The sequence below is a fragment of the Ornithorhynchus anatinus genome, chromosome 12 (genome assembly GCF_004115215.2).
Source record: "Ornithorhynchus anatinus isolate Pmale09 chromosome 12, mOrnAna1.pri.v4, whole genome shotgun sequence".
NCBI classification, from domain to species: Eukaryota; Metazoa; Chordata; class Mammalia; order Monotremata; family Ornithorhynchidae; genus Ornithorhynchus; species Ornithorhynchus anatinus.
The window spans coordinates 42,563,119-42,694,230 of NC_041739.1; the positions used below are offsets into that span (position 1 = coordinate 42,563,119).

Genomic DNA, 131,112 nt, shown 5'->3' on the forward strand with positions numbered 1-131,112 from the left:
GGAGGACAAAACCGGTGTGGCTGTGAATTTGGCAAAAACAGAAAACAGTTGTGGAGAGAGGTCTTCTAACCTGACTTGCTTAATTTGAGACCTCTAATCTGAGCCCCATCCTCTTAAACATCTGTTTCCTCCTCTAACTGTAAACTGATTATGGGCAGGGAATGTGTCTGCTAATTCTGTTTCACTGTGCTCTCCCAAGTGCTTAATACAGGGATCTGCACAGAGTAAGCGCTCAATAAATATTATTGATTGACTGAATGACTGGAGAATTGTAGTTTGTAACAGCAGGGTTACACATATCCACAACACACATATGCATATATCCCACAATATCCTATCTTTCTCTCCTCTTCCTCTACAGTCAAGCAACCAATCAATGGTATGTGTCAAAGCCTTATTAAGGAGGAAGGACTGCAAACTCTTTAGATTGCGGTAGAAACAAGACACACATTCCCTGCCTTCAAGGAGGTTGCCATCTGAAGAAGGAGACATGCAGACAATTGCTTTATGAACTATGGGAGCAGGAGAAAGACCAAGGATAGAGCAGGTAATTTAACAGTAGTTACCCTTGCCCTCCTCAGGCTGGGGAAGAAATGTAAGGCCCGAGCTGCTTCTACTGTGGAGTTGCCCATATAGAGCCACTGCTACAACAAGGTGTCCCTTCCCCTCCCCAGCTTCAAACTACATTCTGGGTTGAGCTCTGCAGTGTAGGAAGGGAGATTTAAGCCATGTTGTTTTCCCCATGACCTGAGGTGAGCCTCACAGTGCCGAGAGGGGACGCTGAGCTGTTACCGCTGTGGAGCTGGTATCGCTCCTCCTCTCCCCACTCCCTCTCTCCTGGAGTGCACACCAAAGGTCAAGTGCACTGCCATTATGCAACACCTTTGCATGTGCCTCAGTGCCCACTTGCAGCAGGCCCGGCTTACTGTTGAACTAGCTACAGGAGTCCAGGACTGCTGCCCCCTTCCCACACACACCCTGATTCCACAGAACATGATGCTTCCCCCAGTCCCTATTCTGGAGTGCAACTCGCAGCACCTTCTGGAGCTGTTGAACACCTCCAACCCCCTCCTTATCACATCTTGATATTGACCATATTGTCCCGTGATTCCCCAACACCTTGATATTTTGGGAATGCCACCCCGCCAAGGCCACGAGGCTCCAACATGGTGGGTAGGGCCACAGGTAAAGATCAACAGACCATTGAAAGAGGGACTATGAGTGATGAACGGGTACCACTGGAGACAGAGGGATGGTAACTTCCTGTTCAACTGTCATGAGAAGTAACGGAATGCAAGAGACAACACAGGAACTAATGAGTGTTTGGATTTTGAGGGAGTCCAAGGGGAGCTGACCACATCAGCAGGGGGTAGATTTATGCAAATGAATAGGTAAGTACCCCACGCTCAATACCTGGACCAGCAGCCACTTGCATAGGGCTCCCAGGAGGGAGTAAGTCAATCCTTTGGGAAACTCAAATCCCTTAGTGGTCAAAGCGGTGTTGCTGAGCCAATAGAAATTCCCAAATGTTTCCATGAGTAGTCTTCAGGAGGGACTCACGGCTTGGAAGGCAGGTCACTGGAAATGATTTTCGTTACCCTGTGCATCTTTGGACAGTAAATTCATTATGGGCAGGGAAGGCATCTGCTATATTTTTCTGTCGGAATCTCCCAAGCAGTTAGTATAGTGCTCTGCACAAAGAAGGCATTCTATAAATATGATGGATTAAAGATTCCAAACTCGGAATAAATTTCTTACTGTGTTCTCTACACTCCACCTTTCTGGGAGTGTAATCTAAGTAATCTAAGGCAGAATAGTAGGTTGAACAGTAAATTTTCCAGGGACAGTCATTTGGCTCCCCTCCCAGTATGCACGCACACACACACACACACACACACACACACACACACACTCATGCACACACTCCAAGATATAGCCTTTCCAACCATATTGCCACAGCTTCTTTTGCAATCTTTTGCCTAGAAAGGTTGTTGTTGGCTTCCAAATCTTGCTGGGAATGAGGTTCTGGATTCCCAGGTCTGGGGACCGAACATCCCAGGGAAGTGAGTTTCTATTAGTTTCCAACTTCAAATCCAAGTACAACTTGTGCTGATCCGGGTCCAGATTCTTCTTATTCTGGGGGATCAAAGAGGCTGATGCAGGTGGATTACGATGAGTGATTCTGGTGCTAACCTTCTCACTGTGCCTCTTTCTCACCTGTTCCGCCTTCAACCCCTGGCCAATGTCCTATCTCTGGCCTGGAACACATTCCCTCCTCAAATCTGCCAAACAATAAAGCTTTCCCCCTTCAAAGCCCTACAGAAGGCTCAACTCCTCCATGAGGTCTTCCCGGACTAAGGCCCCCTTTTCCTAAGCTCCCCCTCCCCTCCATGCCATACGAACTCGCTATCTCTGATCTCCCTCCACCCCCTTCCCACAGCACTTGTGTATATATATATATATATTCTATTTATTAATGTGGATGCCTGTTTACTTCTTTTGATGTCTGTCTTCCCCCTTCTAGACTCTAGGCCCGCCAAGGGCAGGGAGTGTCTCTATTGCGTGGCTCAGTGGAAAGAGCACGGGCTTTGGAGTCAGAGGTCATGAGTTCGAATCCCAGCTCAGCCACTTGTCAGCTGTGTGACTGTGGGCAAGTCACTTAACTTCTCTGGGCCTCAGTTACCTCATCTGTAAAATGGGGATTAAGACTGTGAGCCCCATGTGGGACAACCTGATTCCCCTATGTCTACCCCAGCGTTTAGAACAGTGCTCGGCACATAGTAAGCGCTTAACAAATACCAACATTATTATTATTATCATTACTGCTGAATTGTACTTCCCAAGAGCTTAGTCCTCTGCACACAGTAAGCACTCAAAAAATATCACTGAATGAATGAATGGATAACATGTTAGCTGTCTGGAGGAAGAGGAAAAGGTATATTTTAGCTATGTTTTGAAGGAGAGACCGACAGGATTTGGTGATGGATTGAATATGTGAGTTGAATGACAGAGAGGAGTCAAGAATAATGCCAAGGTTATAGGCTTGTGAGACAGGAAGGATGGTGGTGTCAATCTACAGTGATGGGACAGTCAGGGAATCAGGGGGAGAACAGGGTTTGAGTGGGAAGATAGAAGATAAGATAAGACAAGGTCAAGAAGTATAATTCTTAATTTAAAAGGCTGGAGGAAACACCTGTAGCTACTGCTCACTGTTATCTGAAGAGATGAAAGAGACAGCCTGGGCTGGAAGAGACCTTGTAGTCAGAGATACCTGAGCTGTTCTTGGCCATACTCAGACTGAATGCTAATGGAGAATAATCATCCTGGGTTGGAAGGCTTAAATGGTGTCAGGAATCTCATCCCTCCTGGGTTGGAGGGCTTAATGTTAGCAGGATCTTTTATGATTAATGTTTTGTGCATGATAATTAATTTATTTAATGGTAACACTGAATATCGTGATTTGTTCTATCACTAAAGCTGAGTCACGAGGCCTTGCCCCATCCCTAATTTGGTTTATTGGGACATAGCAGCAGACTGAAATGCCGACTGGAGTTGGGAGAGACAGGAGGCAGGAAGGTCAGCAAGGAAAATGATAGAGTAATCAAGGAGGGATGAAATAAATCCTTGGATTAACATGGTAGCAGTTTGGATGTGAGGTAACCCCAGATTTAGGTGGTGGGAGGCAGAAGAGGAGTCCACAAAAGAATGGAGAATGAGTGGTCAGAGAAATAGGAGGAGAACAAGAAAGGAATAGTATCATTGAAGCCAAAGTTGGATAATGTTTCCAGGCGAGGATGGGTGGTCGAGAATGTCAAAGGCAACAGAGAGGTGGAGGAGGATTTGGATGGAGAAGATGGTTGGATTTAGCGAGGAGGAGATAAGTTTTGACATTCGACAGGGCAGTTTCTGTAGGGTGAAGGGGACAGAAGTCGGATCAGAGGGGGTCAAGGGAAGAATTGGAAGGGAGGAGCCTGAGGCAGCAGGTGTAGGAAACTTGCTCAAGGAGTTTGGAGAGGAATGATAGGAGGGAGATGGGGCAATAACAGGAGGTAGCATGGGGTGAAGGGAGGGTTTTTTTTTAGGATGGGGATATATGAGCATGTTTGAAAGAAATGTGGCCTGCTGTCCAATCTCCCACTGAAGGTCCCTCACTCAGGTCTGGATATCCAAATCCAGCGGATAATGGACTGCTTCTCTATATGGACTTGCTGAAATGGGCTCAGAGCCTCATGGGGCCCAGATGCCTTCTAGGAACAGAACTATTAGTAGTGGTGGATTAAGATTTCACTGTCCTTCTGTCAACTAGATTCAATCCCTCAAGCCCATTCCCCCTCTCTGTTCTCTGGAGACATCTCCACCTTCTCCTCTGTATCTGGGACCCTGGGCACTAAAGCTACTTCCTGAGTTGTGTGGAACTTAGGGTGCAGCATTGGTGATGGAGCACCAAAGGATAGGATTTGAAGGGGTAGGGGAGGGACCATTGGGAAGGGAAAGGAAAAAGCGGGAGCCAGAGAAAAGGAAGACTGAAATACAGACTGGAGATGTTTTCATGAGTAGTCTTTAGGTGGGACACACTGCTTGGAAGGGAGATCACTGGCAACGATTTACATTACCCTGCCCACCTTTAGATGGTAATCTCATTATGGGCAGGGAAGGCATCGTATATTTTTCTGTTGGAATCTTCCAAGCAGTTAGTATAGTGCTCTGCACACAGAAAGAGCTCTATAAATAGAATTGATTGACTGAGTAGTATTAAAGATTCCCTACTTGGAATAAATTTATGGCTGTTTACATTCCACCTCTCTGGGAGTGGTACCATCAGTAATCTAAGGCAGAATAGTAGGTTGAACAGTAAAATTTGGGAGGGACAGTCATTTGGCTCCCCTTCCAGTATGCGCACACACACACACACAGGCACACACACACACACACTCATGCACACGCTTCAAGACATAGCCTTTCCAACCATATTGTCACAGCTTCTCTTGTACTCTTTTGCCTGAAAAGTTGTTGGCTTCCAGATCTTGCTGGGAATGAGGTTCTGGATTCCCAGGTCTGGAGACCAAACATCCCAGGAAAGTGAGTTTCTATAAGTCTCCAACTTCATTTCCGAGTACAACTTATGCTGATCAGGGTCTAGATTCTTCTTATTCTGGGGGATCATGGTCACAGTTATGGCCCTGGACCTTGGTTTTCTGAAGCAATGCTGTCATAGCCCAGTTTCTGGGTTTCCTCTTTTGGAGCAGGAATTCATAGCAGCCTACATGGAGGCAGAGGGACTAATCAGGATAAAAAAATCCAACCTCTGCTTGGTGAGGAGTCAACATGGGGATAATTATGAATGGACTCCTGTGCTACTCTCAGGGAAGCTTCACCCCTCACAAACACTTACCGTAGAAATGCATAGCCTATGTCCTACTGCTCGATTCCCCCAGGTCTTGCTGTAAATACTTTATGACAGCTAGGCCCTCAATCAATCAATCAATCACTTATTGGGCATTTACCGTGTGCAGGACACGGTACTAAGCTCTTGAAAGAATACCACACAACAATAAAACAGACACATTCCCTCCCTACAACAAGTTAACAGTCTAGATGAGGAGATGGACATTAATCTAAATAAATTCATTATGGATATGAACATAAGTGCTGTGGGGCTGTGGGGTGCTGATGAGTGATGAATAAAGGAAGCAAGGTGAGGGCTATGGAGAAGGGAGTGGGAAAAGGGACATGGAGGCTTAGGGAAGACTTCTTGGAAGAGATGTGCCTTCAATAAGGCTTTGAATTGGGGATGGTAATTGTCTGTTGGATTTTATGGTGTTCCAGGCCAGAGACAGGATGTGGAAGAGAGGTCAGAGGTGAGATAGAAGAGATCAAGGTAAAGGGAATAGACTGGCATTAGAGGACTGAAGTGTGTGGGCTGGGTTGTAGTAGGAGAGTATCAAGGTAAGGTAGGAGGGGGCAAAGCAATTGACTGCCTTAAAGTCTTTGGTAAGGAGTTTTTATTTGATGCAGAGGTGGATGGCAAACCACTGGAGTTTCCTGAGGAGTGAAACATGAAATGAATTTATTTTTATTTTATTTTTTTAGAAAAATGATCTGGGCAGCTAAAGGGTGCAGTTTGCACTTTGAGTAAACACCCTATTAAGCTTAATGCCTTTTGGCATATCACTTCCTGTGATTGCAACCAGCTAGACAGATAAGCTTCAAGAAAAGAACAAATGTTGACACACTCATAAGGTCCTTAGGGGTGACGCCTTCTAAGAACAGAATATGAAGGAACTGTAATAGATAGATTAGGATAATTAGGCAGAAGAAGCTTAATGTAATGGTCATTCATTCATTCATAATACCTTTTGAGCACTTACTGTGTGTAGAGCCGTGCAATATAACAGTAAACAGTCACATTCCCTGCCTGTAATGAGCTTACAGTCTAGAGTGGAGGAGACAAACATCAATAAAACTAAATAAAATTAAAGATATGTACATAAGTGCTGTGGGGTTGGGAACAAGGAAGATGAAAGAGAACATGTCAAGGTGATTCAGAAGGGAGTGGGAGATAAAGAAAGGTGGGGCTTAGTCTGGAAAGGCCTCTTGCAGGACATGTACTTTTAATAAAGCTTTGAAAGGGGAGAGGGTAAATCAGTTTTGAAGAGGGAGGGTGTTCCAGGCCAGAGGTAGAACCTGGGCTAGGAGTCAGTGGCAAGATAGGTGAAATCGAGGCACAGTGAGAAGGCAGCACAAGAGGAGTTGTGTGTGCGGGCTGGGTTGTAGAAGGAGACGTGAGGTGAGGTAGGAGGGGCAAGGTGGTGGAGTGTTTTAAAGCCAATGGTGAAGAGTTTTTGTTTTATGCTGAAGTGGATGGGCTACCACTGGAGTTTTTGAGGAGTGGGATGAGTTATCCTGAATGTTTTTGTGTAAAGTGATCCGGGCAGCAGAGTGAAATATAAGCAGCGTGGCTCAGTGGAAAGAGCCTGGGCTTGGGAGTCAGAGGTCATGGGTTCAAATCCCAGCTTTGTCACTTGTCAGCTGTGTGACTGTGGGCAAGTCACTTAACTTCTCTGTGCCTCAGTTACCTTCTCTGTAAAATGGGGATTAAGACTGTGAGCCTCACGTGGGAAAACTTGATTATCCTGTGTCTACCCCAGCACTTAGTACAGTGCTCTGCACATAGTAAGTGCCTAACAAATACCAATACTATTATAGAGAAGCAGCGTGGCTCAGTGGAAAGAACGTGGGCTTTGGAGTCAGAGGTCATGGGTTTGAATCCCGACTCTGCCACTTGTCAGCTGTGTGACTGTGGGCAAGTCACTTAACTTCTCGGTGCCTCAGTTACCTCATCTGTAAAATGGGGATTTACTGTGAGCCTTACGTGGAACAACCTGTTTACCTTGTATCTACCCCAGTGCTTAGAACAGTGCTCGGCACATATATAAGCACTTGACAAATACCAACATTATTATTATATGGACTGGAGTGGGGAGACAACAGGAGTCTGTGAGGACAGCAAGGAGGCTGTTGCAGTAGTCCAGGTGGGATAGGATGAGTGATTCTGGTGCTAACCTTCTCACTGTGCCTCTTTCTCACCTGTCCCGCCTTCAACCCCTGGCCCATGTCCTATCTCTGGCCTGGAACACCCTCCCTCCTCAAATCTGCCAAACAATAAAGCTTTCCCCCTTCAAAGCCCTACAGAAGGCTCAACTCCTCAATGAGATCTTCCCCAACTAAGGCCCCCTTTTCCTCAGTTCCACCTCCCCTCCATGCCACACCAACTCGCTATCTCTGATCTCCCTCCGCCCCCTTCCCACAGCACTTGTGAATATATATATATATATATAATTCTATTTATTTATGTGGTTGCCTATTTACTTCTTTTGATGTGTCTTCCCCCTTCTAGACTCTAGGCCCGCTATGGGCAGGGATTGTCTCCACTGCTGAATTGTATTTCCCAAGAGCTTAGTACTCTTAGTGCTCTGCATACAGTGAGCACCCAATAATTATGAATGAACGAATAAATGAATAACATATTCCAGTTTGGATGGAGAGGAAAAGGCATATTTTAGCTTTTAGGTGGGACCGACAGGATTTGGTGAGGGATTGAGTATGCGGGTTTAATGACAGAGAGCAGGAAGTATAAAGCTAAGGTTATAGGCTTGTGAGACAGGAAGGATGGTGGTGTCATTTACAGTGATGGGACAGTGAGGGGGTCAGGAGAGAGAACAGGGTTTGACTAGGAAGATAAGGAGATAAGAAGATAAGATAAGGTCAAGAAGTATAAGTATTAATTTAAAAAGTTGGGGGAAACACCTGCAGCTACTGCTGAATGAGTATGAAAGCTGAAAGTGATGAAAGAGACAGCCTGGGCTGGAGGAGACCTTATAGTCGGAGATACCTGCGCTGGTCTCGGCCATACTCAGACTGGATGCCAATGGAGAATAATCATCCTGGGTTGGAAGGCTTTAATGGTGTCAGGGATCTCATCCTTCCTGGGCTGGAGGGCTTAATGGTAGCAGGATCTTTCATGATTAATGTTTTGTGCATGATAACTTATTTTATGGTGACACTGAATATTGTGGCTTGTTCTATCACTAAAGCTGAGTAACAAGGCCTTGCCCCATCCCTAATTCGGTCTATTGGGACATAGCAGCAGGCTGAAATACAGACTGGAGTTGGGAGAGACAGGAGGCAGAAAGGTCAGCAAGGAAACTGATAGAGTAATCAAGGTGGGATAAGATAAATCCTTGGATTAACAAGGTAGCAGTTTGGATGTGAGGTACCCCCAGAGTTAGGTGGTAGGAGGCAGAAGAGGAGCCCACGAAAGAACGGCGAATGAGTGGTCAGAGAAAGAGGAGGAGAACAAGAAGGGAGCAGTGTCAGTGAAGCCAAGTTTGGATAATGTTTCCAGGCGAGGATGGGCGGTTGAGAATGTCAAAGGCAACAGAGAGGTGGAGGAGGATTTGGATGGGGAAGATGGTTGGATTTAGCAAGGAGATAAGTTTTGACATTCGACAGGGCAGTTTCTGTAGGGTGAAGGGGACAGAAGTCAGATTAGAGGGGGTCAAGGAACGAATTGGAAGGGAGGAGCTTGAGGCAGCAAGTGTTGGCAACTTGCTCAAGAAGTTTGGAGAGGAATGGTAGGAGGGAGATGGGGCAATAACAGGAGGCAGCACAGGGTGAAGGGAGGGTTTTTTTTTAGGATGGGAAGATAGCATGTTTGAAAGAAATGTGGCCTCCTGTCCAATCTCCCATTGACGGCCCCTCACTCAGGTCTGGATATGTAACTCCAGCAGTCTCTATATGGACTTGCTGAAATGGGCTCAGAGCCTCATGGGGTCCAGATGCCTTCTGGAAACAGAATTTTAGCAGAGTTGGATTAAGATTTCACTGTCCTTCTGTCAACTAGATTCAAACCCTCGAGCCCATTCCCCCTCTCTGTTCTCTACTGTGTAGCTGGGACCCTGGGCACTAAAGCTACTAACTGAGGTGGGTAGAACCTAGGGTGCAGCATTGGAGATGGAGCACCAAAGGATAGGATTTGAAGGGGTAGTGGAGGGAACGTTGGGAAGGGAAGAGAAAAAGCAGGAGCCAGAGAAAGTGAAGGGCCGTGTGTCTATCCTCTTCCAAGACCTTAGTACAGTGCTCTGCATGCAGTATTTGCTCAATAAATGCCATTGATTTACTGATTAATTGGAGGGATTTATAGGGAACAGAGGTAGAGGGGTCTGAGGAAGCTGATAGGTGGGAGGAAGCTGATGAAAGGGAAGGGAGCTAGTTAGCGTAGGAGAAATGGGAGATAACTGGGAGCTAATTTGAAGGGGAAAGCTAGAGAGATTGAGAGAAAGGAATTTGTTGCCGACAAGTCACCAACCTACTAGGATCTCTGGAAGAGAACCTACAAAAATCCACAACCCCTTTCCAGTCTCAGCATCCCAACATAGTTAATTAAAGAGTGAAACAAAATCCCAGAGATCTGATGCAGTGCTGTATACTTGAAGCAGGTGAATTGGAGCTTGGACATTCCACAAGAGCACCCACTGCCAGTGTCCCCATCAATCTAATGGAGCCAGGGGATGTCCCAGTTTTATGGTATTTGTTAAGTGCTTACTATGGGTGAGTCACTGGTCTAAGAGCTAGGGTAGATAGAGGCTAATTGGGTTGGACACACTCCATGTTCCACATAGACTCACAGTCTTAATCCCTATTTTACAGATGAGTTAACTGAGGCACACAGAAGTGCCTCAAGGTCACACAGCAGATGAATGTGACCTCAAAAAGCTTCAGTGGTTGCCTATCCACCCGCCACATCAAAGAAAAACTCCTCATCATTGGCTTTAAAGCACTCAATTACGTGTCCCCCTCCTACCTCATCTCGCTACTCTCCTACTACAGGCCAGCCACACACTTCTCTCTTTTAATGCTAACCTTCTCATGTGCCTCATTCTCATCTTTCTTGCCTTTGAACCCTCACCCACATCCTGTCTGTGGCCTGGAATGCCCTCCCTCCTCAAATCCGGCAGACAATTACTCTTGCCCTCTTAAAGTCACTTAATTTTCTGTGCCTCAGTTACCTCATCTGTAAAATGGGGATGAATACTGTGAACCCTACATGGGAGAACCTGATTACCTTGAATCGACCCCAGCCCTTAGAACAGTGTTTGGCACATAATAAACGCTTAACACATGCCAACATTATTATTAAAAGCCTTACTGAAGGCAAATCTCCTCCAACAGGCCCTCCCTGACAAAGCCTCCTTTTCCTCTTCTCCCACTGCCTTCTGCATCAGCTGACTTGCTCTCGTTGTTCAGCCCCCCTCCCAGCCCCACAACACTTCTGTACATATCTATAATTTATTTATTTATATTAATGTCTGTCTCCCCAGCTCTAGACTGTAAGCTCGTTGTGGACAGGGAATACATCTGTTTATTGTTGCATTGTACTGTCCCAAGCACTTAGTAGGGTGCTCTGCACACAGTAAGCAGTCAATAAATATGATTGAATGAAGGAATGAAAGTGGCGGAGACAGATTAGAACCTAGGTCCTTCTGACTCCCAGGCTGAGGCTTTATTCACTAGGCAACACTACCTCTCCCTATTTCCCCTTTACCTCTTCAGTGTTCCATTCCCCTTCTTGGTTCTGCTCTGGTGACAGGTTTCCTGTCCTCCAAAGTTACTTTGGGGCAATTGGGGTCATTTCTAATGTATGTCTGCATATTTTGGAGGGCTCCATGATAGAGTCGGCATAATCCTTTCAACTGGCATGGTCAGATCAGCTGGCGTGACCTCTGTACCTTGAAAATCCCCTATCAATCAATGGTATTTATCGAGTTCTTACTGTGTACAGAGCGTTGCACTAAACGTTTGTGAGAGTACAGTGCAACAAAGTTAGTAGGCATGTTTCATGCCTACAGTGAGTTTTCAGTCTAGAGGGATCTGAACCGTAACTGGCATTACCATCCTTCTTCTCTCACAAGTCTGTAACCTTGGTGTTATCCTTGACTGCTTTCTGTCATTCAACACGTATATTCAATCTGTCACAAAATCCTGTAGGTGCCATCTTCACAGCAGAGCTAAATTCTGCCCTTTCCTCTTCATCTAAACTGCTACCACATTAATACAATCACTCATCCTATCCTGCCTGGACTACTGCCTCAGCCTCCTTGTTGATATCCCAGCCTCCTGTCTCTCTCCACTCCAGTCCATACTTCACTCTGCTGCCCTGATCATTTTTCCACCTAAAAGTTCAGGATATGTCTTCCCTCTCCTCAAAAACCTCCAGTGGTTGTCCATACACCTCAGCATCAAACAAAAACTCCTCATCATTGCCTTTAAAGCACTACACCATCTTGTCCCATCTTACCTCACCTTGCTTCTCTCCTTCTACAACCCAGCTGCACACTCTGCTCCTTTAGTTCTAGCTTTCTGTCTGTGCCTCATTCTTGACTCTTGCACCACCGACCCCTAGCCCATGTCCTGTCTCTAGCCTGGAAAACCTTCCCCCTTCAAATCTGACTGACATTTACTTGCTCTCTCTTCAATGCCTTATTGAAGGCACATCTCTTGCAAGAAGCTTTCCCACACTAAGCCCCACCTTTTCTCATCTCTCACTCCCTCCTGGATCGCCTGGACTGGCTCCCTTTATTCTTTCTCACCTCCCAGCCCCATGATACTTATATACATATCAGTAATTTATTCATTTTTAATTGATGTCTGTCTCCCCAGCTCTAGACAGTAAACTTGTTGTGGGCTGGGAATGTGTCAGTTTGTTGTTTCACCCAAGCACTTAGTACAGTGTTCTGCACACATTAAGCACTCAATAAATATGATTGAATGAATGAATGATCACCTGGAGACAGGTAATAATGTTGGCATTTGTTAAGTGCTTACTATGTGCAAAGCACTGTTCTAAGTGCTGGGGAGATACAAGGTGATCACGTTGTCCATCATGGGGCTCACAGTCTTCATCCCCATTTGATAAATGAGGTAACCGAGGCCCAGAGAAGTTAAATGACTTGCCCAAAGTCACACACTGAGTAGTGGTGGAGCTGGGATTAGAACCCAAGACCTTTGACTCCCAAGCCTGGGCTCTTTCCACTGAGCCATGCTACTTCTCTGCAGCGTGGGGTTTTCAACAGGTGGAGTTTTCTTGTCCCTCTGTGATTACTACTTTCAACCATCCCCCTACCTTCCCTTTTTTCCTTTTGTAACTGTGGTTTTGAGGCTCTTTCTGGAGAAGATGGGATCATCTCATACTTGCTGCAGTTCAACTGCCATTAATGGCAGTTGTCAGTAGCTGTTCTGATCCCATCACCCTGCCTTGTGCTTCATTCACTACTGTGCCATGAATGCGTCTGATGAGCCCTGTCTGTTCCTTCTCATAAACCACTCACCTATGCAATTTGAATAATTTGATCATTTCCTTCCCCTCCAGCCTCAAATGTCATCCATCTTAACAGAACTATCTAGGGAGTAGGAAAGGGACCTAGGAGAGGATGAAAAGAGTTATTTCGATCAGTAGAAGAGAGCTAGTTTGAGGCATAAGGGAGTTAGCTTAAGATGAGAAGGAACCTAATAGTTCCACAATGCTTTTCAGGACTGTGTTCTGTGACATGCCAGTGAAACATAATTTTTCGAGATGATCCCACTGAACCATGATTCATGGAATCATCCTACCAGGTCTCTGCAAACTTTATATTAGGAGGTGGCTGGACTTTGTGAGCAGGAGGGCTACACTGGGGAAGAGGGAGACGGAATTTTGTGTTGAAAGTCATGTAATGTAATCCAGATCCCAGGTCTACAATTGATAATTTGTAGAATTATCTTAAAATACAAATCCTATTAATTCCCAATTGCTTGAAAATTTCAGTAAAGATGACTAACTGACTCATCTTTCACTGGAGCAAGGGAAACTGTAAATTCTCCGGGGGTTAAGGACTGGATGGGGAGCAGGCAGTTGGAATTGCATCAGATGACTCAGGGAAAAGCAGAGGTGGGGACGGAGGCAGGGCCATGTAGGATAGTATTTCAACCCATTTGCCTCGAGATTGATAGGCTTGATAGAGTGCAAAGACAAAGTAGGAGGTCAACAACATGGATGTCACAACTCTGTGGCAGCACTGACCCAGCCGAAAGGGGAAAGGAGTTAGCTAGAATGGGAAAGGAACCTCACTGGGTGAGGAGAGGAAAAGATATGTGGAGAGAAAACTATGAAAGCCTGACATTAAGCTTTCAAGAAGGCACATATCCTCCAAGAGGCCTTCCCTGAATAAGCCCTTCTTTCATCTTCTCCAGTCCCTTCTGTGTTACTTTTACTTTTACTGTGTTACTTCTGTGTTACAAGGTCAAGGACCTTGACTTGCTTCTTTGTTTCATCACCCCCAGACCCACAGCAAGTATGGATATATCTATAATTTTACTTATTTGTATTAATGTCTGTCTCTCCCTCTAGACTATATGCTCACTGAAGCCAGGGAATGTGTCTATTCTATTGTTGTATTGTACTCTTCCAAGCACTTGTTACAGTGCTTTGCACACAGTAAGCACTCCATAAATACAAGTGACTGACTGACTGACTTCATCATTAATGGTACTTACAGTATGTACTGTGTGCACAGCACTGTACATAAGCACTTGGGAAAGTATCATTCAAAAGAGTTGGTTGACATGTCCCCTGTCCTAACTGAACTTACACTCTAAAGGTGGGGACAGGTAGTAGTGCAAATAAATCATTTATAATATAGTAATGTTGGTATATAACTTAGAGATTGGTTATATATTAACTTAACAAGTACGATTATTATTATTACTTATGATTATTTTGTCAGAGGCAATATGGCTTAGGGTCAACCATGACTAGATCTTTCGGGTCTGGTCATTATTCTTCAAGCTGGTAGTGTGACCTTGAATAAGTCACTTGATCTTTCTATCACATAGTTTCACTAAGGGGGGGTTAAAATACCTGCTCTTACTAGCATGATCATGATCATGATGATGACTGATCATGAACCCTCACATGACTTAGCCATCGTGTTTGTTCTGATTTTCAGGTATATTTCATATCTTACACTGAGCTAGGCATAAAGTAAACAATAAATTATTCATTCATTGTCTTTCCACAGGGCTCAATTTTCCTTCCTTTTGAAAATGCACAAGTTGATCCTTGTGTTAGAGGTATTGAAGTGGCAATTTGGGCCAGAGCCAAGTTTGTGGCATTAAACTCATTTCTTCTGTGGGCTTCCTGAGGGCAAAGACTGTTATTAATAATAATAATAATGATAATGAGGGCATTTGTTAAGCACTTACTCTATGCCAGGCACTGTACTAAGTACTGGATCGGTCTTCCTATGCTTGATTCTCCTTTGTGGGCTAGAGATGATTCAGGGATGTGATCTTCCAGTATTCATTATTCTTTCTTTACAGAGGAGTCTCATATGACATATGGTGAACAGTGATAATAATAATAGCATTTGTTAAGCACTTCTTAAGTGCCAGGCACTGTACTGAGTGCTGAGGTGGATACAAGAAAATCCAGTGGACCACGGCCCTTGTCACACATGGGGCTCAATCTTCATTTTATAGATGAGCAAATTGAGTCCCAGAGAGGTGAAGTGACCAAGGTCTCACAGCAGACAAGTGGCAGAGCTGGGCTTAGAACACATGACCATCTGACTCACAGGTCCATACTCTATCCCCTAAGCCATCAATGATGACGATAATGATGATTATGAAGAGAAGGAGAAGGAGTAAGATGACAATGATTTTGATCATGGCGATTGGGGAGAATGGACTGACCCTCCCTACAGGAGGCTCAAGTCTTGTGTCCCTACTCCCCAGGTCTGTCCCTCAATATACATCTAGCCACATGGCCCCAGAACAGCCCCATACTGGTGCTCCCCAGAGCATTCCTGTGGCAATCAATCAGTCAGTGGTATTTGAGTGCTTTCCACCTGTTAGACACTATACTAAGCAAATGGGAGAGTACAACAGCAAAAGACATGCTGGCTACCCTCAAGGAACTTAGCATTTAATGGGGAGATGTTATTTACAAGCCGTATAACCTAGAAGAAAAAGGGTAAGTCAGGAAGTAGTACAAACATAGCATGAAACAGTTGAACAAATAATTGAATGTACACATTAATATATGTATAGAATGCATATATAAATAAAAATATATGTACATGAGTGCTGAAGGTAACAGTGAAATACACAGGTTTGTTAAGAGTGGGTGTTGGGCTGACAAAATTGGGATGTTGGGAAATAAATGGAAAAAGCTTCCTGTAGGCAGTGAGAGTTTAGGAGGACTTTGAAGATGGGGAAGGTAAATTGGGATTGGGATTGGGGATTCCTCCAGATGATAGAGTCTTCTATTATAAATAACAGATGAATCTCAGTCTGGTTTCAAAGTCTTTGGGACTGAGAACTTTTGTGAAAGAATTTATTAGGCTGACAATGGTTCGCTCAGCATCACTTGTACACTCTCACATGTGTCAGTCCTATTCCTGCTGCATCAGTGAGTGCAGTGAGGGTGTAAGCTCACAGGGGTGTAATATACTGCAAACTGCACAGGATGATATTTGACCATAACATAGTGGTCAAAATGTACTGTAGCTACTTAACCCAGGAGGCAGCTACCTTGGTAGCCTCTGAGGTCTTCATCACCCCTCTAGCCAGTTATTTTTCATGATTCCTGATGAGCTTGTCCACCATGTGCAACATCCTGGGTGGTCTGCAGTCCCCCTGATGGCATAGATCCAACAGGCAATCCTTTCCTTCTGGCTGTTTCACCACTTCTACCCACCTCCCCTTGCCACCTCCTACCAAAATGAAAAGACAGGCAAGAATTTGGGAGAAGGAAGGGGAACACTTCTTCACACAGATCATAGTAGTTTAAGATGTGTTGCCAGAAACAGGGGAGTCTCTTGGGTGAGAGGGTCAGGGTGGGCATCCCCTTTTGGTCCTTGTTTTCATTCAATCACTCAATCACCTTGCCCCCATCATACCTCACCTCACTACTTTTCTACTAGAATCCAGCGTGACCACTTTGCTTCTGTATTGCCAATCTACTCATCATATCTCGATCATGTCTATCTCACCACTTACTTCTTGCCCATGTCCTGTCACTTGTCTGGAATACTCTCCCTCTTCATATTCACCCATCCTGCTGCCAGCACACACTCTCCAGCTGCTGGAGGGAATCTGAGGGAAGACGGATGGCTGGGCCCCACAGGCTGGATCCTGTTCCCCAAGGAAGATCCAATCTTCTTCCTTCCATTTATCGCCACCTCTTGAGAGAGTTCTTTACACCTGCTGTCTCCTCTTCCTCTTTTCTAATTCTCTCCTCAATCCCCTCCAATCCTGGTTCTGCCCCCTTCACTGCACAGAAAGAGCCCTCTCCAAGATAACTAATGGCCTTCTTCTCACAAAATCTGACAGAATTTAATCCATCCTAATCCTTCTAGACCGCTCAGCTGTCTTTAACACTGTAGACCATCTCCTTCTTCTGGAAACTTTATCCAACCTTGGATTCACTGACACTGTCCTCTCTTGATTCTCTTCCTATCCCTCTGACCACTCCTTCTCAGTCTCTTTTGCTGGCTCCTCCTCTGCTTCCCACACTTTGACAGTAAGGGTTCCTCGAGGCTTAGTTATAGGTCCCCTTCTATTCCATATCTAAACTCTCTCCCTTGGAGAACTCATTTGCTCCCATGGCTTCAATGACCATCTCTATGCAGTTGATTCCCCAATCTACAGCTCCAGCCTTTTCTTCTCCTTCTATCCAATCTCTCATTTTCTCCTGCTTTCAAAGGTGTATCCATTTAGATATCCCACTGATACCTCAAATTAAACATGTCTGAAACTAAACTCCTTATTTTCCCTCCAAATCTCTGCCCCCATCTCTTTCCTATATAACTGTAGACCACACCACTGCACTCCTTATTTTAGAAGCCTTGGTGTTGTCCTTGACTCATCTCTCTCATTCCACTCTAATATTCAATTTGTCACCAAATCCTGTCAGTTTAACCTTCACATCATTGCTAAAATCCACCCTTTCCTCTCCATCCAAACAGCTACCAAACTGATAAAAGCACTTATCCTATCTCACCTTGACTACTCCATTTGTCTCCTCACTGACCTCCCGGCCTCCTGTCTCTCCAAACTTCAATCCATGTATTCTTCATGGATCACCCTGCTTCCTAGATCATTTATCAACAAAACTGTTCAGTTCATGACTCTCCATTTTTCAAGAATCTTGAATGGCTGCCCATTCACCTCTGCATCAAACAGAATCTCCTTACAATTGACTTTTAAGCACTCAATCACCTTGCTTCAGCCTACCTCAACTCACTCATCTCCTACTACAGCCCAGCCCACACACTCCTCTCCTCTAGTGCCAGCTTATTCACTGTGCCCCTATCTCATATATCTCTCCATCTTTGTCCTCCGCCTAGCCTGGAACTCCCTCCCCCTCCATATATGTCAGACCACCACTCTATCCCCCTTCAAAGCATTACAAAGGTCACATATTCCAATCCAATTAAGTCCTCTATTTCCCTGGTCGCTCTCCCTTCTGTGTCATCTATGTACTTGAATCTGTGACCTTTGGATTTTTAATAATCACCCACTACCAACCCCGCAACACTTATGAATATATCTTTGAATTTTATAATATGTTACTTATTCATATTAGTGTCTGTGTCTCCCTCTAGATTGTAAGTTTGTTTTAGGCAGAGAATGTATCTGTTAACTTCCCACTCTCGATGATCAGGTCTCCGCTCTCAACTCCACCCTCTCTACTCATCTCAACTCTTTCACCGCCCTTTCCCTCCGCTGCTCTCGCTCCACTAACCCACAGCCCTGGATCACCTCCACTGTTGGCCTCCTACGCTCCTGTGCTCGAGCTGCTGAGCGCTGCTGGCAAAAGCCCAAGCACCAAACCGACCTCATACATTAAAAATTTATCCTTTCCTGCCTTAACTCTGCCCTCTCCTCCGCCAGGCAAAACTTCTTCTCCTCCCTCATCGACACCCATGCCCGTCACCCCCGACAAATGTTCTGGACCTTTAACTCTCTCCTTAGGCCCCCTGTTCCTTCCCCTCCCCCATCCCTCACCCCCAATGATCTGGCCACCTACTTCATCACAAAAATCAACACAATCAGGTCTGAGCTCCCAAAATCACCCTTCCCTCTCTCCTCCTACCCCCACCAACCCTCTCCCCTACTTTCCCATCTTTCCCAGCAGTATCCTCAGAGGAGATCTCCTCCCTTCTCGCAAGTGCCACCCCCTCCACCTGCGCCTGGGACCCCATTCCTGCTCACCTTATAAAAACCATCACCCCTGCCCACCTACCTTCCTTAACTTCTATTTTTAACCACTCAATCTCCAATGGCTCCTTCCCCTCTGCCTTCAAACATGCCCACCTCTCCCCCATCCTAAAAAACCCACTCTCGACCTCACTTCCCCTTCCAGTTATCGCCCAATCTCCCTACTACCCTTCCTTTCCAAAATCCTAGAACAATCTACAATTGCTGCTTAGAATTCCTTAACTCCCATACTCTCCTGGACCCCCTCCAATCTGGCTTTCGTCCCCTCCACTCTACCGAGACTGCAATCTCTAAGGTCACCCATTACCTCCTTCTTGCCAAATCCAATGGCTCCTACTCCATTCTAAACCTCCTTGACCTCTCTGCTGCCTTTGACATTGTCGACCATCCCCTCCTCCTCCACACCTTACCACACCTTGGCTTCACGGATTCTGTCCTCTCCTGGTTCTCCTCTTATCTCTCTGGCCGGTCATTCTCGGTCTCCTTCGCAGGCGTCTCCTCCCCCTTCCATCCTTTAACTGTTGGATTTTCTCAAGGGTCAGTTCTTGGCCCTCTTCTGTTCTCCATTTACACTCACTCCCTTGGCGAACTCATTCGCTCTCACGGCTTTGACTACCATCTCTACGCAGATGACATGCAGATCTACATCTCTGCCCCTGTCCTCTCCCCCTCCCTTCAGGCTCGCATCTCTTCCTGCCTCCAGGATGTCTCCACCTGGATGTCGGCCCGCCACCTACAACTCAACATGAGCAAGACTAAGCTCCTCATCTTCCCTCCTAAGCCCGGTCCTCTCCCAGACTTCCCTTTCGCCATGGATGGTACGACCATCCTTCCCGTCTCTCAGGCCTGCAATCTCGGTGTCATCTTTGACTCGTCTCTCTCATTCACCCCACACATCCTATCCGTTACCAAGACCTGCCGGTCTCACCTTTACAATATCGCCAAGATCCGCCCTTTCCTCTCCACCCAAATGGCTACCTTACTGCTACAGGCTCTTGTTATATCCCGGCTAGACTACTGTGTCAGCCTTCTCTCTGATCTCCCTTCCTCCTCTCTTGCCCCGCTCCAGTCTATTCTTCATCCGCTGCCCGGCTCATCTTCCTGCAGAAACGATCTGGGCATGTCACTCCCCTTTTTAAACACCTCCAGTGGTTGCCTATCAACCTCTGCTCAAAACAAAAACTCCTCATTCTAGGCTTCAAGGCTCTCCATCACCTTGCCCCTTCCTTCCTCTCCTCCCTTCTCTCTTTCTACTGCCCACCCCGCACCCTCCACTCCTCTGCCGCCCACCTCCTCACCGTCCCTCGGTCTCGCCTATCCTGCCGTCGACCCCCGGCCAAGTCCTCCCGCGGTCCTGGAACGCCCTCCCTCCTCACCTCAGACAATCTAATTCTTTTCCCCTCTTCAAATCCCTATTTAAAACTCACCTGCTCCAAGAGGCCTTCCCAGACTGAGCTCCCCCCTTTGTCCCTCTGCTCCCTATACACCCCCTTCACCTCTCCACAGCTATACCCTCTTCTCCCCCCTTTTCCCTCTCCTCCTCCCCCTCTCCCTTCCCACCCCTTCAGCACTGTACTCGTCCACTCGACTGTATATATCTTTATCACCCTATTTATTTTGTTTATTTTGTTTAATGAGATGTATATCACCCTGATTCTATTTATTTGCCAATGTTTATATGAGATGTTCTTCCCCTTGACTCTATTTATTGCCATTGTTCTTGTCTGCCTATCTTCCCCGATTAGACTGTAAGCCCATCAAACGGCAGGGACTGTCTCTATCTGTTGCCGATATTATTGAGTGCTTACCATGTGCAGAGCACTGCACATTCCAAGCGCTTAGTACAGTGCTCTGCACATAGTAAGCGCTCAATAAATACTATTGAATAAATATAATTATTATATTGTCCTCTTCCCAAATGCTTAGTACAGTGCTCTGCACACAGTAAGAACTCAATAAATACAATTGATTCATTCATTCATTGAGCATTTACTGTATGCAGAGCACTGTACAAAGCACTTGGGAAAGAACAACATAAAGGAGCTTATAGACACCTTTCTTGCCCATAATGAGCAGGAGAGACACACATTTATACAAATAAATGAATTATGGATATGTACATAAGGGCTGTGGTGATAAGGAAGGGGTGAATAAATGATGTAAATCGAAGTGTTATGGGAGTTCACCTATAAACAAGAGGTGACAAGTAGCTCAGTTAAAGTTTTAAGAGAAACAAGAAAGTATAGAGTGCTTTTCAGTAGTTTGCACCAGCTTCTTTAATCCACCCCTTCCATTGATCAGTCAAGGTATGGTATTTAGTGAGAGCTTGTACTAAGCACTTGGAAAAACACATCAGAAGGAAGACACAATTTCCCTGTCTGCAAGGGGCTTACAGCATAATTGGGGAGACGGACAGAAAGTATTTACAAATACTGAGATTAGGAGGGAATGTAAGGATACAACTGGGAGTAGAATGAATGCACGAGTTGAATCAATACCTAATGTACATTTGAAAATGTGTCTATTCTTAGATGGTGAAAATGGATATAAAAACAAAAATGCTGAAGTTGGCTGTTGAGCCAGTAGGGGTTGGATTGTTAATAATGAATTAAGGAAGGTGTCTTGGAAGAGATGGGATTTGAGAATGGCTCTGAAGGCTGGGAGAATTGTGGTCTGGTGGATTTGAGTTGTGAGAGAGGTCCAGACCAGGGAAACAGCATGAGGAAGGAGATGGAGTCAGGAGAATCTAGAATAGTGAGAAATTGATGTGGAAGAGGTAAAGAGGGAGAGCTGAGGATAAGCGAGGGAAGACCTCTGTTCTGTTGCTGGTAGGAGTCTTTTTCATGGGGCACCCCAATCTGGTTCTGTCCTCCCTAAGGAAAAGCCCCCCAGCACCAGCTTCTTCATTGCTCCCTTCACCTCTTGGTTTCTCAGGGTACAGACGATGGGGTTGAGGGTTGGCGTGACCATGGTGTAGAAGAGGGAGACAAATTTGCCTTGGTCCTGGGAGTAGTTGCCACCAGGATGGAGGTGCATAAAGATTATGGTCCCATCGAAGATGCTCATGACCAAGAGGTGATAGGAGCAGGTGCTGAAGGCCTTTCTCCAACCCTCAGAGGAGCCAACCCTCAGCACGGACTGGGCAATGAAACCGTAGGAAACCAGGATGAAGGCTGGAGGGACAATGTCTTCAAGCATACTAAGGGTGAAGATGACAAGTTCATTGATGGTAACTTCCATTCAGGAGGGCTGGGGCCTCATAGATGAAGTGGTCCAGGTGGCGGTGGCCAAACTGAGGCAGACACATTATGAGCTTGGTGTGAACCAGTGAGTTGGCCACCCCACAAAGCTAGGATACAGCTGCCAGCTGCCGGAAGAGACTGTGGTGCATGAGCATTGCATAGCACAGGTGCTGGCAGACGGCTGCATAGGGGTCCAGAGCCATCAAAGCCAGGAGAATGCACTCTGTGGAGCCTAGGGCCAGGGAGACATAAAGCTGGACCACACAGCCCCCAAAGGTGATGGTCTCTTTGGGCCCCCACAGGTTCACTAGAGTCTGAGGGGCCAGGCTGGTGGAGAGCAGAGGTCCAGGAAGGAAAGGTGGCAGAGAAAGAAGTGCCAGGGCATGTAGAGACAAGGATCTAGATGGGAGACCACCATGATGGCCATATTGCCCAACAGACTCAGGAGGTAGAAAAAGAGTACACACATAAAGAGCACAGCTTCCAGGTGGGATTGGTCTGAAAAACCCAAGAGGATGACTCTCTCAAAGGAATTTTCCCTGGTTTCCACCATCACCCTGGGATCCTACTCCTTTACAGAGAGAGCAGGAATCTAGAGTGTGCACTTTGTGGGAGGCGTTTGGGGGATGTTTTGGGACATCTCAAGTGTCACTGTCAAGAATGACATCACTAATATCTGCCTCTTCCTCTTCAACCAAACTGCTACCACATTAATGCATTTATCCTATCCTGCCTTGATTATTGTATCTGCCTCCTTGCTGATCTCCCTGCCTCCTATGTCTCCCCACTCCAGTACTTACTCCACTCTGCTGCCCGAATCATTTTCCTTGAAATACATTCAGACCATGTTTCCCCACTCCTCAAAGAACTCCAATGGGTGCCCATCCACTTGTGCACCAACCAAAAACTCTTCACCTTTTGCTTTGAGGTACTCAATCACCCTACAACCCAGCCCGCACACTTGGCTCCTCTAAAGCTAACCTTCTCACTATACCTCAAGCTCATCTACCTTTCTGCCAAGCTTTGGCCTGGACAGCCCTCCCTCTTCATATCAGGCAGATAATTGCTTCCCCCCACTTGAAAGCCTTATTGCAGGTACATCTCTTCCAAGAAGGCTTCCCTGACTAAGTCCTCCTTTCCTCTTATCCCATTCCCTTCTGCATCATCCTGACTTGTTCCCTTCATTCACTCTCCCCACAGCACTTATGTAAATATCTGTAATTTATTTATTAATTTATTTGTGTATAATAATGCCTGTCTACCTCTCTAGACTAGTGATCTTCTTGTGGGCAGGGAATGTGTTTGTTGTTGTACTGTACTCTCCCAAGCACTCAGTACCGTGCTTTACACACAGTAAGCAGTCAGTAAATGCAATTGAATGAACAAGTGAATGAATACAGTCTGTGAGGACTATCTGTTGCCTCTCACCTCGAATCAGGGCTCAGACCTGTGACCCCTGAAAAGTCCGAAAAGCCCTCCAACTCAACTTCATCAAACCATGTCCCTCTACTTCTTCAAAGCTTTTGTCAAAAGCCACCTCCTCTAGGAGGCATTTGTCGATTACCTCCCCCCATCTTCCCCATCAGGTCCCACTAGCAACCCAGTTAATGGGATGCACATTGACAGAGCTAATGAAAAGAGCATGGGAGTGGGAGTGAGGAAACCCCAGTTTCTGATCCTGACTCTATTACTAGCTTGCTAGGAGAATTGGGGCAAGCCCCCTAACTTCTCTGTGTCCCTGTTTTTTAACCTGCATTATAGGGGATATGCTGTCTATTCTTCCTTTCTCTGAGATTGCTAGACTTTTGGGAAACATGGACTATGCCTGAACTGATAATCTTGTATCTACCCGATCTTACTAGGTGCATTATCACTCAGTAAACACTTGATAAATATCAGGTCTTCCAATTCTGTTGAACTCTCTCAGCTTTCAGCATAGTGCTTTTGCCTAAATAATTGTATATGCTTACACATTGATTGCATAACTATTAATGATTAAACTCATCATCATGAAGTTAGCCTTAAGACTGTGAAATTGTTAATAACTGAGTTATGATTGTGTAAAGGAACTTATAAAAATGTATGTGTGAAATATTCACTCCTCTATCACCAGTCTACTTACTCTCTGTACCTCATTGTAGTCTACCTCACCATTGACCCTTTACGCATATCCTCCCTCTGGCCTGGGATTCGTTCCTCCTTCATATCCAACAGACTAACATTCTCCCCACCTTCAAAGCACTATTAAAATCACTTCTTCTTCAAGAAGCCTTTCCCTTCTAATTTCTCATTTCCCCTAGTCATCCTCCCTTCTGTCTCACTTATGCAATTGCATCTGTGCCCTTTAAGCACATGATATTCATCTCCGTCTTCAGCCCCTTAGCACTTATTGCACATACCTCTAGACTGTAAGGTCCTTGTGGGCAGGGAATGTGGAAATGTGTCTGCCAATTCTATTAAATTGTTCCCTTCCAAGTCCTAACTGCAGTGGTTTTTACAGGGTAAGTACAATGATTGATTGATTAATGGATTGGAAGTGGTGAAAATTCAACTAAATTGGATTAAAGGAAAATGCACGCTACACAAAAGCAGGAATGCAAACGGAACACCTTCCTTACCAACCAAGAATATAGACAGAGCCTCCTGCCCCCCTTAGCAGCAAAGAGAGGACATAGTCATCCAAGGGTGGGGGCAAAGTAAAGGCAATGGTGATTATTAAGTTTAAATTATTAATGGAATTTATCAAGTGCTATCATGTGCCAGGCACAGTGCTAAGCACTGGAGTAGATAGTAGACTGTTAGGTTGGACGTAGTCCATGTGAAACGTAGGTCTTACAATCAATCCCCATTTTAGGTGAGGTAACTGAGGCACAGAGAAGTTCAGTCATTTACCCAAGGTCACACAAGCTTGTTGCCCATCCTTCTCCACATCAAGCAAAATCTTCTTGGCTGTAAGACAGCAGCTGGTCATTTATGGCATTCAATCAGCTCTCTCCCTTTCTACCTGTTCATTCTCCTTTCCCACTACAATCACACCCACAGACCTCACTCCCCTAATACCACCCTGTTTACTGTGCTTCGATCTCATCTCTCTAATGGTCAACACTTTGCTTTCTTTTTCCCTGGTTCCTGTAACTCTTCATATCTGACAAGCCACATTTCCCCATCTTCAAACTATACTAAATTCACCTATTCTCCAGGAAGCCTTCCCTGATGAATCTCTTATCTTCTGACCCTATTTCCCTTCCCTACTGGGTCACCTATGCCCTTCAATTCATTTTTCTGTCCCTCCAGACTGCAGTCTATTCTTCATTCTGCTGCCCAGATCATCTTCCTACAGAAATGCTCTGGGCATGTCACTCGCATCCTCAAAAACTTATAGTGGTTGCCTATCAACCTTCGCACAAAACAAAAACTACTCACTCTTGGCTTCAGAGCTCTCCATCACCTTGGTCTCTCCTTTCATTCATTCATTCATTCAATAGTATTTATTGAGCGCTTATTATGTGCAGAGCACTGTACTAAGTGCTTGGAATGAACAAGTCGGCAACAGATAGAGACAGTCCTTGCCATTTGACGGGCTTACAGTCTAATCGGGGGAGACGGACAGACAAGAACAATGGCAATAAATAGAGTCAAGGGGAAGAACATCTCGTAAAAACAATGGCAACTAAATAGAATCAAGAATAGAATCATTAACAAAATAAATAGGGTAATAGAAATATATACAGTTGAGCGGACGAGTACAGTGCTGAGGGGATGGGAAGGGAGAGGGGGAGGAGCAGAGGGAAAGGGGAAAAGAGGGTTTAGCTGTGGAGAGGTGAAAGGGGGGTGGTAGAGGGAGTAGAGGGAGAAGAGGAGCTCAGTCTGGGAAGGCCTCTTGGAGGAGGTGAGTTTTAAGTAAGGTTTTGAAGAGGGGAAGAGAATCAGTTTGGCGGAGGTGAGGAGGGAGGGCGTTCCAGGACCGCGGGAGGACGTGGCCCAGGGGTCGACGGCAGGATAGGCGAGACTGAGGGACGGTGAGGAGGTGGGCAGCAGAGGAGCTGAGCATGCGGGGTGGGCGGTAGAAAGAGAGAAGGGAGGAGAGGTAGGAAGAGGCAAGGTGATGTAGAGCCTTGAAGCCTAGAGTGAGGAGTTTTTGTTTGGAGTGGAGGTTGATAGACAACCACTGGAGTTGTTTAAGAAGGGAGTGACATGCCCAGATCGTTTCTGCAGGAAGATGAGCCGGGCAGCGAAGTGAAGAATAGACTGGAGCAGGGCGAGAGAGGAGGAAGGGAGGTCAGAGAGAAGGCTGACACAGTAGTCTAGCCGGGATATAACGAGAGCCCGTAGCAGTAAGGTAGCCGTTTGGGTGGAGAGGAAAGGGCGGATCTTGGCGATATTGTAAAGGTGAAACCGGCAGGTCTTGGTAACGGATAGGATGTGTGGGATGAACGAGAGAGACGAGTCCAGGATGACACCGAGATTGTGGGCCTGAGAGACGGGAAGGATGGTCGTGCCATCCACGGTGATAGAGAAGTCTGGGAGAGGACCGGGTTTGGGAGGGAAGATGAGGAGCTCAGTCTTGCTCATGTTGAGTTTTAGGTGGCGGGCCGACATCCAGGTGGAGACGTCCTGGAGGCAGGAGGAGATGCGAGCCTGAAGGGAGGGGGAGAGGACAGGGGTGGAGATGTAGATCTGCGTGTCATCTGCGTAGAGATGGTAGTCAAAGCCGTGAGAGCGAATGAGTTCACCAAGGGAGTGAGTGTAAATGGAGAACAGAAGAGGGCCAAGAACTGACCCTTGAGGAACTCGAACAGTTAAAGGATGGGAGGGGGAGGAGGCGCTAACCGCCCTTCTCTCTTTCTACTGCCCACCACATACACTCTCCTCCTCTGCCTGCTCACCTCCTTACGGTCCCCCGTTTGCGCCTGTGCTGCCATCGACCCCTGGCCCATATCCTACCACTGATCTGGAATGCCCTCCTTCCTCACATCTGTCAAACTAACTCTCTTCCCCTCTTCAAAGCCCTACTGAGAGCTCACTTCCTCCAGGAGACCTTCCCAGACTGAGCCCCTCTCTCCCTCTGCTCCTCCTCCCCTCCCCATTCACCCTTTTTCTGCCCTCTACTCTTCCCCCTTCCCCTCCCCTCAGCACTGTGCATATTTATTACCCTACTCATTATTTATTTGTTTATTTATATATTATTTATTACCCCACTGATTTTGTTAATGAGGTGTATATTTCCATGATTCTATTTATCTTGATGATCTGGCTTTGTTTTGTTCTGTTTTGCTTTGTTGTCTCCCCTGTTTAGACTGTGAGCCCATTATTGGGCAGGGATTGTCTCTATCTGTTGCTGAATTGTACATTCCAAGCGCTTAGTACAGCACTCTGCACATAGTAAGCACTCAATAAATACTATTGAATAAATGAATGAATTAATGTTTTGATAAAATGGGGAGGTGCAGGGGAGATTTTGGGGAGATCTCCCTGACAGTGTCAATTTTCTCAATAAAGTAGGTGGCCAGGTTAAGGGCTAGGGAGAGGGAAGGCAGGGGAACAGGGGGTTAGAGGAGAGCTTTAAACATCTGGAACAACTTGCACGGGCAATTGTCATGGGTGCCAATAAGGATGGAGAAATAATTTGGCCAGCCAGAGGAAAGGGCAGAGTAAAAGCATGTAAAGATAATCTTGAAGAGGGCAAGGTAGGCCTGATATCTAGAATTCCACCCGCCGCGTTCTGTGGCTTGCGCATAGGAGCAAAGGAAGCAGACTGTGGAGGTGATCCAGGGCTGTGGGTTAGTGGTTCAGTGAAGGAACAGGGATCAAGTCAGTTAGGTTTAATAGAGAGGTTGGTTTTGACAGAGTCAATTTGGTTATCAGTAGATTGTTTGGATATGGAGGCTAAATGGGAATGATGAGTTGAGAAAATTGGATGGGGTCAAAAGATCGGAAGCTCTGTGGGGAAACAGCATGGATTATTTATGGGGTGGAAGTGTGTGGAAGAGAAGACACATGAGGAGGCTTTGGTCAGATAGAGGTATTTCAGAGTTGGTGAAAGAGACTATGCAGTCCCTAGCAATGATGAGATCAAGCGCGTGTCCAAGTTGGTGAGTGGGTGAACTGGGGTGCAACAGGACATCAGTGGGGTGGAGGAGTAGTAGAAAGTAGGCAGTGGAAGGATCATCAGGAACATTTACGTGGACATTAAAGTAGATCAGTGTAGGAATGGGGAAAAAGAGAAAGAATGTGAGAAAGGGATCAAAGTGGTTCAGAAAGTTAGAGGTGGGGCCTGGGGGCAGTAATGACTGTGACATATCTGGAATGAGTGTCAGAGGCGGATGATATAGGCTTTAAAGGAAGGCAAAGACAGGGATGGAGGAGGCAGAATGGTGCAAAAGTAGCTTGGGGGCATGAGATGGAGCAAACACCTCCACCTTTCCCAGAGTCTGGGGCAATGAATGAATGAAGATGAGGCTCCCTTTACAGAGAGCAGCAGTGGAGACCATGTCATCTGGAGAGAGCCAGGTTGCAGTGATGGTGAGGAGGAGCAGTGACTGGGTCAGAAACCCATTAAGGATGTTAGGGAAGCTCCCCCATGATGGAGAAGGGCTTCCACAAGCTGCGCTTGGCTGACACTTTGGGAAGAGTGGCTGGGAAGGGAACAGAACAAGGGGTGGGGGGGGTTGGATGGGAGCTAGCTGCTGGGGGCGGTAGAGGAGGATGAAGGGTGGTGCTGGGACAGGATGACATGGATAAGGAAGGGGAGGAGGTGGGGACTGAACAAGGGGTAGGTAGAGATTGTCTGGAGGATGGGAGGAGGGAGGTCTGGGTTGGGCTGCTTGGAGGGTGGGAATTGAGGGGTCATGGTGAGGTCAGAGAAATTTGAGAATTAGGTGAGGTAATCAATACAATAAACTGCTTAATCCCATGATGACCTGAGGAGAAGCTTGGGTTTTTGAGAGCTGATCAGGGATTAAGTATCAGAGTTCTGGTGGATAGACTGTGGGCAATGTTCTGATGGCAGATGAGCTGGTTCTGCTGACACCACTCAGCTCAGTGATTTCAGTTTCCCTGGGCAGTTATCTGCCCCGTGCGACTGTCTAAGGTCCACTCCAGTTGGGGCCCGTTGGTGGAGAGATCTCAATGTCCTTGGGCACGTGAACTGAACTCTACTGAACTCAATTCACTTGCTCCCTTATTCTCTTCATCGATCTCTTACCGCTAACCCACAGCCTGGAATTACCTGCACAGTCCAGCGCCTTTGTTCTTGTGCACGAACTGCAAAGTGCTGCTGGTGGACTTCTAAATATCCCACTGACTTCATCCATTTCAAATTTATCCTTGTGTACTTTAACTCTTCCCTCTCCTCTGCTGCCTAAAATTATTTCTCCACCCTTATTGTCACCCATGCCCATTGCCCTTGCCAGTTGCTCCAGACATTTAGCTCCCTGCTCAGGCCCCCATCCTCCTGCTTCCCCCATCCCTTGCCCCTAATCACATGGCCACCTATTTAATTAAGAAATTGACACTATCAGGTATAATGTCCCTAAAATCTCCCTTTACCCTCTCTCAGTCTCTCCCCTGTCCTGCCCCCTCTTCAACTCTCCCATCTTTCCCAGCAGTATCTCTGGAGGAGATCGCCTCCCTTCTCTCAAAATCCATAGCCTCCACCTGTGCATCTGACCCATTCCTTCATGCCTTATCAAAATGCTTATCCCCTCCCTTCTTCCCTTCTTAACAGCTGAACAGCTGAATCTTGGCTTCACTGACAACCTTCCTCCCCTAGTTCTCCTCCTATCTTTCAGGCCACTGATTTTCAGTCTCTTTCATGGGCTCCTCCTCTGCCTCCCGCCTAACTGTGGGTGCCCTCAAGGTTCAGTTCTGGGTCCCCTTCTTTTCTCCATCTACACCCACTCCCTCGGAAAACTCATATGGTTTCAAGTATCACCTCTATGCTGATGACACCCAAATCTACAGCTCCAGCCCTTATCTCTCTCCCTCTCTGCAGTCTCGCATTTCCTCCTGCCTACATCACTACTTGGATGTCCTTCCATCGCCTCAAACTTAATATGGCTAAAACTGAATTTCTTTCTTCCCACCGAAACCCTGTCACTTTCCCATCACTGTTGACAGCACTACCATCCTTTCTGTCTCACGAACCCATAACCTTGGCATTATTCTTGGATGCCCTCTCTCATTACACCCATATATTCGAGCCATCACTAAATCCTGTTGGTTTTACTTTCACAACATTGCCAAAATTCACCCCTTCCTCTCCATACAAACTGCAACTTAATTACTGCAAGCACTTATCCCACTCTGCCTTGCTTATTGTGTCAGCCTCCTTGCTGACCTCCCTGCCTCTGTCTCTCCCCACTGCAGTCCATACTGCATTCTGCTGTTCAAAACATTTTCATTCAAAAACATTCAGATCAAGTTTCCCACTCCTTAAGAAACTCCAGTGGTTGCCCATCCAGAGAAGCAGCGTGGCTCAGTGGCAAAAGCCTGGGCTTGGGAGTCAGAGCTCATGGTTTCGAATCCCGGTTCTGCCACTTGTCAGCTGTGTGACTGTGGGCAAGTCACTTAAGTTGTCTGTGCCTCAATTACCTCATCTGTAAAATGGGATTAACTGTGAACCTTACGTGGGACAACCTGATTACTCTGTATCTACCCCAGCACTTAGAACAGTGCTCTGCACATAGTAAGCACTTAACAAATACCAACATTATTATGCACCTCCATATCAAACAAAAATTTTATGCACCTCCATATCAAACAAAAACTCCTCACCATTGGCTTTAAAGCACTTAATCACCTTGAGCTCCTCAAATCGGCCAAACATTCATTCTTCCCCCCTTCAAAGCCCTACTGAATGTGCACTTCCTCCATGAAGCCTTCCCAGCTTAAGCTCCCTTTTCCTCATCTCCCCATCCCTTCCAGGTCACCTCGACTCACTCCCTTTGCTCTTTCCCCCTCTCCCCCAGCTCCACAACATTTATATAGTTATATATGTATATATTTATAATTATATTTATTTATATTCATGCTGTTAACTTGTTCTGTTGTCTGCCCCCCTCGCCCAGACTATAAAGCTCATTGAGGGCAGGGATTGTCTCTGTTAGTAAATTGTACTTTTCATGTGCTTAATACAGTGCTCAACACACAGTAAGTGGTCAATAAATACTATTGAATGCAGGCAGTGTACATTAACTGTCATGGGGAAGTGGGGATAAGCTGAGGATGAAGTAAGAAGAAGAAATTGAAGGAAAATGGAATTATCATTTTAGAGTTCCTGAGAACTATGCTTTACTTTCTGGGAAAGAGGAGAGTCCAGAACTTTACTAGATCAGACACACCAGTGTTTCCTACTCTGGCAATCAGGACTCTCCCCTCCTTTCTTAACCCTCCATCTCCCCGCACCCCTTTGCTATTTTAAAGAGGACTTCCAACAGGGAAGGGAGTTGGTTCCTTCCATGGAGATATCTCAGATTCCCACTCCAAGCACTGTCACAACAACAGCAAGTGACACAGTAATGGCACCCCTGAAGAGAGATGAGCTCAACCACCTTGTCCCTATAATTGCTGCTCTGGCTGCATCCCTCCAGAACAGAAAAGCTAAGTCTTTTTCTGCACAGAATTGCGTGTTGGGAGAATAAACTTCAGGTGAGTGTGTCATTAAGTGTCAAGCTCTGTGCAACATGGAATGGAGAGGGAGAATCAGAGGGGGCATGCAGCCTGGAAGCAGGGATAAGGAGACCTGCGGCAGTGAGAGCCCTGGGGCAGTGATGAAGTGAGAAAAAGAAATGTAAGGAAAATTGTATTATCATTTTAGAGTTCCTGAGAACTATGCTTTACTTTCTGGGGAAGAGGAGAGTCCAGAACTTTACTAGATCAGACACACCAGTGTTCCCTACTCTGGCAGTCAGAATTCTCCCTTCCTTTCTCCGGTCCCCCTCCACTCTCCCCACCCTCTTCCCTCAACCTGGCCTAAACTCTTTTTCCTGTAATGATTTTTGGTGATTTTCATTCCCAGAAAATAAGATTGATTAACTTCTACCTCTAATCCTACCCATAGGCCCCACCTACAATTTAGAGGTCTACCTAGAGATCTTCTAAATGTTCCTGCTGCTTTTTTGGCAATAAAGATTCCATATCCTGGGTTTCCTACTTTTACAGAAACTTCCTCATCCAATTCCTTCATTGAAATTTCACATTTTAGTCAATAATACACCAGCATCCATCCTGGTCCTTTAGACCTCAGTGATAGTATTGCCATTTACTTCTGACTGCCTCTTTCTACTCTCCCACATCCTAATCTTTGCTCACACCCTTCCTCCTTTCTTTAATACCCGTCCCCTTCAAAATATCCAAGCCTTTACCTCTTCTCATTTTCAAAGCCCTCCTGAAAATCCATCACCTCCAAAAGGCATTTCCTAATTAATTTCCCCCTTCCTATATTGCTTCATTCCACTGTCGCCCTAAAAAATTTATGTTTACATGATTTAGCACTTACTGTAGTCTCACACTGCAGTTTTGTTTGATATGGAGGTTGATAGGCCTCCTAGAGATTTTTGAGGATGGGGGTAACATGCCCTGAACATTTCTGTAAAAAGATAATCTGGGCAGCAGAGTGAAATATGGCCTGAAAGTGGGGACAGGTAGAAGATTGGGAGGTCAGAAAGGAGGCTGTTATGATAATCTGGTCAGGATAGGATGAGAACTTTTTTCCCCACTTCAGCCTTTCTGTACAACTGTTTTTCTATATTGGCTAAAGGTTTCTCACTCTTTCTTACTTCCTCTTTGCCTTCTTCCTTCCCCACCTTTATCTCTGTTTACTTCTTTTTTCTCAGCCCCGACCCTGTCTTTTCTATTTCATTCCACTGTGTTATGGATCTTCACATAGAAATAAACCAATCACTTCTAAAATTCTTAAAACACTTTGTCATCTCCGTAAGTATTGGCATAACTCCTTCTGTTTCCACCAGTTTTCAAATACTGAGCTTTAGGTTCTCATTCATCTGTAAAGTCATTTTTTCCTGGAAGCTTGAAGATGCCCAAGCTGGTTGTTTTATCTTCTCTCCTTGTAGTCATTGTAAATACATTTATTCCCTCTACAGATCTTACCCCTTTCTATTTTAATCTGACATCATTTTAGTGTCATTATCCACTGTAACAATACACTTTCACTCAATTAATGCTATTTGATTGAACACTTACTGTGTGCAGAACACTGTATTAAGTGCTTGAAAATTATAATACAGCAATAGAGACAAAATCCCTGCACAAAACGGGCTCTCAGCCTGGGGGAGGGGTGGGGTGGGGTGGAGTCAGGCATCAATATAAATAAACAGGCATCAATATAAATGAATATAATTATAGATATATACATATGTGCTGTGGGGGGAAGCACAACGGGAGTGAGTTATGGTGATGCAGAAGGGAGGAGGAGCTTACAAAAACCGGGCTTAGTCTGGGAAGTCCTCTTGGTGGAGGTGTGCCTTCAGTAGCACTTTGAAGGGGTGAAGAGTGACTGTCCAGAAGATTTGAGGTGAGAGGCAGGTCCAGGCCAGAGGTATGTGGGCCAGGGGTTGGCAGCAAGACAAGCGATATTGAAGCACAGTGAGAAGATTAGCAGCAGAAGAGCAGAGAGTGCAGATTGGATGTAGAAGGAGAGAAGGGAAGTGAGGTAGGAAGGGGACAAGGTGATGGAGACCTTTAAAGCCAATATTGAGGAATTTTTGTTTGATACAGAAGTGGATAGGCAACCCCTGGAGATTTTTGATGGGGATGGGGATGTGACATGCCCTGAATTTTTCTGTAGAAAGATAATCTGGGCAGCAGAATGAAGTATATTCTGAAGTGGGGAGAGGCAGGATGTTGAGAGGTCAGAAAGGAGGCTGATGCAGTAATCCAGTCGGTATAGGATGAGAGATTGTACTAACGTGGTAGCAGTTTGGATGGAGAGGAAAGGGTGGATCTTGGCAATGTCATGAAGGTGAAGCCGGCAGGCTTGGTTGACAGATTGGATAAGTGGAGTGAATGAGAGAGAGGACTCTTGGATGACACCAAAGTTGCAGGCTTGGGAGACTGAAAGGGTGGTTGTGCTTTCCACAGTGATGGGAAAGTTTGGGAGAGGGCAGGGTTTGGGAGGGAAGATAAGGAGACTGCCACTCCTGTGGACCTTCAAAGTAATGTTAAGGTCTAAAGGCCTTGCCCGATTAAGTTCTCTTTTCCCAGGCTCCCTCTCCCTTCTGTGTCATCTATGTACCTGCATCTGTGACCTTTTAGCATTTGATATACACACTACCCTCAACTCCAAGAGCATCTATACACACTTCTTCAATATATATTATTATTTCTTTATGTTTATCTCTCTTTCCCCATTTCTAATGTCAGCTTATTGTGGGCAGGGAACATGTCGTGCTAAGTCTGTTGTATTGCACTCTCCTGAGTCCTTAGAACAATGCTCTGCACATAATAAGAGCTCAATAAATTCCATTGATTAATTGATTAATGGATCGATAATGAAAAAATGAAATAGGAAATCCTTACCTGTACTCTGATTCAAATTTTTTCCTGTGGGGTCACATGTGCACATTTCAGAAGATGGAGTGATGCTTGTTTTTCCCTTCTCTATCCACATTGCCTACTATGCAGGCTTTGTGGGCACTTGCATGTTACATACTTTGGTATGTCCATCCCAAGGAGTCTATTGCTACATAATATCCATATTACACACTGTGCATGTCTGACTGGTACAGTAATAATAATAATAATATAATGTTGGTATTTGCTAAGCGCTTACTATATGCAGAACAATGTTCTAAGGGCTGGGGTAGACGCTGGGTAATCAGGTTGTCCCATGCGAGGCTCACAGTCTTCATCCCCATTTTACAGATGAGGGAACTGAGGCCCAGAGAAGTGAAGTGACTTGCCCACAGTCACACAGCTGACAAGTGGTAGAGCCAGGATTCGAACCCATGACCTCTGACTCCCAAGCCCGGGTTCTTTACACTGAGCCACGCTGCTTCCCAAGGGCACAGTACAAGGGTACAGTAAGGGCACAGGTTCATCCAATTGGTGGTCAGCTTCACCTACATCCAAGCTAGGTGCCAAGTCAATATCCAATTGGTGCCAGGAAACCTCTTTCAGTACTGTCTGGAGGTCTCAATAGTATTTTGGACACAATCCTGCCATTTTTCTGGGAAGCTAGTTCCACTAGAAATCTGAACCTCCTTGAACATGGACACCTCAACCTTTTACTTTATGAGCAATTACATTCTTCTTTCAATTTTTCTCTCAAATAAATAATACCTTTTTTTGACCAAGAAAACTGGAATCTATTATCTCTTAAATTTAAGCTTTTACCTCATCTATAGATGTTTTATGCTTTCAAGTCAATTTTGTGTACACTTTCACCAATTGCCCTTACTCTGTTAAATTGCACAATTATTTAATTAACCCTCTAATCCCACATTAATCCCTTTAGCATCAATATTTTGGGCAATTTGCTCTTAGGTTGATATTACCCTGTGTTACTAACAGTAGCTGTAGCTGGAGTATTCTTTTTAGTTCTTGAAATAAGTACAAGATCTGCATATGTATAAAATTTTAACTTCACTTTAAAGAAGTTCTAAATGTATTGGCAAAACTGATTGGCACCTATGTCATAAGAGGGCATGGCAAGCAGCATAGCCAACTGGATAAAGCGTGAGCCTGGGAACCAGAGGATTTGATTTCTAATCCTGGCTCTGACACTCACGTGCTGTGTGACCTTGGCCCAGTCACTTAACCTCTATGTGCCTCAGTTTCCTCAACTGCAAAATGGGGATTCAGTATCTGTTCTCCCTCCAATTTATACTGTAACCCCATGTGGAAAAGGGACTGTGTCTAAACTGATTAATTTATGTCTTCCCCAGACCTTAGAACAGTGCTCGACACATAGTAAGCACTCAAAAAATACTATAAAAAAAGAAGCTTTTTCAGTTCCCTTCAGGATTATCTGTATTCTCCAGTCTGGTCTGTTTTCATTAAATCTTATGTCTTTTTACCACAGGGAGGCAGTGTGATCTGGAGGAAAGATCATAGTTTGGGAGTCAGAGTTCCTGGGTTCTAATCCTAATTCTGCCACTTACCTGCCAGCTCACCTTGGGCAAGACACTTGACTTGCTTTGTCCTCAGTTTCCTCATTATTAAAATGGAGGTTCAATAACTATTCTCCCTCCTTCACAGACTGTGAACCCAGTGACGAATAGGGATGTATCAGACCTGATTGTCTTATACCTACTCTGGCACATAGTACAGTGCTTGACATATAGTAAGTATTTTTAAAATACCATTATGATTGTTATCAAAGGAGAGGCAGCATGCTCTAGTGAAAAGTCCAAGAAGTTTGGAGCCAGGAGATCTAACTTCTAGTACAAGCTCGGTCTCTGGCCTGCTATGTGACCTGGAGCAAGTTGTTTGCCTTCCCTAAATCTCAATTTCTTCAACTGTTAAATAGGGATGATGATGATATCTGTTTCTCCCCACCTTCCAGGGATATTGTGAGGATAAAATGAGATTGTTGATCTAAAAATATTTTGGAAAAAATAAAATTGCTATACAAAAACAAGGTATCATCATAATACTGATGGAAATCCAAGGTTGTTATTTTCCTTGTGCATTTTACTATGTTTGATTGTGATGCTATCATATTTAATTGATATTACCAACTGCTATTTTTGGTTCTTGATATTCTATTTCATAAGGAAGCATTTCAAATTCTCACTCTATCACCTGGGGTCTTGATTGATCTAATTCAATCTATTTCTGATAACATTTGGCCACATAGCCTATCATGGTCCTTTTGCATCAGCTAAAATTAAGTTCAAAGACTTGATATATTAATGGTTTCTTTAATTCAATCAATCAATTTATTGAGCATTTAGTGTGAAGAGCACAGCACTATGCACTTGGGAGAGTATAATGTAACAAAGTTGATTGATACATTCCTTGCATGCATAAAGCTTACAATCTAGAGAGGGAGACAGACATTAATGTATAAATGAATAAATTGTGGATTTGTACTGTAAACCTCTGCTAGACTGTAAGATTGTTGTGGGCAGGGAATGTGTCTGTTAATAATGTTACATTGTACTCTCCCAAATGATTAGTACAGTGCCATACACACGGTAAGTGCTCAATAAATATGATTGATTGATTTACATAGTTGCTGTGGGACTGAGGGGGGGGGTGAATAAAGAGTGCAAATCCAAGAACAAGGGCAACACAGCAGTAGGAGAAGAGGAAATGAGGGTTGAGTCAGGGAAGGCCTCTTGGAGAAGGTGTGGAGAGTGACTGCCTGACAGAGGTAAAGTGGGAGGGCATTAATTCTAATTCATTTGCATCTAGTAGTTATCGTCATGTGTCCATAATTCTTGTTTCAGATGTTATGTTTCTAATGAGAGAATTTCTGAATATTTCAAAATGTCACCTTCAATTTGATTTTTAAAGGATTGTTATGCTGTTAAGTAGGTTGGAAAAGTTGTGTAAAGGATCTGAAGAATCACTTTCCTGGTAAGTCACAGAAGAATTTAAAATGGCTTATGTAAAAAACAATCACCTAAAAATCATAATAAATGCCAAACAATTTTCTATCAGTGGCATTATGCTGAATCCATCTGGGTCCACAGGATCCTTGGATAAAATGTTTGCTACTGTTCTCTTTCACATGTGTACTATTGTATAAAGATGCACAACTTGATATTCTTAGGGTTCCCTTCTAATGCCCTAACTTTTCCTCTAATACCTCATTTTGGAAGTCTTATCCTCTCATTAATTTACTCAAATGTCTCAGTCCATTGCTACTGTAGCTTGTACAAAAACAGTATGTCCTAGTGGACAATCAATAAATATTATTACCAAATATGATTATCACTTCCACCACCACTACAACCACATTCAAACATCATTAGGGATCACTTTTCTATTTGTGTACTATTAGGTGAACAATTATATGCTTCCTAAAATGGAGATCAGAAATTCTCCAGCATCATGGGATTTTATAATGGCAAACTCTGACTTTTGATTTATGGCCCATTTTCTTCCTGATAATTCCCAATATTTCCTTGGACTCTTTGGCTTCCACAGCCAGTGACGATACAACAATCTCAGTAACAAGTTGTTATGTGAGAACTCGGAACCATACCTTAGTTGTAGCTCAGATTATTTTTCCATAGACACATTATTTAGCATTTGTCCATACTGAAGATCATTTATTGTTTACTCCATTCTTGGGACCACTGAGAATATGTGCACATGAAAATGACATTCACCAAGTGTAAAAGTTTAGTGTCACCTACAAACTTGGTGATTGCCTTGCACATTGCCTCTCCCAGAACATTCAGAACATTCATGGATATTTTAAACAATACCTCCTATGGTCTCTTTGGCTTCCAGATAGTTTAAGATCAAATGCATGTCTTATTTTTGTTTGGAAAGGTTGAATTCATTCACCTTTCTGCCCCTCCCCATGTGGACATCATCCACATCTGGAAGTTGTTATCATGCAACATTAGTTGGGGGTGGACTAGAATAGAGAATTTGGCCATCATGTTGAAAGGCACATTTCAAATCATCCTCCTTGAGTGTTTCCAATTCTATCTAGCAAAGGTGTGCCATTTGGGGTTTCTCTTTAAGGTATTCTGAATTCTGCAATTCTGAAGAAGTCAAGAAAATACTTTCAGGTGACCGGATTTTGACAATTCTGTTCATCACTCAGACTGGGGTTGGGCTTCTGGGGAATTCAATTCTGCTCATGCTGTATGTCACCATTTTCATTTTCCATCACCAACAGAAGAAGATCACAGACCTGATCCTCACTCACCCGACTGTGGCCAACACAGTGATCCTTCTCACCCAGACTACTCCAGGGATGGTTATTGCCTTCAGGTGGGAGAATTCTCTGGATGGTTTTGGGTGCCAGGTCAACTCCTATATCAGGAGAGTGGCCAGAGGCCTTTGTATCTGTATACCACCTGTCTCCTGAACAGTTTCCAGCCTGTCACCATCAGCCCCAGCAACTCTGACTGGGTCCATCTGAAACACCAGGTCCCCAGGTTGATCTTGCCTGCCTTTATCATATTCTGGATCTTCAATCTATTAGTGGAAATGAATGTACTAAAACCAATTGTAGACAACAAAAATGTCACCATTTCAATCAGTGGTGACAGTAGGAAGAATTGTACTAGCATATTTTATTTAAATAAGATAAATAATTCTTCATTTCTCACTGCTAAAACTTTCCGTGATGTCTTCTTTGTGCTCCTCATGAGCTGGGCCAGTGGCTAAATGGTACTTGTGCTACACCACCATCGTAGGCAAGCCCAGTACATTCATAGCAGCAGCCAAACCCACAAAGCTTCCCCAGAGACCAGAGACATCCAGACCATCCTGCTCCTGGTCACTTGCTTCGTTTCTTTTTATTGCATCAATAGCAGCATTACTCTGTTTTTGAATTTTATTAAGATGGATGACATGACGCTTTATGATCCTTTATCATTTCTGGGTTCATGTTATGCTTTCCTTTGCCCCTGGGTGCTGATCAGCAGTGATCCCCGCATTTCCAGACTCAAATCAATCTTTTAAGGAGCTGAGATACCATTCTCCTTCTATGTACCGAAGGAAAGAAATACAGGTCAGCTCTTGCTTTCGTTCATGGCCTAAAGAATGTCGGTAAAGGCTTTAGTCAATGGGAGAAGCAGGATCTGAGAACAGGTTGTCCAAGTGTGTTTGCCACTCCCTACCTAGAATGGCTTAGTGGTTAAAGCATGGGCCTAAGACTCAAAAGAACCTGGGTTCTAATCCTGGCTCTGCCATTTTTCTGTTGTGTGACCTAGGGCAAGTGACTTCACTTCTCTGAGCCTCAGTTACCTCATATGTCAAATGGGAATTAAGACTGTGAGCCACATGAGGGACAGGGACTGTGTTCAACCCAATTTGCTTGTACTGATACCATCATTTAGTGCAGAACCTGGCACTCAGTAAGCCCTTAACAAATTCTATTATTATTATCATTATAAAAGAGCATTGGGAACCACCAGTGAAAGATCTCATACACACCGTATTTGTGGATTTTCTTCCCAAATATCTGTTCCATCTGCATGAGCTCAACTTACGTTCCCTCACTGAACAATAGAAAACAATGTTCTCCAAAATATCCCAGTGTTGTTACTAACTATGCTAGGACCTCACAGCAGATACACACATCTTGGTTAAGAAAGGAACACTTGACTTTTCTTGCCTCCCCACTATTTTCATTCATTCCTTTCTGTCCATTTCCTCCTCCATCCAGTTTTCTTTGAGGCAATATGAAATCATCATCATCAATATTTTGTCATCATATTTATCTTTATCATCATCATCCTCAATCTCTATATATTTTATTTTAAATTCTGATCCTTCAAAAGGAAACCCCAAACTGAACCCATCTACCCAATCAGTGTACAGACCTCGGCCGGTTACACCTTGCATCTACCCCAGCACTTAGTACTGTGGTTGGCACATAATCAATTAATCAATCGCATTTATTGAGTGCTTGCTATATGCAGAGAACTGTACTAAGTCTTTGGGAGAGTACAGTACAACAGAATTAGCAGACCAGTTCCATGCCTATAACAAGCTTAAAGTCCAGAGGGGTAGTCAGGCCTTAATATGAATAAATAAGGAATTTATAATATTATATATAATATAATATTAAGGAATTTAATGATACATATATAAATCATTCAGTCATATTTATTGAGTGCTTACTCTGTGCAGAGCACTGTACTAAGTGCTTGGGAAAGTGCTGAAGGGGGTGTAGACAAATCAGAAAAGAGAGCAATGCGAGGAAAAAAGGGCATAATAGGGGAAGAACTCTTGCAGGAGATGAGATCTTAGTAATTCTTTGAAGGTGAAGAAAGTGGTGGCCTAGCATATTTGGAGGGGGAGGGACCTGGGAGTCAGAAGGATCTGTGTTGTAAACCTTCATTCATTCATTCATTAGTATTTATTGAGCGCTTACTATGTGCAGAGCACTGTACTAAGCGCTTGGGATGAACAAGTCGGCAACAGGTAGAGACAGTCCCTGCCGTTTGACGGGCTTACAGTCTAATCGGGGGAGACGGACAGACAAGAACAATGGCACTAAACAGCGTCAAGGGGAAGAACATCTCGTAAAAACAATGGCAACTAAATAGAATCAAGGCGATGTACAATTCATTAACAAAATAAATAGGGTAACGAAAATATATACAGTTGAGCGGACGGGTACAGTGCTGTGGGGATGGGAAGGGAGAGGTGGAGGAGCAGAGGGAAAAGGGGAAAATGAGGCTTTAGCTGCGGAGAGGTAAAGGGGGGATGGCAGAGGGAGTAGAGGGGGAAGAGGAGCTCAGTCTGGGAAGGCCTCTTGGAGGAGGTGATTTTTAAGTAAGGTTTTGAAGAGGGAAAGAGAATCAGTTTGGCGGAGGTGAGGAGGGAGGGCGTTCCAGGACCGCGGGAGGACGTGGCCCAGGGGTCGACGGCGGGATAGGCGAGACCGAGGGATGGCGAGGAGGTGGGCGGCAGAAGAGCGGAGCGTGCGGGGTGGGCGGTAGAAAGAGAGAAGGGAGGAGAGGTAGGAAGGGGCAAGGTGATGGAGAGCCCTCTGCTAGTTGTCTGCTATGATATCCTGAGCAAGTGACTTCACTTCTCTGGGCCTCAGTTACTTCATTTGTAAAATGGGGATTGAAACTGTGAGCCCCATGTGGGACAGGGACTGTGTCCAATCTGATTTGCTTGTATCCACGTCAGCTGTTAGGATAGTACCTGGCAGATAATTAACAATTATGTCATAGTAAAAGCCTTGGTGTCATCCTTGACTCTGTTCTCTCATTTACCCCACATATCCAATCCATCACCAAAACCTGCCAGTCTCACCTTCACAAAATCGCCAAGACCCGCCCTTTCCTCTCCATCCAAACCACTACCACGTTAGTACAATCACTCATCTTATCCCGACTGGATTACTGCATCAACATCGTATCTCTTTTCCCAACCTTCTGTCTTTCCCCACTTCAGTCTATACTTCACTCTGCTGCCCAGATTATCTTTCTACAGAAAGGTTCTGGGCATGTCACCCTCTTCCTCAAAAATCTCCAGTGGTTGCCTCTCAACCATCATATCAAGCAAAAACTCCTCACTATTGGCTTCAGTGCTCTCTTCCCACCTTGCCCCTTTTTACCTCACCTCCCTTCTCTCCTTCTACATGCCAGCTCACACACTCCACTCCTCCGGTGCTAACCTTCTCACTTTGCCTTGTTCTTACCTGTCCTGCCATTGACCCCTAGCCAATATTCTACCTCTGATGTGGAGTGCCCTTGCTCTCCAAATCCATCACACTTCCCCTCTTCAAAGCCCTACTGAAGGCTCACCTCCTCCAGAAGACCTTCCCAGAATAAGCCCCTCCTTTTCCTATGCTCCCTCTCCACTCCCCATTGCCTCAATTTGCTCTTGTTCTACCTGCCCCCCCACCCCTCCCACAGCACTTGTCTATCTATGTGTATATTTACAATTCTATTTATTTATATTAATGATGTGTATGCATCTATAATTCTATTTATATTGATGTTAGTGATGCCTGTTTACTGGTTTTGATGACAGGCTCCCCACTTCTAGGCTGTGAGCCGATTGTGGGCAGGGATTGTCTGTATTTGTTGCTGAATTGCACTTTCTAAGCGCTTAATACAGTGCTCTGCACACAGTAAGTGCTCAATGAATACGATTGAATGAATGAATGAAATGCTTAATAAATATGCTTTAATAATAATAATAATAATAATTATTATAATGTTGGTATTTGTTAAACACTTACTACGTGCAAGCACTGTTCTAAGCATTGGGGTAGATACAAGGTTGTCAGGTTGTCCCACCTGGGGCTCACAGTCTTAATCCCCATTTTACAGATGAGGTACTGAGGCACATAGAAGTGATTTGCTCGAAGTCACACAGCTGACAAGTGGTGGAGCCAGGATTTGAACCCTCAACCTCTGACTCCCATGCCCGTGCTCTTTCCACTAAGCCACGCTGCTTCTCAAATACTTGAAGTTAGGCCCTAGTGTAATTTGAACTCATGACCCCTGGTTATTGTTATTATTATTATGCCTGTCTTCACCCTTGTTGATCCCATCCAGCCTCAGTCCATCAATGGTAGAATCCAAGAGGGAGGGCACCTCCAGCTATAGAAGGGGCCAGTACTGTCCTGGCCATGGAGGTGCCTTCAGCAGTAAGGCCCAGGAGTTTGACATTTTGGAAAAGAAAATGATAGTTAAACGAATTTCATTTGTCTATGTAGCTAAGAAAATGTGCATTCAGTCCCTTTCTTGTCAAGCTACAAAAAGCTAGACGTTGCTGTCCCCTCCCCACCCCCGCAATTCCATATATGTCCCAGCATTTACCATTTTGTGGCCATTTTACGGCTATTCCCTATTTTGCCTAGCTCTCCAGCCTCTCCCTTTTACACTTGAGGTCCAAGTTTGCTCCTGAAGGAAAGGCCGCTAACCATCCCAGTGCCCATTTGGCAAACCAGGGGGAAAAAAAAAAGGGGAGGATCTCTGCCATTCTTCTACCAGTGACCAGATAAATCTGTAGGATCTATCCAGGGGAGGGACCCCTGAGCCCTCTGCCCCTCCCCTCCTCTCACACAGGAGCCTAAAATTGAGCCAGAGAGAAGGCCTGCTGACCACACCAGCACCCACTCAGCAAGATGAGGGGCAAAAGATTGAGACAAAAGGAAAGTCTCCTCCACCCCCTGCCCTCCCCTCCCCTTCCCTTCCCTCCCCTCCCCTCCCCTCCCCTCCCCTCCCCTCCCTTCTCTTCACACGGAGGCCTAAGGAAGCCAGAGAGAAGGGCTGTGACCACCTAGTATCCATTCGGCAAGCCACAGGACAAAAAACTGAAACATAGGGAGGGTCTAACTACCCACCACCCTTCCCCCTTTTCCTGCCCCTGCTCTGCCCCAACCCCCCGCGAGAGTCCTGGGATCACCACTTTGAAGGGAAGAGAGGCTGAGCCTTGGCAAAAATCTGGAGGCAAGGACTCAGACTCCCCTACACTCAAAGATGTAGGACAGCAACTCACTAGGAGTTAACAACATGTCAACAGTCCCCCATCAAGGACTAAGGACTCAATAGTCCTGCTTGCCTATTCACTAGGCAGATGCTTTAATGACTCGCTAACCGCATTCCCCCCCAGCAGGGAGCTGCTGAGTCTTCTCCTAGAGGAATCCGCCACAGCCCACTGGGTCTAAAGATCACCTGCTGCAACTCAGGACTTCGTTTTATGCCCTATCCCCAAAATGTGACTTCACTCCTCTCCCTCTTGTCTCTGCTTCACTATTCCAGCAACCCTCTTCATCCCCCTCCCCACAGGTCGGCCCCCTTCAGTGCCCTCCCATCCAACCCCTCCCCACCCCTCTTTCCTGGTCCATCCATGACATTCTGTCCCAGCACTTCCCTTCATTCCCCTCTCCACGCACTAAGCCCCTCCAGCTCATCCCCATTCAACTCCTTCTTAATAATAATAATCATTGTGGTATTTGTAAAGTACTTACTATATGCTAGGAACTTTTCTAAGTGCTGGAGTGGGTACAAGGAAATAGGGTTGGACACAGCCCCTGTCCCTCAGGAGGCTCTCATTCTTGATCATTTTACAGATGAGGTAACTGAGGCATAGAGAAGTAAAGTGACTTGCTCAAGATCATACAGCCAACAAGTAGCAGGGCCAGCATTAGAACCCATGATTTTCTGACTCCCAGGCCCATGCTCTATATAATACACCATGAAGCCTCTTCTTCTCCCTGCCCATCCCCACCCCATGCACCCTCCCCACAGCCTCAGCCAAGTATAGCCTCTGGAGCCCCCACTCCATCATGGGGAAGCTTCCCTTCATTATTGATCTGTTCCTGTCCTGGTCACTATTTCTCCTCACCATTACTGAAATCTGGCCCTTCCCATGTGACAAGGTCTCCCCTGCTGCTCTCTCCAGAGGGTGCCTCATCTTCTCCCATTCCCCCAGATTCACTGTGAAAGGAGGAGGTATTCACTTCCTTCTCATGCCCCAGTGCTGCTTTGGCACCATTCCACCTTCCCCATCCCTTTCTATCTCTTCCTTCGAAGCCCATGTCATCTGCCTCTACCCCCCACTCATAATTCTAGTAATGGGCATCTACTGCTCCCCCACCCAGGTCCCATCACCAACTTCTTTAACCATTTTGATCCCTTTCTCACATTCCTTCTCTCCTTCTCCTTGCCTACACTGATATTTAAAGACTTCAATACCCACAAAGATGCTCCTGATGACCCTTCCAATGGCTACTTTCAATCACTCCTCAACTCTACTGACCTCCTGCTGCACCCCATCTCACCCACTCACCAACCTGGACACACAATCAATCTCATCATCTCTAGCCACTGCATAATTTCTATCCTCCCAACTCTGAAATCCCCCTATCTGATCACAATGTCCTCACCTGCGTTCTCTTCCACAATCCCCTCCCAATAAATCTGTACTGTTCACCCACAGAGACTTCTGATCTTTTGACCTCAACCAATTTTCACAACTCATCATGCCCTATTTAGCCTCCATATCCAAACTACCTTCCCTTGATGACCAAATTGCCGCTTTCAGCACCACCCTCTCTACTGAAGTAAACTCACTCTCTTCCCTGTCCCTACATTGATCTCGTACCACTAACCCTCAGCCCTGGGTTCCCTCTACAGTCTACCTCCTTTGCTCCAGTGCACGAGGCATAGAGTGTTGCTTGCAGGAATCTAATTATCAGGTCAAATTCATCCCCTTCAAGTTTATCCTTTTCTGCTTTAAATCTGCCCTCTCCTATGCCTGGTAAAATTGTTTCTCCATCCTTATTGACACCCATGCCCATCACCCTCACCAGTTGTTCCCCACGTTTAACTCCCTCCTTAAGCTCCCTTTCCCCCCGCCACCCAAATCTGCATCTCCTCCCCTGTTCACTCACCGTCCCTTCAGGCTTGTATCTCCTCCTGCTTTGAGGATGTCTCCATCTGGCTGTCTGCCCGCCACCTAAAACTCAACATACCCAAAACTGAGCTCCTTATCTTCCCTCTCAAACCCTGTCCTCTTCCTGACTTCTTGTCACTGTGGACAGTACGCCCAACCTTCCAGTCTCTCAAGCCCACAACCTTGGTGTCATCCTTGACTCAGCTCTCTCATTCACCCCACACATCCAATCCGTCACCAACACCTGCTAGTCTCACCTTTACAAAATCGTCAGGGTCTGCCCTTTCCTCTCCATCCAAACGGCTATCATACTGGTACAAGGTCTCATAATATCCCAGCTGGATTATTGTGTAAGCCTTCTCTCTGATTTCCCTTCATCCAGTCTCTCCCAACTCCAAGGCTATTCTTCATTCCGCTGCCTGGATCATCTTCCTGCAGAAACGTGCTGGGCATGTCACTCTCCTCCTTAAAAATCTCCAGTGGTTGCCTATCAACCTCCACACGAAACAGAAGTCCTCACTCTGGGCTTCAAGGTTCTCCATCACGTTGCCCCCTCCTACCTCACCTCCCTTCTCTCTTTCTACTGCCCACTCTGCACGCTCCGCTCCTCTGCCGCTCACCTCCTCACTGTCCCCTGTTCATACCTATCCCGCCGTCGACCTCTGGCCCACATCCTACCGCTGTCCTGGAATGCCCTCCCTCCTCACCTCTGCCAAACTAACTCTCTTCCCCTCTTCAAAGCCTTACTGAGAGCTCACCTCCTCCAAGAGGCCTTCCCCAACTGAGCTTCCCCTTTTCCCTCTGCTCCCTCTGCTCCCTCTCTGCTCCCCCTCCACCCTCTGCTCCCTCCCCTTTCCCCCCTTCACCTCCCCTCAGTTAACCCCTTTCCTTCTGCTCTTCCACCTCTCCCTTCCCCCTTCTCTCAGCACTGGCTCATTTGCTCATTTGTATATATTTGTATTAGCCTATTCATTTTGTTAATGATTCTATTTAATGTGATTATGTTGTCTTGTTTTTGTCCCTCTCCCCCAGTTAAACTTTAAGCCCGTCACTGGGGAGGGATTGTCTCTATCTGTTGACGAATTGTACATTCCAGGAGCTTAGTAAAGTGTTGTGCACATAATAAGCGCTCAATAAATACTATTGAATGAACGAATGAATGAATCCCTGACCTCCAGTAACCTGGCCACCTATCTCATCAACAAAATTGATAATATCAAGCGTGATCTTCCAAAAATATCCCAATATCCCCTGATTCTCTCCAGTCCCTTCCCTCTACTGCCCCTTCTTCAATGTTCCCTTCTTTCCCAGCAATATCTCTAGAGGTTATCTCCTGCCGTCTCTCAAATCCACCCCCTCCACCCAGGCATCCTATCCCATTCCTTCACTCCTTATCAAAACACTTGGCCTCTCTCTTCTTCCCTCCCTATCACCCGCGGCTGCTCACTCTACAATGGCTTCTTCCCCCACTTCTTTTAAACATCCCATATCTCCTCTAACCTTAAAAAATCCCTTCTTTGACCCGACAGTTCCTTTCAGTTATCGCCCCATCTCCCTCTTACTGATCCTTTCCAAACTCCTAGAGTGAGTTGTCTACACCCACTGTCTCAAATTCCTCTCCTCTAATTCTCTCCTTGACGCCCTCCAATCTGACTTGCAACCCCTTCACTCCACTGAAGCCACTCTCTCAAAGGTCACTAATGATCTCCTTCTTGCCAAATCCAACGGCCTCTACTCCATCCTAATCCTCTTCAACCTCTCAGCTGCTTTTGACACTGTCAAAAACTCCCTTCTCCTGGAAATGTTATACAACCTTGGCTTCACTCACACTGTCCTCTCCTGATTATACTATGTCTCTGGTCACTCAGTCTCCGTCTCCTTCTTGGGCTCCACCTCTGCCTCCTACCCTTCACAGTAGGCATCCCTTAAGGTTTAGTTCTGGGTCCCCTTCTTTTCTCCATCTCCATCCACTCCATTGAAAAACTCATTCACTCACATGGCTTCAACTATCACCTCTGTGCTGATGACATCCAAATCTACATCTCCAGCTCTGATCTCTCTCCCTCTCTGCAGTCTCTCCTTTCCTCCTGCCTTCAGGATATCTCTACTTGCATGTCCTCCCATCATCTCAAATGGAAAATGGCTAAAATTGAACTTCTTATCTTCCCACCCAAGCCCTGTCTTCCCACTCACTTTCCCATCACTTGTGACAGCACCACCATTCTTCCTGTCTCACAAGTCTATAATCTTGGCATTAGCCAGACTTCTCTCTCTTATTCAACCCACATTTTTAGGCCACCATTAAATCCTGTGAGTTTTACCTTCACAGCATCATTAAAATCCACCCCTCCCTCTCCATCCAAACTGCTACCACATTAATGCAAGCACTGATCATATCCTGCCTTGATTATTGTGTCGGCCTCCTTGCTGAACTCCCTTTCTCTTGCCTTTCCCCACTCCAGTCCATTCTCTGTTCGCTGCCAGGATCATTTTCCTTCAAAAACATGCAGACCATGTTTCCTCACTCCTCAGTAAACTCCAGTGGTTGCCCAACCACCTTCACATCAAACAAATATACCTCACCCCTGGCTTTAAAGCACTAAGTTACCTTGCCCCCTGCTACCTTACTTTGCTACTCTCCTACTATAACCCATCCCACACACTGTGTTCTCCTTATACTAAGCTTCTCACTGTACCTCCATCTCATCTATCTCACCACTGAACTCTTGCCCACATCCTACCTCTGGCCTGGAACACCCTCCTTCCTCATATCAAACGTATACCTGCTCTCCCCCACTTCAAAGCCATATTAAAGGCTCATCTTCTCCAAGAAGCCTTCTCTGACTAAGCCCTTCTCTCCCTTTCTCCCACTTCCTTCTACTTCACCCTGACTCGCTCCCTTCATTCATCCTCCCTTCCATCTCCTCAGCCCATATACATGGATCTGGAATTTATTTATATTAATGTCTATCTCTGCCTCTAGACTGTGGGCTCTTTGTGGGCAGGGAATGTATCTGTTTGTTCTTGTATTGTACTGAAGGTACTGATGGTATTTGTTAAGCGCTTAGTATGTGCTAAGCACTGTTCTAAGCACTGGGGTAAATATAAGGTAATCAGATTGGACACAGTCCCAGTTCCACATGGGGCTCACAGTCTTAATCCCCACTTTACAGATGAGGGAACTGAGTCACAGAGAAGTGAAGTGATTTTCCCTAGGTCTCACAGCAGACAAGTGGTGAGGCCACTTGTGGGATTAGAACCCAGGTCCTCTAACTCCCACACCCATGCTCTTGCTCTAAACCAACAAAACACACCCAGCTATACAAAGGTACAGCTATGGTATGCCACTTGGTAAACTTGGGTTGATCTCTTGGTGACTGAAAGCTCATTGCGGATAGTGAAAGTGTCTATTATATTTTTGAGTATTTGTTAAGCTCTAACTATGTACCAGACACTGTACTAAGAGCTGGGTGAATACAATTAAATCAGGTTGGACACTGTCCCTCTCCCATGTGGGGCTCATAGTTTTGATCCCCATTTTACAGATGAGGTAACTGAGGCACAGAGAAGCGAAGTGATTTACCCAAGTTGTCATGGCAGACAAATGGGAGAGCTGGGAATAGAACCCATGACCTTTTGATTCTCAGGCCTGTGCTCTATCAACTACGTCAGGCTGCTTCTCAATTATTGTATTGTTATATTGCACTTTCCCAAGCTAATACAGTGCCCTAAAAACATTTATTGGCTATTTCGTTTTACCATTGAAAGGGAACATTGTATGTATGAATTAATTCTCTCAAACATTTTGGAAATTATTTTGAGGGTTTTTTTGGAGAATTTCTGTTCACAAATAACATTAGTCAGAGTTCTAGGAGAGGTAGGGAAGGTCAACAGTCATGGAAGTTGCATTGCTCCTCGAAGTTGGGGGGTCAGAAGCACACCTACATTGTGGGGGAGAGCTATGAACTATCACTTTCTCACCTTTCCCACCCCCCCACCCTGCCTTCAATTATCTCCAGCTTCCTGCTGGAAATATTAGGGCCACTCAGATCAATCAATAAATCAAAACTCATTTAATGTTTAATGAACACTCTCTGAGTACAGAGCACTGCACTAAGTACTTGGGAAAGTGCAGTGGGTGTGGGAGGTGGGAATGGGATTTCTAGTTGGGGTGTAGTGGGAGAGAAATAAGAAGCCAGTCACTTAACCTCTTTGTGCCTCAGTTTCCTCATGATAAAACAACTGTTTCATGTCATTCAGTGGGGTTTATTGAGTGATTACTTTGTACAGAGCACTATACTAAAGATAGAGAAAGTACAATACAACAGAGTTGGTAGATCCCACTGTTCCTCATATCCCAACCCCTTCAGCATCATCCTGACTTGCTCTCTTTGCTCTTTCCCTCTCCCAGCCCCGAAGCACTTACGTACAAATCCATAATCTTCCCTCCCAAGCCCGGTCCTCTCCCAGACTTCCCTATCACCGTGGATGGTACGACCATCCTTCCCGTCTCTCGGGCCCGCAATCTCGGTGTCATCCTTGACTCGTCTCTCTCGTTCACTCCACACATCCGATCCATTACCAAGACCTGCCGGTCTCACCTTTACAATATCGCCAAGATCCGCCCTTTCCTCTCCACCCAAATGGCTACCTTACTGCTACAGGCTCTTGTTATATCCCGGCTAGACTACTGTGTCAGCCTTCTCTCTGATCTCCCTTCCTCCTCTCTCGCCCCGCTCCAGTCTATTCTTCACTCTGCTGCCCGGCTCATCTTCCTGCAGAAACGATCTGGGCATGTCACTCCCCTTTTTAAACACCTCCAGTGGTTGCCTATCAACCTCCGCTCAAATCAAAAACTCATTCTAGGCTTCAAGGCTCTCCATCACCTTGCCCCTTCCTTCCTCTCCTCCCTTCTCTCTTTCTACTGCCCACCCCGCACCCTCCACTCCTCTGCCGCCCACCTCCTCACTGTCCCTCGGTCTCGCCTATCCCACCGTCGACCCCTGAGCCACGTCCTCCCACGGTCCTGGAACGCCCTCCCTCCTCACCTCAGACAATCTAATTCTCTTCCCCTCTTCAAATCCCTACTTAAAGCTCACTTCTTCCAAGAGGCCTTCCCAGAATGAGCTCCCCCCTTTGTCCCTCTGCTCCCTCTACCCCCCCTTCACCTCTCTGCAGCTAAACCCTCTTCTCCCCCTTTCCCTCTCCTGTCCCACCCCCTCAGCACTGTACTCGTTCACTCAACTGTATATATCTTAATCACCCTATTAATTTTGTTTATTTTGTTTAATGGATGTACATCACCCTGATTCTATTTATTTGCCATTGTTTTTATGAGATGTTCTTCCCCTTGACTCTATTTATTGCCATTGTTCTTGTCTGCCTGTCTCCCCCACTTAGACTGTAAGCCCGTCAAAGGGCAGGGGCTGTCTTCATCTGTTGCCAACTTGTACATTCCAAGCGCTTAGTACAGTGCTCTGCACATAGTAAGCGCTCAATAAATACTATTGAATGATAAATAGAATCAAGGGGATGTACACCTCATTAATAAAATAAATAGGGTAATAAAAATACATACAAATGAGCACAGTGCTGAGGGGAGGGGAAGGAAGAGGGGGAGGAGCAAAGGGAAAAGGGGCTTAGCTGAGGGGAGGAGTAGGGCAAAAGGGGGGGATTTTATGGTTTTTGTTAAGTGGTTACTATGTATCAGGCACTGTACTAAGCCCTGGGGGTAGATGAAAGCTAATCAGGTTGGACATAGTCCAAATCCCATGTGGGACTCATAATTTTAATTCTCATTTCACAGATGAGATAACTGAGGCCCAGAGAAGTGAAGTGTCATGTCTCTAACTGTACAACTCTCTCTGACCATGCTAGAAGTAGGTCTTAATATGTTGGAACTCAAATCCGGCAGACAAGTGGCAGAGCAGGGATAAGAACCCAGGTCCTGGGGACTCCCAGGCCTGTTCTCTATCCACTAGGCCATGCTGTTGTCTCTTGGAGCACTGGGAGTTGTGTGCACAGCAGGCATCTCTCTCCGCCTCTCTCCTTGTCATTAATCAGCACCCAGGAGCCATCTGAGAACCATTCTATGCTCACAATGGCTTTGACATGTCGAGATTAAAACTGATTCTCTTCTGAAACCCCTGACAAGAGGTGATTCAAACTAAAATCGTTGAGGTGTCTTTGTACCTGAGGTCCTCGAAATAGGAAGATTGGATCCCTGGGAGAGAGCTCTTCAAGGATAAGCAGTCATGCCTTCGACCTTAAAGCTGTGGTTAGGAGCTACAGAGTTCCAACTGAAAGCCCTGAAACCTCATTAGCAGAGAAAGGGTTTTATTCATTCCTTCAATTCATTTAATAATATTTATTGAGCACTTACTCTGTTATTATTATTATTGTACTAACTGCTTGGGAGAGTACAATACAACACTAAACAGATATAATCCCTGCCCACAAAGAGCTTAGAGTCTACAGGGGGAGAAGGACATTCATATAAACACATAAATTACAGATATGAACATAAGTGCTATGGGGAGAGGAGGCAGGATTAATTAAAGGAGAAGTCAGGCTATCACAGAGGAAGAGGGAGAAGAGGAAAGGAGAGTTTGGTCAGAGACCACTTCTTGGAGGAGATGTACCTTCAGTAAGGCTTCGAAAGGGATGAGAGTGATTGTCTGTCAACTATCAGGAAGTAGGGCATTCCGAGCCAGAGGCAAGACATGGGTGAGAGGCTGGTGGTGAGACAGATGAGATCAAGCTACAGTGAGAAGCCTAGCATTAGAGGAGCTAAGTAGTGCAGGCTGGGTTGTAGTAGGAGAGTAGCAAGGTGAGGTAGGAGGAGACAAGGTGATTGAGTGGTAAACCAACCAATGGTAAGGAGATTCTATTTGATGCAGAGGTGGATGGGAAACAACTGGAGGTTCGGGAGGAGAGTGGGGACATGGTCTGAACGTTTTTATAGAAAAATGATCTGGGCAGCAGAGTGAAATATGGACTGGAGTGGGTAGAGACAGGAGGCAGGGAGGTCATCAAAGAGGCTGACAGTAATCTAGGTAGGGTAGGATAAGAGCTTTGACTAATAAGGTAGCAGTTTGGATGGAGAGGAAAGCGTAGGCTTAGCAATGTTGTGCAGACTTAACCAAGAGGATTTAGTAAGGGAATGATTATGTGGGTTGAATGAGAAGGTGGAGTCAAGGATAACATCAAGGTTAGGGGCTTGTAGGTCAGGAAGGATGGTGGGGCCATCTACAGTGATGGGAAAGTCAGGGAGAGGACAGGGTTTTGGTGGGAAGATAAAGAGCTCTGTTTTGGACATGTTAAGTTTGAGGTGACAAAAGTACATCCAAGTAAAGATGTCTTGAAGGCAGGAGTAAATATGGGACTGCAGAGAGGGAGAGAGATCAAGGCTGGAGATGTAGATTTCGGTACCATCCTCACAGACGTGGTAGTTGCAGCCATGGAAGTGAATGACTTCTCCAAAGGAGTGGGTGTAGATGGAGGATAGAAGGGGACACGGAATTGAAACTTAAGGGACCCCCAGAATTAGGGGATAGGAGGCAGAAGAGAAGCCCACAAAAGACAGAATGAGTGGCCAGAGAGGATAGTGTCAGTGAAGCCAAGATTGGATAATATTTCCACAAGAAGGGAGTGGTCAACAGTGCCAAAAGCAGCTGAGAGGTTGAGAAGGCTTAGGATGGAGAGGAGGCTGTAAAATTTGACAGGAAGGAGATCATTGGTGACCTTTGAGTGGGTGGTTTCTGTGGAGTAAAGGGGACGGAAACCAGATTGGAGGAGATCAAGGAGAGAATCAGAGAAGAGGATCTTGACATAGCATGTGTAGATAACTCATTCAAGGCTTTTGGAGAGAAATGGTAGGAAGGAGATGGGGCGATAACTGAGGGAGCTGTGGGGACAAGGGAGGGTTTTTTTAGGGTAAGGAAGACATGGGCATATTTGAAAGAAGCCATTGAAGAAGGTCATTTGAAGATGGCAGTTAGGGAGGGAATAAGGGAGAGGGCAAGTGTTTTGATCAGAGAAACAGAATGGCATAGTGGGCCTGGGAGTCAGAAGGTCATGAGTTCTAATCCTGGCTCTGCCACTTTTCTGCTTTGTGACCATGGGCAGGTCACTTCATTTCCCTATAACTCAGTTACCACATCTGTAAAATAGGGATTGAAACTTTGAGCCCTATGAGAGACAGAGACTATGTCCAACCCAATTTGCTTGTATCCTCCCCAGCGCTTAGTAGAGTCTGGTACATAGTAAGTGCTTAACAAATACTGTAATTATTATTATTATTATTATCATTATTATTATTAATTAGGTGTGAAAGGATGGGGTTCGGATCATGTCTATCAATTATTTCAAATTGTACTCTCCCAAACACTTAGTACACTGCTCTGCACACAGGAAGCACTCCATGAATATAATTTATTGTTTGTCAGATTAATTGAGCTATCTGCCTCCAGTTGGCAAGGCTCCCCATCAAGAACCTTACACTCCACACACTGATAGCTTCTGAACAGCATGTGACAGTGCAGAGTGCAGCTGGCAAAGCTGGCCGAACAACTCTCCCAGCTCCCCCTATCCCAAGGGGCTTGAATTAGGGTTTGTGAAGTCAGTTTGGAAAGGGAGTGGGAGCCAGGAATGGGAAAATGCTGGGGTTGGTGGCTGGGACCACCCTGGTTCTTCTCTCTGTGCCAGACAGGAAGAGGTGAGGTGGAGGAGACAGGGAAGGCTACTTATTTTGATTTTTCAGAAACCTTCCATTTATCTTCCTTGGGTTCTGTGTGTCCCACTTTGATCCCACTGAGTCTCCACTCTTGAGAGAGAGAAAGAGAGAGTGCATGAGAGAGAGAGAGAGAGAGATCCTATTCATTCAATATTATTTATTGAGCACTTAGTATGTGCAGAGTACTGTACTAAGAGCTTGGAATGTACAATTCAGCAACAGGTAGAGATAATCCCTGCCCCATGATGGGCTCACAATCTAATTGGGGGAGACAGCAAAACAAAAAAGTACAAAACAAAAACAAGACAACATTATCACGATAAATCGAATCAAGGGAATGCACATCTCATTAACAGAATAAATAGAGTAATTCGTGGGAAATAATCAAAGGAGGTGGTCTTGACTGTCAGGATATACTCACTAATTAAATCCTATCTATTGGAACCAATCGGAGGAGGTACTTCATAATTGGCCATAAGTCAGCCTTTCAACTGGTAGAAAATGGTCAAAGAAGTTTCTTGGTCCTTTGTACTTTAGCGAGGCTCATTTTGCCTGTGTATCCTACAAAAAGCAATTCAAGGACTAGTTATGAAAATTCACATACATCCCATCCCTCCATCTCAGAGCTAAAGCCCTTCCCCAGTTGGAGGAGAGACTGCTGGGAGTCCTGGTAATATAGGAGCAGGGTGGTAGCTTCCATTTTGTCTGGAAGGTCATGGAGATCAGGTTTAAGGGGCTCAAGCTGCTTGCTACTTGTCCAAGCCCCTTGAAGGCAGGGGATATGTATCTTGTTGCTGTGGTATTTGTTAAGTAGTTAGTAAAATTATTTGCATTCAGAAGATGTTCTCTAAATAGCAACAATGGATAGGTAGAATGATGGATGGATGGATGGATGGATGGATGGATGGATGGATGGATGGATGGATGGATGGATAGAGGAGGGGAGGAAGGAAAGTAAGAAGGGAGGATGTCTCTCCTCACTCCAGTCCATACTTCATTCTATTGCCTGGATCATTTTTCTACAAAAACGTTCAGGATGTGTTTCCTCACCCCTCAAGAAATTCCCCTGATTGCTCATTCACCTCCACATCAAACAAAACCTCCTCATTGTTGGCTTCAAAGTACTCAAGCATCTTGCCCCCTTCTAACTCACCTCGCTACTCTCCTACTGCAACCCAGCCCACATACTTTGCTCCTCTACTGTTAACCTTCTCACTGCTCCTCCATCTCATCTATCTCACCACTGATCCCTTGCTCACACCCTGCATCTGTCCTGAAATGCCCTCCCTCCTTCAATACTACAGACAATTACTCTCCCCCATCCAAAGCCTTTTTGAAGACACATCTCCTCCAAGAAGCTTTCTCTGATTCAGCCCTCCTTTCCTCTTCTCCCACTTCCTTCTGTGTCACCCTGACTTGCTCCCTTTATTCATCCCCCTTCCCAGCCCCACATTACCCAGGTACATATCTATAATTTATTTACTTATATTAATGTCTGTCTTCCCCTCTAGACTGCAAGCTCACTGTGGGCAGGGAATGTGCTTGCTTATCATTATGTTGTATTCTCCAAAGCACTTAGTACAGTGCTCTGCACACAGTAAACACACAATAAAAATGATTGAATGAGTGAAAGGATAGCTGAAAGGGAGGAAGGGAAGAATGGGTAGGCAGGTTAGTGGTTAAAGAGGTGGGTGGATATAAGGGTTGAAGGAGAGAAAATAGTTATGAATAATGCTGAAACTTCAGGTTTGTGAGACCAGGAGGAAGGCGGTCCTCGGTAGTCAGTGGTGATGACAGCAGAGGGACAGGAGAGGATTTCAGTGGGAAGTTAAATTCATTCTTATGCATGTTGAGTTGGAGGTATTGGCCAGACATTCAAGTAGAAATATACTGATTACTGGAGGAAATGTGAGATTGCAGAAGAGGAAAGAGGTCAAAGCTGGAAAGGCAGATTTAGAGTCATCCATGTTGAGATAGTGAGGCTATGGGACCCAGAACTGAACCTTGTGGGTTCCCCTTGGTTAAGGGGGTGGAAGGCAGAGGAAGAGAAGTAGAAAGTAACCAAGAAGAATCAGCCAGAGAAACCAGGAGGAGAACCAAAAGAGGACAGTGTCAGAGAAATCAAGGCTGGACCATGTTTACAGGAGAAGGCAGCGGGAGTAGCGGTGGTAATAGCAGTAGTCATTATAGTAGTAATAGTAGTTGTAATACTGTAGTAACAGTGTTCATTAAACACATACTTTGTGCAGAACTCTGCACTAAATGCTGGGAAAGAATATACAGGTGAGAATTAGACATGGTCTAGGTCTCATGATCTATGAATCTAGAAGGTCAAGGGGACTGAAAGCAGACAGATTAGGAGCAATAAAGTATGAAAACATTAAAATGGCAATAAGGCAAAGAGACTATGCAATACATAAAAGGTGTCTATTGTAAGCAGCACACAGGAAAGTGGTCCACACTGTCCAAGATAGCTATGATATCAAAGAGGAATTGGATGAGGTAGATTATTTATGCCTCTCACAGGGTCGCACATTGGAGTTTCCAGTACTCTACCAGTCTCTCCCACAGAAGGGAGAGTCAAGCAGAGGCATATTCATTCCATTCCTAGCTTGGGCAATGGCTTACAAGTGGAAGGCAATCTGCTAGAAGTCAAAACTCACCTGTACTGGGCAGCAGCAGCATGGGAGAGAGTCGAGGTCAGAGACTCAAGTTTATTGCATAGAAGGAAGTAGTGGCAAATCACTTCTATATTTTTACCAAGAAAACTCTATGGATACACCACCAGAATGATCGCAGATGAAGGTAGCACAGTGTTTTAGGAGACATGTATCTGTGGCGTTGCTGTGGGTCAGAGATGGCTCAATGGCATAAAACTAGACAAGACAAGCAATGGATTGAGTATATGGCTCAACTGGTGAAATCAGAAATCAGCTAATCCCAAACAAGTAGCATTAACAATCTTTACGTTTGATGTTTTAGGCATATGATCATAATAATTCTGATATTTATGAAAGGTTTACTATGTACCAAGAACTGTATCAAGTGCTGAGGTAAATACAAGATGATTGGTTTTGGACATAGTCCTTTTCCCATTGAGGCTCACAGTGTAAGTGGGGAGAAGTTTCTCTAGAGGAGATTTCCTGCCTCCTTTCAAAAGCCAATTCCTCTACATGCGCATCAGACCCCATTCCTTCACACCTTATCAAAACTCTCAGTCCCTCCCTTCCTCCCTCCCTAATAGCCATCTTGAATCATTTGCTCTCCAATGGCATTTTCCCCACTGATTTCAAAAATGTCCATGTCTCCCCTACCTAAAAAGAACCCTATGGCTCTCTGTAGTTATCATCCCATCTCTCTCCTACCATTACTCTCCAAAATATTTGAGCAAGTTTGCTGTAGCCTCTGTCTCAAATTCCTTTCTTCCAAATCTCTCCTGGACTCCTTCCAATCTATCTTCCATTCCCCTCACTCCACAGAAACCACCTTCTCAAATGTCACCCGTGACCTTCTTGCCAAATCCAATGGCTTCTACTCCATCCTAATCCTCCTTGACTTCTCAGCTGCCTTCGACATGGTTGACCACTCCTTTCTCATGGAAATGTTATCCAACCTTGGCTTCACTGACTATCTTATCCTGGTACTCCTCTTATCTTTCTTGCCATTTATTCTCAGTCTCATTCATGGGCTCCTCCTCTGCCTCTCACCCCCTAACTGTGGGGGTCAGTCAAGAATATGTTCTGGATACCCTTCTATTCTCCATCTAAACCCACTCCCTTTGAGAACTCATTCTCTCCCATGGCTTGAACCATCACTTCTATGCAGATGACTCCCAAATCTACATCTCCAGCCCTGATCTCTCTCCCTCTCTCCAGTCTCGCATCTCCTCCTGCCTTCAAGATATCTCTACTTGGATGTCTGCTCGTCACTCCAAACTTAACATGTCCAAAACAGAGCTCCTTATTTTCCCATCCAAACCCTGTCCTCCCCATGACTTTCCCATCACTACAGATGCCACCACCATCCTTCCTGTCTCACAAGCCTATAAGCTTGGCATTATCCTTGACTCCTTTCTCTCGTTCAACCCACAGATTCAATCCCTCACCAAATCCTGTCATTCCCACCTTGACAACATCTCTAAAATCTGCCCTGCCCTCTGCATCCATACTATTACCACGTTAATACAATCACTCACCCTATCCTGCCTGGATTACTGCATAAGCCTCCTTGCTGACTTCCCAGCCTTCTGTCCCTCCCCACTCCAATCCATACTTCACTCTGCTGCCCAGATCATATTTCTACATAAACGTTCTGAAAGCATCACCCTGCTCCTCAAAAAACTCCAGTGGTTGCCCATTTCCATATCAAACAAAAAACTCCTCTCCTTTGGCTTTAAAGCACTCTATCTCCTTGCCCCCACACCCCACCCCACCCCCGCGCTTCAAAGTCTTAATGAAGGCTCATCTCCTCCATTAGGTCTTCCCAGACTAAGCACCACTTTTCCTCATCTCTTACTCTTACCCCCTTTGTGTTGTCTGACTTGCTCCCTTTGTTTTTCCCCTCCTCCCAGCCCTAAAGCACTTATGTACATATCTGTCATTTTATTTGTATGTATTGATGTCTGTCTCCTCCCCTCTAGACTGTGAGTTCATTGTGGGCAGGGAATGTTGCCGTTTATTGTGGTATTGTACTTTCCCAAGTGCTTAGTTCAGGACTCTGCACAAAGTAAGAGCTCAATAAATACGACTGAATGAATGAATCATAGTCTTGTTCAGGGGAAGATGTTTCTTATGCCATGTAAACGGCAGCATACATAGGCTTGTAGAAAGAGAAGTTCTTGTGACAGTACGGATTTGGGTGCTAAAACAGAGTTGAGCATTGTGAGAATTAGCGCCAGAGAAAAACCATTCTCTAGTTAGGCTCAAACCACAAACTTTAGGCTTAATTGCCAAATGCCCTCAGGGATTACGCCAGAGAGACACACACCAAGGCTGTGTTAATATCTCTTTACTGGTAAACATGATCAAGAAAAAAATTGACATTAATTAAAGAATTGGGTACCTTTTCTGCTTGTGACTGTCCAGTAATTCTTCAGTCTATGGTTACTTGACACCCTAGCTCTCCTTCAAGGAGACCTTGCTGACTAACCTCTCATTCTCCCATCCCATGGGGCTGCTGCTGCTCCCTGCCCCCTGCCAATCCCTGAGTTTCTCCAGCTGCCAGGTTGCACTGGAGCAACTCCAGCCTGGGGCTTTCCCTGAGTGGCTATGTCCCAACCCCACTGGCCCTGAACCCGCCCTCTTGGAGCCTACTTTGGGGGCAGGGAGCTGGAGGAAACCCGATAAGTACCTGAACCCTCAACCTTCCCGCTGTCCACCCTGAGCCCTGCTCCTCCTCACTCTGAAACGCGCTGTGGGGTTGAGGACCCGAATTCTATTCGTAGAGAAGTCGGGACCAAGGGTCCTTCCCATTGCTCCCCTGTCTAATACACCAGCTTCAGGTCTTGGAGCAAATATGCATATGTTAATCATTGCCTCAAAGCAGACATTCCAGTGGCCTCTGTGGCTTCCTGCCCCAGAAGAAATTTTGAATCTCTTTATTCGATGATTGAGATTCTCAAAACAGGGAGATATTTAGAGAAAGGATTATTTTCCAGAAAGGATTATTTTCCAGAAAACACAAGAACGTGTATAGAACATTTGAAAAGAAAAACTGTCATCTGAATAGGTGTAAATAAGGTGATCTTTAAAAACCTGGATGCAAGGTCCTAAAAGAGTGCTCATTTTGGCAGCACATAGAGTAAAATTAGGAAGATCTAGAGAAGATTAGCTATGACTTCTGTACGAGGATGATATGAAAACACGTGAAGGGTTCCATATTTATTTTCTTTATTTCTCCTAGATGCTTTCAATCAGTCAGTGGAATTATTGATAAAATGCTATGTGCACTTGTGTATTTATTGAGTGCTTACTATGTGCAGAGCACTGTATTAAGCACTTGGGAGAATTCAATAAAGAATATAATAGAAACACTCCCTGCCCCCAACGAGCTTACAGTCTAGAAGGGGAGATGAACATTAACATGAAAAAATAAATGTTTCAGATCTGCACATAAGTGCCTTTAGGATGGGTGGGAGGATGAGTAAAGGGAGCAAGTCAGGGAGATGCATAAGGGAGTGGAGGAAAAGGAAAAAGAGGGCTTAGGCCGGGAAGGCCTCTTGGAGGGGATGTGTCTTTAATAGGGCCTTGAAAAGGGAGAGACCAATTATTGGATATGAAAAGGGGGGCGTTTCAGGCCAGAGGCAGGATGTGGACAAGAGGATACATGAGATCAAGGTAGAACAAGTACGTTGGCATTAGAGGAGTGACATGTGCAGGCAGGGTTGTAGGAAGGGAGCAGGTAAGAGGGGGCAAAGTGATTGAGCACTTTAAAGGCCATGGTAAAGGAGCTTCTGCTTGATGCAGAGATGGATGGACAACCACTGGAGGGTCTTGAAGAATGGGAAACATGGACTGAACGGTCAGTTAGGAGTCTCATACAGTTATCAAGGAGAGGTAAGATAAATGCCTTTATTAGCATGGTAGCAGTTTGGATGGAGAGGAAATGACAGATTTTAGCAATGTTGTGAAGGTTGAAATGATAGGATTTAGTGATAATGTTGAATGTGTGGGTTGAATGTGAGAGATCAATCAAGGATAACAACAAGGTTATGGGCTTGTGAGGTAGTAAGAATCATGGTGCTGTCTACAGTGACAGGAAAATTGGGGGAAGACAAGGTTTTGGTGGGACAATAAGGAGTTCTGTTTTGGATCTGTTAAGTTTAAGGTGAGAGCAGGGCATCCAAGTAGAGACATCTTGAAAGCAGACAGAAATACAAAACTACAGAGAAGGAGAGTGATCAGGGCTGGAGATTTACATTTGGAAATCATCTGCATAGAGTTGGTAATAATAATAATATTTGTTAAGTGCTTACTATGTACCAGCCATTGTACTAAGCGCTGGAATGGATACTAGCAAATTGGGTTTGACAAAGCTCTTGTTGCACATGGGACTCACAGTCTCAATTCATATTTTACAGATGAGATAACTAAGGCACAGAGAAGGGAAGTGACTTGCCCATTGTCACATAGAAGACAAGTGGCGGGACTGAAATTAGAATCCATCCCCTTCTGACTCCCAGGCCCGTGCCCTAACCACTACATAATGCTTCTGACCATGCTATGCCATGTTGGTGGGGTGGATGAAGCCATGTGAAAGAATGAATTCTCCAAGGCAGTGGGTGTAGATGGAGAATAGAAGGGGACCCAGAACTGAACCCTGAGGGACCCCCACAGTTAGAGGGGTAGGAAGCAGAGGAGGAACCCGCAAAAGATCCTGAGAATGGGTGGCCAGAGAGATAGGAGGAGGACCAAGAGAGGATAGTGTCAGTGAAGCCAAAGGTGGATAATACTTCCAGGAGAAGGGAATGGCCAACAGTGTCGAAGAAAGCTGAGAGGTGGAGGTGGAGGCCATTGGATTTGGAAGGAAGGAGAATATTGGTGACTTTAAAGAGGGTGGTTTATGTGGAGTGAAGGGGACAGAAGCTAGATTGGAGGGGGTCAAGAAGACAGTTGGAGGATAGGAACTTGAGACAGTGAGTGTAGACAATGCCCTCATGAAATTTGGAGAGGAATGATAGGAGGGAGCTGGAGTGATAACTAGAAAGAGATGAAGGTAACTTCCATTTCTTTTTCCAGGCTTAATCCTGGTCTTGGCCAAGGGAGGGTTTGGGGGTGGTTTTTAGGATAAGGGAGACATGGACATCTTTGAATGCATTGGGGAAGAAGCTATTGGAGAGAGAACAGTTGAAGATGGTAGTCAGGGAAGAAAGAAGGGAGAGGGAAAGTGTTTTGAGAAGATGTGAAGGGATAAGGTCAGATGCACAGGTGGAGGGGGTGGATTTTCAGAGAAGACAGGAGATCTTCTCTAGAGATCACCATCTCTCTTCTCAGTCTCTCTTTGGGAGATTCCTCTCACACTTCGGACTTTCTCCTCCAAATCTGTCCTATCCTCATTTGTCACCACATTGTATCGTCTTACTAAATGACTTGAGTTATTGGATGGAAATGGAACCATCTCAGAAGAGTGTAGGGAGTTCATAAAGTAAAATGGGTGGACCGTCATTCACTGGGCTAGTGAATGGCTTCAGGGCGTTTTGGGAGATCAGAAAGCCTTAGATGCTGAGCAGAAGGTGGCCAAGATTCAGCCTGGGAAAGAGAATGGAGTTCGCCATCAGCCTTCTTTTGTTTGCCTTACCAATGGGAACCCTGGAAACCCTGTGGGGCTCCATGGTCAGAGCCATGACTGAAGTTCAACCCAAAGACTGGAGATCTCTATATATAGGGCCTGGTCTACCTTGGAGGACTTAATAGGAACTCAGGAACACCTAGGGGAAGGTAGCGACTGACACCACCCACAGATTGTCCTGGGGAGGCCCTCGATGGCCCCCAGTTCCTTGCAAAGGCTTAGGTAGTACCCCAGGAACAGATGGGACAGAACCAACCACCCTGAGCTTATTGGGGTGGTCGGGGCAAAGCTGGAGTATTCAGATGGGAGACTATCAGGTGCTTCTTGCTTCCCAAGATGAGGGCAATGTTGAAGGAAAAGAACAATAATAATAATAATTATGACATTTGTTAAGCACTTACTATGTGCCAAGCACTGTTCTAAGCACTGGGGTAGATTCAAGGTAATCATGTTGTCCCATGTGGGGATCACGGACTTAATCCCCATTTTAAAGATGAGGTAACTGAGGCCCAGAGAAATTAAGTGACTTGTCCAAGGTCACACAGCAAACCAAGTTGGGATTAGAACCCATGTCCTCTGTCTCCCAAGCCAGTGAGTGATCTTGTCACTAGACCATGCTGCAGGGTGCCCTATCTATCTATCTATCTATCTATCTATCTATCTATCTATCTATCTATCTATCTCTCTCTCTCTCTCTCTCTCTCTCTCTCTCTCTCTCTCTCCATCCATCCATCCATCCATCCATCCATCCATCCATCCATCCATCCATCCATCCATCCATCCATCCATCCATCCATCCATCCATCTATCTATCCATCTATCTATCTATCTATCTATCTATCTATCTATCTATCTATCTATCTATCTATCTATCTATCTTTCATCATCATCATCATTACTATCATCAACAATGGTATTTATTGAGTGCTTATTTTGTGCAGAGCAGCATAGCATAGTGGAAAAGGCATGGGCTTGGGAGCTAGAGGAAGTGGGTTCTAATCCTGGCTCCACCACCTGTCTGCTCTGTGACCTTGGGCGTCACTTTACTTCTCTGTGCCTCAGTTACCTCATCTGTAAAATGGCGACTAAGGCTGTGAGCTCCACATGGGACAACTTGATTACCTTGTAACTACCCCAGAGCTTAGAGCAGTGCTTGGCACATATTAAGCACTTAATAAATACCATTATTATTATTATTACAATACCATAGAGTTGGTAGACACTTTCCCTGCCCAGAGTAAGCTTTCAGTCTAGGGGAGGAGACAGACATAAATATAAAGAAATCCATCCATCCCTAGATGCAAAAGTATCTCCCTCCATGCTACCCTCTTCACCAACCCCAAACTTCCTGGCCCCCTTTTCCCTGGACCCTCTTCCCTTAACCCTCTTGCATTTCCTACCCATAGCCCTGGATCACTGCCTCAGTTCATTTTCTCCATTCAGGAAAGTAGCAGACAGAAATCCAGGCTGCAGGCTGTTTTCTCCCACTAAAAATTCATACTTTACCTCAGCTCTGCATTCATTCAGTTGTTTATTCAATCATATTTATTGGACACTTATTGTGTGCAAACCACTGAACTAAGCACTTGAGAGAGCACAGTATAATGACCAGGAGACATATTCCTTTCCACAGTGAGCTCAGTCCAGAGCGGGAGACAGACATTAATATGAATAAATAAATAAATGTATTTATATACAGATATATACATCTGTATACATCTGTGCTGTGGGAATGAGAGCGAGGATGAATGAAGGAGCAAGTAAGAGCGGCACAGAGTGGGAGAAGAGGAGAGGAAGGTTTAGTCAGGGAAGGCTTCTTGAAGGAGATGTGCCTTCAATAAGGATTTGAAGTGAGGGAGAGCAATTATCTTTCTGGTATGCGGAGGGAGGGCATTCCAGGCCAGAGGTAGGATTTGGGCAAGAGGTCAGCAGCCCCATTTTAACTGCCCCCTTCCACCACTCTGAGAGATACCTTTCAAGCCTCCAGCTTTGGTATGGCTGGGAGAGAGAGAGAGATGAACTTCTGGATCCTCATTCATTACCTATGTAGGCAGTTCCACCAACACTAGAGAAGTCGTGGCTGCTACTGGAAATAGCCTGGGCCTGGAAGTCAGAGAACCTGACTTCTAATCCCAGCTCAACATTTGTCTGCTGTGTGACCTTAGGACAATTACTAACCTTCTCTGTGCCTCAGCTTCTTCACTGGGGAAATGGAGATTAAATCCTACACCCTCCTACTTAGATGCTGAGCCCCAAGTGAGATAGGCACTGTGTCCAAACTGATTACTATCCTTCTACCTTACCACCTAGTACAATGTGTGGCTTACAGTAAGTGCTTAACAAATACTACACACAATAAAGAGTATTTCCCCCAAGGGTCATTCATTCATTCAATCATATTTATTGAGCACTTACTGTGTGCAGAGCACTGTACTAAGCACTTGGAAAGTACAATTCAGCACAGAGGAGAAACCCATAAAGGAGAGTGGGAATGATCAGCTAGAGAGATGAGGAGAACCAAGATAGGACAGAATCAGTGAAACCAAGGTTGGATAATGTTTCCAACAGAAGGGAGTTAGGGAGTGTCTTCCCCCCGATTTGACCCCCACACTCCCTGGCTCCAAACATTTGGCAGTCCAGGAGCTTCTGTGATTTTTTCCACCATATCCACCAGAACCTGTCCTGCAAGGACAGTTGTCCAAAACCCTTCGAGTTGTGTGTCCAGAGCAGCCATTCCACTGAACCTGGGATCATTTGATCCCAACCTGGAGTGGTCTCCAGGACAACCAGGCAGGTGATGTCAGTCATCTCCGTAGGTTTTCAGCCTGGGGGAGGGAAGAGCCCAGAAGGTCAGGGGACAAACTCCCCAGTGATCAATGGAGAATCCAGTCCTGACCTGTGATTCAGGTTGGCCACCAAATCCCTCCTGGATGTCCCCAACAGGATTTCCCTCTCCTTTTGTCCTGCCACTGTAATAAAATCGGGGTTGAGAAAAATGTAGGATGCTAAAAACAACAGCCTTGAACTGAGGTACCGGGGTTCATTTTCTCTTCAACCACTCCCGGGTGTTCCTGTCAGGCCACAGCAGGATCACATAGCCCTTGGGGATGAAGATGCAGCTGAGAAGTCCTGCACCAGAGGCCAAGATGGAGATCTCCACGGCCACCGTGGCTTTCCCCTTGGTGCTCTGGTATGCAGGGAGGAAGGAGGCCCAGACACTGCAGAACACCAGCATGCCAAACGTGATGTACTTGGCTTCGTTGAAGCTGTTGGGCAGCCTGCTGGCCAGGAAAGCCACAGTGAAGCTCACCAGGGCCAGAACACCCAGGTAGCCCAGAAGGCAGTAGAAGGCAGTCATGGAGCCCTCGTTACACTCAACAGTGATGAGTCTGGGCTCAGAGTGTACGTCCACCTCCAGGAAAGGAGGAGCAGTGCCCAACCAGATCATGCAGATGGTCACTTGGACCAGGGAACAGGACAGTACTGTTGAGGTTGAGGCTCTGGGCCCCACCCACCTCCTGACTCTGCTCCCAAAGCTCGTGGCCCTGAAGGCCAGAACCACGGTGAAGGTTTGGCTAAGATGGATGAGACAGCCACGGTGAACATGACCCCAAAGGCCATTTGTCGAAGGAGGCAGGAGGCCAGAGTGGGTTGGCCGATGAATGTCAGAGCACAGAGAAAGCAGAGCATGAGGGAGAGGAGGAGGGTGTAGCTGAGACTTCTATTATTAGCTCGGACTATTGGGGGTATCTCGGTGCTTAATGAAGATCCCGAAAACCAGAGCTGTGAGGAGAGAGAAGGAGAGAGACATGCAGACCAGGATCAGTCCCAAAGGTTCCTTGTGGGACAAGAAAGTCACTGCTTTGTGGAGGCAGCCATCTCTCTCCATATTTGAATACTGATCTTCATGACACTTCACACACTGCTCTGCATCTGAAAGGAAAGAATCATTCAATCACTCAGTCAATCCACAGTATTCATAGAGTGCTCAGTGTGTGTAGAATGCTGTATTAAGTGCTTGGAGGAGTACAACGAAACAGCGTGGATAGACAGGTTATTGGACCAGAAGAAGTTCACAGTATAAAAGGGAACACAGACTGTAATATAAATAAATTAATAAATAATGGGTAGGTACATAAGTGCTCTGGGAGTGAGGGTGGAGTGAATATCAAATACTTAAAGAGGGAGGAAAAAAAGAAGGAACAGAGTCTTGCTGCACCCATTTCCCTCCTCCAGATCAGGGTCACAGCCAAGCTTGGGATTTGGGGGATCCAAAATACATCTGGTCCAAACACTCTCTCCTACCTCCCCATCCAGTACTGAGTTTGTGCTTTCCATCCCTTGCCCTTGCTCTGCAGTCACACCAGTCCATGGGCAGGGGGCTGCTGAGGAAAGACTCCTGGATATCAGTGTCTGCCATCAGGCATGACCATCTCTTGTCTGCCCTCTGGGCTTTACTGCTGCCTGTCTCTGTCTCTCCATGCCTTGGGTCTCTCACCATTTGGCTTGTATCCACAGGCTGTGGAGCAGTGAGACCTCTTTGGGGCAGGCTTTGGGTCATGTGAGTAGCTGGATCTCTGCACACACCTACCTGTCTGGTTGGAAATCTCCCCCTCTGGGCACTGGACACAAAAATAGCAGCAGACAGCCTCCCCTTGCTGGGCGTGTTTTCTGAATCCGGGTCCACAGCTCCTGCTGCACCGTGACTGTGGAGCCTGAATTTTCATGACAGAGGACAGTGACAGAAATGATGGAGCTCCACAGCCCCGAACCCACCTGGGTGATCCTGAGACCTTCTCACCCAGAGGCCTCCCCGCAGGTATGAACCCCAACAAGGGTTGGGCTACAGGTGCCCCCCTTCTCCACCTCACTGCTTTTCCTTCTTCTTGCTCAGAGTCTGGGGCTTCAGGGGACCAGAGTAACAATGTCTCATCTATATTCTGTGGTGTGGGTCTCCCTGACCCTACCCCAGGGTCAAGAATAATTTCCAGACATCCCTTCTTCCTCCCACCATTGCTCACTGCAAGGAGTTTCTTCCCCCCAGCCCCATAAACCTTAAATTCTTAACTGTATCCAGAAAGTTATGTTTGAGAAACCATGCCAGAAGAGTGCAAAATTCTGAACAGATGAATACTAAAATATTTTAATTTTTCTTAGGCCCATCTTGGGGCTGCCATACCACTCCTGGAGTTCTCACTAGGGAAATTGCTCTGAGATCCCTAGTTCACCAAGCTGGGTTGCTGTGATCATTAATATGTGATCTCACCATGACTATGTGGGGATCATGTTCCCCAGGTGACCCTTTGGCCAGGGTGATAGATCCATCACCAACTCCAGCCCTTGGAGATGACTAGAAGGAAGCCATGCGAGGTCAGGGCTCTCTCCACATGAACCCCCCACTGAAAGAGCCGATCCCTACTTAGCCCGGCCCAAGATATGGTCAAGCAAAGCCCCTGGCAACTACCACCTCCCCTCCAGGTCACTTGGGCCCAAGCTCCCACGGTAATCTTTCTATGTCAGGCTATAGGGATTTAAGCCTCAGCTGAGCTTCCTCAACATCAGTGACACCCACAGGACTGTTTCACTGCATCCCCAGAACCCCATGCAACTGGAGAAGCAGCATGATGTAGTGTAAAAAGTACGGCGCTGGGAGTCAGAAGGTCATAGGTTCTAATCCCATCTCTGCCACTTGTCTGCGGTGTGATTTTCAGCAAGTCACTTAACTTGTCTGTGCCTCAGTTCCCTCATTTGTGAAATGGGGATTGAGACTGTGAGACCCACATGGGATAGGGACATTGACCAACCCCATTTACTTGTATCCACCCCAGTGCTTAGTACAGTGCCTGACACAAAGTAAGCACTTAAGAAATAACATAAGTATTATTACTATTATTATTGGCAGGGAGCAGTCTGGAGGGAGGGCACTAGGCTGGCATCAGATGGCATCATATGACGGGGGAGGGAAGACTGTGCCATCTTGAGTTGCAGCTCCTCCCCTTCACTTTAGGATTAGCAGAATTAATAGGACCCCCAGGCACCCCCACTGTGGCCTAGTTTGAGTGTTTAATTGCCTCTGATGTGTCTGTCTACAGTCCCCTCTACCCCTTTTAATCTAAGATCAATCTCCCCTTGAGGATCAAGGTCAACGCTTCATTGCTACCAAAGTATTCTTTCACAGCACTAGTTACAGTGCTGTGCACACAGTATGCACTCCCTCAGTACAATCACTACTAGAAGCCTGGGACTACTGCTCCAGGACATCTGGGAATTCCCACTGGCTGCTTACCTGAGAGAATCCCCCGGGCCACATGATTATTGCTTCATTGATGAAAACATCTTGGTCAGGAGGTGCCTGGGGGTCCATCTCCCCGACTTTCACCAACGCACAAGTTCCATTGGGAGAGATCGCAAAGTTCAGAATCTCAAATTTTGCAGTAGATCTGTGGTTTTCATCCAGAAACACTGGTTCCCCCACAGGGTTGTCAAACTGGACTTTGCTCAGAAACTCATGGAGCTGAAATGGATAAAAGGAAACTGGAGACTCCTGACTCCAGGGGAGTCCACCACCCTCCTCCACCTTGAATGCTTCATCAGCCTACTTGCTGGCTTCCCTACCTCCTGTTTCTGCCCACTCCAGTCCATATTTCACTCTGCTGCCTGTATCATCTTTGTAAAAAACATTCACTCGATGTTTTCCCACTCCTCAGTGAACCACTAGTGATTGGTGAGGTGAGATTAGCTGCAATGGGGTTTGCTGTGGTCAGTCTGTTTGTTTGACAGTACCTGTTAAGTGCTTACCATGTTTAAAACACTTTTCCAAGTTCTGGGTTAGGTACAAGTCATTTAGGTCAGACACAGTACCTGTCAGGCATGGGGTTCACTGTCTTAAGTGGGAGAGAGAACAGGTATTGAATTCCCATTTTACAGTTGAAAAAACTGAGGCACAGAGAAGTTAAGTGACTTGTCCAAGGTCACACAGTTAGCAAATGGAAGAGCAATTGGCAGAGCTGGGATTAGAACCTAGGTCCTCCGACTTTCAAGACCATGCTCTTTCCACGTGGCCATGCCGACAGTCGGGTCAGTGATTCAGAGGGGTTGGGGTTGGATGGCCAAATTTCCCCTATGTGACAACCAAGAGTCAGCATGACTTAATGGAAAGCCCTCGGGTCTAGGAATTGTAGGACCTGGGTTCCAATACTGGCTCTGCCACTTGCCTGATGTGTGACCTAAGGCAGGTCACTTCACTTCCTGTACTTCAATTGCCTCATCTGTAAAATGGGGATTCAATACCTCTTCTCCCTATCACTTGAACTATGGGTCCCATGTGGGACAAGGACTGTTTCTGCCTTCATTATCTTATATTGACACCCATGTTTAATAAAGTGCTTGGCACCTAGTAAGAATTTAACAAATATCAATATCATCATGACTTCCTAAGAAAACTGAAACTGGTTGGCAAAAAAAGAGACCAGGAATCTGGGAGCAGTCATCCCACAGGGAGGTGATTTCTGTTCCCCCACCTTTGGCCCTGCTGATGGCCCTGCTTCTCTAGATCCCTCCTCCTCTCTCCCACATCAGCCACCCAGCCCAGGAATCAGGGAAGTCTCTGTTTCTCCCTCTCTTTCTCTCCCTCTCTCTCAACATGAAAGGGAGAACAAAGAAGGTAACCCAGGGACAATGGACCTCCCCTTGAGAATATTCTCCATCTCATCCATATATAGACAAGGAGGAGGAAAGGGAGGGGCATGTCTGTCTAACAGCAAGGGACAGCCCCACCTCAGTACCAGTGACCGTGATGACCCCTTGGACTCTGCAGTGAGTTTGTGGAGACTGAGAGCGGGGAGCTGTGCACAGGATGGAGAAGGGCAGGGGTGATGATGGTGATGATAAGGATGGAGACCTGTGAAACTGTGCTCTGTGACCACCCTCCAAACCCCACCATCTCCAATAGGACAGCATTGGTTATTCCAATAGATATAAGTTTGAAGAAGGTAGTACTGACTGTAGAGTAGTCACCACCTCTGAGTATGTGGGTGGCTAAAAAGTCCAATCTGAGATGCATGGTCCTAGCCAAAAAGGCTCTCCCTTGTCATGTTCTTAAGTTTAACATTTGCAGTTCCTAGAACTGTGTTCTCTTTTCCCTGAAATGGATAAACTACATCCTAAATCAGTATTGAGATCAATAACATTTGTGAATTACAAATTATTCATTCATTCATTCAATTGTATTTATGGAACACTTACTGTGTTCAGAGCACTGTACTAAGCGCTTGGGAAGTACAATTTAACAACAAATAGAGGCAATCCCTACCTCACAGTGGGTTCACTGTCTAGAAGGGGGAGACAGACAACAAAACAAAACAAGTAGACAGGCATCAATAGCATCAATACAAATAAGTAGAATTATAGATATATAGACTGGGAATGTATCTACCAGCTCTGTTGTGCTGTAAATACCCAAACACTTAATACAGTACTCAGCACACAGAAAGCATTCAATAAGTACCATTGTTTAATTGATTGATTTAGACCTCCCTTTTTTGCAAGGATATGTGTGGCTGGCCCAGCTGAAACATCACTGATTAAAATTAGAACAAACCAATTTTTATTGCCCAAACCTTAGTTACAGTTTAACCAGATGCCCTAGAGGGACTTCTTGCATTAGGGCAATGTTTCTCCACTCTCCTACCTGCAATTTTATTTCAGTGCATGGATTTCTAGGTTTCAGTCTCTGAACCCAGTCCTGTATATGTCAGAGGTTAAAGGATGAGGTTTCTCTGAAGAAATAAGTTTCTACAAGGCCCTCTACTTCTTAACTTCAGAAGGGCCTTCCTCTTTTCATTCATTCATTCATTCATTCATTCATTCGTATTTATTGAGTGCTTATTATGTGCAGAGCACTGTACTAAGTGCTTGTGACCTCTAGTCTGAAAGCTCCTTGTGCAGAGGGAATGTTTCGACCAACTCTGTTGTAACATACTCTCCTAAGTGCTCAGGACTATGCTGTGAACAGGGTAAGCTCTTACCAAACACCTGCTCTCTGTGCCAGCGGGAATATTACCTGCCAAGGATGAGGCACCAGGCAGTCCCCATTTTCCAGAGATTTCAGGTTTGAGTTGGATAGGAGCAAGTTCTGGAGCCCATGGGCCACGGCATACACAGCGTTGTACACACTGTAACTCAGGGCAGACATTGTCAGAGAAAAAATATGCACAGGCAGCATCTCCAAGGAAGCATTTTCTGAACATTTTCTTCCATTCATTTCAGGCAGTGAAAAAGAACAGTCAAAGGCAGACTCCCAGAATTTCTTCAAGATAATGGCTTCTGGATATTTTGCTGGTTTAACTGTCTGCAAAAAATCTCTGAAACCCAGAATCTCTTTAGCATGGTTGGCCAGAGTCAAAGTCCCATGAAAATCATAGCTATTTGTTTCATAGGTCATGCTCAAAGTGAAGTCCCAGTGAAAGGTGCTGATCAAAACCATCTTGGATAGTCCAAAACTCTTTATCACAAATCTCAGAAGGTTCAGGTACTCTGCATCCCCATAGGCAGCCATCACTGCAGCTGATGTAGCCATGACACTGGAGTAGATTTCCTGGGCTGTATAAAAGTTGAACTTTCCACTAGGGATCTTCTTGGTAAAAGCTGCACAGACACTGTTCCTGACCATCTCCCTGGTCAGATCCAAGAGGAATCTCTCTCCTTTCATATCATCTGACACCACCAACCCCACCCAGGTCCAGCCGAAATGCACCATTAACCGGACCATCCCCCAGGGAAGAGAGGAGAACTTGGGGGCCACCTGATAGAGAGATGGAAACTGTACCTTGTCATGAAGGATTGGGTCAAATGGGCCATAGGTGATCTGGGTAGAGAACAACAGAACTAAGAGGGAGGTGTGACAATGTAGCAAATCCATCAGAAGTATTTACTTAACTGCTGCTTTGGAAAGTGTACTGTTCATACCACTAGGGAAAAGATAAAATAAAAGCAAAAAGCAACAATACCTATCCTCAAAGAGATTTTAGTCCATTAGTCCAATTTATTGACCATTTACTGTTTGGAGATCACTGGGAGAGTAAAATTTAACAGGGCTGGTAAGCATTTTTCCTGCCCACAGAGAGCGAACTTCGGAGAGACAGACACTCATATAAATTATGGATATTTTCAGAAGTGTTGTTGGGAAGATAGGATGAATAAAGGGTACAGAACTAACCAGAAAGGAGATGCAAAAGTCAGAGGGAGGAGGGGAAATGAGGACTTATTCAAGGAAAGCTTCTTGGAAGAGATGTGGTTTTAGAAAGGCTTTGAAGGTGGAGAGAGCGATCATCTGACAGATATGAAGGGGTAGAGAGTTCTGGGCCAATGACAGGATGTGGATGAGGGGTCAGGAGTGAGGAGACAAGTTAAAGTATATTGATTAGGTTGACAATAGTGAGAGAAGGGTGTGAGCTGGCTTGGAATAGAAAAATCACCTCTATGCTAATGACACCCAAATTTACAACTCCAGCCCCGATCGCACTCCGTCTCTGCAATCTTGCATTTCCTCCTACCTTCAAGACATCTCTACTAGGATGTCCTCCTTTCACCTCAAACCTAATATGGCTAAAAGTGAACTTGGTATCTTCCCACTCAAACCCTGTCCACCCGTTCACTTTCCCACCACTGTTGATGGCACCACCATTTGTTCTGTCTCACAAGCCCGTAACCTTGGCATTATCCCTGACACCTGTCCTTCATTCAACCCACATATTCAAACCCTCACTAAATCCTGTCACTTCTACCTTCACGACATTGCTAAAATCCACCCCTTCCTCTCCATCTAAACTGCTACCACATTAATGCAAACACTTATCCTATCCTGCCTTGATTATTGTTATCAGCCTCCCAGCTGACCTCACTGCCTCCTATCTCTCCCTACTCCACTCCATACTCCACTCTGCTGCCCGGACCATTTTCCTTCAAAAATGTTCTGCCCATGTTTCCCCACTCCTCAAGAAACTCCAGTGGCTGCCCATCCACCACTGCATCAAATAAAAACTTCTCACCATTGACTTTAAAGCAATAACCTTGCCCCCTCCTACCTCGCCTAGCTACTCTCCTTCTATAACCTAGCCTGCACACTCCATTCCTCTAGTGCTAACCTTCTCAGTGTACCTTGATGTCATCTTTCTCAATGCCGACCTTTCACTCACTTCCTACCTCAGGCCTGGAACATCCTCCCTCCTCGTATCAAGCAGATATTTGCACCCCCCCCCCATTTCAAAGCTTTATTGAAAGCACATCTCCTCCCAAGAAGCCTTCCCCGACTAAGCCCTCCTCTCCCCTTCTCCCACTTCTTTCTGTGTCTCCCTGACTTGCTCCCTTCATTTATCCTCCCTCCTATCTCCACTGCACTTGTGTATATATCTTTAATTAATTAATTAATTTATTCATTCATTTATTTATTTATATTAATGTCTGTCTCCCCCTCTAGGTTGTGAGTTCATAATGAGCAGGGAGTGAATCTGTTTGCTGTATTGTATTCTCCCAAGCTCTTTGTACAGTGCTTTGTATACATTAAGAGTTCAATAATGCAGTGAATGAATGAAAAGCAAGGTAAGATAGAAAGGGGCAAGGTCATTGAGTATAATGAAGGTCTATGGTAAGGAGTTCCTTTTTGATGAGGAGATTGCTGGGCAATCACTAGTGGTTCACTGAGGAGTGGGAAAACATCGAGTGAATGTTTTTTACAAAGATGATACAGGCAGCAGAGTGAAATATGGACTGGAGTGGGCAGAAACAGGAGGCAGGGAAGCCAGCAAGTAGGCTGATGAAGCATTCAAGGTGGAGGAGGGTAAGATTTTGGATTATCACAGTAGCAGTTTGGCTAGAGAAGGAAGGGCAGATTTTATTGATGTTGTGAATTGGAGACATATTGAATATGTGGTTTGAATGAGGGAAACAAGTCAGGGATAATGCCAAAATGACAGGCTTGCAAGACAGAGAGGAAGATGGTGCTGTCTAAATGATGGGAAAGTCATGGAGAGGTCAGGGCTTGGGTGGGAATATGAGTTCTGTTTTGGACATGTTAGCTTTGAGTTGTAAGCAGGACATCCAGGTAGTGATGTCATGAAGGCAGGGGAAATATGAAACTGCAGAGCAGGAGAGAGATCAAGACTGGAGAGGTAAATTTGGGAATCAACAGCATGGAGATGGTAATTGAAGCCATGAGAGTGAATGATTCTCCAAGGGAGTAAGTGTAGGTGGAGAAGATAAAGGAACCCAGAATTAAGCCTTGAAGGACTCCCACATTGAGGAACTGGGGGGTGGATGAGGTGCCTGTGAAAGAGACTGAGAAGGAGCAGCTAAAGAGATAGGAGGGAACCAGGAGAGGACAGTGTCAGTGAAGCCAAGGTTAGATCATGTTTCCAGAAGAAGGTATTGGTCCACAGTGTCGAAGGGAATGGAGAGGTCCAGGAAGCTAAGGATGGAGTAGAGACTGTTGGATTTGGTAAGAAGGAGATCACTGGTGACATTTGAGAGGACATTTTCCATGGAGTGAAGTTGGCATAAGCAGCGAGACTTAGTGGATAGAGCATAGGCCTGAGAGTAAAAAGGACCTGGGTTCTAATCCTGCCTCTGCCAGGTGTCTGCTATCTTGCCTTGAGCAAATCACTTAACTTCTCCGTGCTTCAGTTACCTTCTCTGTAAAATAGGGATTAAGACAGTAAACCCCATGTGGGACATTCACTGGGTCCCAACCCAATTAACTTGTATCTACTCCAGAGCTTAGTACCATGCTTGAAACATAGTAAACATGTAACAAAAACTACTAAAAAAGCCAGATTGGTGAGGTGTCCAGGAGGAAAATGGAGGAGAGGAAGTGGAGACAGTGAGTGTAGACAACTTACTCAAGGAGTTTAGAAAGGAAGGGAAGAGGGAGATAGAACAAGAACCAGAGAGATGAGGGGTCAAAAGAGGGTTATTTTTAGGATAGAGAATACACGAAAATATTTGAAAGCAGTGGGGAAGAAGCCAGTGGAGAATGAACAGTTGAAAGATAGCAGTAGGGGAGGGAAGAAAGAAGGAGATGAGTATTTTCATAAGGTATAAAGAAGTGGGGCCAGAGGAGCAGGTAGAAGGGGTAGATTGGGACAGAAATCAATCAGTCAATTGTATTTATTGAGCACTTACTGTATGCAGAGCACTGAACTAAATGCTTGGAAGAGTACAATATAACAATGTAAAAGACATTCCCTACCCACAACGAGCTTACAGTCCAGAGGGGAATTTACAGTCTAGAGGAGGAATAGGGGATCTCTTCTTGAGACACTTCAGGGAAAGGTAGGAGAGTCGAAGAAGGGGCAGGAGGAGAGAAGAACCAGATAGGAGAAGAGGAGATTTTAAGGAGACCATGCCTGATTGTTCTAATTTTATCCAAAAAGATGTGGCCAGGTGAAGGCAAAGAGATGGGTGGGGTGGAGTGAGAGGGGATTGAGGAAGGAAACAACTGGCAAAGGCAATGGGCATGGGAGTCAATAAGGATGGAGCAATACTGTTGCTGGGTTGGGAAGAGGGCAAGTTAAAGGAGGCAAAGTGCATCTGACATGGACTAGGTTGGCCTTATATCTGGATTTCCACCAGCACAACTCCACAGCTAGTCCATGGGAGAAAAAGAAGAGTGCTTTGAGGGTGATCAAGTACTGAGGGTTAGTGGTACAGGTTTGAGGGTCAGGGAGAGGGGAATGAGCAAGTTGAGTCCAGTAGAGAAGGTTGTGTTGAGGATGTCAATTTGCACATCAAGGATAGGTAGTTTGAATATGGGGACTAAATGGGGCATAATGACTTGAGAAAATAGGTGCAGATTAAAAGACTGAAGTTCTCTATGGAGAACAGAATAGAGTTCCATGTTTGGGTGGGAAAGGGACAGAAGTCAGGTCAGGAGGTTGTTGCTGGATAGAGTGTGTTCTTGTGGAAAGAGAACACCTGGGTTCTAATCCCAGCTTCAAGTCAATTGGGCAAATCACTTAACTTCTCTAGGCCTCGGTTCCCAATGGGTGATTCATAACACCTGTTTTCCCCATGACTTAGGCTGTAAACCCCATGTGGGACCTGATCATCTTGCCTTATCCCAGCACTTAGGCCCAGCGTTTGGCCTATGATAAACACTTAACTAATATGAAAATTATTAATAATTACTACTACAGGGAAATTTCAGAGTTGGTGAGAGTAGAGTTGGGGAGAGTGAGGCTTATACAGTCACTAGAGAGGATGAGATCAAGTGCATGTTGATGAGGGGGTAAACTGGGGTGGAGCAGGAGGTCAGTGGAGTTGAGGAATAAAGGGAAGTGGGCAGTGGAAGGGTCTTGGGGAACATCCATATGGATATTGAAGTCCCCAAGTATCAATGTAGGGATGGAGAAAGAAAGAATTTGAGAAAGAGATCAAATGGCTCAGAAAGTTGGAGGTGGGGCCTGGGATTAGTAACTGGATTGGGTGGTAGAGTTTGGTGGGGAGTCAAAGCGGGAATTGGAGGAGAGGAAGTGGAGGCCGTGAATGTATACAACTCAGATGGATGGAGTTTGGAAAGAAATGTTAGGAGGGAGATGAAGCAATAACCAGAGGGATCTGGGGCTGGGCCAGAGGGAGGATGAGGTTAAGAGAGGTTTATTTTTAGGATAGGGAATACATATGCATATATGAAAGCAGTGGGGAAGAAGCTCATGGAGAGTGAGCAAGTGAAGGTGAAGGTCAGGGAAGGAAAAAAGGAGGGGGCAAGTTTTTGATAAGTTGCAAAGGGTCAGAAGAATGAGTAGAAGGGGTAGATTTTGAGAGGAAGCAGGAGATCTCCTACTGGAACATTACAAGGAAAGATGGGAGAGTCAAAAAAAGAGACAGAGGGAGGGAGGGACTGGACAGGAGCAGGGGAGATTTTAGAAAGATCATTCCTGGTGGTTTCAATTTTATCCATAAAATAAGTGGCCAAGATAGGGGCAAAGGATAGGTGGGGAGGGGGTAAATGGGGATTTGAAAAGGGAATTCATTCATTCATTCAATATTATTTCGTGACCATTTACTATGTACAGAATACATATTCTATGCAAATGAGCACAGTGCTGAGAGGAGGGGAAGGGGGAGGAGCAGAGGGTGGAGGGGGATCAGAGGGAAAAGGGGGGCAGAGTCTAGGAAAGCCTTTTGGAGGAGGTGAGCTCTCAGTAGGACTTTGAAGAGGGAAAGAGAGTTAGTTTGGCGGACGTGAGGAGGGAGGGCATTCCAGGACAGCAGTAGGACGTGGACCAGGAGTCGACAGTGGGACAGGCACAAACGCGGTCTGTGAAGAAGTGAGCTGGAGAGCAGCGGAGAGTACGGGGTGGGCAGTAGAAAGAGAGAGGGAGGTGAGGTAGGAGGGGGCAAGGTGTTGGAGAGCTTTGAAGCCAAGAGTGACGAGTTTTTGTTTTGTGCGGAGGTTGATAGGCAACCACTGGAGGTTTTTAAGGAGGGGAGTGAGATGCCCAGACCGTTTCTGTAGGAAGATGATCCAGGTAGCCGGAATGAAGAATAGACTTGAGTGGGGAGAGACAGGAGGAAGGGAGATCAGAGAGAAGGCTGACACAATAATCCAGTCAGGATATTATGAGAGCTTGTACCAGCACGATAGCCGTTTGGATGGAGAGGAAAGGGCAGATCTTGGCGATATTGTAAAGGTGAGACCGGCAGGTGTTGGTGACAGATTGGATGTGTGGGGTGAATGAGAGAGCTGAGTCAAGGATGACACCAAGGTTGAGGGCTCGTGAGATGGGAAGGATGGTCATGCCGTCCACAGCAGCAGGGAAGTCAGGGAGAGGACAGGGTTTGGGAGGGTAGTTAAGGAGCTCAGATTTAGACGTGTCTGAAACAACTGGTGAAGGCAAGGGGCATGGGTGTCAATAAGGATGGAGCAATATTGTTGCCAGGCAGGGGAGAGGCCAAGTTAGAGCAGGCAAGGATGCATTTGACATGGATTAAGTTGGCCTGATCTCTGGATTTCTGCCAGCACCATTCCACAGTATGTCCATAGGAGCAAAGGAAGAGTACTCTGAAGGTGATCCAGTGCTGTGGATTAGTGCTATGAGACTGGTGAAGGGATAGGGACACAAGTGAATTGAATTCAGTAGAGAGGGTGTTGTTGAGGGTATCAAATTGTGCAATAAGGATAGGTAGTTTGGGTAGAGAGACCAAATGGGGGATGTTGACTTAAGAAAATTGGTGCAGATTAAAAGATTCCCTGCCCAGAATGAATTTACAATCTAGGGAAATCAGTAAGGAGGCCAATATAAGATCTTGGCTAGGAAACTATGGGGGCCAGGCCAGGCTGATGACCTTCAGGGTGTAGCAGGTCTGGGGAAATGCTGTGGAAAAAAAACCAGCAGCATTAACCAACAGGCTGGATGTGAGAGATGAAAGAGAGCAAAGAATCAAAGTTCATACCATGACTGAGGGTCTTGGTGACAGAAAGGACGGTGGTGCTATCAACCTCAATTGGAAGCCTAAATGGAGAAATTGATTTGGGAGGGAAAATGAAGACTTCACTTTTATTCTTATTGAAATTGATGCCCCAGGGAACCATCCTTGCGGAGATCTCAGGGAGTAAAGGGGAAATGTGAGATGATACAGGAAGTGGGGATTTGGTGCTGTTGAGACAGACCCGCATGCTCCGCTCCTTCGCCGCCCACCTCCTCACCGTCCCTCGGTCTCGCCTATCCCGCCGTCGGCCCCTGGGCCACGTCCTCCGGCCGTCCTGGAACGCCCTCCCTCCTCACCTCTGCCAAACTGATTCTCTTCCCCTCTTCAAAACCCTACTTAAAACTCACCTCCTCCAAGAGGCCTTCCCAGACTGAGCTCCTCTTCTCCCTCTACTCCCTCTGCCACCCCCCCTTTACCTCTCTGCAGCTAAACCCTCTTTTTCCCCTTTTCCCTCTGCTCCTCCACCTCTCCCTTCCCTTCCCCACAGCACTGTACTCGTCCGCTCAACTGTATATATTTCCATTGCCCTATTTATTTTGTTAATGAATTGTACATCGCCTTGATTCTATTTAGTTGCCATTGTTTTTACGAGATGTTCTTCCCCTTGACTCTATTTATTGCCACTGTTCTTGTCTGTCCATCTCCCCCGATTAGACTGTAAGCCCGTCAAACGGCAGGGGCTGTCTCTATCTGTTGCCAACTTGTTCATCCCAAGCGCTTAGTACAGTGCTCTGCACATAGTAAGCGCTCAATAAATACTATTGAATGAATGAATAAATGAATGAGTCACTGCATGGACTGAGTAAACAAAGCCATGGTAGTGGATGAGCTCTCCAAAGGAGCGAGTGCAAGTGAGATGAGAAGGGGAGCAAGAACAGAGTGTTGAGTGACACCCATGGCTAGGAGTTGAGAAACAGAAGAACCAGGGGAAGGGAGTGAGAAGAAACAGCCAGAGAGGCAGGAATAATACCAAAAGAGACCGTGACAGAGAAAACAGTATCAGGTAATATTTCTGAAGGAGGTGGTGGTCCATGGAATGCAAGGTGATTGAGGGGTCGAGGAGTATTAGGGTAAAATAGGGTCTTATAGAATGCTTCCTCAGTGGAAGAAAGGGGGCAGAAAGCAGATTGGAGTGGGTCAAGATGGGAGTTGGGGAAGAGATAATGGAGGCAGAAGAGCAAAATATCTGATCGAGGAGACTTGACAAGAAAGGGAGCAGGGACAAGATGGAGTAATATGTGCTGGGCATAATGGATCCAGAAAAAGTGTTTTGAGAATCAGGAAGATTTGCATATGATGGAAGGTAGAGTAAAAGGAACCCTCAGAGAGGGAACAGCTGAAGCTGGCAAGTAGGGAAGATAGAAGGTGGATCATAGCAGTGGTTCTTAGAGGGGTCAAGTGAAGCGGGAAATGGGGCTTCAGGAGGGCTTAGAAATCCCACTGGAATCTTGGTGACAAACACCACTGTAACCCTACTAAGAGGTAGAAAACCCAGAACCGTAGTGAGTGAAAGTGACCTCATGTTCCCTGTACCTGGCTCCTTCCCCTCCTCCCCCCCCCCGCCTCGACTCTGTGTCCCATATTTATCTTTTCTTTTACCATTTCTTTTTACTCCTCTAAAAGGGAAATTTGCAGAATGGACAGGGAGTGCTCTTGGAGCCAGCAAAAAGCAAAAAAGAAACTGAATATGATAGAAATCACTTGGACAGTTTCATCCTCTCAATAAGTGTGCCCACAGTACCTGGCTTGTCCTTATAGGACACACAGCCCTAGGTTTTGACTGAAAATCTGCTCCTATCCATGAACATTCCTTCTCAGTGGACAGTGTGGGTTTGAAAGACGTAAACGGAAACTGCTTTCCCTTAGACAAATCTCCAGTTTGGTCATTTCTTAACTACACAGGGAAGGAGCCAGACTGTTTGAATGGTCTCCTACCTGTGGGGACTTGTAGAGCCCCAAGATGTTCGCCATGGAGATGGACAGGGTAGACGTGGCTCCTCCAATGACAGCCACAGTCTTTTTTCCTGCTTCCCACAGCTGTAGTTAGGGATGGTCTGTCCTCCTCCTGACATCCCCATAAAGGCACCCTCCATGGCTCTTTCAGCATTGTGGTAGATTTCATGGACATGGAAGCCCAGTGATATATTGGGTAAAAGGCTGGGATCCTTGTTGATCTCATCCATGGCAAACAGCAGGGCCAGGAAGTGCTGGAAGTCTTTGTGAACCCAACTGAAATGAGAAAGATAGTGTAAGCCCCCAGGATCTAGCCTGCGCCTGACTCCACATTCCAGGGGACATGTCCTACCAAGAGTAGAGAGCGGGTACAAAGTCCAGTGGCAGCATCATCCAGCCTGGGGCCCTGAATCACATCACCTCTTGCACCAGCCACTCTGACTTCTTTCCCACATCACCCAGCCCCAAGTCCTCCCTGGCTCTAAGTCACTGCTCCAATGGCTAGGAGGATAGGGAAGGAGCAGAGGGAAATATTTTCCCTTCAAACCCAGAAGGACGATCTGAGGGACAGAACCTGAAGGGAAAGAAGGAAGGACAGAGAATTCAGATTGGGAAGTGATGCTGGAGGCTCAGAGTACGGGTTGGACCTGTCTCAGAAAGGATGCCAGAAACTCAGTGTTGAATACAGACTCTGCCCAATCATCAAGTGCCATCCAAACAAAGAAAACAAAAGAGGTAGTGTGGCCCAGGCTTAGGAGTCATGGACTTGGGTTCTAAACCCAGGTCTGCCACATTTCTGCTGTGTGACCTTGGGCTGGTCATTTAACTTCTCTGTGCTTCAGTTACCTCATCTGTAAAATGCAGATTAAAACCTACTTAGAGTGTGAGTCCCATGGGAGACAGAAACTGTATCCAATAAGAGTTTAGGGCATTGCTTTGCATAGCAAATGCTTAGCAAGTACCATAAATTAATTAAATATATTCAATATAACCATTAACACACACAAAAAAAACTTACTAGGTAATAAGGTTCTCCCAGTAATTACTGTAGACGAATTGGAAAATTCCACTCTGAAAAACAGTCATGGTCTGCAGAGATAACATCCCTCTGATGACCAGGTCCCCATCCCTGTAGTAGGTGGATGGATAATGTCTGCCCAGGCAGCAGGGAATCTTCTCTTCCCCACTTATGGAATTGGGAAGCTGGAGGAACAGCAACAAGGTAAGCAGAGAGAGCATCAGGGGAGGCGAGTCTAGGATAAACAGTGAGGAACCACCAGAATCAGGAGGCTGACTCTTTTCCATGGGCACAGAAACTAGGACTCCAGTATCCACTCCTCTCAGAAGGAAGCTGTCAATAACATGTGGGGCAGCATACATCTAGGACATACTGCAATCTGGGGAAAATTGGGAGGGAAGGGATATGAGTCAGAATGATGGCTCCGGTCTCATACCAAGGTTTACCTGTAGTTGGGAATGGGCAGAACACTGAGTTGCTTCTCCTGTGCCCAGTATGGGACAAGGGAAATAAGCCATGCAGAGGCTCTGGGGATTATCCTTGCCTGGAGCTCTGCACCTGCAACCCTGAAACTTTCTCACAAACACAAGAGGAAAAAACAGTTAGAAATTGCCCTCCCTCATGGGTCCCCAGGAAGTTTGAAAAGGTAGAGAGGTGTGGGGGCTAGTGGATGATTGTAGAACTAGGGAAGCCTCCCAGAGCTCTGCCCTCCCCATCCAGACCCAGACAATAAGGCCAGTCCCCAGAGTAACTGCAGGGTTGGCAGCTCTTGCATCAGGCAGGAGGCTGGGAATGGTGACAAGGACAGAAAATGATCCTGAGAAAGTAGTTCATAGGCCTCACACATATCCCAGTACTCAGAGCAAAGAACCCTGGGCGTAGTCAGTTCCAGACCATCACCACAGTCCAAAATACATCCAAAGATCAGAAGCTCCATCTTCAGACAAGAATGGACAGCATGGAGATAGTAAATTCACTCAAATCCAGTGTGTGATCCCTTCTTCCTCCTCCTCCCACATCTTCAGCATAATGGAAGATTCTAACTCTGAGGCTACAGGCCTACGATCCATTCCCACCCTAGCCATTCTTCTCTGAATCCCACCTAAATGCTCCTGGGGCTTAGGGTACGTGGAGTATGGCAGTTTCTGTTGGAGACTGGTCTTGCCTTGAAACTCCAGTGTCAAACATATCCTACTGAGGATCTATCACAGAAGGGGTTGGTGGGGCCTCCACTGCTCCCCAGAATGTCAGCTCCTCTGAGTAAGTCTCATGATTTTGTCCACCTCCTGAGAGCAGAACTGTTTGAAGCAGAATATGACAGAGCTGATAAATTCCAAAAGAACCTTGGCCAGGGAGACCATGAGTGGGATGGGATGAGAAGCAGGTAATTTGAATGGGAACCATGAGTTTTCTATGATGAGTTAACTAAATGTTGATTTCATGAACACTTTTTTTTGTAAAACTTAATCAGTCATTTTTTGAGTGCTTATTGTTGTGCAGAGCACTGTATTAAGCATTTAAGAGAGAACAATAAAATAGTATAACAGCATTGGTAGACACATTCCCTGCCCACAACAAGCTTACATTTTAGAGAGGGAGACAGGCATTAATGTAAATAAATGATTTACTGCTATGTACATAAATGCTGTGGAGTTGAAGGGGGGCATTAAATGAAAGGAGGAAATCCAACTCCAAGGGTAATGGAGAAAGGAGTGGGAGAAGAAGAAATGAGGGCTTAGTCAGGGAAGACCTCATGGATGAGATATGCTTTCGGTAAGGCTTTGAAGAAGGGGAAAGTAATTGTCTTTTGCAAATGAAGAGGGAGGGAGTTCCAGGCCAGAGGCAGGATGTGGGTGAGTGTTCAGGGGCAAGATAGACAAGATCAAGGTATTGTGAGTAGGTTGACATTAGAGGAGTGAGGTATGTGGGCTGAGAGAGCAGAGAGATGAGGAAGGAGATGAAGAGATGAGGTCGAGGGGGCAAGTTCATTGAGTGCATTACAGTCAATGGTAAGGAGTTTCTGTTTGATGCAGAGTTTGAAAGGCAATTTAGGGAGATCAGATAATGTTGGTATTTGTTAAGCACTTACTATGTGCAGAGCACTGTTCTAAGTGCTGTAGTAGATACAGGGTAATCAAGGTGTCCCACATGAGGCTCACAGTTAATCCCCATTTTACAGATGTGTAACTGAGTCACAGAAATGTTAAGTGGCTTGCCCACAGTCACCCAGCTGACAAGTAGCAGAGCTGGGATTCGAACCCATGACCTCTGACTCCCAAGCCTGGGCTCTTTCCATCGATCCATGCTGCTTCTCTGAGTCTGAGAGATTTCATTTTCTCAATAAAGTAGGTAGCTAGGTTATTAGGGACGACAGATGGGAGAAGTGGGGGAACAGGGAATTTGAGAGGGGAGTTAAATGTCTGGACCAACTGGTGAGGGCAACATGCATGAATGTCAATAAGGGTGGAAAAATAATTTTGCCAAGCAGAGGAGAGGGCAGAGTTAAAGCATGCAAGGATGAACTTGATCCAGTCAAATTATTCAGGCAGCAAAGTGAAGTAAGGAGAGAAGTGGGAGTTTACAGGAGACAGAAAGTTTAGTAAAGAGGCTGTCACAGCAATTAAAGCAGGGTAGCCTTGCCATGGTAATTACCAAGGATTACTGTTGTAACGTTTGGATATAGATGAAAGGGAGGATTTTAGCAATGGCTGTGAAGGTTGAACCAACATGATTTAGTGACTTATTGAATATATGGGTTTAATGAGAGAGATAAGGCAAGGGTAACTCCAAGGTTTTATGCTAGTGAGACTGGAAGGATGGTGGGGCAGTCTTGAAGTGATGGGAAAATTTGGGGGGAACAGGGTTTGGGTGTGAAGACAAAGAGTTCTGTTTTGGACATGTCAAATTTGAGGAGTTGGGAGGATATCCAAATAGAGATGTCCTGAAGGCAGAAATAAATGCGAGACTTCTGAAGGGGAGGGAGATCAGGGATGGAGTTGTAGATTTGGGAATTCATTCATTTGCATTTATTGAGCACTTATTGGGTGCAGAGCACTGTACTAAGCACTTGGGACAGTGCAAAACAACAATCAATACACACATTCTTTGCCCACAGTGAGGAATCATCCACATAGAGATGGTAGCTGAAGCCATGGGAGCAAATGAGTTCTCCAAGAGAGTGAGTATAGATGGAGAATAGAAGAGGACCCAGAACTGAACCTTGAGTGACTCCCACAGTTGTGGGAAGGTAGGGGAGGCAGAGGAGGAACTCATGACAGAGACTGAGAATGAGCAACCAGAGAGACAGGAGGTGAACAAGGAGAGGGCAGTGTCAGTGAAGCCAAAGAGAAGGAGGTGGTCAGTAGGAGAGAATTTCCAGGAGAAGGGGGTAGTCAACAGTGTTGAAGGTAGCTGAGGGGTCAAGGAGGATGAGGATGGAGTAGAGACCCTTGCATTTAGTAATAATAACAATAATGACAGCATTTGTTATGCACTTACTATGTGACAGGTACTGTTCTAAGTGCTGAGGTACATACGAGGTAATTGGTTTGAACACAGTCCCTGTCCCACACTGGGTTCACAGTCTTAATCCCCATTTCACAGATGAAGTAGCTGAGGTAGAGATGAGTGAAGTGACTTGCCCAAGGTCACACAGCAAACAAATGTTGGAGTCAGGACTAAAACCCAGGTGCTTCTGACTCCCAAGCCCATACTCCATCCACTAGGCTGTGAGGTAATTATGACCTTTGAGAGGGTGGTTTCTTTGGCACAAAGGAGACAGAAGTCACATTACAGGGGGTCAAGGAGAGAATTGGAGGAGAGCAACTTGAAACAGCCACTGTAAGACAATTCAATGAGTTTGGAGATGAACTGTAGGAAGGAGATGGGGTAATAATGGGAGGGAGTCGAAGGGCCAAATGGAAGGTGATTTTAGCATAGGAGAAACATGGATGTGTTTAGAAGTAGTCTGGGAGAAGCCACTGGAGAGCTAACAGTTCAAGATGGCAGTTAGGGAGGGAAAAAGGGAGGATGCAAGTGCTTTGATAAGTGCAAAGGGATAGGGTTGGGTGCACAGATATCAGGTTTGGATTTTGAGAGGAGGTAGAAGACTTCTTCTTAGATACTGCTGGGAAAAATGTGACAGTTAAAGGGCAGGAGGGAGGAAGGAGTGGATAGGAGCAGAGGAGATTTTAGGGAGATCACCCCTGAAGTGTTCCAATTTTCTCAATAAAGAAGGAGGCCAGGTCGTTGGGGTAAGAGTAAGAGATGGGGAAGTGGGGTGGAGGGGGGGAGGCAGAGGTTTAAAAAGGATATACTTTCACCACGATGAATGTCAGTCAGTAATTTCAAAAATCCATGCTAATTATCGAGCACTAAATGTGTACAGAGGCTTGCACTAAAATTTTGGGAGATTACAATACAATAGAATAGGTAGATACTATCCCTGAACACAGTGAGCTTACACTCTAGAAGAGGAGCGAGACAGTAAAATAAATTATACATAGTGGAGGCAACAAAAGATAAATGTACCGACTTCAGTGCAGAGGGGCTTTGGGTGGTGTATGTATCAAGCGAACTGCAGAGAAAGCCATCTGAGGATTGAATGGTCGACACACTGAGCGTGGGTGGGTTACATGGGCCGGGGTTTAACATGGCCTTTCCTTTGCTCCCTATGATCCTTTGCTGGCACAGGCAGCTCCCCTTGGCCCTCCCACAGATGCTCCCACAGGAGCAAACCCTCCTTAGTCCCCATGCTGTCGGTCAGGTTCCCAGGCTTCTCACTGGTGGTTGAGCATGAGGTTGGCATCCCTTGTTGTCCAATGGTCTCCGGTCATCGTTCTTAGTCCCTTCTCCATTGGTCCATTGATTTCTGCATCGTGGTCTGATCCACCATGAGCCATGTGACCTGGGGGTGGGTGTGAGGCACCCTCAAAACATCAAGGTTTTGGCGAACCCCAAATCTGCACTTCAGGGCCACCGTGGACCATGGGGGGCAACAGGGCCCCTCCCCACACCTCAACAGAGCTCAACCCAGACTGAGATTTGGCCAGGGAAGGGAAGGAAGAATGAGGAAAACTGTTTGGGGGCTGGGCTCTGTTAGAAGCAGCTTGGGGCTGGCCTGAAGCAGCAAAGACTATATGCGTGGGGTTCTGGGTAAGGGTCCAGGTGGGGCTTTCCTCTCTGACCCAGACCACAAACCTGAGAAAGGGAAGGGTAATAGGCACCCCCAAGCCCAAAACCCTATTGAAGAGGCAAAAAGCTGTACAGTCAATTGTTATGGGGTCGAGTTTGGTTCACGGATGAGAGTTCTGGGAAACAGGGGAATCACAGGAAAGAGAACAATCCAGGGGATTGAAGGCAACTATCACAATCAAATGGAGCCATTTTCAAACTCCTCACTCTAGGCTTCAAGGCTCTCCATCACCTTTCCCCCTCTTACCTTTCCTCCCTTATCTCTTTCTACTGCCCACCCCACATGCTCTGCTCCTCTGCCGCCCACCTCCTCACCGTCCCCCATTCTCGCCTATCCCGCCATCGACCGCTGGGCCATGTCCTCCCGCGATCCTGGAATGCCCTCCCTCCTCACCTCCGCCAAGCTAATTCTCTTCCCCTCTTCAAATCCCTACTTATAGCTCACCTCCTCCAAGAGGCCTTCCCAGACTGAGCTCCCCTTTTCCCTCTACTCCCTCTGCCCCCCCTTCACCCCTCCGCAGCTAAACCCTCATTCCCCCCAATTTCCCTCTGCTCCTCCCCCTCTCACTTCCCATCCCCTCAGCATTGAACTCATCCGCTCAACTGTATACATATATATATATATGTATATATCTTCATTACCCTATTTATTTTGTTAATGAGATGTACATTGCCTTGATTCTATTTACTTGCTATTGTTTAAATGGATGTTCATCCCCTTGATTCTATTAATTGCTATTATTCTTGTCTGTCCATCTCCCCCAATTAGACTGTAAGCCCGTCAGAGGACAGGAACTGTCTCTATCTGTCACCGATTTGTACATTCCAAGCGCTTAGTACAGTGCTGTGCACATAGTAAGCACTCAATAAATACTACTGAATGAATGAATGAGCCAAGCGATCTTCTGAAGGGAGACTGAGAGTCTGTCCTTAAGCATGATGGGAAAGACTCTGATCCTGTCTCCCAGGACTCGAGTCATAGAAAGAGCAGAGCCCCAGCCCTGCTTCCTAGTGTCCTTCAGTCCTCCTCCCACAGGGCCCTGAACTCAGAAGCCAACTTGTCCCAGATGGTGGTTCCTCTGTAGCCCACCTATGAGGGGAGGATGTGGGGAGCAGGTTTTTTCCCCTGTTTCTCTCCCACCTCTCCATTAGACTCTGAGCTAGGGTACTGCCTCTCCCTCAGCGCAACTCAGGAACTTCTATGAGTTTCTCCACCACATCTGCCAGATCCTACTCTGCATAGTCAATTGCTCAAGACCCACGGGGACGTGTGTCCAGAGCAGCCACTCCACTGCCCTGGGGGTTATCCGGCCCCGGTCTGGGGTGTTCTCCCGGACAACAAGGCAGGTGACAGTAGCTATCTTGGTAGGAATCCAGCCTGGAGGAGGCAAGAGGCCAGGAGGTCATTAGACAAACACCCCAGTGATCCATGGGAGCATCCAGGCCTGACGTCTGATTCAGATTTGCCCCTGAATCTCTGTTGGATGTCCTTGACAGGATTTCACTGTCCTTTTGTCCTGCCATTGCAATAAAATTAGGGTTGAGAAAAATGTTGGGTGATAAAAACAACAGCCTTGAACTAATGTACTGGAGATCATTTCTCTTCAACCACTCTCAGGTATTCTTGGTGGGCCACAGCAGGATCATGTAGAACTTAGGTACAAAGAATTCAATCAGGTCTTATAAAGGGGTCAAAGATATTCCTAGAATTACAGCTTCTTCTGGCTTTCCCAGTTTCCCTATTAATAGACCCCCAGGGATCCCCAATCTGAGGCAAGTGGTAAACCACCTTTCAGTGCTATTCACTGAGTGATTACTGTGCCCTGAATAATACTAGTAATCTTATACTGAGGCAAGTGGTTCAGACCCAGAAGAGTTCTGGAGGACACTACGGCAGGCAGACTCTCATCCTCTTTGTTCCCAGAGCCAGGCCAACTCCTAGCCCGTTATCCCTCCAGTCAATCAATGGTATCTACTGAACACTTCCTGTTGGCAGAACATTCTTCTAAGCCCTAGGGAATGAACAAGCTGCCAAGCACGGTAGCAAGTGCTGGGGTAGATACAAGATAATCAGGTGGGACTCAGCCCCAATCCCACATGGGGGCTCATGGCTAAAAGTCAGAGGGAGAATAGGTAATTAATCTTCAATCAGTGCTACTTATTGAGTACTTAATTTGGGTAACATATTGTACTAAATATTTGAGAGAGTACAGTTCAGATGGTAGGCACGATCCATGATCCTCAATCCTATTTTACAGCTAAGGATCCTGAAGAACAGAGAAGTTAAGCAACTTGTCCAAGGTCTAGCCATTTTCAAGGGAGAGACCCAAGATTAGAATCCAGGTCCCCTGACTGCCAGGCCTGTGTTCTTTCCTAAGGCCACACTGTTTCTTGATAAGAGATCTGACACCCATCATCAAGGAGTTTTACTGTCCTTTACTGATTTACTGAGAAATCAGGAGGGGCAGGGAATGAGAGTCTGGCCTGGTTGGGAAAAAATGAGTGCAACTCTGGATGGCCACACTCTTAGAGTTATCCCCAAGCTCCAACTCGGGAAGACCCAAGCCCCTGGTGGAGTTGCAAAGAGGAACCACAGATGACAGATGATAAAATCCATCCAGTCCTGCCTGTTTCTCCAGTCCTTTATGTTTCTATTCAATTTTCCCACAGGTCTGTGGCTCATGGCCCAAAGTTCAAGCCATACCCAAGTTTACTCTGTGAGTGCAGGTAACCTCCCCTTCAGCCCATGGTGGGACTGTGACCTGAGTCTCTGCCTGGCCTCTAGCCTCAGCAGAGCCAGAAGTTCTCCCTGCCTGGAGATGCAGAATGAGGCTGTGGATCAGCGAGAGGTGGGGGCTTGATTGACCAGGGAGAGTGGGGGCTTGGCTGGCCAGGGTGAGGGGCAGGACTGGGATGAATCTGGTTCTGCAGGACACAGTAGCCACCGGCAACCATTCTGGCCTTGTACTTGGGTTGTGTCTAAGCAGAAAATCTGCTCCTGGCCAAATCTTTCCTGACAGTGGACCAGCCTCACCCAGAGCTGGTTCCAGGAATGTTTTAATAACAATAATAATTATGGTATTAAGCACTTACTATGTGCCAAGCACTGATATAAGTACTGGGCTAGATACAAGGTAATCAGGTTGTCCAACGTTGGGTTCACAGTCTTAATCCCCATTTTACAGAAAAGGCAACTGAGGCCCAGAGATGTTAAGATGTTAAATTAAAATGGTAGGATGGGGGAGCAGCGTGGCTCAGTGGAAAGAGCCTGGGCTTCGGAGTCAGGGGTCATGGGTTCGACTCCCGGCTCTACCACCTGTCAGCTGTGACTGTGGGCAAGTCACTTAACTTCTCTGTCCCTCAGTTACCTCATCTGTAAAATGGGGATTAACTGTGAGCCTCACGTGGAACAACCTGACTACCCTGTATCTACCCCAGCGCTTAGAACAGTGCTCTGCACATGGTAAATGCTTAACAAATACCAACATTATTATTATTAAGTGACTTCCCCAAGGTCACACAGCAGACAAGTGGCAGAGACAAAATTAGAACCTACATCCTCTAACTCCCAAGCTCTTTCCACTAAGCCTCAATATTTTGGTTCATCATTGTAGCTGAGGCAGCCTAGAGCTGAGCGGTGCAGTTTGGGAGTGCAATTTAGGGGAGAGAAGGTCAGGCACACTCTCCCACTGGACTCTGGGCTCTGTTGTTAGAGAAAACATAAGAGAGATGGAGCCTCTTTCCCCGGCAGTGATGTTGGGGCATTGTCTGTGTTTTTGCCAAGTACACTCAGTGTAGGAAGCAGGGTGACCTCACAGCTTAGGTCAGAATGTGGGCAGTGACCTCCTCCCAGAGGGCTGTCTTGCCTGGCCACAGTGGCCTCTGCTGTGGGGACCAGGGAAGGGAGTCTGGGAGGCTCAGGCTCAGTCCCTGACACTTTATGACCTTATCACCTCTTCCAGCCTCCTACCCGATGCCACCCCACTGACCTCGCTGTGACAACCTGGATAGACACCGGTGACAAGGGAAATACTCCTGAGAGGTTCCTCCCACCTCTAACTTGATCCCTGAGCCTGGAGCAGAACTAAACCAAGTTTTGTTGTTTTCTGAGGAAGGATCCAATCTCCCCCTCCCCTTCCCATCGTATCAGGTCCCAGGCTGAGCCACGTGGCCTCAGTCGTGTCGGGGAGCTGTGGGGACTGTTCCTGCTTGGGAGCTCCTCACCTGCATCCCTGAAACTTCTAACAAAACACAGACTGGAAATAATCTTGTCATCTCCCCTGCCGATTCTGGCTACTCAGGAGGATGACGACAGGAATGGGAGGGAGTTGTTTCCCTTGTCAACTGTGTCAGTCCCAAGCTTGATGATGAGGTTGGCAGGGATTGCATCAGGCAGGAGGCCGGGAGAGTTGACAAGTTCAGACAATTTCAGTGAGAATGCTGAGCTGAGAACTTCCTGATTCTCTTCCCCCATCAGCCCAGCAGAGGATGCTGTAGCCAGTATGGGCAACCCCCTAACGCACGGGGCGAGGTGGGGAGGGGAAGATTCTTGGTGTGGTCTGAGTTGTGGTGGGTACCCCTGGTTCCCTCACCCCCAACACTCCCAGCAACTCTGCACACAGTAAGCGCTCCGTAAATATGATTAAATGAATAATACTGACATCACCCTCTGGTTCTTACAGTCTAACCCTAAAGATTGTATGCATCTTGTAGGCAGGGATCATGTTGACAACTCTGTACATTGTACCAATTGCTTAGTACAGTGCTCTGCATACAGTAAGCTTTCAATAAATAAAACTGATGGATTCATTGGTTGATTGATTCATTCAAACCTGTTAATGTCTCCCCTATCCTAAACAAACCCTCTCTTGACCCCACGATTCCCTCCAGTTATTTTCTTCCTACCATGACTTTCCAAACTCCTTGAAGGAGCTGCCTACACCTGTTGTTTCCACTTTCTCTCCTCCAATTCTCTCCTTGCCCCTATCCAATCTGACTTTCACCCACTGGGCGCCACAGAAATTGCCCTCTTAATGGTAAACAATGATCTCTTCTTGCCAAATCCAATGGCTTCTACTTCATCCTAATCTTCCTGCACCTTTCAGCTGCCTTTGACACTGTCAACCACCACCTTCCCCTGAAAACATAATTCAACCTTGGCTTCACTGACATCGTCTTCTCCTGGACCTCCTACTATCACCCTGGTCACTCTTTCTCAGTCTCTTTCATGGGCTCCTCCTGTGCCTCCCACCCCCTAACTGTGGGAGTTCCTCAAGGTTCAGTTCTGGGTCCTTCTATTCTCCATTTACACGCACTCTCTTGAAATACTCATTCATTCCCTGGCTTCAACAACCATCGCTATGCGGATGTTTCCCAAATCTACTTCTCCAGCCCTGATCTCTCTCCATCTCTGCAGTCTCAGAATTCCTTCCTCCTTTAGGACATCTCTACTTGGATATCCCATCAACACCTGAAATTAAACACATCCAAAACAGAACTCCTTTTTTTTAATGGTATTTGTTCAGCACTTCCTATGTGCCTGACACTGTACTAAGCAGTGGAGTATATACAAGTTAATCAGTTTGGACACAGTCTTAGTTCCATATGAAGCTCAAATCTTCATCCTCATTTAACAGATGAAATAACTGAAGTGACTTATCTAAGGTTACACAACAGAGAAATGGCACAGCTGGGATTAGAACTCAGATCCTTCTGATTCCCAGCCCTGTGCTCTATCCATTATGCCACACTGCTACTCAATGGTTTTTCTACAGAACCATTCAGTCAACGTTTCCCCACTTTTCAAAAACCTCCGGTGGTTGCCCATCCAACTCTTCATCAAACAGAAAGTCCTTAGCAATGGTTTTAAAGCACTCAATTACCTTGCCTCCTCCTGCCTCACCTCCTCAATTTCCTACTGCAACCCAACCTGCATATTTCTCTCCTCTAATGCCAACTTACTCACTGTACATTGATATCAATTATCTCACCACAGACCCTCTAGCCCATGGCCTTCCTCCTTCTTGGAATGCTCTCCTTCATATCTAACAGTCGACAGACAATTACTCTCTTCCATTTCAAAGCATTATTAAAGGCAAATCTCTTTCAAGAGCCCTTCTCTGATTAAACCCTCCTTTCCTCTTCCACTCCCTTCTGCTTAGCCCTAATTTATTCCCTTTTTTTAATCCCCTGCTCTCAGCCCCACAATGCTTCTGCCCATTTTTGTAATTTTTAAATTTATATTAATTTCTATCTCCCCTTCTAGACTGTGAGCTTGTCATGGGCAGAGATTGTGTCTGTTTATTGTTGTGCTGTACTCTCCCAAGTGCTTAGTATACTGCACACATTAAGTCCTCAATAGATGCTTTTGCCTGACTGATCACTAACCCTGCCTTCAAAGCCTTTATTACAAGCAGATCTCCTCCAAATGGCCTTGGCTGCCTAGGCCTTTATTTCCTCTTCTCCCATTCCCTTCTGTGTTTCTTTTGTATTTGTATTTACAACCTTCCGGATCGCAACATCACTTATGTATATATCCACAATTTATTCAACAGTATTAATGTCTATCTCTCCTGAAGACTGTAAGCTCGTTGTGGGCAGGGAACATTTCTGCCAACTCTGATATATTGTATTCTCCCAAGCACTTAGTACAGTGCTCAGCACATAGGAAACACTTAATACATTTGATTGATGGATTGATCAATTGATTAGACCTTATAATCTCCTGTATACGGGGGTGAGGATTAACAACTGGGTCTCAGACACTGTATAGGCTTCCTGAGATTGGCTGTTTTGGGGTCTGAGTGGGCAGAAAGGGGAGGTTGATAACAGCATAGCTTTTGAAGAGGAGCAGAAATGGGACTGAAATTCAAGTTGAGTTATTTTTACTTAATAAGTGAGTAATACATACAGGCATATGACATCTACTCCAGTGCTTCAGTACAGTGCCTAACAGTGTACAAACAGTGCCTGGAACCTAGTAAGTGCTTGACCAATACCATTACCCAAAAAGGAGTGGTAGCCCACACTGGCTCTCCAACAGTGCTCGGCACACAATAGGCTCTCAAAAAATATTACTGTGTGTCCTAGTAGTAAGAGGATGGGGCAGAGTCAGGAGTTTGTTTACCAATGAAAGTGCCTCTTGACACAAAGCTATCCTGCTCTCAGGCAAATTTCTCCAAGATAATACCACTACTCAGAGCTGATTTTGCCCTGGTTCATCAGGGATTTCTAGGACAGTCCAGTAAGGGGGTGAGGCAGTGTTGAGTTTAGGAGCCTGAATCAAGAGGGAGGGTAACTGGAGTGGGCAGTGGAAGTTATAATTTGTGGAGTCAGTAGCAGGGTAGTGTTGGGCCACAATGAGGGGGTTTAGGGTTTATGGACTCAGTGGTGGGGTGGAGTGCGGCTGGAGGGGGGGCAGGGGGTTTTAGTTTATGGAGTCATTTGCGGGGTGGAGTAGGATTGGATGAGGGAGGGGTTTTGGTTTATGGAGTTAGAGATGGGGTGAGGTGGGGAAAGGGTGAGGGGTGGGTATTATGGTTGACAGAATCAGTGGTGGGGTGGAGTGGGCAGTCCTGATAAAGTCAGTAAGTCAATCATATTTACTGACTGCTTACTGTGTGCAGAGCATTCCACCAAGTGTTTGGGAAAGTACAGTATACCGAAATACCAGACATATTCCCTGCCCACAATGATCTTAGAGAGTAGAGTGGGGGACAGGCAGTAATATGAATGTATCAGATTACAGATACGTACATAAGTACTGTGGGGCTGTGGGGGTATGGGAGGGTGAATAAAGGGAACAAGTCAAGGTGATGCAGAGAGGAGTGGGAGAGGAGGAAAGGAGAGCTTAGTCAGGGAAGGCCTCTTGGAAGAAGGTGGGGTTAGTAATTGTCCATCTGATATAAAGAGGGAGGAAGTTCCAAGCCAGAGACAGGATGTAAGCAAGAGATTATCGGTGAAATGGATGAGATCGAGGTACAGTGAGAAGGTTAGCATTAGAGAAGCAAAGTGTATGGGCTGGCTTGTAGTAGGAGAGTAGTGAAGTGAGGGGAGAGGGGACAAGGTAACTGAGTACTTTAAAGATCATGGTAAGGAGTTTTTGTTTGATGTAAGGATGTCACATCAGCAATCGTGAAGCACAGCAGAAACATTCTGGGCCCATATCCCTTAGGAAAATGTTTCATTCGACTCTCACTGCTTTTTGCTTAGCACCCATTGCCCATTTCTTCTTCTTCCCAATGGTTTTAGGGTCCAAACCTGCATGAAGAGATGCAGATATATCCCACCCTCCACCTCTGCCTCCTTCTTTGTATAATTGGGCCCACCTCTCAGGAAGTTGGACCAATCAGATGATGTGGTGTGATGGTGGTGTCATTCAATAGGTCAGGACCCCTCCCATACCTGTGAGGAGGATGACTCTCATTACTATGGGGAAGAAGACCCACCCCTCCCTGTGAGGTCAGAACCTCTGAAGCTGGGCTGTTCATGAACAGGACTGTGCTGTTAGGGTGTAGAAAGGAGCAAAGAGGCAGGGCTGGGGCAGGGTGCAAATGGGAAGACACAAGTCAGAGCAAAATGGCAGGACAGGGGAGTGGTGGTGATTTCTCAAGAAATGTCCAGTTAACTGTGATATTTGTTATGTGCTTACTGTGTGTCAAGCATTGTTCTAAATGATGGAGAAGCTACAGGATAATCAGGTCAGAAACAATTCCTGTCCCATACAGGCCTCACCATCTAAGTAGGAAGGAGAACGGCTATTGAATCTCCATTTTACAGATGAAGTAACTGAGGAATGGAGAAGTTGAGTGACTTGCCCAAGGTCACGCAACTAGAATGTGGCAGAGTGGGAGTTAGAATCCATGTCCTCTGACTCCTGTGCCCAGGCTCATTCATTCATTTATTCCTACAGTCATATTTATTGCAAGCTTACTGTATGCAGAGCACTGTACTAAGCACTTGGGAAGTACAGTTCAGCAACAAATAGAGGCAATCCCTGCCCACAGTGGGCTCACAGTCAAGAAGGGAGGAGACAGACATCAAAACAAGTAAACAAGCATCAGTAGCATCATTCTAAATAAGTAGAATTATAGATATATACTCATCATTAATACAGATAAATATAATTATAATTATAAATATATGCATATATACACAAGTGCTGTGGGGCTGGGAGGCATGTAGAACAAAGGGAGTGGTTCGGGCAATGGGGAGGGGAGGGGAAGCAGAGGAAAGGCGAGCTTAGTATGGGAAGGCCTCCCGGAGGAAGTGAACTTTCAGTAGGGCTTTGAAGGGGGGAAGTGTGCTAGTTTGGTGGATTTGAGGAAGGAGGGTATTCCAGGCCAGAGGTAGGACGTGGGCCAGGGGTCGACGGCAGGACCGGCAAGAACAAGGCACAGTGAGAAAGTTAGTACCAGAAGAGCCAACTGTGCGGGCTGGGATGTAGAAGAAGAGAAGGGAAGTGAGGAAAGAAGGGGCAAGGTGATGGAGAGCTTTGATGCCAATGGCGAGGAATTTTTGCTTGATACGGAGGTTGATAGGCAACCACTGGAGATTTTTGAGGATCTAACCTACAGCACATATCTACATATTTTTAAATACATATTATACATCACATTCATATTAGTGTCTGTCTTCTCCGCTAAACTGTGTGCTCACTGGGGGAGGGGAAACTGTCTGACATTTTTGTTGTATTATACTTTCCCAAACACAGTATAGTGCTCTACATACTACTGATTGATACCATTGTGAAAATATAACTGGGAGCACCCTCTGCTAGAGAAATTCCTGGGATCCAAGGATAAGGACAGGGTAGGAACAGGATCCCAACCTTGTCCCCTTTGCAGCTCCCTGCCCCTGGTCTACCAAGACTGGAGGAAAGAGGATGAAGAGGGATATAATAGGGGAGGGCAGCTGTGGATATGCCCCATGGTCAGATGTTACTTATTTTTTTAATAGTATTTATTGTCTTTACTGTGTGTCAAGCACTGTTCTAAGTTCTGGGGTAGATACAAGTTAATTAGGGTCAGATTCAGTCTCTGTCAAACATGGGGCTCACAGTCTAAGATAGAAGAAGGAGGATTAAATCCCCAAATCAGAGATGAGGAAATTGAGGCACAGAGAAATGAAGTGATTGCCCAAGGTCACTCAGCAAACAAGTGGTGGAGCCAGGATTAGAACACAGGTCCTCTGACTCCCAGCCCCAGACCCTTTCCACTAGGCCGTGCTGCTTCTCTGCCCATTTCTTGCCCACAGCCTGCTCTTCTGTCTCCCATGCCCTGTGCTACCTGGGCCCTGATCACTGGGGTCACCTTGGCCCTACCCTGCCACAACCATGGCAGCTCTCTCCTATTCCTGGCCATGATTCCCAGGGATAGACTCTCCATTAGCCAGGAAGAAGGGAGACCCTAGCGTTGTTGGAGCTGGGTGAAGGTCAGTGATGCTATCTGAGGCTGTGGATAGAGGGGATGGATTCGACACCCATGAGGAAGAGCCCATACCCCAAGAGCTGCTCCACTATTGATCCTGCACGATAGGAAGCTGTCACCCATCCACAGTCAAACTCCACACCCCTCCCTTGACCAGAAGATATTATTGGTTCCCAGAATCCTTTAGGGATATAGTCCCCTTCCACTTCCTCTACGGTTCAGAGAGCTTGATAGTTTCATCCTTCACCCACAATTCATGATCCCCAGTATCCCAACCTTCCTACCAGCCCTGACCTACCTTGACTTCTCCCCTTCAAATTATCTGTGGACACTGAAGTTGGGAACATCTTGTCCTTATGGGAGAAACTGATAGGAGTGAGCTTAAGCATGAGGATGAGGATGAAGATGAAGAATCAGAACTCAGGGAGTTGAGAGTAAACTGTAAGCTAGGCTGGAATGTAAGCTTGTAGGTAAGGAATGTATTTACCAACTCTGCTGTACTGTACCCTCCCAAGTCCTTAGAATAGTGTCCTGCACACAGTAAGCCATTCAATAAATAAATACCACTGATTGATTGACTGAGAGGAATCCAGGGAGAAGGTTCTGGGTGATTGCAGCTAAGCCCCAGTGTTGGGGGAGAGTCCTGGTGGATGAAGGAGGAGAGGAAAATCTGGGGGAAATGGAGTGAGGCCTGAAGAACAGAGAGCAGGAAAGGACAGAATAAGAAATAGGAGGGAGGGACTTAGAACTTTTTCATTTAAAGAATCAATCAGTGGTATTTATTGAGAGCTTACTATGCGCAGAGTACCTTACAAAGCACTTGGGAGAGTACAATAAAACAGAGTTGGTAGACACATTTCCAGACCATAAGTAGCTCAAAATATAGAGGAGGATGCAAATGTTAGTACAAATAAATAAATTACAAATATGTACATAAGTGCTGTAGAGGGGAGGATGGAGTGAATATAAAGTACTTAAAGAATCCCAAGTCACGTGCCCAAGTGATGCAGAGGGAGAGAGAGTAGGGGAAAAGATGGGAGGTTTAGAGTGTAGAAAAAAAGATGAGAAAGGGAGAGGCACAGGGAAAAGAGACAGACAGTAGAGACACATATTGCACCCACTTTCCTCAACCATACACTCTTCCTTTTACTCTCTCTAATAATAATCATAATGTTGGTATTTGTTAAGTGCTTACTATGTGCAGAGCACTGTTCTAAGCATTGGGGTAGACACAGGGGAATCAGTTTGTCCCACGTGGGGCTCACAGTCTTAATCCCCATTTTACAGATGAGGTAACTGAGGCACAGAGAAGCTAAGTGACTTGCCCACAGTCACACAACTGACAAGTGGCAGAGCTGGGATTCAAACTCATGACCTGTGATTCCAAAGCCCGTGCTCTTTCCACTGAGCCATGCTGCTTCTCCACTGAGCCACGCTGAGCCACGCTGCTCTCTCTGTCCCACACTCCATCACACACTCTCCTTCACCAAAACAAGCTCCCATTTGTTCATCCAGTTGTAGCCAAGTATACTCTCATGCTCACTCTGTAAGAGGTGGTCTTTCACCCTCTCACACAAACAAACTCATATGCATGCCAAATCACAGTCTCAGAAAATGTGCTCTCAAACACTCAGACACAACAAGCACATATCTTCACTCCTCACTCATCTAACAGCAGGATAGAATTAGGAGAGGTTCCCAAAACCAAATAGAGTTTGTCACACAGAAGCAATCAAAATAGCTACTCATACATTGAGCATCATCGGGAATTGATTAGAAGCATCATGGCCTAGAGGAGAGAAAATGACCCTGAGAGTCAGAAAATCTAGGTTCTAATTCTGACTCTGCCATTGTCCACTGTATTACCCTGGGTAATTGTCATAACATTCTCTGGGCCTAATTTACCTCATCTGAAAATGGGGATAGATTACCTATTCTCCCTCATTCTAATAATGTGAGCCCCATTTATTTTATTTATTTATTTATTAATAGTATTTATTGAGGGCTCACTGTGTACAAAGCACTGTTCTGAGTGCTTGGGAGAGTACAATAGAACATCAATCACATTCCCTGCTCACTACAAGCTCACAGTCTAGAGGGGGAGACAGACATATGACATTTATTCAAATAATATGAATAAATAAATAGATAAATAAATTGCAGGTTGATAAAGATATATGCATTTGTGCTCTGGGGAAGGGAGAGCAGATGAATGAAGAAGCAAGTATGAGTGGTGCAGCAGGGAGTGGGAGAAGAAGAGAGGAGGGCTCAGGGGTTGTTTCCTGGAGGAGATGTGCCTTCAGTAAGGCTTTGAATTCGGGGAGAGCAATTATCTGCCTGATATGAGGAGGGAGAGTGTTATGGGGATCTCAGACTGTGAGCCCATTACTGAGCAGGGATTGTCTCTGTTGCCAAATTGTACATTCCCAGGGCTTAGTACAGTGCTCTGCACATAGTAAGCACTCAATAAATACTACTGAATGAATGTATAGGCCACAGGTAGGATGCAGGCAAGAGGTCAGCGGCAAGATTAGACGATAGTCACCGTGTGGGACTACGACTATTTTTGAACTCATTATGTTGGATTTTACCCAATGGTTAATACAGTACCTGACACATAGTAAGTGCTTAGCAAATACTGCTATCAGTCAATCATTCAATCATATTGTTATTGTACAAAATAACAGTGTAACCCTACACATTCCCTGTCCACAACGAGCTTACAGTTTAGAGGACTGAATAACAAAAGGCATACCTATGGAAGTGTTTTAAACCATGTTACTTACACCTTCATCTGGACCATTTCATGGAGTTTTAGGAAGGACATATTAGAGATGGAGGAAATGAAGCATGAGGAGGGGCAGCTACTTTATAGGAAAGATCAGGACAGTCAGCCTGAAAAGATGCAGCCTGAGGCCTAAGAAATCAAGGAGGGTGTGAACTGGGCATTCACAAAATTTTTTTGAGTAATCAAAACCCACATCACTCAGAGGTGGGGACAACCAATAAATTCTGAACAATGAGAAAACAAAGTATGCACAAGGATTCATTTTCTATATAGTTTGAGTGGGGAAGAACATGAATGGTCCACTGAGGTTAATCATCTCTCTGATAGTGGTGACAAGATGTTCAGAGACAGAGATTGGTAGTTGCCATTTTTCATATCCATGCTAACGATTCTGAGGGAATTTCTACCATTCTGATATTTCCTTTCTATATTCCTCTCACAACCCTTTGTAACCTCACCTTCTACTTCTTCAGCGGAGCAGGAATGAAAAGAAGAGACTCCTCAGGAGTGCTGGAGCTCAGCTGAGAGACTGGATTATGTCCAATCAATCAATCCATCCATCAATCAGTGGTATTTATTGAGTGCTTACTATGTGCAGAGTACTGCACTACACACTTGGGAAAATATAATACCATATACAAGAGAGTTGGTAGACACATTCCTTGCCCACAAGGAATTCATGGTTTAGAGTGATGTGATTGAGCCTCTTGGTTTTCTATCTCAAAGCAGACTTAGTCAACAAGAATTCTGTTTAGCATTAGAGCCTGAAGAAGGAAGGACTTTTGTCAGGCACTCTTCCAAGCGCTGGAGCAGATACAAGGTAATCAGGTTGTCCCCCATGGGGTTGCAGTCTTAATCCTCATTTTACAGATGAGGTAGCTGAGGTACGAAAACTTAAGTGGTTTGCCCAAGGTCACACAGCAGACAAGTGGTGGAGAGGGGATTAGAATCCGTGACCTCTGACACCCAAGCCTGTGCTCTTACCACTAAGCCACACTCCTTCTCACCAAAGGAGGAATTTGAGAGTTCACTGGATTCTTGAGTACAAATTTGCTGTTCGATTGAAAATCACATTTGTGACTAAATCATCATTTTGAAGAGTGGAGTTCTATGAGACTTCAACATTTTTTTTTAAAGCACCAGGCACTATGTGTCAGGTTCTGTACTAAGCACTAGAGTAGACACAAGCTAATCGGGTAGGACAGTCCATGTCCTACAAAGGGCTCACCGTATTAATCCCCATTTAACAGATGAGGTACCTGAGGCATAGAGAAGTTAAGGGACTTGCCCAAAGCCATAGAGCAGACAAGTGGCAGAGTTGCCTTTAGAATCTGGATCATCTGACCCCCAGGAGCATCTTCTCTCTACTAGGCCACACTGCTTCTCAAAAGTGTAAATATTCTCAAAAGTATGTGTTCTCAGAAGATTTACAGAAGCAGCATGGCATAAAGGATAGAGCCCGAGCCTGGGAGTCAGAAGGTAGTGGGTTCTAATCCAAGGTTTGCCACTTGTCTGCTATGTGACCTTGGGCAACTCACTTCACTTCTCTGGGCCTCAGTTACCTCATCTGGAAAATGGGGATTGAGAATGTGAGTCCCAGGTGGGACGGCAACTGTGTTCAGCTGGATTGACTTGTGTCCACCTCAGTGGTTAGAACATGCCTGGCACACATTAATTGCTTAACAAACGCCACAATCATTATTATTATTATTATGAGAAGCAGCATGGCTCAGTGGAAAGAACATGGGCATAGGAGTCAGTGGTCACGGGCTCTAATCCCAGCTCCACCACTTGTCAGTTCTGTGACTGTCATTTAACTGTGCAAATAACTGTGCAAGTCATTTAACTTCTCTGTGCCTCAGTTCCCTCACCTGTGAAATGGGGATTAAGACTGTGAGCCCCACGTGGGACAACCCGATCACCTTGCATCCCCCCTCTCAACACTTAAAACAGTGCTTTGCAGACAGTAACAATACCATCATTATTATTAGTAGTAGTAAGGCTATAATTATCTGTGCTTGCAGGAACTAGAACTGACTGCACCCTCTGAAAAGGTCTCCTTACAGGTAATTGTCTTACTATGCATGGAAATAAAAATTCAAAGGAATACCTGGGGCTTCAACTGTGGAGTGGATACATCCTCTCCTCTTACACTGGAAGTTGGTCATGAACTCTCAATTACTCAGAGCCTGTCCACTGAAAACATGCAGAGTGTAGGCACAGAAATATCCTCCCCTAGACCTAGCTCTACTGCCATTTCCATACATGCACTGCCTATCCTGCCCACAGTCACTGAGTATGGGAACACAAAGAGTGGGGCTGAAACCCATTTAAGTCTTTCATAGGTCCAAAGCTAAGGAAAGATGAGGATGGGATCATTATAATGTAGGGTTTGCTTAAATTTTAGAAATAAATGAATACATATATAAAGGTGAGTTTATTATCAAATATATTAAGGATTGAGATGGGCCCTTCAAGGACCTGGAATATCCCAGAAGGTGAGAAGAAGCTGGGAACTCAAAGGAGTTTCAAGAGAGAACCAGCATAACCTAGTGGTAGAGCATGGGCTTAGGAACCAGAAGGATCTGGGTTCCAATTCTGGCTCCACCATTTGTCTGCTGTGTGATCTAGGGCAAGTCTTTTAACTTCTTTGTGCCTTAGCTACCTCACCTGTAAACTGGGGATTAAGACTGTGAGCTCTCTGTGGGACAGGGACTGTGTCCAAACTGAATAGCTTGTATCTACCCCAGCACTTAGTATAGTGCCTGGTAGAGAACAAGTGCTTAACAAATATCATTAAAAAGAAAAAAGGAAGTTCAAGGGTGTCACAGGGTGCCTGATGGGGCACTCTTCCACACTGAATAGAGGAGGAGGGCCCGTAAGGCACATTAGGGTAAAAACAAGGGCAGATAAATGCATGCACTGCTGAAGTGGGTCAGGGACCCTTTGAAGGGAAAGGTCATGTGCCATTATATCGATATCCATCAGGGGATCACTGTTCAGTAGGTTCGTGATGGATGTAGATCTCATTAATTTGCATTTAGAGGAAAAGATGGAGGTGATTCAGAGGTTCAATCGACAACTTTGGGGAGGAGAGGAAAAGGTTAGGGATTCCTGGGAATTTCAGTTTCAGCAAGAGAGAAGGCACTCCAAGACCCAATCTTCAGTGAATTTAGAGAAACAAGGGGTGGAGGCCATATCTAGATCTCAGTTGCTCTGAGCCTATCACCACTCCCCTCATGGGAAGATGAATGCCCTCACAGACTAGGGAAGGATAAAGGTTGACCCTCACCCTCCATGAACTAGACAGAAAATATTTTGTGACTTTGCAGACATAGTCTGGGAACAGTTCCAAACATACGTTTGGGAACATTCCCTATGCCCCTGGATTCGGATCCCAGAGGCAGGGGCCTGCAGTAGAGTCCCCTGGGTAGGGACCTGGCATCATGATCAGAGAAACAATCACATTCCCCTATCTGATCTGAGAAGCAGTGTGAGCTCAGGGACAAGCTCAGGTCTTAGCCCCAGGGTTGGGGAGGTCAATCGTGGAAACTTGCTAAAGCGACCACTGGGAGTTTAGGGACCACACCAGTTGGTCCAGGAATAATCAAACCCAGGGAGGGACAAGGCTTGTCCAAGATGAGTGGGATTCCTTCTCTGTTTCTATAGGAGTTGCTTTGCAAGATTAGAGCAAGAAGAGGAGAAATAATTCTTCAGATGGGGAAGAAAAGCTATAGGATAGAATTCTGGGGACTTGTAGCAGTTCTGGAGCTTAAGGAGTTCAGGATGCAGAAATTTGCTACTTTTGGGAAATGGACCACCATAGGGACCAAGGCCTGCATTGAAATTGGCATTAACCAAGTGTATTAAATTTCAGGCCCCCAGATCAGCCATACATGACAGATCAGCCAACTTCAGTGGTGTGGCCTGTGGAACCATAGCTCCATCATGGGGAAACTTCCCTTTACCCTTGACCTGTACCTGACTCAGTCACTCCTCCTCCTTACCATCACTGAAAGCTGGCTTTTCCCAGGCAACATAGAAAACAACTGCTACTGTCCCCAGAGGGGGTCTCATCTTCTCCTACTCCCCCAGACTCACTGAGAAAGGAGGAGGTATTGGCATCCTTCTAGGGCCCCAGTGTCACTATCTCACCATTTCACCTCCCCCATCTCTTTCTTTCTCTTCCTTTGAAACCCATATCATCTTCCTCTACTTGCCACTCCAGATTCCAGGTAACTGTTATCTATTGCCCCCCAGGTCCCACCTCCAACTTCTAAAACAATTTTGATCCCTTTCTTATATTTGTTTTCTCACTCTCCATGCCCACATTGATCCTTGAGGCCTTCAGTATTCACCTGGAGCTTCCTGATGACCCTTCTGCAGACTGCCTTCCAACACTCAACTCCTATGACCCTCTGCTCCACTCTACTTCGCCCACTCACCAACTTGGACATACACTCGGTCTCATCATCTATAACCACTGCACAACCTTTAACCTCACCAACTCTGAAATCTGACCTCTATATGACCACTGCTTCCACTCCCACACATCTCCTCCCCGTGAGTCTGTACTATTCCCCCACAGAGAATTCCAATCTTTTGACCCCATCCAACTTTCTCAACTCATTACGCCAATTTAGCCTCTTTACCCAATCTACCTTCCTTCCCTTGATGTCCAAATAAATGCTCTAAACACCACCCTCTCTACAGAACTCAACTCAATTACTCCCCTATCCCTTTGTTGATCTCGTACCTCTAACCCACAGCCCTGGATCACCTGCAGAGTGAGCCTCTTTCACTCCTGTGCTCTAACCGCAGAGCATTGCTGGTGGAAATCTAAATATCAGGCCAACTTCATCCATTTTCATTGGTACAGTTTAGGAATGCCTATGGGTGAGGGATTTCATTATTATTATTAATGTTATTAATAAAAATAATAATGATGGATAATCATATTTTTTAAGAGATTACTGTGTGCCAAACACTTTCATTCATTCATTCAGTTGTATTTATTGAGCGCTTACTGTGTGCAGAGCATTGTACTGAGTGCTTGGAAAGTACAATTTAGCAATAGAGACAATCCCTTCCCAGTACGGGCTTACAGACTAGAAGGGAAAGACAGACATCAAAACAGGTAAACGGGCATCAATAGCATAAATATAAATAAATAGAATTATAGATATATATACACATCAAAACAAGTAAACAAGCATTAATGCAAATAAATAGAATTATAGATATGTACATATGTACACAAATGCTGTGAGGTGGGGAGGAGGGTTAGAGCAAAGAGAGTGAGTGGGGAGATGGGGAGGAGAGGAGGAGCAGAAGAAAAGGGGGCTCAGTCTGCAAAGGCCTCCTGGAGGAGGTGAACACTCAGTATGGCTTTGAAGGGGGGAAGAGAGCTAGTTTGGCAGATGTGAGAAGGGGAGGGTATGCCAGGCCAGAGGTAGGATGTGGGCCTCGGGTCGATGGTGGGACAGGTGAGAACGAGGTACAGTGAGGTTAGCACCGGAGAGGGATGTAGAAGGAGAGGAAGGAGATGAGGTAGAAGGGGTCAAGGTGATGGAGAGCTTTGAAGCCAATGGTGAGGAGTTTTTGCTTGATACAGAGGTTGATAGGCAACCACCAGACATTTTTGAGGAGGGGGGTGACATGCCCAAAACACTTCTGTAGAAAGATAATCCAGACAGCAAAGTGAAGTATGGATTGAGGAGGGGAGACACAGTAGGTTGGGCAGCCAGAAAGGATGCTGATGCAGTAATCTAGTTGAGATAGGACTTATTCATTCATTCAATAGTATTTATTGAAGACTTACTGTGTGCAGAGTACTGTACTAAGTGCTTGGAAAGTACAATTCGGCAGCAGAGACAATCCCTATCCAACAATGGGCTCACAGTCTTCTGTCTTGGTCTCCTCTAATTCACCACAACTGTACACGCAAACTTACAGTACCAAGAGAGAAAAATAATAATGTAATAATAATGTTGGTATTTGTTAAGCACTTACTATGTGCAGAGCACTGTTCTAAGCGCTGGGGTAGACACAGGGGAATCAGGTTGTCCCACGTGGGGCTCACAGTCTTAATCCCCATTTGACAGATGAGGTAACTGAGGCACAGAGAAGTTAAGTGACTTGCCCACAGTCACACAGCTGACAAGTGGCAGAGCTGGGATTTGAACTCATGACCTCTGACTCCAAAGCCCGTGCTCTTTCCACTGAGCCACGCTGCTTCTCCAAATCAACAACAAGTGCAGAAGGAAGAATAAGTTGTGATTATGGAAAGAGCATGGGCTTGAGAGTCAGAGGTCATAGGTTCTAATCCTACTCCGCCACTTGTCAGCTGTGTGACTTTGAGCAAGTCACTGAACTTCTCTGGGCCTCAGTTACCTCATCTTAAAATGGGGATTAAGACTGTGAGCCCCATGTGGAACAACCTGATCACCTTGTATCCTCTGCAGGGCTTTGAACAGTGCTTTGCACATAGTAAGTGCTTAACAAATGCTATCATTATTATTATTATTATTATTACTATTGTTATTATACTAGCATGGTAGTGGTTTGGATGGAGAAGAAAGGGCAGATCTTGGCATTGTTGTCAAGGTAAGACCAGCAGGTTTTTGTGATGGATTGGGTACGTGGGGCAAATAAGAGAGTGGAGTCAAGGATGACAACAAGATTGTTGGCTTGTGAGATAGGAAGAATGGTAGTGTCATCCACAGTGATGGGAAAGTCAGGGAGAGGACAGAGTTTGGGAGGGAAGATAAGAAGTCTTGGACATGTTGAGTTTTAGGTGGCGGGAGGACATCCAAGAAGAGATGTCCTGAAGGCAGGAGGAGATGTGAGCCTGGAGGGAGGGAGAGAGAACAGGTGAGGAGATATTGATTTGAGTATCATCTGTATAGCGATGATAGTTGAAGCCCTGGGAGTGAATGAGTTCACCAAGGGAGTGATTATAGATGGAGAATAGAAGGGGACCAAGAACTGACCCTTGAGGAACCCCTTCAGTTAGGAGATTGGAGAGGGAGGAGGAACCTGTAAAGGAGACTGACAATGAATGACCAGAGTGATGAGGAGAACCAGGAGAGAATGGAGTCAGTGAAGCCAAGGTTGGTTAACATGGTGAGGGGAAGGGGATGATCAACAGTGACAAAGGCAGCTGAGTTGTCAAGGAGGACCACTAAAAAGACTGTACTGAAAAAGACTGTACTAAGCACTGGAGTAGATGTAAGGTAATGAGGTCCCACATGGGGCTCACACTCTAAGTAGGAGGGTATTGAATCCCCATTCTGCAAATTAGGGAACTGAGGCACAGAGAAATGACATGTCACAGAACAAGTAAATGGTAGAGCAGGGATTAGAAGTCAGGTCCTCTGATTCCCAGGCCAATTCTCTTTCCTCTTAGTCACACTGCTCCCTTAATTGCTCTTCATTTAGAATGTCAGAAATTGTATGGCACTATATGTAGAGTGGCTATTTTGGTTAAAGAAGCATATCAGCATATTCGGTGAAAGCAATTATCTGTTTATTTGTCTGGTGTAAATGTGATGGCTTAAATAAAGTCAATTCTACTTTGATACATTTACTATTGGGGAAGAAAAGTGTTAATGCTGAGCTGTTACTGGGAGATGGGGAGATACCCACTTTTAGGAGAACCAATTCCCCAAGAGAAGGGTAGGATTATGTATAATGAGCAGAGAATGCCTGAGAAAAATATGGAGGGAAACTTGGTTGACATCAACTGGAAATTGACCAGGCAATGAACCAGGATGTAGGTGAAGTTGGCCCCGTGGAACTATCCTGTGTCCTTGCTATAGGAACTAAAAGTTGACGATTCTTATTTGGTAAGAGTCTTGTTTTAATGATCTTGAAGAGCAAATGTAACAAACAAGCACATACCTCTAGGCTGTGAGCTCGTGGTGGGCAAGGAGCATGTCTATCAACTGTGTTGTATTGTACTCTCCCAAGCACTTAGAACAGTGCTCCGCACACAATAAGTATTCAATAAATACTACTGATTAAGTGATGGATTGACCCCTTCAGATAGTCTGAGGGTGCCTCCTGTGTCCATAGGAAGGCGTTTGGCAGTTCGAGAAAAGTGGAGAGAAAGAGACTAGTATGATAGTGCAGGGGTTTCCCCATCTCCTTATAATGTACTCTTCCAAGTTCATTCATTCATTCATTCATTCATTCATTCATTCATTCATTCATTCATTCAATAGTAGTTATTGAGTGCTTACTATGTGCAGAGCACTGTACTAAGCGCTTGGAATGTACTATTCGGCAACAGATAGAAACAATCCTTGCCCAGGAACGGACTCACAGTCTAAAGGGGAAGACAGACAGCAAAGCAAAACAGAACAAAACAAAACAGCATCTAGATAAATATAATCATGGAGATATACACCTCATTAACAAAATGAATAGGGTAATAAATAATATATGCAAATGAGTACCGTGCTGAGCAGAGGGGAGAGCAGAGGGTGGGGAGGAAGGGGAGAGGAGGAGGAGCAGAGGGAAAGGGGGGTTCAGTCAAGGAAGGCCTCCTGGAGGAGGTGAGCTCTCAGTAGGGCTTTGAAGAGGGGAAGAGAGTTAGTTTGGCCGATGTGAGGAGGGAGTACATTCTAGGACAGCAGTAGGATGTGGGCCAGGGATCGACAGAGGGACAGGCGCAAATGGGGGGCCATGAGGAGGTGAGCAGCAGAGGAGTAGAGTGTACAGAATGGGCAGTAGAAAGAGAGAAGGGAAGTGAGGTAGGAAGGGACAAGGTGATGGAGAGCTTTGAAACCAAGAGTGAGGAGTTTTTGTTTCATGTGAAGGTTGATAGGCAACCACTGGAAGTGTTTGAGGAGCAGAGTGACATGCCCAGAGCATTTCTGTAGGAAGATGATCCAGTCAATGGAATGAAGAATAGACTGGAGTGGGGAGAGACAGGAGGAAGGGAGAGCAGAGAGGAGACTAACACAGTAATCCAGTTGGGATATTATAAGAGTTCGTACCAGCATGGTAGCAGTTTGGATGGAGGCGGATCTTGGCGATATTATGAAGGCGAGACCGGCAGGTGTTGGTGATGGATTGGATGTGTGAGGTGAATGAGAGAGCAGAGTCAAGGATGACACCAAGATTGTGGGCCTGTGAAATGGGAAGGATGGTAGTGCCATCTACAGTGACAGGGAAGTCAGGGAGAGGACAGGGTTTGGGAGGGAAAATAAGGAGCCCAGTTTTAGACAAGTGCTTAGAATGGTGCTCTGCATATGGTAAACACTCAGTAAATTGACTGATACTAATCCAGCTCAATGGACAGTGTGGCCAGAGAAGGAAGTGACCCACATCACTCAAATCCTGTCTCTCTACTCCAGTCCGTATTTCATTCTGCTTCCTGGATCATTTTTCTGCAAAACGTTCAGGCCAAGTTTCCCCACTCCTCGACAACCTTCTCATCAAGCAGAAACTCCTTACCATTGCCTTAAAGCACCCTACTTGCTCCTTCCTACCTCACCTTGCTACTTTCCTAATACAACTCAGCCTCCACACTTAACTCCTCTAAAGCTAAACTCCTTACTGTACCTCTATATCATTTGTCTTACTGCCGACTTCTCACCCATGTTCATTCATTCATTCATTCATTCATTCATTCATTCATTCATTCAATAGTATTTATTGAGCGCTTACTATGTGCGGAGCACTGTACTAAGCGCTTGGAATGTACAAGTCTGCAACAGATAGAGACAGTCCTTGTCCTTTGACGGGCTTACAGTCTAACTGGGGGAGACAGGCAGACAAGAACAATGGTAATTAATAGAGTTAAGGGGAAGAACATCTCATAAAAGCAATGGCAACTAAATGGAATCAGGGTGATGTACATCTCATTAAACAAAATAAACAAAATGAATAGGGTGATGAAGATATATGCAGTTGAGCGGACGAGTGCAGTGCTGAGGGGGTGGGACGGGAGGGGGGAGGAGGAGAGGGAAGGGGAGAGGAGAGGGTTTAGCTGCAGAGAGGTGAAGGGGGGGATAGAGGGAGCAGAGGGGAAAAGTGGGGAGCTGAGTCTGGGAAGGCCTATTGGAGGAGGTGAGCTTTAAGAAGGGATTTGAAGAGGGGAAGAGAATTAGATTGTTGGAAGTGAGGAGGGAAGGCATTCCAGGACCGCAGGAGGACATGGCCCAGGAGTTGACAGTGGGATAGGCGAGACCGAGGGACATTGAGGAGGTGAGCGGCAGAGGAGCAGAGCATGCGGGGTGGGCAGTAGAAAGAGAGAAGAGAGGAGAGGTAGGAAGCGGCAAGGTGATGGAGAGCCTTGAAGCCTAGAGTGAGGAGTTTTTGTTTAGAGTGGAGGTTGATAGGCAACCACTGGAGGTGTTTCAGAAGGAGAGTGACATGCCCAGAGCGTTTCTGCAGGAAGATGAGCCGGGCAGCGGAGTGAAGAATAGACTGGAGCGGGGCGACAGAGGAGAAAGGGAGATCAGAGAGAAAGATGACACAGTAGTCTAGCTGGGATTTAACAAGAGCCTGTAGCAGTAAGGTAGCCGTTTGGGTGGAGAGGAAAGGGCGGATCTTTGCGATACTGTAAAGGTGAGACCGGCAGGTCTTGGTAACAGATCGGATGTGTGGGGTGAACGAGAGAGTGGAGCCAAAGATGACACCGAGATTGCGGGCCTGAGAAACGGGAAGGATGGTCGTACCATCCACGGTGATAGGGAAGTCTGGGAGAGGACCGGGATTGGGAGGGAAGATGAGGAGCTCAGTCTTGCTCATGTTGAGTTTTAGGTGGCGGGCAGACAACCAGGTGAGACATCCAGTTGGAGACATCCTGGAGGCAGGAGGAGATGCGAGCCTGAAGGGAGGGGGAGAGGACAGGGGCAGAGATGTAGATCTGCGTGTCATCTGCATAGAGATGATAGTCAAAGCTGTGAAAGCGAATGAGTTCACCAGGGGAGTGAGTGTAAATGGAGAACAGAAGAGGGCCAAGAACTGACCCTTGAGAAACTCCAACAGTTAAAGGATAGGAAGGAGAGGAGGCACCTGTGAAGAAGACCGAGAATGACCGGCCAGAGAGATAAGAGGAGCACCAGGAGAGGACGGAGTCCGTGAAACCAAGGTGAGATAGGGTGTGGAGGAGGAGGGGATGGTTGACAGTGTCAGAGGCATCTGAAAGGTCAAGGAGGATTAGAATGGAGTAGGAGCCATTGAATTTGGCAAGAAGGAGGTCATGGGCGACCTTAGAGAGAGCAGTCTCGGTAGAGTGGAGGGGACGGAAGCCAGATTGGAGGGGGTCCAGATGTTCTGTCTCTGGCCTGGAATGCCTTCCCTCCTTATATTTGACAGCAATTATTCTCACCACCTTCAAAGCCTTATTGAAGACACATCTCTTCCAAGAGGCCTTCCCTGAATAAGCCCCCCTTTCCAATTTTTCCATTTCATTCTGTGCCACCCTGACTTGCTCCTTTCATTTATTGCCCCTCCTAGACCAACACCACTTATGTACCTATCTGTAATTTATTTATTTATATTAAAGTCTGTCTCTTCCTCTAGACTGTGAGCTCAGTGAGGGCAGGGAATGTGTCTGTTTATAGTTATATTGGACTCTGGTCCGATTGGAGGGAGGATAAGGGGCCAGCAACAAGATAAAGCAGATTGGGGTACAGTGAGAAGGTTAGTATTAGAGGAGCAAAGGGAGCAGGTTGGGTTGTAGTAGGAGAGTAGAAAGATGAGGTAGGAATGGGTAAGGTGATCTGGATAGCAAAGTGAAGTATGGATTGAAGTGGGGAGAGACAGGAGGTCAGCAAGGAGGATGCAGTAAATACTGCAGGGTAGGCTGAGAGATTAGATTAACAAGGCAGCAGTTCGGGTGGAGAGGAAAGGGCAGATTTTAGATATGTTGTGAAGGTGGGGCCGACAGGATTTAGTGATAGACTGAATATGTGTGTTGAATAAGAGAGAGAAGTCAAGGATAATGCCAAGGTTACAGGCTTGTGAGACAGGAAGGATGGTGTTGCCATCTAAAGTGATGGGAAAGTCAGGGGGAGGATGGGGTTTGAGTGGGAAGATAAGGAATTCTCTTTTGTACATGTTCAGTTTGAGGTGATGGGAGGACATCCAAGTAAGAGTTGTCTAGAAGGCAAGAGGAAATGCGAGGCTACAGAGAGGGAGAGAGGTGGGGGAGGAGATGTAGATTTCAGTATCATCTGAATACTGAAATCTGAATATCTGAATCTGAATAGCTGAACAACTGAATATCAGAATTGAAAAGGAATGTGGCTCAGTGGAAAGAGCAGGGGCTTGGGAAACTGAGGTCTTGGGTTCAAATCCCAGCTCAGCCGCTTGTCAGCTGCATGACTTTGGGCAAGTCAGTTAACTTCTCTGTGCCTCAGTTATCTCATCTGTAAAATGGGGATTAAGACTGTGAGCACCATGAGGAACAACCTGATCATCTTATATCCTCTCCAGCGCTTATAACAGTGCTTTGCACATAGTAAGCACTTAACAAATGCCATTATTATTATTATTATTATCATTATTAATAGAGGTGGTAGTTGAAGCCATGGGAGTGATTGAATTTTCCAAGTGAGTGGGTGTAGATAAAGAATAGAAGGGGATCCAGAACTGAACCTTGAGGAAACCCCACAGTTAGGGGGTGGGAGGCAGAGGATGAGCCCGCAAAAGAGACTGAGACTGAGTGGCCAGATAGGAGAACCAGGGGAGGACGGAGTCAGTTAAATCGAGGTTGGATAATGTTACCAGGAGAAGGGGGTGGTACACATCGTTGAAGGGAGCTGAGCGGTTGAAGAGAGTTAAGATGGAGTAGAGGCCATTGGATTTGGCAAGAAGGAGATCACCGGTGACCTTTGAGAGGCCGGTTTCTGTAGAGTGAATGGGACAGAAGCCAGAATGGAAGGGATCAAGAGAAAATCGGAGGAGAAAAACATGAGACAAGACTCTAGGGGTTTGGAGAAGATTGGTAGGAGGGCGATGGGGCAATAACTGGAAAGAGCCATGGGGTCAAGGGAGGGTTATTTTAGGACAGAGGAGATATGGGCATGTTTGAAAGCAGTGGGGAAAAGGCCATTGGAGAGTAAACAGTTGAAAATGGCCGTTAAGCAGAGAAGAAGGGTTGGGGCAAGTGTTTTGATAAGATGAGAAGTAATGGGGTCGGATATGCAGGTGGAGGGTGTGGAATTTGCGAGAAGGCAGGTGATCTCCTCTAGAGATGTTGCTGGGAAAGATGGGAGAGTTTAAGGGGCAGGAGTGGGGAGAGACTGGAGAAGGGCAGGGGAGATGTGAGTGAGATCACACCTGATAGTATCAATTTTCTTTATGAAGTAGGTGGCCAAGTCACTGGGGACAAGAGATAGGGGAGGCACGGGGAGGTGTTTTTGAGGAGGGAGTTAAATGTCTGGATCAACTGCTGAGAGTGATAGGCATGGGTGTTAATAAGGATGGAGAAATCATTTTGCTGGGTAGAGGAGAGGGCTGAGTTAAAGCACTTAAGGATGAACTTAAAGTGGGCAAGGTCACTCTGCTATCTAGATTTCTGCCAGCAGTTCTCAGTAGCTCATGCACAAGAGCAAAGAAGGTGGACTGTGGAGGTAATCCAGGGCTGTAGACCCGTGGTACAAGATCAATAAAGGGATAGGGGAGTGAGTGAGTCGAGTTCAATAGAGAGGGTAGTGTTGAGTGTCAGTTTGGTCACCAAGGGAAGGGATTTTGGGTATGGAGGTTAAATGGGGCAGGATGAGTTGATAAAATCGGATGGGATCAAAAGATTGGAGGTCTCTGTGAGGGAACAGTACAGATTTGTGGGGAGGAGGTGTGTGAAAGAGAAGTCAGGTGAGGAGGCTGAGGTGATTTAGAGGGATTTCAGAATTGGTGGGGGTAGAGATGTATAGTGGCTAGAAATGATGAGATCGACTGTGTCCAAAGTGGTGAGTGGGTGAGGTTGGGTGGAGCAGGAGGTCAGTGGAGTTGAGAAGTGATTGAATGTGGGCAGCAAAAGGGTCATCAGGAACATCTATGTGGATATTGAAATCCCCAGGGATCAATGTGGGCATGGAGAAAGAGAGAAGGAATGTGAGAAAGGTATCAAAATTCTTCTTGCCAAATCCAAAGGCTGTTACTCCATCCTAATCCTCCTTGACCTCTTGGCTGCCTTTGACATGGCTGGCCACCTCCTTTTTCTGGAAACACTATCTAACCTCAGCTTTACTGACACTTTCCTCTCCTGTTTCTCCTCCTATTTCTCTGCCTGCTCTTTTTGAGTCTTTTTCGTAGACTTCTCTGCCTTCCACCCCAAGGTTCAGTAATAGGTCCCTTTCTATTCTTCATCTACACCCACTCCCTTGGAGGACTCATTCACTCTCATGGATTCAACTACCCCCTCCATGCAGAGGATTCCCAAATTTACATCTACAACCCTGATCTCTCTCCCTCTCTGCAGTCTCATATTTCCTCCTGCCTCCAGGACATCTCTACTTGGATGTCTTGCCATCACCTCAAATTTAACATGCCTAAAACAGAACTCCTTATCTCCCACCCAAACGCTGCCATTCTCCTGACTTTCCCATCACTGTAGATTGCACCACCATCCTTCCTGTCTCACAAACCTTGGCACTATCCTTAGACTTCTTTCTATCATTCAACCCACATATTCAACCTATCACTAAATACTATCGATTTGACCCTCACAACATACTAGAATCCACCCTTTTCTCATTCCTCCTCCAAGCCCCACAGCACTTTTGTACATATCTGTAATTTTATTTATTTATACTACAGTCTGTCTTCCCCTCTAGACTGTAAGCATATTGTGGGCATTCATTCATTCATTCATTCATTCAATAGTATTTATTGAGGGCTACTATGTGCAGAGCACAGTAACAGATAGAGACAGTCTCTGGGCAGGGAATGTGTCTGTTATATTGTCATATTGCACTCTCTCAAGCACTTACTATAGTGCTCTGAACACAGTAAGCACTTAATAAATGCAACTGACTGACTGTGGGGGTGAGACCTCTCTGAGGCAGGGGTGTAAATAGAGCAGAATTGGTGCTTGAGGGAACCCCCGGAGTTAGAGGTGGGTATAGGAAGTGGTAAAGAATGAAAAATCCAGAAAGATAGGAGGAAACAGGAAACCAGGAGAAAACAATGTCAGTGAAGCCAAAGCTGGTAATTCCAGTGTATGTAGTGGTACACTGAGTTGAAGGCAGAGGTTGTGGAGGATTAATATGGCATAAAGGCTATTGTGTTTGGCAAGAAGGAGCTCTTTGGTGACCTTAGAGAGGGATTTTCCATGGAGTGGAGCAGAATCCAGACTGGAGGAATTGAAGGAAAAAATTGGAGGAGAGGAAGTGGAGGAGGTGGGTGCAAACTACTCACTTGAGGAATTCAGGAAGAATGTGAGGTAGTGATTGGAGGGTGCTGTGAGGACAGGGATAGGGGATTCATGAGCTTGTTTTAAAGCAATGACTTGTTAAAGATGCCATCATAATACTTAGGAATTGAAGGCTCTGAGTGTGCCACTGTGATTGGCTAGCAGGGAAATGTCATCACAATACCCAGGTAGAGGAGGGTGGGGCAGGGAGTCCCTGTGGAATGGTGTCTCTCTGGTCTGCAGCCTGAGGCTGCAGTTTGGGAAGGAAATTGTCTCAAGATCTGAGACTCCACACTCCCTCCAGCTCCCACTTCCAGACCAAACACCAGCTCATATTCCTCCCTTCCTCCAAACTCCCATCTAGGTTTAGTTTCAGCACAATTCCAACTCTGGCACACATGCTTTATTGCACCCATAAAATAATAATAATAATAATAATAATGATCATAATGACATTTGTTAAGGACTTACTATGTGCCAAGCACTGTTCTAAGCCCTGGAATAATAATGATAGCATTTGTTATGCACTTACTATGTGCCAAGCACTGTTCTAAGCCCTGCCATAGATATACAAGGTAATCAGGTTGTCCCACGTGAGGCTCACAGTCTTAATCCCCTTTTAGGGATGAGGTAACTGAGGTACAGAGAAGTTAAGTGACTTGCCCAAAGTCACACAGCAAATACTGCCCCTTTTGCCAAATAGTCTGACCAGTGTCTGAGATCCAGTTCTCAGTCCTGGCACCTAGTTGGGGAATGATCTGTTACCTGTCAGTCATTGCCTCTCTTCCTTGAGCCTGAACTTACCCTGATCCCTTATCTCCTGAGTAACTGACACCTGGACAGAGGTCTATATTGGCATGGGCTCATTTAAGAGTCTCAAAGGTGGAATCTTTTCCTCCTTCCAACATGGGGCTTTGGGTTTACAAGCTCATGCAGGGAAAGAGGTGGTGAAGAAGAAATTATGGAGAGTGGACACTAAGTTCCTGTGGAGCAGGCTTCCAAACATTTCCTACAGGAGAGAAGCCTTATCCATCTGGCCCCAACCTCCCCCTGCCCAGTACCCAGCAGAGACTGAGTGCCAATCTTGACAGAAGTGGGGCTTCTTATTAGTATCAAGGTCCACCCAAAACAGGATTGGGTCACTGAAACACTTCCTCCCTTAGGCTGGGAATAGGTTGGTCAGGGGCTCTGGGCTTGAGCTCAAAAGACCTGCTCCCCAGGTCTGTTCTTTTCAAAGCAGAGAGATAGGGAGCAGGGCTGTGGATGAGGAAAGAGAGGGCCAGCTCTGTAGACAAAGAAAAGTTTTAGAGAACATCCTCTGGGTCAGACACTTATAAAGATACTGAGACACAGACTGAAAGAAGATACTCTCCCAAGTGCTTAGTACAGTGCTGGATTAATTAATTAATTGATGTCTTCCTGGCTAGATTCTAAAATTTGGGTCCGTAGGGATCATGTTAACTATTTCTATTGTATTCTCTCAAGCACCTAGAATAATGTTCTGTGTGCTTAGAAGTTTCTCAAACAAGTAGTAGGTGGCCTTGTGGATGAAGTACGGGCCTGGGAGTCAGAGGACCTGGGTTCAAATCCCAGTTCACCTCTTGCCCGCAGTGTGACCAAGTCTCTTAATTGCTCTGTAACTCAGTTTTCACAACTGCAAAATGGAGATTCTATGTCTATTCGCCCTCCTACTAGACTGGGAGACCTCTTTGGGATGGGACTGTAACCAGCCTGAATAACTTGTATCTACCCCAAGCGCTTAGAACTGTGTGCCTCAGTTCCCTCATCTGTAAAATGGGGATTAAGACTGTGACCCCCACGTGGGATAACCTGATTACCTTGTAACCCCCATCAGTGCTTAGAACAGTGTTTGGCACACAGTAAGTGCTTAACAAGTACTATCATCATCATCATCATCATCATCATCATCATCATCATCATCATCATCATTATTATCAAATACCTTAAAAAAATGAACAAACAATATGATGGATTAACTGATTTATTGCACTCTGCTCAGCTCAGGTCTTTGTAATGAGGGCATTTCCTGCTGACAAAACGTCTTGTCAGCCTCCCCTCTCTATTCTTCGGGGTCCCAAATTCTCCTATAACTGTGATACAAATAACTCTGCCAGCATGAATGTTCAGTAGGAGAATTTTCAACTGCAATGTGCGAGGGTAGAGTTTGATCTTTGGGACTTCCATTTATCCGCATACTGCCTATTTGTGGCTTCCACCCAGTTACCCCACTAGTCCCAAGTCCTGTTGGAATAAAGATTTTGCTCCTTTTTGATGATGCCGAATACACCATCCTGAAGACCCCCATTGCTAGTGTCTAGACTGGTAGTGTCCCTGCTGGTAGCAGAGATCACACAGCAAACAAATGGTGAAACAGGGAATGGAACCCAGATCCTTCCCGTTCCCAGGCCCATGTCCTTTCTAGTAGGCTACACTGCTTATCTTCTCCTGACCTCCTTAGCATACACTAGGAACATGGGGTGCTGGTAGTGTTTGTTGAAGTACCTGCAATGGAAAGCACAGGAGACAGCACAGATCACTAGCTTAGAACAGCAGTTGCATGGGGCAGAGAAGAGAAAGCCCCCAATGACTGTGGGGGGAAGTGAAAAGTGAGGAACATTCTTCTCTGAATCTGGCAGGAAACTGCAGAGACAAGCAACTGACTTGACAGGTCCTGACAGGAGAGGTTATGTTCCCAATCTGAAGTTCCCAAAGAGAGACATAGGGACAGAGGGAAAAACTAGGGAGAACTTACAAAAATAAGCGCTATTCTTTGGACTGGGCCCACTATTCATGAATGGAGTTTTAACTGGTAGTGCTAAGAAATCAATGACCAATGTAAAAATACCAGCAAAGTTCAGATCAGGATTATGGGATTCTTCCTTTTTTTTTTTTTGAGTAATGTCCCAAATCAGAGGAGAGAGGGTGAATGGGGGGAGAATGTAGAGGGAGAGGGAGAAATAGAGTGAGAAATAGAGAATTAGACAGAGACACAGAGAGACAGAGACAGAGAAAGTCTCATTGCTTTGTCTGATCCAGACCAGGTGAGAAAAGTCTTCCAATATGTTACTGTCATGGTGAGTTTTTAGCTAAAAAATCCAGTAATTCATTATTGCACTACATTTTTGGTTCACATGCTTTATGTTTTACTGGAAGAGTAATATTTGAGATACTCTATCCAATGATTTTTATTAGCTATCTCCCATTACCACCAATTAATTTTCCCTATTAATTCTTCCTAACCATAGTGGAAATAGTTCTCTTCTGGTAGACAGGAGACCTGGATTCTAACCACAGCCCCGCCATTTTCCTGCTACTTGACTTCTCTGTGCCTCAGTTTCATCATCTTTAAAATGGGGATTAAATGCCTGTTCTCCCTTCCTCTTGGACAGTGAATCCCAGGTGGACAGGGACTGTGTATACCTGATTGTATTGTATAGTCCAGCACTGAACATAGTGCTTCATGTATAGCAAGCACTTAAAAACACCACAAGTGTTATTATTGTCATTTTTACTATTTTTAGTTTTTCCATTGTTATCAAATCATTCCCCAGAATTAAAAGTCATATGGAAGTTACTTACTGTACATTCTGCCTCCTATAATTGTTTTAAGAATTGACCCGCAACATGAATTTATGTAATTTCTGCCTATCCCTGGAAAATTTTTCCTCTCCCACTGAAGCTTTCCATATTCAGATCTAGCTATAAGGGCATACTGTGGACTGTGAATGAGAAGATGGGAATTCTGGTTCATACCCAATTTTGTCAGCATTTGGCATGGCCTACTGGAAATACCACGGTCCCAGGAGTTAGGAGAACCTGGTTATAGCTCCATCTTCACCACTCTCTTTCCTCATCTGCAAAATGAGGAGAAAATGAGGATTATGAGCCTTATGTGAGACAAAGACTGCCTCTGAACCGTTAACTTTATATCTACTCCAACATAGTGAGCACTTCAAAAATACCCCTGTTATTATATGAGCTGACACTTGGCATAAGAAAACACAAAATAGTATACATAAGAGGTTTGACTGCCTGATTCACTCCCATAGTCACAAACCAAGATAGGCAATAGCTTATTCACTTTTCTCCCAGTGCTTAGGCCCATGCTTCACACAACTTAAGTACTTAATAAGTTCTGTTATTAAAACTTCTACTACTGCTACTGCTACTTCTACAATAGCTTCTTCTGACCTCTCAGGATGATGGCTCATTTCCCATTCTCTGGGACCCATTTCTTTGGGATTCTCTGGGTAAGGGATACCCTAGAGATCCCCTTCTCTGTACCCCACCAGGGAGACCAGACTCCAATCCAAATTTCCTGGTTTTCAATGCACCATGAGCCTGCAGGAACTATTCACCAGCAACTACAAGCCTCCCAGATCCAAATGTGCCCCATTTCTACCCTTACAAAATGGAGCAGCATGACTGGGAGCAGTGAAGGAGAGGAGGGCTGGACATGTAGCGGTTGGGGATTGCTCTAAATAGGATTCTGTGAGGGTTGGTGGCAGGAGTAAGGCAATGGTGCCCTATTCCTGAGAGACTTCTATATCTTCCATCACCCAGCCTGAGTACTCAGTGACCTGTGTAGCCTCACTGGGCAGTCTCTGAACTCATTCACCTTATCCTGATCCTTGCTATCTTCTGTTTCCCCTGCCCTCTCCCCTCTCAGATTTAATAGATAGAAGTCTTGATCACTGCATGTTAGGAAGGACAGGATAGGACAGAAGATGAGAAAGGTGACCAAGTTGGTCAGGACTCTGGAGACCTTTCTCTGTGGGGATAGGCTGAGAGCATCAGGACTCTTGATCCTGATGAAGAAAGCTAAGAAGGGACACAAAATTAGAAAGGGAAGGGACAGGGGGAACCAAGATTTATCATTCACCAAATTTCCCAATATCAACAAAGAGTCACCCACTGAAACTCAAATGTGGTAGATATAGACCAAGTAAAAGGAATCCAGAGTAAACAGTAAAATTATGAAATTCATTCCAATTGAAAACTGGGCAGGCATGAAATACTAGAGAAGCAGCGTGGCTCAGTGAAAAGAGCACGGGCTTTGGAGTCAGAGGTCATGAGTTTGAATCCCAGCTCTGCCACTTGTCAGTTGTGTGACTGTGGGCAAGTCACTTAACTTCTCTGTGCCTCAGTTGCCTCAACTGTAAAATGGGGATTAAGACTGTGAGCTCCACGTGGGACAACCTGATTCCCCTGTGTCTACTCCAGCGCTTAGAACAGTGCTCTGCACATAGTAAGTGCTTTACAAATACCAACATTATTATTATCATTATTACCAGGCTCCAGAGGGGATTGGATAGTTCCTGAGCGGAATGAGTGATGCAGATTGGGTTACTGGAGGGAAGGTCATGGAATGGGAGGGAAGAGTTAGTATGGTCCCTCTTTAACTGAAAAGGTGGTTTCCCAGCACACAATTCCTCCAAGTGTCTTGGTACCTTTACTGGAAACTGAGACTTAGGCTAGGGAACATTGTGTTGTCATTTTTTTTCACCGTTCCCCAGATAAATTTTTGAGCACTTACTATATGCTAGGCACTGGGATTTTGTTGGCAACTGTGATGGGAAAGTTAGCTGGAAGTAAGGAAATTGGAGGGAAGATGAGAAATTTTGCTTCGGACATTTGGAGCTTGAGGTGTTTAAGGGAAATCCGTGGAGAGATATCTTGCTGGCAAGAAGAAATCTATGATTTCAGTGAAGGTGGAGTCAGTAAGGAAGAGTTAAGAATCATTTACATAGAAGTGGTGGTTAAAGCAAGGTGTGAATGAGCCTCACCAAGGAAGTGAGTATAAAGTACACAGAGAATAGGGATATAGAATGGAGCCTTGGGGCCCCTATTATTAGGGAGGGAAAAAGGAAGGAAGAAGAAGTAAATGGGGCTGAGAATGAGAGGTAAGAGGAGAAAAAATAGGGTAGATAAGGCTTTCAGGAGCAGAGAATAGTCTATAGAATCAAAGGCCAAGAGGTCCAAGAATATTAGAACTGAATAGAGCCCATTAGACTGGCAAGGAGAAGGCAAGGACAAGATCATTTGCTACTGTGGAGAAAGAGGTTTCAGAGGAGTGGAGAAGGTGGAAACTAGATTTTAGAGGGCCAAAAATGGAATTGGAGGATAGGAAGTGTCCAATGCATACAACTTTTTTGAGGAGCTTGGAGAGGAAACAGAATGATAAAATGGGATGGTAGACGGGAAGTGGAGTGAGATTCAGAATTTTGAGTAGGTTTTTTCTGTGTTTTTTTTTTTTTGTAAAGGGCAGAGGTGAGCTTGTTAGAAGGCAGAGGAGAATGAATCTCTTGAGAGACAGCTGGGTAGGATGAGAGAGTAGATGAAGGAGTAGAAGGGGAAGGTTTTATGGAGGTCATGCTTGATGATTTCAGTTTTGTCAACATAGTATGTGGCAAGGTCAGTGGTGAAAGTAGAGGGAAATGGTAAGGAAATTGAGGGTTTCAGTTGTGAGTTTAAGGTCTGGAATAATTGTTGAGGTGATGGGTATATAGCATAAAGCTTCTACTACTGAGGAAAGTCTCTGAGCTGCCACGGCCATCTGCCCAAAACCCACCCCTTATCCTCCCCAGTCCCAAACACCAGGCTGGGATGAGCTATGTGAAGTAAGGAGGAAGATTCAAGCCGAGTTGTAGCCCCCACAGTTGGAGGTGGGCACAGCAGCTCAGAAAGGGGGTTTCAACCTGCTGATGCTGCCCTCCCCCTGCCCTCCATCCTTTAACTGTCTCCACTCACCTTCAGGGCACTCTTCGCACTCCAGTCCATACTTCACTCTTTTCTGTAGCTATTTCCTCTGTGTTGGCAAAGACCATCACTTTGGTCTTTTCACTGTGGTCTTGGCCTTCAAGGACACCAAGCCAGGAAGCAAAATGAGGACTTTGTTGGGCCCCAGGGCATCCAGTTACATCATCCTCATCTGCTCCCTCGTTCAAGTGGGCATCTCCATGGTCTGGCTTGGAACTTCCCCACCTCTCCCCGATTTGGACATGACATCAGAGCCTGGTCTCATCACTGTCCAGTGCAATGAGGGCTCCACAATTGCCTTCTACTGTGTCCTTGGCTCCATGGGCTTCCTGACTTTAGTCAGTTTCATTGTGGTTTCCTGGCCAGGAGGCTACCCCACAGCTTCAACGAAGCTGGGTTCATCACATTCAGCATGCTGGTGTTCTGCGGTGTCTGGGTCTCCTTCCTGCCCATGTACCTGAGCACCATGGGCAAGGCCATGGTGGTAGTTGCCAGTGCCGGGCTTCTGGGCTGTATCTTTGGGCCCGAGGTCTACATCATCCTGCTGAGGCTGGACAGGAACACCAAAGGACAGTTACTGGAGTGACAGGGGAATCATGAATTGGGACAAAAGAAGTTGAGATCACCAGGGCTATTTTCAGGGGATAATGTACCTTGGATAATGTACCTTGAGATGCTAGTTCAAATGTTGGCCACAGACACGTGATATACTTCACCAAAGGATGCTCTTTCACCATACAGTGTTTTCCAGCATCAGCTCCCAGATCTATAATGTGCCACTCTTCCCTTCATCTCCCAACCTCCCCTTCGTGGATGGCCATGATGGCCTGAGTTCAACTGAGCCAATAGCCGATTTCTGCTCCCAGGAGAAGGCTGAGGACAGCAACTCCCAAAGACCGAGGGAAAAATAGGCAGATCTTTTCACATCTTCCCTGGGTCTCCAGGAGAATTCTTGATGAGTTGGATGGGGAACAGCTATTTTGAATCACACCCCACTTTTGGGCTCTGATCCTTGTCCTTTCAGGCTCTGCCCTTTTCCCATTTTCCTTAGCACTCTCCTCTTCTCATCCCACACTGTAGCCCACATCCCTCTCCTCCCTGCTACTTCCTTGTGTTCCCCACTGCCCACTGGCCCTGCCCTGGGTTTTTCTCTCTCACATCTCCTGGCTAGGCTCTGAACGTAGAGTCCAATCAGCACAGGAAGTGGACTCTGGACTCGGCTCTCTGGAGTAGAGGCTGGGGTCTTGACTATCCCTCCCCTCCCCACCATGGGAGCCAATAGTAAATTTCCAGAGCTGACAGATCCACATCCCCCTCCCCTGCCCCCCAGCTCCAATCCCACCCCATAAATGACCCTAATCTCTCACTGGACACTCTCTCAGCCTCCCCCAGCCCAGGTTCTGATGTTAAACGGCTTATCTGCTGCCTGCTCTCCTTTGCTGGCTATTCTGCTGTTTCTGTGACAGTGGGAAATGGATAGCCTGGGCTCTTTGGATACTAGAGATGCCACCCTGGGCACCCTCAGTTCACCCAGTCCACCACACAGCTGCCTTCCCCAGGTGAGGAGAGTCAACCTTGGACCCACAACCCTGAAGAATGTTTGAATTGCAGCCTCAGCTCCCTGCATATTCTCAGCCTCCCAACATTACCATGATTGAGGAACTCTCTGCCTGATCCCACAAGTTCTTCACAAGCTGGTCCTCATGTAAAAGTTGTTGCTGTTCCTCTTCACGTCCCTTTCACCTCCAAGGAAAACATCTGGTAATTGCAGTTTGATTTCCCTGTCACTCTCAACCCTCCCACCCCAACTGAGGAACTATCAGCCTGCCCCCAGCATGCTTTGTGCCCCAGCCATGCTGCCTCCCAGGGAATTGACACTGGCTCCCCTCCACACCCCTGAGGAAACCCCAGAATCCCATCCTGCTTTCAACCATCATGGCAGGAAAAGAATACAACATGAGTCTCCTTAAAAACTCAGGAAAGTTAATGACCTTAGTAGCCATCTTTGTGGCTTTGAGTTTGCTGTGAACTCAATATCACAAAAGTCCTGAATTCTGCTCCTTTAGCCACAGCTCTCTACTGACTTTTACTTCCATTTTGGGTATTATGTATTTGTCCTTGTCTTTTAAGCTCTTTTAATGTTTTCTTGTTCATTGCTCCTTAAGTGTTTGTTTCAAGTCCTCTTTCTCACCTTTATTCATAAATTATGGGCCCCTCAAAGGACAGTGCCCTTGCTTATTTCTTTGTTTGAAAAAAAATATGGTATTTGTAAAGTGCTTACACAGTGCCAGACACTACTGTAAGTGCTGGAAGAAGTGCAAGATAGTTGATTTGAACACAGTCCCTGTCCCACATTGGGCTCACAATCTTAATTCCCATTTTACAGATGAGATAACTGAAGCACAGAGAAGTAAAGTGACTTGCCCAAGGTCACAGAGAAGACTACTGAAGTAGTGTGGCCTAAGGAAAAAAAGATGGGCCAGGGTGTCACAGGACTTGGGTTCTAATCCCAGCTCCACCACTTGTCTGCTGAATGACCTTGCACAAGTCACTTAATCTCTCTGAATCTCAGTTATCTCATCTGAAAAATGAGGATTTAGACTGTGAGCGTTATGTGGGTCATAGACTGTGCTCAACCTGATTAGCTTGTATTTATCCCAGCACCAAGTATAGTGCCTCTGACACAGTAAGTTCTTAGCAAATATCATTAAAAAAGTACTTGAGTCAAGATTAGAACCCAGACCCTCTGACTCCCAGACCCAGGCTCCTTTCACTAGGACATAATGGTTCTCACCAGGTTATGCTGCTTCTCACTTATGTGAGAAGCAGTGTGGCTTAGTGGAAAGAGCACAGGCCTGGGGTTCAAAGGTCATGGGTTCTAATCCCACTATGCCATTTGTCAGCTGTGTGACTTTGGGCAAGTCACTTAACTTCTCTGTGCCTCAGTTACCTCATCTGTAAAATGGGGATCAAGACTTTGAGCCCCAAGTGGGACAACCTGATAACCTTGTATCTATACCAGTGTTTAGAACAGTGCCTGGCACATAGTAACTGCTTAACAAATACCAACAAATACCAAATATCAAATGCTCTGGAGGCATTAAACACTTAATTAATAAAATTACTATATCTGCTACTACTGTTACTACTAATACTACTGGGAAGGAAAATGGGCAGCCCACGTTTCTCCAGAGCTTAAAGGAATAAAAAAGGTGTCATTTTTTTTTTTTTTACAAAATATTTGGCAGGAAATAAGGGCAGTCCTAAATCCAGGCCAAAACAGACCCTGGAGTCACTTTTGAAGTGCCTGGACCCTAGTTAAACTCTGCTGGTCTTCTATTCTTAAACAAAGACTTGGGGACTTTCTGCTCAGGGAATCCCTATCACTGCCACCACCCTTCTACTGAAGCCCAAGAGTTGCCCTGAATATGAAAGGGTAATTAGGGGACTAGCCTACCACCCCCATCCCAGGATGATTACAGGAAGCTCATGGAGAAAGTGCTCCCTCCCTATCCCATGGCTTCATAGAGCAATGTGTATCCCTGGAAACTAGAGTTCTCCTCCAACCTCTACCACAAAGTCACACTATCATCAGAGATCCCAAAATTGTTTAGTCTTTTCCTTACTCAGTAACAATAAAAATGATTCTGGTTCAAATCTCCTTTCTCTACATCTCATATGCTCCCTCTGACCAACACCTCCATTCCTGCTCCCCAGCCTCCACAGGCCCTCTGTACTTTCTTTTAGAGATTCCAGGGCAGACACTCCTTTAGTCCTTCCCCTCTATTCTCTTGTCAGGATTTAGGGCTGGGAATAATTGAAAATCTCACAATAACTCTTCTTTCCTGCCTACCTCCTTGCAAGCACTGGTCATACATCTTCTCCTTTTGGAGTGTAGGAAAACTCAGTCATGGTCTTTAAAATTCCATTTGTGATAGAATTCCTGATCACAGGTGTGAAATATGCAACAGCTTCTCCATCAAATGCCTTTCTAATTAACCCTTAGGAGAGAGTACTCAACTTCTTCATTGAAGACCCTTTAAACTTGAAAGGAGAGTGTATCATTCTCCCTGTGGCTATTGTCTAAAGTCTTCTTTAAATTCACCAAAATTCTCTGTGATCATCTACCCAAAATTCCTCTCTCACAAAAAAAATTTTTTTAAAAAAATATTTCTGGAATATTTCATGAATATCTCGTGTCCTTTTAAACAAAATCTGTGTAACAGGACAGGCCTCCTGATCTCACACAAATTTTCCAGATTCCCTGATTCCACACTTATTCCACTACCCCAGGGCATTTCCCTAGAATGAAACACTAGTGTATGGTGAGATTGCTCTACTCTGATAGCCTAAATGTAGGGGAATTAAATCCCCACTCTCACAGGCATCCCTAAAATGAGAAAGCTTATTTTAATTCATCTTTCCCAACTGGCTCATTGGCATAATCACACCAAGCATTTGAAGACTAGTTTTCTAAACACTTAAGCCCCTACCTCAGAATAAACAAGTTAAACACTTTCTTGAGAGAGGCACTTTCCCTTGAACAATTATTTGTATCAAAACTACAAATTCTTCCATTTCTTCTTCCTTAATATGGGGATAGATTGTGAGTACTGTGGGACGTTCCCCAGAGTCATTCTGGCTGGGGGGACCAGCAGTGGTTTTTATTCGAGCAGAAGGGGAAGGGAAAGGGCAGGGAGATGGTAGTAGTAGCAGATATGACACACAGATCTACATCTCTGCCCCTGTCCTCTCCCCCTCCCTTCCGGCTCGTATCTCCTCCTGCCTCCAGGACGTCTCTACCAGGATGTTTGCCCGCCACCTAAAACTCAACATGACCAAAACTGAGCTCCTCATCTTCCCTCCCAAGCCCTGTCCGCTCCCTGACTTCCCTATCACTGTGGATGGTACGACCATCCTTTCTGTCTCTCAGGCCCACAACCTCGGTGTCATCTTTAACTCGGCTCTCTCGTTCACCCCACACATCCAATCCGTCACCAAAACCTGCCAGTCTCACCTTTATAATATTGCCAAGATCCACCCTTTCCTCTCCACCCAAACGGCTATCTTACTGCTACGGGCTCTCGTAATATCCTGGCTAGATTACTGTGTCAGCCTGCTCTCTGATCTCCCTTCCTCCTCTCTCTCCCCATTCCAGTCTATTCTTCACTCTGCTGCCTGGCTCATCTTCCTGCAAAAACGCTCTGGGCATGTCACTCCCCTTCTTAAAAACCTCCAGTGGTTGCCTATCAACCTCTGCACAAAACAAAAACTTCTCACTCTAGACTTCAAGGCTCTCCATCACCTTGCCCCTTCCTACTTCTCCTCCCTTCTCTCTTTCTACAGCCAACCTGCACGCTCTGCTCCTCTGTCTCCCACCTCCTCACTGTCCCCCATTCTCATCTATCCTGCCGTCGACCCCTGGGCCATATCCACCCACGGTCCTGGAATGCCGTCCCTCCTCACCTCTGCCAAACTAATTCTCTTCCCCTCTTCAAAACCCTACTTAAAGCTCACCTCCTCCAAGAGGCCTTCCCAGCTGAGCTCCCCTTTTCCCTCTGCTACCTTTACTCCCCACTTCACCTCTATGCAGCTAAACCCTCTTCTCCCCCCTTTCCCTCTGCTCCTCCCCCTCTCCCGTCCCATCTCCTCAGCACTGTACTGGTCCTCTCAACTGTATATATCTTCATTACCGTATTTATTTTGTTAATGAGATGTACATCACCTTTATTTTATTTATTTGCTATTGTTTTAATGAGATGTTCTTCCCCTTGATTCTATTTATTGCCATTGTTCTTGTCTTTCTGTCTCCCCCGATTAGACTGTAAGCCCATCAAAGGGCAGGGATTGTCTCTATCTGTTACCAATTTGTACATCCCAAGCGCTTAGTACAGTGCTCTGCACATAGTAAGCACTCAATAAATACTACTGAATGAATGAAAAGATAGGGTGGTTTCTGGGGAAAAAAAGAGGGCAGAAGGTAGATTGTTGGAAATAAGGGGAGAATTGGAGGAAAGAAAGTGAAGACAATGAGACAACTCGCTCAAGTAGTTTGGAGCGGAATGGTAAGGAGATAGGAGATACCTGGAGGGAGCCATGGGATCAAGGGAAGAGATTTTAGAATGAGGAAGTCATGATGTGTGGTCTTCACATGATAGACTCTAAGCTTCTTGTGGTTAGGGGTCATGTCTACTGATTCTATTGTCCTCTCCCAAGCACTCAGTGCAGGACCCTGTACACAGTAGATGATAAGCAGATGGTACCCCTATTGAAAGCTCATGTCCACCAGAAGGCCTTTCCAAATTGAGCCTCCCTTTTCTTCTGCTCCCTTCTCCCCACTACATCACCCCAACTTCTTCTCTCTGCTCTAACCCCCTCCTCACCCCACAGCACTTGTGTATATAAGTACATATTTATTATTCCATTAATGATGTATATATTTATATATATATATATATATATAATTCAAGTATTTTGATGCTTTTGATGCCTGTCTACTTGTTTTGTTTTGTTGTCTGTCTTCCCCATTCTAGACTATGAGCCCATTGTTGGTTAGGGATTGTCTCTGTTGCTGAATTGTACTTTCCAAGTGCTTAGTACAGTGCTCTGCACACAGTAAGTGCTCAATAAATACCACTGAATGAATGAATGAATGAATGAATGTGGGACAAGGACTCTGTTCAGTCTCGTAATTTTGTATTTACCTCAGTGCTTAGCACATCTTAAGTGCTTCTAAAATGCCATAATCAATTATTTCTGACAAGGGGACTGGAGAGGGTTTGACAGATTGAATAGAGGTCTAGTTTATAGCTGAGCATTCGAGGGCACTGAAGCAGTGTGGTCTAGTGGATAGACCACTGGCCTGGAAGTCAGAAGGACCTGTTTTCTAATCCCAACTCACTGGGTGTCTGCTGTGTGATCTTGGTCAAATAACCACACTTCTCTGTGTCTTAGTTATCTCATCTTAAAGTTGGGATTAAGATGGGGAACCCCATGTGGGACAGGGGCTGTGTCCAACCTGATTTGCTTGTATCCACTCCAGCATTTAGAACTGTGCCTGGCACATAGTAAGCACTTAACAAATATCACAGTTACAATTAACTTAACATTATTGGTCTTTGAGGCCTGGGATCCTGAATAACGAAGTGTTCAAAAACTGTATAGGTGTCTCTGACTACGGGGAAGGGAGTGAGAAGGGAATGTCTGTATATGTGGAGAAAGAAGAAAGGCATTACCCATTTTTTCCTGGGACAGCATCAGTGGACACTGGACTCAGTTGGAGAAGTCAGAGCCATTCAGAGTGGATGAAGAATCTTCAAATCTCAGCACTGGTGGCAGTGAGCCCTCTGGATGGGTCAGGCCAAGCCTTTTCTGGGAAACTGAGAGAGCTTTAGCTGGATGGAAACAGCTAGAGATGAGGAGACCATGTACATGAGAGTCCTCAAAGTAATAATAATAATGGTAATAATAATGTTGGTATTTGTTAGGGATTTACTATGTATAGAGCACTGTTCTAAGCACTGGGGTAGATATAGGGTAATCAGGTTGTCCCACATGAGACTTACAGTTAATCCCCATTTTACAGATGAGGTAACTGAGACACAGAGAAGTTAAGTGACTTTCCCACAATCACACATCTGACAAGTGGCAGAGCAGATTTGAACCCATGACTTCCGACTCCCAAGCCCAGACTCTTTCCACTGAGCCATTCTGCTTCTCTTAAGTAAGCATTCAAATGTTGTTCCCCAGCGCATGGCACTGAAAGTGCCCTGCTAAAAAATTCTCAAGTCTTGGAGACTGAAATGAGGTAGAAAATCCAATTCCCAAAGATCTGTTCTCATGCTCCTCTAATAGATTAATAAAAAGCTCTTTTTGAGCACAACAGTGAACCAGCAGGAGGCATAACACTGAACACGACAGCACATCTAAAGACAAAATATGTGTGTGAACAGTGGGTTCCAAATTGTAAACTCCATCATTAGTGACCTCTTCT

General features: G+C 45.7%; 1 protein-coding gene, 1 non-coding gene and 3 pseudogenes across 2 annotated transcripts; 3 read left to right on the forward strand and 2 right to left on the reverse strand.

Moving 5' to 3' along the window:
* Positions 1–21,660: 21,660 nt before the first annotated feature.
* Positions 21,661–22,614, reverse strand: LOC114815468 (annotated as a pseudogene).
* On the forward strand, positions 38,764–39,674 carry ORNANAV1R-PS3283 (vomeronasal 1 receptor ornAnaV1R-ps3283 pseudogene; annotated as a pseudogene).
* On the forward strand, positions 60,592–60,699 carry LOC114815743. The gene has a single exon (XR_003763545.1). It is a non-coding gene; the product is annotated as a U6 spliceosomal RNA (small nuclear RNA).
* A 6,105-nt stretch (positions 60,700–66,804) lies between these two features.
* LOC100090856 (vomeronasal type-2 receptor 26) lies at positions 66,805–120,136 on the reverse strand. Its single transcript, XM_039913683.1, has 11 exons — positions 120,114–120,136; positions 118,811–118,862; positions 117,144–117,174; positions 116,345–116,386; positions 88,986–89,129; positions 87,341–87,464; positions 81,522–81,816; positions 72,164–72,967; positions 69,389–69,616; positions 67,694–67,817; positions 66,805–67,035 (listed from the first exon to the last, which is right to left on the reverse strand). Exons 1-11 carry the CDS (start codon positions 120,134–120,136, stop codon positions 66,830–66,832), a joined length of 2,073 nt encoding a protein of 690 aa, XP_039769617.1. The 3' UTR covers positions 66,805–66,829.
* Positions 120,137–125,054: 4,918 nt separating this feature from the next.
* LOC100086311 overlaps positions 125,055–131,112 on the forward strand; it is an 8,125-nt pseudogene continuing 2,067 nt past the window's right edge.

Coding starts and splice junctions, on each gene's coding strand:
- LOC100090856 (XM_039913683.1), bottom strand. CDS start 120,136: ATGCCAAATGCTGACAAAATTGG. Junction 116,387..117,143: donor TCAGGAGATAAGGGATCAGG/GTAAGTTCAGGC, acceptor CTGTCCTCACAG/CACCCTCCAATCACTACCTC. Junction 67,818..69,388: donor GGCCCGGGGGATTCTCTCAG/GTAAGCAGCCAG, acceptor ATGAAAATTCAG/GCTCCACAGTCACGGTGCAG.